Source organism: Chanodichthys erythropterus, chromosome 23, assembly GCF_024489055.1.
Source record: "Chanodichthys erythropterus isolate Z2021 chromosome 23, ASM2448905v1, whole genome shotgun sequence".
In the NCBI taxonomy this organism is placed as follows: Eukaryota; Metazoa; Chordata; class Actinopteri; order Cypriniformes; family Xenocyprididae; genus Chanodichthys; species Chanodichthys erythropterus.
Window position 1 is genome coordinate 4,142,312 of NC_090243.1, and position 144,179 is coordinate 4,286,490.

General features: G+C 35.6%; 3 protein-coding genes across 6 annotated transcripts in view; 1 reads left to right on the top strand and 2 right to left on the bottom strand.

Moving 5' to 3' along the window:
• The first annotated feature begins 2,377 nt into the window (after positions 1–2,377).
• On the top strand, positions 2,378–96,084 carry dok6 (docking protein 6). The gene is made up of 8 exons (XM_067378211.1): positions 2,378–2,549; positions 44,330–44,437; positions 51,991–52,105; positions 64,148–64,267; positions 70,652–70,841; positions 71,092–71,230; positions 74,914–75,022; positions 95,758–96,084. The coding sequence occupies exons 1-8, from the start codon at positions 2,484–2,486 to the stop codon at positions 95,904–95,906; spliced, it is 996 nt and encodes a 331-aa protein (XP_067234312.1). The 5' UTR covers positions 2,378–2,483; the 3' UTR covers positions 95,907–96,084.
• Positions 96,085–99,810: 3,726 nt separating this feature from the next.
• On the bottom strand, positions 99,811–109,936 carry cd226 (CD226 molecule). Of its 2 annotated transcripts, none has more exons than XM_067377389.1 (6): positions 109,448–109,936; positions 107,787–108,113; positions 106,122–106,478; positions 103,779–103,875; positions 103,171–103,225; positions 99,811–100,870 (listed from the first exon to the last, which is right to left on the bottom strand). In XM_067377389.1, exons 1-6 carry the CDS (start codon positions 109,530–109,532, stop codon positions 100,739–100,741), a joined length of 1,053 nt encoding a protein of 350 aa, XP_067233490.1. In that variant the 5' UTR covers positions 109,533–109,936; the 3' UTR covers positions 99,811–100,738. The 2 variants fall into 2 exon arrangements, with proteins under 2 accessions (XP_067233490.1, XP_067233491.1); XM_067377390.1 differs by having other exon boundaries at positions 109,466–109,933.
• rttn (rotatin) overlaps positions 108,155–144,179 on the bottom strand; it is a 60,696-nt gene continuing 24,671 nt past the window's right edge. Inside the window, exons 26-50 of one of the 3 annotated variants that reach the window (XM_067377388.1) lie at positions 143,959–144,103; positions 141,031–141,203; positions 134,738–134,957; positions 133,916–134,044; positions 133,567–133,677; positions 132,246–132,404; positions 130,202–130,279; positions 129,847–130,024; positions 129,457–129,554; positions 127,849–127,945; positions 127,531–127,726; positions 126,431–126,518; positions 124,352–124,502; positions 124,103–124,240; positions 123,296–123,504; positions 122,801–122,906; positions 122,146–122,243; positions 119,331–119,411; positions 118,018–118,144; positions 113,211–113,425; positions 112,745–113,021; positions 110,624–110,727; positions 110,302–110,371; positions 110,067–110,169; positions 108,155–109,646 (exon numbers count right to left, since the gene is read on the bottom strand). In XM_067377388.1, coding sequence (XP_067233489.1) covers positions 110,087–110,169; positions 110,302–110,371; positions 110,624–110,727; positions 112,745–113,021; positions 113,211–113,425; positions 118,018–118,144; positions 119,331–119,411; positions 122,146–122,243; positions 122,801–122,906; positions 123,296–123,504; positions 124,103–124,240; positions 124,352–124,502; positions 126,431–126,518; positions 127,531–127,726; positions 127,849–127,945; positions 129,457–129,554; positions 129,847–130,024; positions 130,202–130,279; positions 132,246–132,404; positions 133,567–133,677; positions 133,916–134,044; positions 134,738–134,957; positions 141,031–141,203; positions 143,959–144,103 — 3,331 coding nt within the window. In that variant the 3' untranslated portion in view covers positions 108,155–109,646; positions 110,067–110,086. Of the gene's footprint in view, positions 109,647–109,959; positions 110,170–110,301; positions 110,372–110,623; positions 110,728–112,744; positions 113,022–113,210; positions 113,426–118,017; positions 118,145–119,330; positions 119,412–122,145; positions 122,244–122,800; positions 122,907–123,295; positions 123,505–124,102; positions 124,241–124,351; positions 124,503–126,430; positions 126,519–127,530; positions 127,727–127,848; positions 127,946–129,456; positions 129,555–129,846; positions 130,025–130,201; positions 130,280–132,245; positions 132,405–133,566; positions 133,678–133,915; positions 134,045–134,737; positions 134,958–141,030; positions 141,204–143,958; positions 144,104–144,179 lie in introns of those variants that run through there. The other 2 variants (XM_067377387.1, XM_067377385.1) reach the window with 2 other exon arrangements.

Genomic DNA, 144,179 nt, shown 5'->3' on the forward strand with positions numbered 1-144,179 from the left:
TTGCAGCATATTCTCTAGATATGTTTGTCTTGTTTATTTTACGTTTTAATGTATTTAGTGTAATTTTCAGGGCCAAGAGAAATTGAAAAAATAATTGAGAAACAGTGGTATAATGTTGTGCCTCAGAAAAAAATAATAGGAAATGACAGCTCTCAAATTAACTATAGTTCCCAATGACCTTCTTCTTTTCTACTCCTGTGTTGGTGAAATAGATGTATGAAAAGACGGTAATATAGACAGAGAGACAAACTAATAAATACTTATATTTATACTTTACTGAATAGATCAAATTACATCACCCATGTGGATTGTATGCCTGATCCATCTTACCATATGACTTTAGTAATGTGAGCGATACATTACATATTTCATTGTCACGAGAGATGCAGAAAACCCTCTCACACGTGTAACTGTGTCATCAGCTGTATCAAATTGGTTTTGGCATTTTTTCCACAGGCAAAAGGGTGTCTCATAAAGTAGGATTAAAGGAGGAGGCTTTTGCAGGCATTTTCAGCATTTGTGTCAGTGGAGCTGCAGCATGCTCTAATATATGAATTTAACATCTCATCCATGTCCTTTTTTTTTTTTTTTTTTCATTTGCTTTTGATCTGCTTTGATCTTTTAATCCCAAGGATCCAATCAACAAAACAAATCTCCCATCCACTAGTTATCACCACCCTTTTATTGTAGAAGGATAATTCCCATATGGAAGTATTTTTGCTAATGAATGAAAATGAAGTCTCAAAATACATAGTTAAAAAATATCACTGACATAGCACATGTAGTTAGTTAGATGTAAATCAGCAGCAGGACTTTTTTATGTCCTAACTTGTCGGATTACTTTGTGTTTTTTACAACATTCTAATAATAATATGCAACCTCACAAAACCATATTTAATGTTTCACCCTGTTTTTAGGACAATTAATAATTTATGCATTGTGACATTAGTTTCAAGACAGAATTCCTTCCTCAAAGATACCATTATTCTAATCAATCAATCAATCAATCAATCAATCAATCAATCAATCAATCAATCAATCAATCAATCAATCAATCCAAACCAATAAATCAATATCAATCAATCAATCAATCAACATTTTAAATTTGCTTTGTGGAGCTTTAACACAATTACATAAAATAAAATTACAAGGATTAACAATTAAAAGACAGTAACAGACTAAAAGCCTATATCATAAAGCATTTTAGAAGGACTATTCTTGATAATAATCATTATAATCAAAAAAATTGTATTTTGTGTATTACTTTTTATTATTATATGCAGCTGTTAATTTCTAAAATCCACATCTAAAGGAAATTTCCTGTCACAGTGAAATTTAACATAATTCCCCCCAAAAATCATCATACTAATCTGTAAGTAAATGAATAAAAACCTTTAATAAATAAATTAACAATTTCTTATACTGTTTTGCTTTTTAAATTTGCTTTGTGAACTTTACACATCACATATTTACATTAAAATAAAATAAAATCACACAAGGATTAACAATTAAATACACAGAAACAAATATTTACCAAAATATACCAAAATCTATTCAGACACCTTAAACATTTCATTCATTAATACAGTTTATTCAATGTAGTTAAAAAATTGTAATAAAATATGATAAGACATGAAGAATTACTGTGTGTCAGAAAAAAAAAAAATCTTATGTCAGATAACACTTAAACAAAACATGGTCAGGTCAAAGTGTCTGAATAATTTTTGGTTCCAAATTTTTATTAATTTTACTGGTATTCCATTGTATGAAATATTTTTGGGTATAATATATCACAGTTTACTTTATTTTGCTATCCTCACTTTAGTGTCCTGCACCCACTAGTGAAAAAATGTCTATATCTATATTTTTATTGTGATTTTTATTTTATTTTTATGAAAATATATGATGTGTAAAGTTCACAAAGCAATTTTTTTTTTTTTTAAATATAGGCCTATTCTTTTATATAAAAAGAGAGAGAAACAGAGTAACAGACTAGAACCGAGAAATATCATAAAGCATATCAAAATCAATAAAATACTGGCCAATTTAACGATTTTGCTTTCTCTTTTGTAGGCCTATTACTTTTTTATAATAGTATACAGCTGTTAATAGTGATATCCACACCAATGCCTGTTTGAAAATGAAATTTAACATATTCCCAAAAAATAAACAAACAAACTCCTAATACTACTAAATAAATAAATAATTTCTATATTCCATTTTACGCAAGTAAGTAGTTCTCTGCGTCCACCCCTCCGACAGCCCTCTCATGGTGCATTCCAGGAAGCTGCACTCTTCACTGAATTAAATCATCTGACGCGCGCTGTCTCCCTATTCTCGTGTGGAATGAGCCGTCCGAGCCGGTTGCCCGAGCAGCAGCAGCAGCGGCGGCGGCGGCACTGAGGCAGGTTGTTTGAGGACTGAATGTCGTACTGACTTCTGAGGGGACTCGCAGCCGAGACGGGGGACGAGAGGCTGTTAGGATGGCTTCAAACTTCAACGATATAGTGAAGCAAGGCTACGTGAGGATTCGGAGTAAGAAATTGGGGGTGAGTATAGTCAATATCTGCTGGACGTTACTGTGTGGCCAGTAATTTTGGGGCATCTGTATTTAAAAGAGCTTTAGGGAGCGCGCGAGGAGAGGAGAACATGCTATCAATGTGCACGAGCAACTCATGCTACTTTTTGTTTTAATCTTAATGACTAGTTATTTCTTTTTCACCATATATTTATTACTCAGTGTATATTGCTGAAATCCTGTTCTGATGTTATCCATCTGAACAAGTAGATAATTTGTCGCCTATTCTCATTCATTGGTTTATTGCTTGAGCTTTGAGAAAATATGGGTTGTTTAAACAAAACTTGTCACCTTGTTTCACCATAAACAGAGTATTTACTTTGAGCAATATTATTTATTTATTTAAATATGGTTTATTATATATATTTTAAAGTTATACTTGCCTTGTCTGTTAAATAGATTTAAGTGTATTACATTTTAAAAAGTTAATCAAGAATCTGCTGTGTTCAGTAGTTTCTTTGCCTATGAGAAGACACATTAGTCAAGTCTACAGATGCAGCATCATCTGTTTATTATCCTCCTGATTCTGCAGCTGTGAACAGAGTGAGTACTGTAGGTCATCAGGTCTGTGTGATACAGCAGGTGAATTCATCCAACCACGAAAGGTTCACTTTCTTACACAGTCATATGATGTGCTGTAAACTATGCCAGTTTTATTGCAGCATAAGGGGTTTAATGAGGGTTTTACAGCTGAATATATATATATATATATATATATATATATATATATATATATATATATATATATATATATATATATATATATATTAATATATAACATTAATTTTGTAAAACAAAACAAAAAACTATCGTAGCAGAATAAAAACACTTATAAAATACTTTACCATTATTATTAAATATAATAAATAATAATAAAAACTGTGCTGTATATTGAAATTCATATTGTATTGTATATATTGCCAAATTCACCAAAACAAATTTCATTAGAGATGGCCAATAAACTTCAATATATATATATATATTGAAGTTTATTGGCCATCTCTAATGAAATTTGTTTTGGTGAATTTGGCAATATATACAATACAATATGAATTTCAATATACAGCACAGTGCAGTAGAGCACAGTATAGACAATATAGAAGCAGAATAAATAGTTATGAGAATTCTATATAATTTCTATCTATCTATCTATCTATCTATCTATCTATATATATATATATATATATATATATAATTACACACAGTCAAACCATAATCTATTTGGACACCTTGAACATTTCATTCGTTAATACAGTTTATTCACTATAGTTTAAAAAAATGGTAATAAAATATGACAAGATCTCAGAGTTAAATTGTGTCAGAAAATAATAATCTTAATTATGTCAGATAACACTTAAGCAAAACATGGTCAGGTCAAAGTGTCTGAATAATTTTTGGTTCCAAATTTTTATCAGTTTTAGTAGTCCACTGTATGAAGAGTTTTTGGGTATAATATGTCACAGTGTGTTTTGTACAAATATACCAAAAATATCAAAACAAAATTTGGTTTGACTGTATATATATATATATATATAATTGTTTTTATTATTATTTATTATATTTAATAATAATGGTAAAGTATTTTATAAGTGTTTTTATTCTGCTACGATAGTTTTTTGTTTTGTTTTACAAAATTAATGTTATATATTATGATACTGTAAATAAAATGTACAAATAATGAATATAGTGTATTTGTCTTAAGTTTGAGACATGTCTGCTTTAGCAATAAAACAAATATAACTGAAAGTTCCAATCAATACTTGATGTCTCAGGGATGTTTGACCAAGATGGTTTGTTTTTGCTCCTGGACATGGGATATGAGATGTGAGATAAAGTGTTTTTCCACAGATATTGCTTACTCTAAATGCATTATTTGAAGTGCAGCTTCATATTGCGTGTTGATTTTTATTGGTCATGTATAAACTTACCAGCTGCATTTCAGATTCACATTAGCCTATAAATATACAGTAGTGGTCACATCTCATTGAAACTGAAATACAGAAAACTGCTCTGTATTGCCACATCTACTGCATTGTTCTTGCTTGCAGAGTATAGAATTAGCATCTAATAGTACTGTGAAGAAATATAACCCCTCTCATTATTTTTCCATTATGTGCAGTACATCTTCATGGTCACATTTGCCATTAATTGAACAGAATGAATGTTTAGATGTGTTTAAAAGTTGCTTTGATATCCGTGTAAAACCCTGCCATATGAATTTACAGTTCAACGCACCTGACATTAACTGACCTTCTCACATAGACACAATGCCCTTTGAACCCACATACTCCTGCACCTTTGGCATTTTCCCATTTGACACAGATATGTGTAAAAATATAACCAAACCTTTAGCTATTATATAAATATTAGTATAAAAGTTAATGATAACCATCTGAAAGAAAAAAGCAGAAATGTAAGGTTTAAAATGTTTTTACTGATATTTAAAAAGCCTCTAAACTGCACGTCTTTATCATCCATTTGTATCTGTTTGAGTGTAATCTGTTCATCTGATAAAATATGCTGATGAAACAGGCAGCTGCTCTTTTGAAGACTGCTTTAGAGGAAAGGACTTGTCTCATCAGTGCTGGCACAGTCTTTTTTTTTAGTGCGAGTATCATGTTTTGAACAGCAGGATCAGCTTAGGGTTTCCCTCTGATGTCTCTCTCTGTTCCTCTTGTTTTTTCCTCTCCTCTCTTTCTCAATCTTCTGAGACCTAGAAATGTAATGCAATTTAAAAACTAAATGGGGTAAAAAAAAGATACAAATTAAGTTACTTTTTTTGACACTTTCCATGAATAGGGTATGAAACATTTTTTTCCCTCTTTCAGTAAATGATCAAAGTTAATTGAATACATGTAAATGCTTAACCTCTAGAAAATATTGATCGAACAACCACAGGAGGTCAATATTATATGAGCTGTGTTATTTTCTATTTATTGTATTTATCTAAATTAAGCTGTCACTCAGTAGGCGTGAACTGTGACCAAATATTTGTTTGATCTTTTGTATTTATTTATTTTTTGCAATATCATGGGTAAATGAATGCTTGAGCTTGACGAATACAGATTTTACTACTTGAGTGTCACAATTTAAAGTATTTTATTAATGAGTTAATATACACTACCATTCAGAAGTTGTGATGTTTTTGATCAAAAGTAAAAACATTAATATTGTGAAATATTATTACAATTTAAAATAGGTTTTCTGTTTGAATCTATTTTAAAATAACAATATATTCCTGTGATGGCAAAGCTGAATTTTATTTTAGTCTTCAGTGTCACATGATCCTTCAGAAATCATTCTAATATGCTGATTTGGTGCTCAAGAAATTTTTTGATAATTTGATAATAATTAAATTTTATTAAATATAATACTTTCTTTGCTTCTTAAATGGGGATGGCCAAATCACTATTTTAAGAGAGTTACAAACATTTAAAGTAGGGCTGGGCGATGTATCGAATGCTTTTGTCACGTGCATTTCTTCAGTAAAGCCGGTTCCCTGATTACCGCTAAATCGCCATCACCTGCTTTCAAATGAAGCGGCATTTAATAGACAGAGCCGTAGTTCACTGATAAGACACGCAATATCGCGTTCAATATCGATATGTATCGCCGTCGATATTGAACGCGATATTGCGAGAGCAGTAAAGCTTTTATTATGCCGCAGTCGCCACTTCCACTTCTTCCGGTCAAGCTTATGTGGGGTAAAGTAGTGCTGTTTTATCATATTAGAAACGTTTGTGTTGTTGTAAAGTTGTTATATTGCTACTCTGCGTTCACTAGATCGATATTAGGGAATGGTAAAACATGGTACTCGTGGTACATCAACAAAATGATATTTAAACAATTATACTTACTGTGTTGAGCTATATGTAAGCAATAAAGTACGAGAAGCTGTGCTGTATCCTGAATAAGCCACGGCTGAAGGGTATTGTTCGGCATGCACGATGCAAAGCGGAGTGCCTGCAACACCTTCAGCCGTGACTTATTCACGATACAGCACTAGCCTCAAGTACCTTATTGTTTTTATAAAACGGTTACCTCACAATACAAATATTAAAGCCAAAAATATGTATCAATGCAACTTTCAAGAAGTAAACTTTCCCTAAAAGCCTTCCTTCCACTGGAAAAAAATAGTTCATGACCATGAACAGCAACAGAAGTTACATTTTCACGCCATTAGATGGGGGCAAAGACTGTCTTTATGAGTGTGTCAGTCAGTGGCGAAGACTTTTAAATTGAAATACTGAATTGTTATGAACACGGAACAACTGAAAAATGCTTTGACTAGTGCTGTCAGTCATGGGAAAACCCCTTAACTGCCAAAAAGACAAGATAATACATCAGACATTTAAACATTATGAACATAAAGTAGGACTAACCTGAAGGAAAATGCCAAATCTGAATGCAGGTAATAAACTCACTCACTCAATATCTTTTTTTCACAATACTCTTCTACATAATACAGTAAGCTTCAAATAACAATAATCAATGGAGAACAAACAGTTTACGTTGCTAAGGGTGTGTAGTGATACACAGAACCGTTGGGTGAAGCGGTAATATCGTGCTTTATCGTCAATATAAAACAGCTATTGACCAATCAGAATCAAGGACAGGAACTAACTGTTTTATAAAACATGATTTGTTTTCTGTCGATGAATTTATCCAAACAGTTGCTCACCATGGTTTCTACATAGTAAAACCGGAAACCGAGGGTAACGCTGGTATGATGTCATTGATGGGCAACGAAATGTCACAGTCCGTGTCAAAAAAGCTTATTTCTCTGGATTTAAACATTCTTGGAAACACCTGGGATAATGTAAGCAAACAAGTCAACAATATAGATAACATTGTTATAGTAGATTTTGGATATTTTAATTAAAAAATCTTACATATTGTGCCTTTTAATATGTTTAAAACTAGGTACTTTCATGTTAGGTTAATTTTGTGATATATAAAAGTTTATTGAACATACCATATTGCTCTCCCAACAAAAATATTTTGTGCCTATAATGCTCTACAAAAGGTCAAACTGTACCATATTTGGGAAAAGTGATTTTTACACCAACTGTTTGTACAGTATGATGGATCACTTCAGTCAGTTTAATTTCGTTCTGCTCAGTAGACAGTGAATGGTATTACTTTACAGGCAGTCAGGACCTTGTCTATGTAAACTCTGTCCTTACTGAAATGCCCTTTAACCTTGGATAATTTCACGTCTCCTGTTCATGTTGTCTTAGTTGTCCCAGACAGTCACTGCTTATGACACTTACAAACAGCCTTATAATGCATTGTGAATCCATAGAGAATCAACCAGGCTTACCCTGGAGCGGTCGACTTAAAGCTGCCTTTCCTCTCAACACTTCCAGCAGAACTGTAATCTTATTTAAGCTGTTGTTGCAAGCCAGTACTTGACCCATATTTGACAACTGTGTTTTGTCATCTGTCTCTAAACGCACAGGCAGTTTAGTAATGCCAGAGATTAATGTTTAACAGAGATCAGCCTAACACAAGGTTCTGGACAATGAAAGTGTCTAGCAGTAAATCCCATCTTAAAGGTACACATGGTTGGTCTCACTCCATGTCATGTCAAAGAGCTGGCAATGTGCAGTTTGATAATTTGTTTTTAAAATATTTTTCAAAATTGTAAATGAAGATTATTGGAGTAAATTTACTAGCAATTTTTGAGTGAAAGTTCTATACCAAATCTCAAGCCCTGGATATACGTTTTTTGTTTGTGCATACACAGGCGTTTGACGTGCAGTTTTGAGCAATCTCTCTCCATGAGTTACAACCCACGTAAACATTTGTATTCTTTCATGCTAGAATTGTACAAATAAGGGTACTTTCTAACCTCTTCGCACAATCTCTTGTCTATGTAGGCCGCCATTGTCGCTGTAGCTTGCATGCGTTCTGGTCTGTTCTGTTTATGCAGTTTTTCTTTGGCTACCTTGTGAATCGACGCCCCCAGGGAAGGGTTGCCACCTTGTGGAAAAACTGCAAAAACAATTAAATGCGCATATGCGACCTGTGCGCACAAAGTACATGTGGTTACAAAAAAAATCTGCCGATGTGAGTGCAGTATGCGCTTATTCTTCTGATTACGAAATTTACGTCGCGCGCACAAAGTCTATTTTGACAGGCCCTCAAACACACTGCAGTTGTATCTGAGACCTGGAAGAGCTCATGTTGTCGACATGTCAAGAAAATGCTGTTTTCTACGCTGTGAAAGCAAAACCACTTTGCATGCACTTCTAAAGGATGAGGACTCAAATTGATAAGATAAAACCAATGCCATTTTTACTGTTCGTATCACTGTGTATCAAGTGATGAGGAAGTCTGTGGAGCTGAAAATCAGATATAGTTATGGGCATTTTGTTTCTGACATGCACTATAAGCAGTAGACCGATCACAATCTGACCAATCAGAGCAGAGTAGGCTCTTGGAAAGGAAGGGTTTAGAGAGACTGAACCCTTCATCAAACTGTTTCAGACACTGTGAGAAAAGAGGTAATGCTGCAATGTGTGTTATGAGAAAATTAACATTTTTTGACCTTGGATGCATGTAAGCCTATTTTAGGAAAACTCCAAATCAAAATTAGTTACCTTTTTAAAATAGCATAAATTAAATTAAAAATAATAATAAAAAAAAAAAAAATGAAAATGTAAATTTCACATTAGTGTCACAAATTTACATATTTAAAATTCTGCATTATTTTTAGGTCACTAATCAAATATTTCTTTGTTTAATTTATTTTAAAAATGTTCAGAATACTAAAATTTTTATTTATTTCCAGGTTTAAATTAGACCACATTGCAAGTGTCCAGTTTCAACTTGAAAAACTGTATATGTACCATGCTTAATGAATCTGGTTAGTCACATATAGGCCAAAAAAAAAAAAAGGTTAGGGCCATTTCAGTAAGGAACTATACCTTTAAAGGGATAGTTCACCCAAAAATGAAAATTTGAGGTTTATCTGTTTACCCCCAGTGCATCCAAGATGTAGGTGACATTTTTTCTTCAGTCGAATTTTTAACTGCAACCGCTGCCCTCAAATGCTGTCAGTCAAATAATTGCAGTAGATGGGAACTTCATCTATAAGAGTGAATAAACCTTGCTTAGACAAATCCAAATGAAACCCTGCGGCTCGTGACGACACATTAATGTGATCGGTTTGTGAGAGAAACCGAAAAGTATTTATATCATTTTTTACCTCTAATACACCACTATGTCCAACTCCGTTCAGGACTCCTTTAGTGATGTCTGATCGCGCTCTGTCAACTGCAGTGATGTCTCGCGCATATACTTCAATGAGTGCCAGACATCACTGCCGTTGACAGAGCGCGACATTAATGTGTCGTCACGAGCCGCAGGGTTTCATTTGGATTTGTCTAAGCAAGGTTTATTCACTCTTATAGATGAAGTTCCCATCTACTGCAATGATTTGACTGACAGAGGGCAGCGGTTGCAGTTAAAAATCATCATTTGTGATCGACTGAAGAAAAAATGTCACCTACATCTTGGATGCGCTGGGGGTAAGCAGATAAACATCAAATTTTCATTTTTGGGTGAACTATCCCTTTAAAGGGGACCTATTATACACTTTTATAAAGTGTTTGAACACAGATGTGTGTCCACAGTGTGTGTAAACAACCAACATATAATGGTAAAAATCCATTATAAATCCCCATAAATCATAAACAGCCTCTCCAAACTAACAGTTCCATGTGATATTTTTTTCCCCCAAAACCAGTTCAGTGGAAAACCCGCCCTGGAGCCGATTCTAAACATTTCATTGGCCATGTCAATCACAGTAACGATTGCCTACACCCAACCCTGATCCCCAAACCTACCCGTCACTGTAACCTCAGCCAATGAAATTGGTTGCAGGGCAGGGATTTCCGCTAAACCATTTGGGCAAAAAAAAAAAAAAAAAGTTCCAGATTCTTCCCTATTAGCTTAGCTCCTCCCCTGAGTGAGTTGTACACAGTCTGCCATGTTTATCTCCTCGTCAGAGCATTTAACAGCAACATTTAAGTAAAAAATGTATTCTTATTAAAGCTACTAAAGTGATTTAATCAAGAGCAGTAAGTGATTTTCTGTTATTCTTTTGTTGTTTGATTCATATTAACAGCATATACAGCAGTAGGTACTGTATATTACGCTCCTGTCACTTTAATACACGGATCTAATATACATATGTGATTTCTTTACTTTGTTTACGTTCACAGACATAACCGACTGTTTATGTGAACTTTGTGTGTTTTTGACATAACCTTGAGTGTATTTGACAGTTTAAGCTCAATAAGATGTGAAAGAGAACTTAGTTTTATACTCACGGGACGCACCGTCTGCCAGCCAGCTTTCTGTGCGCATGCTTTGGATGTGTGCGCTCATAAAACCATATATTAGAAGTTTAAGTTATGGTTTTAAAACGCATGCAAATAATTAACTTTCATGATGACAACTGCAATGTCATGTGAGCGTTGCCGCGATAGAGATGATAATAAAAACCAAACAGGTGTTTGTTAGTTTTTGTCAGAGTATCCGAGGCACAAGTTGTACAGGCTCCGCCCTCTTCTTGAGAGCAGGATGGGGAGCAGCAGCTCATTTGCATTTAAAGATACATGCACAAAAACAGCATGTTTTTCCTTCCACTCAAAAATGGCAGCATGATATAATAAATTATCTGTGGGGTATTTTGAGCTGAAACTTCAGACACATTCTGGGGACCCCTGAGACTTATATTACATCTTGGTGCATAATAGGTCCTCTTAAACATTCAAACCCACACTTTGCAAATATTTAATTTCAACTATGTGCTAACTAAACCTGCGCACCAATTATTTTGTGACCACTGATGTACTGTATTGATGCTTAATATCTGACAGCAGTTTTGCATAATTCTTTTGTAGTGTCTCTTGTGTGCACACAGCTACGTTACATGTTACTATGCCATATACCAATTCTGTTTTCATGTTCATGCTAATAGTGTTTATCCAGCTTTCATCAAATTGATTCAAACAAAGAGCGGAAGATAAATTGGAGGCTCTTATTAGGGCTGATGAATTGCCCCCCACAGCAGCGGAAGTGGCAAATGTTATTCAGAGTGAATAATGCTGCACTATTGTGCCATTTCTCTCGCAGATAAATCTCCTCTCAGTCTTCACTCCAACATTTCACATCATCGATCCCTGCTGTTTTTAATTACAAAACACACTTTTGTTTTGAACAGGAGCAAACATTACTATTAGCTGTCAGGGATGCGTTTCTTCAATGTTGAGTGAGCCAGTGCTGTTTGTGTCATTTTATGTTCTTGTTCTCATGACACTCTGAGCAATTATTTATGTATTTTATACTGTTTGCATTCTTTATACTGTCTTAATTAAATAATCTCGAAAGAGAAAAAGGGAAAAAGTGAGGAAAAGCTTTACACTCTCCTCCTGATGATAGTCGGAAGTCTTTCATCCAAGGTTATTTGAGATCTGCCATTTAGCCAATCATCAGACTGAAACATCCTGTTGAATCTGAAAAGAGCCCTTTATCTTTGATTTTTGCCAACTTCTTAGCTGAGTTCAGACTACTAGACTGAAGCTTGGCACCTTTTCATGTTATAAAGAAAGAGTTCACACAGAGATTCTGTCAATATTTACTCACCCTCATGTCAATTCAAGCTTGTTTTGTAGAACACAAAAGTGAATTTCTGAAGAATAACCTGGACAGTTTTTTCACTGTAATGAAAGTAAATGAGAACTGGGGATGTCAAGCTCCAAAATGACAAAAAGCCCCACCATAAAAGTACTATATTTCAAGTTTAACTTTATATGAGGAATACAGTATATTGAAATTGAAGTCACTATTCACTGAAAATCTCGACAATCTTAACAACTCATTGACTATTTAACAACCCACTGAAGTATTGACATGATAGCATAACACAGTTGCTGCAGATTTGTCAGCTACACATCCATGGTATAAATCTCCCGTTCCACCGCATCCCAAAAATCTGGTGACTGTGGAGGCCATTTGAGTATAGTGAACTCATTGTTTTCTTCTCTCTGTTTTGATTTGAGCTTTGTGAGATTGCATGTTATCCTGCACAGAAGATGAGTACACTGTGGTCGTAAAGGTTAAAGGGATGGACATGGTCATCAACAATACGCAGGTAGGCTGTAGGCTTTCAGTGATGCAGAATTGGTACCCAAAGTATGCCGAGAAAATATCCCCCACACCATTACACCACCAGCAACCTGAACCATTGATACAAGGCAGGATAGATCCATGCTTTCATGATGTTTATGCCAAATTCTGAGCCTACCATCTGAATGTCTCAGCAGAATTAGAGACTCATTAGACCAGGCAACGTTTTTCCAATCTTCTGTTGTCCAATTTTGGTGAGCCAGTGCAAATTGTAGCCGCAGTTTCCTGTTCTCAGCTGACAGGAGTGGCACACGGTGTGGTCTTCTGCTGCTGTAGCCCATCTGCTTCAAGGTTTGACGTGTTGTTCAGAGATTAACTGAATTGCATACCTCGTTTTATAACGAGTGGTTATTTGAGTTACAGTTGCTGTTCTATCAGCTCGAACCAGTCTGGCTGTTTGACCTCTGGCATCAACAAGACCTTTTTGCCCACAGAACTTCTGCTCACTGGATATGTTCACTTTTTCAGACCATTTTCTGTAAACACTAGAGATGGTTGTGCGTGAAAATCACAGTAGATCAGCAGTTTCTGAAATACTCAGACCAGCCCGTCTGGCACCAACAACCATGCCATGTTGAAAGTCACTTAAATCGCCTTTCTTTCCCATTCTGATGCTCAGTTTGAACTTCAGCAGATTGTCTTGACCATGTCTAAATGCCTAAATGCATTGAGTTGCTGCCATGTGATTTGATGATTAGATCATTTGCGTTAAAGAACAATTGAACAGCTGTACCTGGCCCACAGTGATCCTATAATGTCAATATGGACCAAAATCTCAGAGGAATGTTTCTAGCACATTGTTGAATCTATTTCATGAAGAATTGAGGCAGTTCTGAAGGCAAAGGGGGGGTCCAACCTGGCATTAGCAAGGGATACCTAATAAAGTGGTTGATACGTGTGTGTTATTTTAGAGAAGACATTAGAAAAATATTGCAGTTAAAAAGTGATTAAACACAGAAGCAAATATAAAAAGAAAATATTGAGGCAAGGGAGGCAGTGCCTCCTCAAAAAAATTGAATGAGAGTGTAAAATACTGCAAATATTACAAAATATGACATTAAAATGTGTATAAATCACTTGTTTTTCTAAAGTAGCACCATCCAACAGCGACACCAGCAGGTAAAGTTACAACGGGAGTCCGTGTCTTCCTTGCCTCCCCTGAGCCCATTGAGTTTTAATAAACTCCTTTAAGTGTGGAGGGTTTGGTGTCATCTGAGAGGAGGCCATATGCCTCCATCATGCTATGATTGGCTTTGGTTGGATATGATTAGTTTATGCGATAAATTACGCCTCTTGTTCTCGTTTGTGTTCCGCGTCCGCCAATCAGTCTGAATGAATAAATGGTGTTAATGGGAAGAAGAATTAAAAAGTAAACGACTCACCCACTGAAATATCACCACATTGTCATGTCAAAATAAAACTTGAAAATATAAAACTTGTGAGGACTTCAGGCTTCATTTCAGAGCGACATTTGGGCCTCACAATGTAGGGTTTTCTTTCCAGGGGGAGAGAGAGACACACACACACTCTATAGGCATACATACAGTCAAACCCAAAATTATTCACACATTTTTTTTGTATTTTTGATATATTTTTACTAGTGGGTGCAGGACACTATAGTTCATTTATGTAAGTGAGGATAGCAAAATAAAGTAAACTGTGACATATTATACCCAAAAGTCTTCATACAGTGGACTACCAGTAACACTGATACAAAATTTGGGACCAAAAATGATTCAGATTATTTGATCTGACCATGTTTTGCTGAGTGTTATCTGACATAATTAAGATTAATGTTTTCTGACACAGTTTAACTCTGAGATCTTGTCATATTTTATTACCTTTTTTTTTAAACTATAGTGAATAAACTTTATTAACGTATGAAATGTTCAAGGTGTTTGAATAAATGTAGTCATTATATACAGCATATTGTATATATTCTCAATAAAAACTCAATATATTTATATTTTATGAACTATATATATATATATATATATAAACATTGTGTTTACCCATATGTATATATTTTAAGATTGGAAATCTATTTTCTTGCCCCTTGAAATACATCTTGTAATATATATGCATTTTAAGGTTTAAATGAAATATTTTCCTAATCTGAGTGCAAAATCATATTTTCTCAGAGAAGGAGAGATGATAAAATGGTCTTAATTAATGACTAGCATACCCTGTAAAACACAGTTGTGGATTCTAGTCTTCAGAGACTTTTTCAATTTGTATGGAAAATTTTCACCTCTGAATGAATGTACCATAGGTCCATTCACCCAGCCGCTGTGTCTTCTAATCATTTGGTACGCATTAATCATGTCTGTGTCTCCTGAGTCTTGCTCATCTCTAGTCATTCTGCTGTCTAGTGTCTCTTAGCACAGCACAGTACAGTATGTGCTTTGGGTTAAAGCAACAGCACCCAACTGGCCAGCCCAGCCCATCTCCAGTCATGCTAGCATGGCCCATTGAACACACTTTTGGGGTTTTGTTTTCCGCAGGGCAATTTTATTTCACTGTTCTATCACTCTTTTTCCCACAGAACATCTCGGTTTTCTTTTTATACCCCCTCCTTCTCTCTCATGCTGAGAAAGTTCTTGATGCTTCAGGCCTCTGAGAATTTGCTATGTGGACATGCTATCTGCTTTCCTCTGCCAGAAGCGAAAATGTGTTTTTCATGCTACTTTGTGCTCTCAGATAAACCACAATCCATAGTATAGCTAGACTTTATTCTTTTCCTTATAATTTCATAGACCGTGTACAGTTATGTGTAGTTATGACCCTAGTTTTAGGACACTATGTGCCTCGGGACTGCTTCAAAGTTTATTTATGTAAATATGTCTCTGTATTACAAGATAAAATGCAGAAGGCCAGTGATATTTTTTTTTTCTTTCACTTTTTTATTTTGACTAATATGTTTTCATATTGTCATGTCATATTCATCTTTTTTTTGCACCAAATGTAATTTACAGACTGACGTTTCTCTTTCACATTGAAGCACTTCCTCAGAGCTTGATTCATTTTTGCCAAAAATCATGTGACATCCAAAGCTTGGTTCACCTGAGAACCATGTGAATGCTTCAGTGTCTTGTTCAAAAGGAGTGAAACCCAGTGCGGTTTTTCTTCCTCTTATTCGTTTTATTTTGTTTTTAACAATAAATACTGAGCTCAGTGTTCATTTGATTATGAAATAATAGTCGAACTGGACTGGGTTATGGTTAAAAACAGAGAGATCACAGATTTTGTTTATGTATTTTAAATTAAATTTAAATTAAATTAAATTAAATTAAATTAAATTAAATTAAATTAAATTAAATTAAATTAAATTAAATTAAAAAAATTAAATAAATAAATAAATAAATAAAATAAAATAAAATGAAATAAAAAATGAAAAAAAGGAAGAAAAAAATCAAATCAAATAAAAAAATAAAAAAATAAAAAAAATAAAATAAAATGAAATAAAATAAAAATAAGCTGCAGGCCATTATGTAGACTGTGCGGAAAAGCTTTAAGGAACCTTTTTACGATACAGGGGAGAGGAAAGCCTGGGTGCTTCGCAAAGCTTTGTTTAACCTTCACTACTTTTTGAGACTCTTTCTGCAGGCTACATTGTTATGCCTGCAGTTGGCGGCAAGCGACTCTTTTTATGAAAGTCACTGAATCATCAAATCAGTTGATTTGTTCAAAACCGCTGATTCATTCAGGAATGAAACACTTGAGTGATTAATTGAATTGTTCACTCACCCCATTCTTTCAAACAATGATTCTTCCAGTAACACCGTTACTGTGTTGCTCTGAGACAAAAAATGGTTCTTGCTGTGGCTTTGTTTGGAAAATTCCTCTGCAGACAGAAACATTGTATTGACAGAGTAACTAGCAATAAAGTGCCTAAGTTACTTAAAGGGTTAGTTCACCCAAAAATGAAAATTCTGTCATTTATTACTCACCCTCATGCTGTTCCACACCCGTAAGACCTTTGTTCATCTTCAGAACCCAAATTAAGATATTTTTGTTGAAATCCGATGGCTCAGTGAGGCCTGCATAGGGAGCAATGACACTCTCTCAAGATCCATAAAGGTATTTATGATTCATTATGCTTCGAAGCGTCCTAAAGTAGTGTTTTGAAATCGGCCATCACTAAATAAGTCGTTATTTAGTTTTTTTTGGCGCACCAAAAATATTCTCGTCGCTTTATATTGATATTAATATTGAACCACTGTACTCACATGAACTGATTTAAATATGTTTTTAGTACATTAATGGGATTTCAACAAAAATATCTTAATTTGTGTTCTGAAGATTAACAAAGGTCTTATGGGTGTGGAACGGCATGAGGGTGAGTAATAAATTACAGAATTTTCATTTTTGGGTGAACTAACCCTTTAATAACTTATACTTATTTATTGAACTTCTTATTTATTGATGTAATGTGTAGTCAGTACGAACAAAGATGAAGAAGATAAAAATAGATAGTCTTTATTTATGATGCAAAATACTCAGAGGATCACAGTAACAACATATGAGAAATTCTAACTACATAAATCATAAATGAGGACCGACAAAGGACTGAAAGTAACGAGTATAAATACAAGGCGAACATAATGAAAGACAGGTGCAAATTATATGTAACCATAGAAAAAAACTAGGATATAATCCATAACCCAGAAAACCAAAACTAAACAGACCAGGGAAACAGGAACTACAGGAAACAAAACAATATCAAAATATAATTCCATAACCATGACAAGTGAAGCAGTCATGCTGTTTTCCCATGCTGATTTTCAGGAACAACAGCCCTCTTGCGCATTTGAAACTACTACACAAAATACTCACTGTATTTTACAGACTGTTATTGATAATGCGTTACATGCAGCCCGATGTTAGAGCAAAGGCATCTTCTAAGGTGACCAGATTTCTGAAATCGAAACCGGAGACATTTTCTAGTTCAGTGGTTAAAATATTGAAATCTCACTTGTTTTTATCTATGAATTAAAAAAAAAAAAAAGGGACAATTTTTAATTATTATTTTTTTTTTTAATTGTTGTGGGTTCCATATTAAAGCTGCAGTACGCAACTTTTTTTTGTTATAGATTTACAAAAATTATATAATGAGAATATACAACATGAATCCATTTTCCAAACCATGTTTTTGTCTTACCCTGAATCATTATGGTACACTTATAATAAGTGTTTATATACAGACTATTTCAGACCGGACTGGTAGGACCCGCCGCAGAGTATCACAGTAACTGCATGACTCGCCATAGACATACATGGAGAAAAGTAGCTCCGCGTGCAGTTCTGTTTATTAACCTCTAGAGGGCCACAAATCGTGGACAGCAGCTTTAAAGGTACCCTAGAATCAAAAATTGTATTTATATTGGCATAGTTAAATAACAAAAGTTCAAACCCCATTGCTTCCTCCTCCTTATATAAATCTCATTTGTTTAAAAGACTTCTGGAAAACACGCGTATCTCAACATAACACCGACGTAACAGTCGGGATCATTAATATGTATGACCTCAATATTTGCATATATGCCAGCCCATGTTCAAGGCATTAGACAAGGAAAGCCAGCATTAACGTCTGGATCTGTGCACAGACAAGGTAAGCCAGCAAGAACAACAGCGAAAAATGGCAGATGGAGCAACAATAACTGACATGATCCATGATAGCATGATATTTTTAGTGATATTTGTAAATTGTCTTTCTAAATGTTTCGTTAGCATGTTGCTAATGTACTGTTAAATGTGGTTAAAGTTACCATCGTTTATTACTGTATTCACGGAGACAAGAGAGCTGTCACTATTTTCATTTTTAAACACTTGCAGTCTGTATAATGCATAAACACAACTTCATTCTTTATAAATCTCTCCAACAGTGTAGCATTAGCCATTAGCCACGGAGCATAGCCTCAAACTCATACAGAATCAAAACGTAAACATCAAAATAAATACTTTACTCACATAATTCGAAGCATGCATACAGCATGCATGACAAACAACTTGTAAAGATCCATTTGAGGGTTATATTAGCTGTGTGAACTTTGTAAATGCGCTGTAATATAGTCGAGAGCTCGTGTGGCAGGGAGCACACCATTTAAAGGGGCGGCGCTGCCAAAATCAGTGTATAGTTAATGATGCCCCAAAATAGGCAGTTAAAAAAATTAATAAAAAAAAAAAATCTATGAGGTATTTTGAGCTGAAAGTGTTTCACATTACATCTTGTGAAAAAGCATTCTTGGGCACCTTTAAATAAGTTATATTTAACATTTTCTAATTGTATTTAATATTTGTTTTTATTTTCACAATCTGTAAATATACTTTATTACAGTAATTACAACTTGCACTGGCAAGCTGTAATTCTTTCTACATTTTTTTTTTTCCTTTTTACTTCTAAAAAGCAAATTGTTAATATCATGTGGTGTTAATTTTTCCTGTCATATTTTTGTCAACAGTATTTTAATTTTAATTATCATCATATCGACTTCATTTGACTTTGATTTTTATAACAAAACTTTACAAAACCCTTCATCATTAACTACAGAAGGCTGATGCAGTTTGTATCTTGCTCCAAGTGCAAAACTCAGTTCAGTGAAGTGTAGTTTAGCTGACCGAGTGTGTACGTGGGAGTTTTCATGCTCTGTTTTAATTGGAGAGCCACTCGCTAAGCACCTGATCCCTGCACTAAGTTATGCAAACGGCTTTCCACGAATCCATAATGCTGTCAGTCTTTGGTTTGAAATTTCTCTAAAGCTAAGGCTTGGTACAAGTCCAAATAATCGTTTAAATGTTGTCCGGCCTTTCAAAATTAGTTATTTACAAGCAGAAATTAGTTTTGTGATCTTTTTTTTTTTCTTTCCCACAATGGCTTATTTTGGAGATTTGCTGCCTGCTCTGTACCATCAAATCCAGTGTTTACTTAATGGTTGCCCATTCTGCTTTGTCATATCTGTCAGAATGATGAACAGTCCCGCACACGTATATGCTATAGGCATTACGTTGAGAAATATCAGTCACCCGCATATAAGTGCAATAGACTGTAATGAGCAAAGAGATGGCTGCTGAGCCAAATCTTTTTTTTTTTTTTTTGATAAATATAAAGCGTTTTATTGGACAGTAGAATGAATTCTGCCTTTTATTAGGCACAATTTTCATTTTGGCAAAAACATTTTTTTTCCAGAGAAATTTATTGGCAATAGTAGGAGATGCAGGGAAGACAAATGGCCTGGACAGTAAAGACAACATGTAATTTATGGGAACATTGCCTGGAACAAAATTATATGTCATGAATATGATGAAATATATTCCCTGAAATGGAGATTCATCTAAGATTGTGAATTTGCAGGCTACTGTAGTTCTTCTTGATAAAAGTGTCCTTTCAGGTCTGCATGACCTTTCTGTTCCATTAGGGGTTCTTGAGCTACAAATTTCTGACCACAAGTCCTTCATTCACAGTATGACAATTGAATGATTGCAGTGAATGATCTCCTTTTGTCATCCACTGGTTAGTTTTCAGAATGTTTCTATAGACACTTTGCTTTGATTTCCTTTTGAAACCAGGCTGTTATGCACGGGTTATCCTGAATTATGTATCAAATCCATTCTTTTAGAGAAAAGTGAGTATAAAAATAAGCATGTAATGACACAGAATAGATATTTTCTGTGTGCACTGGTGCATTTAAGTGCTTCAGGTCTCTGCTAATCTGTGTCACATAGGTCTCATACTAGATTAATACTCTTACCATGAATTTGTGTGTGTGTGTATGTGTATAGTATGTGTGTGTGTGTGTTTTTCTGTACCTACGGGCACTTTTGAGTCTCCCAATATAAAAAAAATCAACCTCTATGAATTTCAATTTTAATGAAATGCATATAAAAATGTTCACAAAATTGAATGTAGATGTTAAGATTTTAATCTGGAACATGTTTATTTTTTTATGGTTTTCATCTCTTCTTCTTACAAAATGTCCTTACTGCAACATTACAATTCTTTTTAATTTCTATAAAAATGTAACACATTTACACTTTCAAGATTTGTCCATTTTTGTAAATAGATATTAAAAAATAATTTAAAATTAGGGGACTTTATGAAATTCATTATGCTATGGAAAATTTTGATGCTAACCATAGATATCAATTTTTTTTAATACACGACAAAGATACAATAGTTTGCTTTTTATGCCAAATATTGTCATTTAATGTATATATGTCATCTCTAGAAGGCTTCAAATAATTTTTGCAAACAACAGTCTGATTAATAATTAAAATAAATAATTGCTGCGGTAATGACAGTATGACACATGCTAATAATGTAACCTTAACAATAGGTTACTGTAGAAAAAAACAGTAACAGACAAAAACAGAAGGTATTTTGTCAAAGAGGTATTGCAGGAAAGACTGGGTTAAACTAATTTTTATGAACTGATATTATAACAACAAACTAATTTGAGGCCTTCAGTATTTTGTTTTGTCCTCTGGTTTCTTTTGTTTATCCTTCACTGTCTTCTTTTCTGATTTGTCAGTTTATCTGCTCTCTTTTTTTAAATGTTCTTTTCCCTTAACTATTCATATCTGTCAGGGTCTTTTCTCATTAAGTCTCTGCATTTCTGTCATCTTATTAAATGAATTTGGTCTCATCGAGGGTTGCAAAAATGGCATGTTTATCTTTAGATTTTAGTGTAAACTTGAATTTACACTGTCTCTAATTTGTTGCTAATATTGCTTATAACTGTCAGCTAGCAAGGTCTGATACATCAGTTTTTACTTGTAGCACCACATATACATGTATTCAACAGTAATATAAATTCAACATTAAAAAAATACTTATGAAGAAAAGATTATCTTTATCTTAGTTTTCTGGATCTTATGAGTGACCTAATGGGGGTGGCCCAATTTGTAAGCCATGTGCTCACATGCTAATTTCTGTTTCCATTTTGAGAAATGGAAACAGAAACAGGCTTTGAACAAATGTCATATTAAGAGTCTTTTTTCATTGTTGCGGTGAGGACTCAAAAGTAGACATGTGCCAATGAAAAATACTTATAAAGCAATTATTAATGTTAATTTCTTAGTTAAAGTTTAATAACATTACTATAATCAAAAGTTGTTACTGTTATAAAATTAACAATGAACAGTTGTATTTTTTTTTTAACTAACATTAACAAAAATAATACCTTCTGTAACAAATGTAGATATTGCTCATTCTTAATCGTAATGCATTAACTAACGTTAAATAATGAGACCTTATCGTAAAGTGTTACCTGTTGTTCTTTATAATTCTTTTGCACATTAACTCTACATTTACTTTAGAATTATTATTTTTTTGTGTACTGCGTTATTGTATTTAAATGGGTTTTTTTGTATTACATTTAAATGAGTTATTTTTGTTATAAGAAAAAGAATTCTTAAACCTGTTATAGTATGACAACAATTTGTTTGCAACTTATTTCAATATCGTGATAATACCGTATGGTGATAAAAGCTTCAGAATTAGCTAATTTTACGTATATCAGCATTGAAACCAAAGGTGTGTGACATGAGCAAAAATGGTGTTTGGACCTATAAATGCGTCATAATTTTTCATTCATTATTTTTTTAAGTCAATGTGTGTAATGACACTGTGTTTATGAAGCTTTAGATGACAAATTTTAACATAAACCTTAAATTTCACTACTGGGACTTAAAAATATATAAAAATATATATATATAATGACATGCACCTGACTTTCTGGAAGGACCTCAGTGATTTCTCGGAACAGTCTTCAAACAATAACCCTGCATTAATCCTGTTTGTTTACCAATGCAGGTGCTTGAGTGCACGTGCTTAGCCTTGTTGATTAGTCCAAAAATAGCAAACCAGCAGTGTCCCCAAACTCCACTTCATTATTCTCCACTGATCGTGTTGTCATGTGGGAGATGGTTGTCACGGTGGCGTGAAGGTAAACAAGTTAAACTGACAGAAAATCAAAGCATCCTTGAGTTTCTCAACCATGTGTCTAAATAAGATAGAGCTTTGCTCATGAATAACTCTTGAGAGCCTTTGAAAATACAATCAGACCCTAAACTAATTCTTTTATTTTTTTGAATTACAAACTCATTCTATTTTAATCACTATTTTATTTCAAAACACTGACTTAAATTACTTGTGTATAGCATTTTCAGTGTAAGAAAATATATGATTAATTAAATATTTTAAATGTTATTTACAAAAGTGCTCAGTTCAAATTGACTAGTAAGTGCATTGTCTGAAAGACTAGTGAGTTGAATAAAAGGTCTTAAGCATAGGGTGTCCATGTTCATGGAGGTTTGAAATTGTGATTTTCAAGACCTAGAGAAGTCATAAAATTTAAAAGTTTTAGTAGTCTTCTGGAACAAAGGCACTTACTACAGTATAACAACTCTTTCTCTTCTGCATTTTACTTCTGCTTGTTTACTAGTCTATCTCTTGAAATTCGAAACCTGACGTTGTGTATGCAAATTGCTGGTGATGTTCCTCATTTGTAAATCACTTTGGATTAAAGCCTCTTAATCAATGAAAGTGTAGTTAACTACATTTTTTTCTGTCTAGTTAAATAATTAATTGGCTACAAATACTTTTTAGTGTTAATGTTTTCAGTGCTTTTGCATTCTTTGGCATTGCCCCCTCAGACCTGATTTGTGCCCCTTCAGTTTCAATTTGTGGGGACAAAAATTCCTCCACCACCAAAACGCAATTGATATTAAGCCTTTGACGGGTACAATCACACCGGTGTGATTAGAACGTTAAGTACTTCACTGCTAAACGTGCTTTCATGCTGACGTTGAGCCAGAGACGAATGCGCTCAGCACTTTTCATATTTCACAACTATTCAGTGTTTTCAGCCACATAATGTTTCAGACATTTAAATATACACTTAAATGAAGTACTAGGCTATATATAAAAATATATAAAAAAGACATTTATAGTTTGTTAAATTAAAATATCATACACTGATGTCTATGGAAGCTGCAATAATCCTTTACATTATAATTTGACAGTGTTTAATTCATATCAGATGCTGTGTATGAAATAATAAAGTTTTGTCTATTCTTCTCCCAGTTCACCGGCCATTTACTTTTATGTATTTCGGGGAAAAATGGATGAATTTACATGATGTAAATCCAATAGAACCTCTGAATTGAGTGCAAATTCAGTGAAATGAGTGCAAACTCATTGGGTCTCATTCATGAAACACGAGCAGAATGAATTTTTGTGTAAATCGTGTGTAAAGTGGTTCTGGTGTAAATTTTCAGATTCATTAAAATGTTCGTATTTTCCAAATGTTAGTTGGTACGAAAGAAATCTACACCTGCTCACAGTCACGCGTAAATAATGCGTTTAACATCCGAACGTTTTGCTCATTAATAAGGTTGCATTTTAATTCACCTTAATAAGGTACATATTTACACAGCATTTTGAAAAAATATTATATATAGTAATCACATACGTTTTTTCTTTTTACTTTTGTTGTGAGAGCCAGTAATAGCGTCTGCAAATGGAGCACTTTAATCAAATAATTAATTGATTTCAATAAGGCTGGGCAAACTAATGGCCCCCTTAATTGTTATGGAAATTGTTTCCTATAAAATGGCCAAAATCCTTCATTTGGTGTCATAATAAGATGCCCATATATAGTTGTCAGTCGGATTTAATGGGCGGGATTTATGGTAAATGAGAATGAGCGTGCACGCGCGTCCCATTTACGACTGATTGGAATTCATTTCTGACGTTTACGAAGTATTTGTGAATCAGGAGAAGAGTTTTCGGGAAGGTCTCTTTACGTGCAAATCGCTCACATATTTACTTGTATATTTACGAATGTTTCATGAATGAGACCCATTGCTCGTTAAATGAAAGTGATGTGACATATAGCCAAGTATGGTAACCCATACTTTAATTTGGTAACCCAAATTAAAGGAACACTTTTTAATCAGAGAATAGCATCAAGTCAGTTATACTCCTGGGATATTGATCTGCTCAGTTAAGTAGCAGAGGGGGTTGTTAATCAGTTTCAGCTGCTTTGGCGTTAATGAAATTAACAATAGGTGCACTAGATGGGCAACAATGAGACGACCCCCAAAACAGGAATGGTTTTATAGGTGGAGGCCACTGACATTTTTTTTTTCCCAACTCATCTTTTCTGACCATTTTTCACTGGTTTTGCATTTGACTAGGGTCAGTGTCACTACTGGTAGCATGAGGCGATACCTGGACCCTACAGAGGTTGCACAGGCAGTCCAGCTCCTCCAGGATGGCACATCAATACGTGCCATTGCCAGGTTTGCTGTGTCTCCCAGCACAGTCTCAAGAGCATGGAGGTGATTCCAGGAGACAGGCAGTTACTCTAGGAGAGCTGGACAGGGCCGTAGAAGGTCCTTAACCCATCAGCAGGACTGGTATCTGCTCCTTTGTGCAAGGAGGAACAGGATGAGCACTGCCAGAGCCCTACAAAATGACCTCCAGCAGGCCACTGGTGTGAATGTATCTGACCAAACAATCAGAAACAGACTTCATGAGGGTGGCCTGAGGGCCTGACGTCCTCTTGTGGGCCCTGTGCTCACTGCCCGGCACCGTGGAGCTCGATTGGCATTTGCCATTGGACACCAGAATTGGCAGGTCCACCACTGGCGCCTTGTGCTTTTCACAGATGAGAGCAGGTTCACCCTGAGCACGTGACCGATGTGAAAGGGTCTGGAGAAGTCGCGGAGAACGTTATGCTGCCTGTAACATCGTTCAGCATGACCGGATTGTCAGTAATGGTCTGGTGAGGCATATGCACGGAGGGACGCACAGACCTCGACAAGCTAGACGATGTTACCCTGACTGCCACGCTTGCCTGACCTTAATCCAATAGAACACGTCTGGGACATTATGTTTTGGTCCATCCAATGCCACCAGGTTGCACCTCAGACTGTCCAGGAGCTCAGTGATGCCCTGGTCCAGATCTGGGAGGAAATACCCCAAGACATCATCCGTCGTGTCATTAGGAACATTCCCCGAGGTTGTCAGGCATGCATACAAGTACGTGGGGGCCATACAAACTACTGATTACCATTTTGAGTTACTGCAATGAAATTTCAGCAAAATGGACTTGCCTGCTACATAGTTTTTTCACTTCGATTTTCAGTCTTTGAATTCAGTCCTCTGTAGGTTGCTAATTTTCATTTCCATCAAAAGATGTGGCATCTTTTCGTTCCTAACATATTACCCCGTCCATATCAGTATAACCAGCATGATATTTTTGCCCATTGAGATCTGATGTGTTTTCAGAGTGTTCCTTTAATTTTTTTGAGCAGTGTATATTGTATGATGGAGAAGGCTCTGAGGCACAAACATTGTGGTTAATCAAGAAAACAAGCGATTCAAACAAAAAGACTAACCTTGTTGGGCTATATAACAATAGTTTCTCTTGATTTAAACATTGTTGGACTTGTTTGGGATAATGCAAGTACACAAGACAACAAAATATTTAACATTGTTCTAGTGGTTTTTGGATATTTTAATCTAAAAATCTTACATATTGTGCCTTTTAAACAATGATTTGACCATTATGACCCAACTACAACATTAAAATTTTTCTAACAATTTTTTTCAGACATTGAATGCCTGTGGGTCATTATTATACATTCTGTCAAAGTTTAGACATGCTTTCATGCAATTAATTTCTTTTGGAGAAATAGCTTAATTTGTTTCCACCATCCCAGTGCTCTGCAGAGTGCTTGATATGGTTCACGGAGACGCCTTCACTTCCTCCTCGGCTACTGAACTCTTTAGCTCCTTCAAAGTGATTGTTGGCCTCTCTGTGGCATCTCTCACAAATCTCCTACTTGTTCAGTTGGAGGGCTTTGACAGATGACCTTTTCTAGACAGTTTCTGGGTGGTTTGCTGCATCTTCCATCTGATAATTGACAATTCAACCAACAGTGTCCACTGAAACTGACGAAATCCTGTATGTTTCCCACCCCCAGGTTATTCATGTGTGGTATATGCATCTCTAAAAAAAACCTGAGGTGGCGTGTTTGTTTGTTGGATTATTCCCTTTTTATATTTTATTGTGGCATATAGATCATCCAGCTTGACAGGTCTGTGCATAGCGTAGTGTTTCCTGGTCTGTATTTGTCCCTGGGCAGATTTATGGATTGCACAGCTTTTGTATGAGAGCCCCATAATAGAAGCAGTGGATAAAAGAAATGATTCCATAGGCAAGCGACCGTGCATGATTAAAAAAATGAAATCCCCCATTAGAGAAATGGGATGAGAGTATGGTAGTTATCCGGCTTACAGTCTCAGACGGCACACCCACAGACTATTCAGACTGTCTGATGCATCTTGCATTTAAAAATACCGAACTGCCTGGAATAGTCTGATTGGCTGACTTCTATTCAGTTTCAGGGTGCACAAAGGAAATGGAAACAGAGTGATTTTTTACAAGTTCCCAGACTGCTACAGTGAATGCTTCTGAGAAAGAGCTAGTGACTGGAAAGTGTGAGAGGTTTGTGGCATTCAATCTTTGGACTCACAAGCAAAAATGTGCATTTTAGCTGTCCTTGGCGCATTCATTAAGGGAAATAACACTATCCATTTCACGTGCAAATTGTTGAATCGGTTGATTACAGTTCAACGTGATTCTCTCGGAATAATTCTAGATTTAATAATTCTTTCACAAATCAAGCTGATATTACGTTCAACGTACTGACTTTGATCCAGTTTTAGTGGTTAACAGCCCACTGGAGTGATAAATTATCAGTGAAATATAATTTAAATTTTGGTCTCCCCATCATTATATTGCTTTGAGTCATTAGTACTACTTTTATGGTGTTTTTGCATTCTTTTTGAAGCTTGAAAGCTCCAGTGCCCACTGTAATTACATTAAAAACATGTAGTATAATATCAAAAAAAATTCTCATTTTGTGATCTTTGCAAGAAAGAACGTCAAAAAGGTGTGTAAATAATTAGATTATTATTTTTTTTTTTTTTGGTGAGTTTTACCTTTAAGAAAACATTAGGGCTTTTCACACTGCGCTTAACCCCGGGATATCAGTCATATCAGTTTAAACACCACTTTTATCCCCGGGTAAAGGAGCGGTTCACTCTTGTAATTTAGATGTGGGGTTAGCACTGCTTTTGCAGTGTTAACCCTGCATTACGGTGCCAAACCTGTGCAGTGTGAATGTGACAACTAGATGCTTAGCAACCGACAACCAATCGCATGCCTTATTTTCACGTGCTTTTTGCAGACATAATATGTGTAATATGAGGTCGCGCAATACTAGAGCCTTTATGTAAATAGGTCACATGCTGCTTTGTCCGTAACTGGTTTAGGAATGTGCAATGTGAAACGGCAGCTTATGAAAATACCCAGGATTAACTGTTAACCCTGGGTTTATTATGAGCAGTGTGAAACATGAATAAAGATAACTCAGGATTCCGTTTACCCAGGTTTAGAATGACCCAGAGTTAACTATTTCAAGTGTGAAAAGCCCTATGTGGAACGTCTGCAAGATGTACAAACTTTTAGGGTCAGTAAGATTTTTTTTTTTTTTTTTTTTGACAGAAATTTTTGCTTTTTATTTAGCATGGATGCATTAAATTAAATAAAAGTTGCATTAAAGGCATTTGTTACAAAAGATTTCTCTTTCATATAATGCTGTTCTTTCTATTAATCAAAGACCCCCCCCCCCCCCCCCCAAAAAAAACTGTTTTTTGAACATCAAATCAGCATATTAGAATGATTTCTGGAGGATCATGTGACACTGAAGACTAAAGTAGTGGCTGCTGAAAATTCTTTGCCATCACAGACACAATATTACTGTTTTTATTGTATTTTTGATAACAAAAAACAAACGTAGCTCTGGAGCACAAGAGACTTATTATAGTATTATAAACCATTACTGATCTTACCAAACTAAAGATTTGGTACCGAAACTTGAAAATGAATGAAAATGAAAAGCTTCTAACCTTAATATTTAATAATTGTAGATTTTAATGCTTGCATATGGATGTTTTTAGTATCCGAATAATCCCCGCTGCCGCTGCTTCACTTTAAGATGAGAAAACTTGACCTACATATTGTTTCAACATTATTTTGCAGCTATTTTGGTAATGTACTAGTATATGTGCAGAGCTCAGGCAGGCAGTTAGACCTGCCTCAAACCTGACATTTTAACTAATGTTCTTCACAAAAGGTTAGCGTGACCTACATGCTCCATGTGGAGTTTTCTCTCTCCCCTCCTCTTTCTCCTTGCACCTGAATGAAATGATGCCTTAAGTGTTAGAACGCACAAAAAAAAGAAGTGTTAATTATTCAGGATTTAAATTAAGCGACTGACTTTAAAGAAGATAGTAACTTGATGCTGATAGCAACAGCGTCATTCAACAGTTTAATTAGGCCTATAGAGGGAACATATGAAGTGTGTTAAAGAACTTTCTGTTCCTGATACGAAACGGGGATGTGGCGGCTCTGATAACCCAAATGTTTGTGAGTCATCAGCACCTGCTGAATGTCACCTGAATTCTATTTCCTCCTGCAGCTCTCAGATCTGTTGGCTGCAGTAACAGGGAAAGCGGCATGGGTGCTCTGCTGGACCGAATGTGTGCAAGAGAAATAAGTAAATAGAGTGTTATGCTAATGCTGTAAGCCAAGAATGTCTCTCTCTGCCCCTCCTGCACTATGCTGGACACTGGTTCTTGCTGGCAGTGTTATCATCCATGCAGATCTTTGAAAGGCTAGGCTTTGGATTAGCCCTATGCTGACACAGCTTGACCTTGTTGGGTTGTGTGTGTGCATCTCTTTGATATGTGAAAGTGTGCGGCTCTGTGTGTGTGTGTGTGTGTGTGCCAGCGGTGCTTTCATCTAGAAAGTAATGAAGGCAGTGCCTGCTCAAAAAATAAATAAATAAATAAATAAATAAATAAAAATCAGTATAATACATATTAATAATGCCCCAAAAATTTATAAATTCATAAATTATTATTAGCTGAACAACAGTTATGTAGTAGTAACAAATAAAGGTTAAAAGAAATGACACAACAAATATGTTTCAAAAGTTTGGTTGGTTGGACATTTACTATTATGTTTGCTTATTAATACTGTAAAGTAAACAGTTTTCCAAGCCTTTAACCTGGAATTTACATTACACTAAAGCCCAGAGAGGAGACCTTGCCTCCTCATTTCACAAGTCGACCACACGCCACTGGTTTGTGTGTCACTTTGCCGTATGTCATTAACTCCATATTACATTTCTGGACTTGGGTGGAAGCCCATGGATATTTTATTAAAGAGCGTCCGTGCATGGGAAATGAGCCGCCGCTATACTGTGATTACTTGCTACTGGGGCAGCGATGTGTTTCACTTTCGGAATGCCCCAGATAGTGTAATCTATGATTAACCAGGAAGAAGTTTCACTTTCCTATGAGCAATTGTTGTCACTGAGCAAATGAATAAATTAAATGATGTCTACACCCAAGACGCATCAACCTAAAGTGGGATTGCAGACAGTGGGAGTGGAATCTAACCCAAGGCACAACATTAAACCTTTACACATACTTGTTTTACTGGCAAAGTAAAACCGATGGTTTAAAGCTATAAAGGGCTAGTTCACCCAAGAATGAAAATTCTATATATATATATATATAGTGAAATATTATTACAATTTAAAATAACTGTACTATTTAAATATATTTGACAAAGTAATTTATTCCTGTGATGCAAAGCTGAATTTTCAGCATCGTTACTCCAGTCTTCAGTGTCACATGATCCTTCAGAAATCATTCTAATATGCTGATTTGCTGCTCAATAAACATTTATGATTATTTTCAATGTTGAAAACAGTTTTCCTTTTTTTTCAGGATTCCTTGATGAATAGAAAGTTCAAAAGAACAGCATTTATCTGAAATACAAAGCTTCTGTAGCATTATACACTACCATTCAAAAGTTTGGGGTTTTATTTTTTTTATTTTATTTTATTTTTTTTTTTAAAGAAATTAAAGGAATTAATACTTTTATTCAGCAAGGATGCATTAAATCAATCAAAAGTGGCAGTAAAGACATTTATAATGTTATAAAAGATTAGATATCAGATAAACACTGTTCTTTTGAACTTTCTATTCTGAAAATCCTGAAAAAAAATATTGTACACAAATATTTTGTACAATTGTACACATTAAATGTTTCTTGAGCAGCAGATCAGCATATTAGAATGATTTCTGAAGGATCATGTGACACTGAAGACTGGAGTAACGATGCTGAAAATTCAGCTTTGCCATCACAGGAATAAATTACTTTGTGAAATATATTCAAATAGAAAACAGTTATTTTAAATTGTAATAATAATTCACAATATTACTGATTTTACTGTATTTTTAATTAAATAAATGTAGCCTTGGTGAGCAGACGAAACTTCTTTTAAAAACATTAAAAATCTTAGTGGTTCCAAACTTTTGGACTGTACTTATATAATATATATATATAAATATATATATATATATAATATATATAATAAATATATATATAAATATATATATATATATATATATATATTTTATACGTAATCAAAGCGTGCAGATATACAGGCATATCGCATAGGTACAAGTGTGATATTGCATTTATACAGTTATATGAACAGTTCGACAGCACAAGTGCGTAAAATAAATAAGAAATAACAACAGAGTGTCTTTAAAACCCTCTTTCATGCAGAACTACTTCCTTCCGCCATGGATTCAAATCTCAAGTTAACAGTTTGACCCAGCCTCTGTTACTAATTCTAAAACATCACTTTAGAACTAGTAATGGAGGAATGTTGAGTCCCTCCATTGAAACTCATTGTATGTTGTACAGTATAATTGAGAGAGAGAGAGAGAGAGATCACCTGAGCGAGCATTACCTTTGTCTGATATAACATTCATTCTTCAGGTCAATGTCCATAATTTTATGTCCATTATAAAAATCTTTTTGAATGTCCACTGAGGAAAGCAATCTTTGTATTTGTTCTTTTTACAGTTAAGGGAATTTTCACAGCGCTAAAACAATGTCCTTTATATTGAAAGGGATTTTCATAAATAAAAGTCTCTTGCGACTGACTCATTCACTCGTAGTGTTTGCTGTTAACTAATGTCGTATTAATGTAACTTTCACTCGATCCCTATTACGCACTAATGGACTCTTTCTCAATATCAAATACAGCATATTATTTATATAAAATAATATTTATTGAACAACATTTAAATGACCAACAATAGCCATTATAAATGACAATAGGAAATAAACAATTGTACAGTTCAATCAAAAGCAGTGCTCTACAGGATGAATGTTAAATAGCCTTAATATTAAATTATTAAACTTAATGTAGACCAATTTGATTTGCTCAGGAACAAGTAATAGATTAATAAGACCAAAATTAATTTTATCTCATGTTTAGCTACTATAAGAGACAGCGGCAAATCCCAGAAGCACTGGATGAGATCAAGCTGTTCTCAGCGGGTACACGAGTACTGAATGGCCGCTGACAGCCTGCATCTCTGAAAATGTCTAAATAAATTGTAAAATAGGCGCTATGATTAAATACGTCACATATTTCAGGTCTAAACAACTACATTCTCCTCTAAAAAAAAAACTCTTAATTTGTGATACAACAAGTGTAGTATTTGTAAAAAAATACAGTGGATTTGCTCAGCCGCCATAACTAAAACAACCTAAAATTAAAATGGACAATCAAAATATAGAAATGAAAGCTAATTAAAATATGTATAAATACTATATATAGTATATAAGCAATATTAGGCTTATCCCATACAAGTATTAATGTAAAGCCCTGATATCTCAGATGTTGCCAAATGTTGAGTGTAAAAGTCAAATAAAAGCTTTATCCGAATGCAAACTGAAGTCTGGATGTGATTGCAATAACGATGGCCTTAGCAACCGCTCGTCCAGATAACAAATCAAATCATAGCATCCTCTACCGCTCTGTCCCAAAACAGCTTGGCAATCATGTCAAAAGGAGCTCTTTTTGTTTGGAAAATGTTACTAGCAGTGTCACGATATTCCCAAACAACATCAGTACTCATCAGTCTTGCAGCTTCATTCTTCACGGTTTCTCAAAATCAGCAGAAATTGCTTTGTGTGTGTGTGTGTGGCAATTCTCTTGTAGCTTTAATGTGTATTAATGTGCCTTTGCAGATAGCCTGTATTTACACAGGATTCATTTACAGTTTACATTTACGGTTATTAACATAATGTCTGTGGTTTATGTACTTATGCTGATGGGATTAAGATCTTTGTAGTAATTAATAAAGTGGGAGTTTCTGTTGTCTGTTTGTGGATGTTACAGAAAGTCATTTGTGCAGCGTGAAACCCATTGAAATGGACAAAACATACAGTATATACACTACTGTTCAAAAGTTTGGTATTTTTTTTAAAGAAAGTAATACATTTATTCAGCAAGGACACATTGAATTGATCAAAAGTGACAGTAAAGACATTTATAATGTTACCAAAAAAATTATATTTCAAATAAAGGCTTTTTTTTTTTTTTTTACTTTCAATTAATCACGGTTTCCATAAAATATTAAGCAGCTATTAAACTGTTTTCAACACCGATAATAATGATTAAAAAAATGTTTCTTCTGCACCAAATAAGCATATCAGAATGATTTCTGAAGGATCATGTGACTGGAGTAATTTTTATCAAATAAATACAGCCTTGTATATATGTACAATATTTTGCAGATCCCAAACTTTTAACTGGTAGTGTAGAATAATCAAAAAGCCCTCAAAAGTAGTGTACCAAGCATAAAAAGATACTACTGTCACTGTAAATGATTTTTCCTCATCTAGACAAATCTAATGACAACCTAAGGGAATTTTCTACAAATGTTTTGCATTGAAAACTGATTATTATAATTTGTTTTTAAGTCACACGACAGTGTACTGTGTATTTAATCCGTGTATTCAGTCTATTCAGATCGGTCTGAGCTTACAGTTCAGAAATATCTGAGAAAGCAAGTTATGGTGGTGTTGATTCTCTCTGCCTCTTGCCCTCACTGGGCGTAAAGTGAGTATGATAGGAGTGTCTTATAAGTAATCAGATAACTTTCTCCACTAGCAGCTGGTGGTTTGTGGATCACAGCAGACACTGATTTTATTCGAGGTGAAACGTCAGACAGTGGAGCCTCCAAGGTGGCTCACATCATCTTGCTGGCACATGAAAAGGTCAGCCGTCTCTCTGACTGAGCTGCATTGTCTTTTGATCAGCCAATGTCATAAACGCAAACATTCCTGCATGCTTACAGGGTTATGGTAGCATTGATTTTCTTTGGGGCTCATATCTGAATTCTCTGTCTTTAGGTGAACTCCTTGATTCAGATTCAGTCACTTGTTTTGTTTCTGATTGAATCTATGGTTTTGAGTGATTCAGTTGAATGAATGATTAAATTATTCACTCACTAAAGGGTTAGTTCACCCAAAAATTGAAATAATGTAGGGCTGGGCGATGTATCGAATGCTTTTGTCACGCGCATTTCTTCAGTAAAGCCGGTTCCCTGATTACCGCTAAATCGCCATCACCTGCTTTCAAATGAAGCGGCATTTAATAGACAGAGCCGTAGTTCACTGATAAGACACGCAATATCACACTCAATATCGACGGCGATACATATCGATATTGAACGCGATGTTGCGTGTCTTATCAGTGAACTACGGTTCTGTTTATTAAATGCCGCTTCATTTGAAAGCAGGTGATGGCGATTTAGCGGTAATCAGGGAACCGGCTTTACTGAAGAAATGCGCGTGACAAAAGCATTCGATACATCGCCCAGCCCTAAAATAATGTCATTTATTACTCACCCTCATGTCGTTCTACAGCCGTAAGACCTTTGTTCATCTTCAGAACACAAATTAAGATATTGTTGATGAAATCTGATCGCTCAGTGAGGCCTCTATTGAGAGCAATTGCCATTGAAACTCTCAAGATCCATAAAGGTACTAAAAACATATTTAAAACCATTCATATGAGTTCAGTGGTTATATCTTAAAGGTGCCATTGAACGTTTTTTTACAAGATGTAATATAAGTCTAAGGTGTCCCCTGAATGTGTCTGTGAAGTTGCAACTCAAAATATCCCATAGATTTTTTTTTTTTAAGGTCCCAATATACTTCAAATGAAATCAAAGAACGAACTGATGTGACATAATTTCGAACAAAATCAGGCCGAAACAAAGCCTGAGTTAATTTTGCAAGACTAAAACAGCTTGCCAGAGCGAACTTTCTGGAAAAAATTGGTCCGTGGTCATTACGTAAGATACGTGCACTGAGGCTCCGCCTTCTTTCACTCGGAAAATCTTTTCCAGTTAATTTTTCCTCTCAAGTCGGTAGAAGAAAACATGAACACTGGAGAGCTGCTTTATAGTTTTACCCCTAAACGAAGAACGAAAAAAGAAATTCACTTGGAAGTACAGTATATCGGCCCCTTTAGAGGTTTTTGCAAATTGTTGAATACCAATGAATTGACTAAAGTGACATTTTTGAAAATAAGCCATTTCAATAACTGACTAATAACCTTTTCACTGCCATTAAAGTGAAATTACTGAACCTAAACGTAGGAGCCTGATAAAAATGCTCATTTATAAGAAAACATGTCAGATGGACTAAGAGGTTTTTGCATCTGAACTCTTCATTTATTATATAAGTAAATAGTTTTAGTATAATTAGTAAAAAGTAAATAGATGGTAAAAAGGTGTTTTTTTAGTGTTTTTTTTGTTGTTGTTGTTGTTTGTTTGTTTTTGCTTCTATCTTTATTTACATGGAATTTTAGGAAAACCTTGAGGACAAAGGCTTAACTTCATGTCTCCTGAGTAATCTTTCCTCTGGGTTGATCTGTATCAAGAGTTAAACCATGTAACTAAAGCTAATACATTTTATCATGTACTTCCCTTTCTTTTAGTTTCACAACAATATGAAAAGTCAAACAAACTACTCAGAACAGGAACTTCTAAAGCAATGAACTGAAGGTTTCCCATGCTTGGCTTACAAAGTCTGAGCAGAGACAGTGTTTCTTGTGTTTCCCAGACCTGAACTAGTTCTAGATTTTGTTCTCTCATTCTCAAAGTCATTTGAGATTAAAAAAAAAAAAAAAAAATCAGTTGTAGATTGTAACACAGTTCGTATATAAGGGAAGAAGGAGGCGGGAACCGGCGAACATTCAACATAGCTTTAATTGAAAAATAAACAAATACAAAACGAAAGTAATGCCACACAAACATAATAAAACATAAAATAAAGTCCAGGCCTGGTCCTCCCTCGTCCTTCACGGTCGTCGCTCCTCCTTTTATGCCTCCGGAGCTCCTCCGTGAGAGACTCGAGGCCGGCGCGCCTCGCAGGTGATGCTCATTATCACTCGCGTCACCGGCCTCGCGCCGTTCCCTCACTCCGCCCTGGTCGCCACATACCCCCATCGCCCCTCGCAGGCTGGGGGGTACTCCCTAACTGCGCTCTACTCCCCCCGGGGCCTGTCTCGGCGGCCGCAGTGGGGTAAGGACAGACGAGACGAGAGAAAGGAGACGGAAGCAAGGGGAGCGACAGGGGAGAGAGGAAAAAAAAAAAATCTGGGTCCGGTTCCCAGACACACTGCCGCTCGGCCCCACTGACTTTTGTGGTCTTAAAGAAACGGTTCTGCGTTTAAATAAACGCAATTCTTGTCAACAAAATAAGTAGACAGAAACAGCAGTTGTGAGCGGGGTGGCCAAAGGGGTGGCCAAGCTTAGGCCAAGGGTGGCCACGGCCACCCCTGGCCACCCCCTGGCTCCGCCCCTGCCCCTGCCCCTGCCCCTGCCCCTGCCCCTGCCCCTGCCCCTGCCCCTGCCCCTGCCCCTGCCCCTGCTCCTCCCCTTCATGGCGGACAGCAGCAGGCTCTGGCCCACGGCGGATGGCGGCGACTCCTCCGCTCCCTCCTGGACGGCAGCCAACCCTACCTCGTCCCAGGAGCACGGCATCCGGGTCTCCGTCCCACCTTTCACTAGGCTCCAGCACCACCGCCTCGGGCAGCCTCTTGCGGTCTTCCCACTCCCGCGCTGCCCGAACTCCGCAGCACCGCGATCCCCCTCAGCAACGAGGGCTCTCCGACAGCATGTCCCTGCTTCCTCCCGGGTTTCGGCACCAATGTAACACAGTTCATATATACGGGAAGGAGGAGGCGGGAACCGGTGAACGTTCAACAAAACTTTAATTCAAAATAAACAAAGAACAAAACGAAAGTAATGCCGGCAGACCCTCGCGGACGTCTGCCGGCCACACAAACATAATAAAACATAAAATAATATCCAGACCTGGTCCTCTCTCATCCTTCACGGTCGCCGCTCCTCCTTTTATGCCTCCGGAGTTCCTCCGTGAGAGACTCGAGCTCGGCGCGCCTCGCAAGTGATGCTCATTATCACTCGCGTCACCGGCCTCGCGCCATTCCCTCACGGTTCTCGCCCGCCCTGGTCGCCACATAGTAGATACTTTGTTTTCTCAAATTACAGTTAGTTAAGGCTGCAAGTAAGACTGGTACCAATATTTCTTCATCCAAACAGCATTCAGTAGAACTGACTGACATTCTTTTCCTAAAAAGCTGCTGATTTTCTGCTACGATCTAAATAGGCGCCCACTGATTTTTTTAAAAGGTTGACATGGGTAAGTAAATGCAACTTGAGTGTGTAATAGCTTTATATAAATGCTAATTCTGACCATGGCATTTAGTTCTTTTCACTGTATTATCCCCAAATAAACACACTACTCTTGGCCAATTTTCACTTTACTGCAACCATGGCCAAAGTCATCAAGCCTAACTATGACTGACATAAATGAATTTGCAATCAGCCTCCCTCTCCATCACTTAGTGCAGCTCAATCGACGGCAGGAGTTGCGGGTGGACAGTATCTTGCCGAGCTCTCTGATTGCACACTGAAATTTCAAAAGCTGATTAATGAAGAAACCTTCCGTCTCTGGATTGGATTGTTTAATTATGAATCAGAACACTGTGTACTCTTCAAACCGTCAAAATTATATGTACACGCACACAAGGACTCTTCAGTGAAAACAAAGCCAGGTAAATTTAGCCACTTCATTAAGAACCAACTGTAAACAGTGTATATAAAAAAAATTATGCAGAGTTTGATAATAATTGATGCATGCACTGTAATGTTTAATAGAGCACTTAATTCCCTGTAGATTTTTGTGCAGGATTCTCCAAGGAAAACCACCACTTAAATTACTAGCAGGTAGAAACAAGCGGCTTAATTCTTGCAACAGGGCAGCGTTTATCCCCAAAACTTTAAAATTAACAAAATATGCATTTTCATATGATACAGTTGTAAGAAATAGTATGTGAACCACTTGCAGAATCTGTGAAAATGTGAACAATTTTAACAAAATAAGAGAGATCATACAAAATGCATGTTATTTTTTGTTTAGTACTGTCCTGAGTAAGATATTTTACACAAGAAAAAAAAAGCTGAATTTATTCAAATGGCCCTATTCAAAAGTATGTGAACCATTTTTTCTTAATACTGTCTGTGGTTACCTAGATGATCTATGAATGTTTTTTTTTTTTTTTTTTTGTGATGGTTGTTCATGAGGCTCTTGTTTATTCTGAGCAGTTAAACTGAACTCTGTTCTTCAGAAAAATCCTCCAGGTCCAGATTCTTCAGTTTTTAAGCATTTTTTGCATATTTGAACCCTTTACAGCAGCGACTGTATGATTTTCAGATCCATTTTATCACACCAAGGACAACTGAGGGACTATTAAACTATTAAAAAAGGTTCAAACATTCACTGATGCTCCAGAAGGAAACACGATGCATTAAGAGTTGGGGGGTGAAAACTTTTGAATTTGAATATCAAGGTAAACTGTACTTATTTTTTCTTCCGGGAAACACGCAAGTATCTTCTGTTGCTTCCAGAGGGCAGTACTAAATGAAAAGCAATGATATTTCGATAAAATAAGAAAAATTTAGACCTCTTCATCCTGTTCAAAAGGTTTTCACCCCCCAACTCTTAATGCATTTCCTACGGCTAAACTGCTGAAATCACGTGACTTTGGCGCTCCGATCCACTGATTCAATTTGTAAAGCTCTGAAACCAGCCCATCACTATTTATTGTTGAAAAGTCATTATTATTTTGTTTTTTGGTGCACAAGTATTCTTGTTGCTTTCTAATATTAAAGGTGCCATCGAATTGAAAATTGAATTTACCTCAGCATAGTTGAATAACAAGAGTTCAGTACATGGAAATGACATACAGTGAGTCTCAAACTCCATTGTTTCCTCCTTCTTATATAAATCTCATTTGTTTAAAAGACCTCAGAAGAACGGGCGAATCTCAACATAACACCAACTCTTACGTAACAGTCAGGGTGTACGCCCCCAATATTTGGATATACCAGCTCATGATCGAGGCATTACACAAGGGCAGCCAGTATTAGCGTCTGGATGTGCACAGCTGAATCATCAGACTAGGTAAGCAAGCAAGGACAATAGCGAAAAATGGCAGATGGAGCAATAATAACTGACATGATCAATGATATCATGATATTTTTAGTGATATTTGTAAATTGTCTTTCTAAATGTTTCGTTAGCATGTCGCTAATGTACTGTTAAATGTGGTTAAAGTTACCATCGTTTCTTACTGTATTCACGGAGACAAGACTGTCGTTATTTTCATTTTTTAAAACACTTGCAGTCTGTATAATGCGTAAACACAACTTCATTCTTTATAAATCTCTCCAACAGTGTGTAATGTTAGCTTTAGCCACGGAGCACAGCCTCAAACTCATTCAGAATCAAATGTTAACATCCAAATAAATACCATACTTACGCGATTAGACATGCTGCATGACGAACACTTTGTAAAGATCCATTTTGAGGGTTAAATTAGCAGTGTGAACTTTGTTTATGCAATGATAGAGTCGAGAGCTCGGGAGGGGGCGGAGAGCGTGAGAAATCAAGCAGTTAAAAAATTAAATTAGGCAGTTAAAAAAATTAATTAACTCCCTGAGGTCTGAAAACGCACCGGCGCGTTTTGCAGGATTTTTTTCACATTGCAGCAAAACAGACTTAAAATACTCTGTCATTTCTTGTCATAGAGACATAAGTAATATATCAACTGAAACTATAGAATGTCTTCTTTTATATGTGTACACTCAGAGTAAAAAACACAATGTTGTGCTTTTTGTAAAATAAAGAAAACTAACATGATGCGTGATCTCTCCTCTCCCTCTGAACGAACTCCAATCTGATAGTTCTCAGAAAATGAACTGTAACTTATGAATACTAATGACAAAAAAAAGACATTTATGTCTAAAGAAACGTTGAAATGTCAGGTTTTAAATCGTGCAAGTCAAATCGAAAACAAACATTCTGTGTTTATGTAATCTGTATGAATAGAGAGCCATGTCAGAAGTCCGAGATTCAGCTCATTACCCACTAATGCGGAAACGCCCACGGACCCAGCGCTATTCAGACGCAAATTCAGAGGCAATACTTGTATGCATTGTCTCAATCGTGTATTTATTGTCTTGAAAAGTGTTTATTTGGATGTTAAAGCCATGGTTAGCGATCTCTAGAAGACATGCCGTTAGTTCCTAGTTCCTTTTCTTCTTTATATGAATTTGTGGCCTAAAGGTGTACAGAGCGCCCTCTGGCTGCAAGTATGAATTGAAAACACAGTATCCAGCACTCATAGTGATGACAATAAATATTACTTCTCAGTATAGAAAATTGACATAAATATATAAGAATCCATCAATATTTCTCCAAATGTGCATGCTTTTAAGCTAAAAGCCTATATGAAATGCCATAGAGGTAACATAATTGTTCAGACACTTTGCATCACAGAAATACATTATATTTCAAAGAATATAATAGAATACCATTGTAATAATATTTCACAGTATTGCTGTTTATTGCTGCTTTGTTGCAGTTTATGATGAGCTGAGACATTATTACAGAGGGTTTTTTTTCACAGCCTACCTGACTGAAAGGCCTCATTAATATGCAAGTCATTTCAGGTCATTATTATGCGATTCTTTTGTCTTCTCAGGTGTAAATGGCCCATTATTCATGACGATTCACGCCTCCACGCATACTGTGTTTCTTGACAAAAAGTGTCTTACAAAAACTAAATCAATATATTGTTTTATATGAAGGAGTAGGCAGCATAATTTTTATATAATTCTGAAGTAAAAACTCTAGTCTACAACCTCCAATACCCAGAAGTCTTGTCAATACAGATTTAATATACTTTTTTTGGCCTTATTTCAGTGACTTAAGTTTTTTGTTTTTTCGATAACCACACATAAACGTTATTCCTTCAAAAATACAAACATGTACATACATGTTCCTCACATATTATGGTAGCCTAGTTTGTGCTGAATACAGTGTAATGACACTTTTGTCATTAATATGTTTATGAACAACTGAAAAAAAGCCCAAATGGCAGGGCATGTCAAAACTTCTCCAAGCCCCAAATCAGCCTCAGACTCCAGAGGGTTAAGACAACACTGTAACAATGGACAAGATATGATAAAAACTTGCAGCTCGGCAATTGGTCTTCCAAATGGTTCTTCTGTGGACTTAGAGCAGTGTTGCCAAGTCCGCAGTTTTCTACTTTTACATCGTTGCCGCGGGTTGTTTTTCATGTCCGCGGGTTGAAGCAACCCTAAATAACATGACATTTAGCCCCTGGAATGTGACTTTTACCTGGGGAGCCCCGTCAAAAACACAGATTTTACGCCCCCAGAGCAGCCAGAATGCAATTTTTAATGTAGGACCACCCTTGAAACACAATTGGGCTAGTTTTGAGAAGCGATTGGGCGAGTTTTATTGTGAAAACCTGGCAACCCTGATTTAGAGGCTTTTGCTGACAAAGGGAAGTGTCATTTGGCATTTTTTGTCAACAAACCGGTATTTCCGAAAGCGGATTTAGCGGATTTGAAGCGAAATTATTTGATGAACGTATACTACGTGCGGAGAGCACTCAATATCATCTCATTTTTGATGGCTTTTGCATCTGAACTCATCAAATAGTTTGATTATATATTTACTTATATAACATAACTATTTATTTATATAATATTTCAAGCAATATATTAAAGTAAATTTGCTCATTATCCTTACACAATGTGTCACAATATTTTAGATATTTATTTATAGTTTTTGGAAGTTCAAAAAAGGGGCATGGCGTATCTACTTGGCTGCTTTCTAGGACTCAGCTAAAAGTCTTTCATAAAAACAAAGCGTTGATGGTGTGAGACGACTCTGAAAGTTTGCTTCTCTAGTAGAAGGTCAAGAGGCAGCGGCATGTCATGTCGAAACGATTCATTTGGAAAGAATGATTGATGGTTTCTTCTTGCTGGCTCTGCTTGACCTAAATAAAATTGACTTCCTAGACCAAAATCAATAACAAAAAGAAATTATAGATAGCTTATGCTGTAGCAAAACATAAATAAAAAAATGAATAGGATTGAATTGCCTTATCCATGTCGGAAGGTGCATGTTAGTATGAATGAACATGAATAAGCAGCCTTGTCTATCACAACAGTCGGCATCCCAAAAGTCCAGCAAATGGAAAGAAAGTACTGGTCTTGCAAATCTCAAATCCCCATAACCACACTTGATAACAGATGGCATGCGTGCATAGTGTTTCATTATTTCAGATTTTTCCATTTGCAACAATGTGGATGAAATTGAGCCATTTTGCGTGTAACCTTTTGGCTCGACACACATAGCAGGTATCAGGAGCACTAGGCGTCATACAGGAATGCACCCAGATCAATTATTTTGAGTGCCAAATTAAGCATTGTTCTTTTTCCATGCACTACATCATTGGAGTAAACAAATTAATTTCACCCATGGATATGAATCCCGACAGGAATACACATCAGCAAATTAATATTGGCTGTCTGAAGCAGAAATATTGAGTTATCCCTTCTGTATAATAATCCTCCTAACCTCAAAATCATGCTTGGTCATATGTTTTTAAGTGTACTCAGGTGGCACTTGTCTGTTCTGCCCGAAACAGAATATACACTCTAAAATAGTTTTTCTTTTGCTCCTGTCACTTCCTAAATGTTTTATGTTGTTAATGAACTTGCCATCCAATAAAATTATTTGATTTAGACTGTTTAATGTCCTTTCATTTAAAAAACAAAAAACAAAAAAAAAAACATCCCAACTTGCTGGCTTACTTTAACCTAGCTTGTGTTCTGTCCAGTTTTATCTAGTTGCCATTTGGGTTGTTTTTAACCCAGCCATTTTTAGAGTGTAGGTGAGCAGAATTTCTTTTTGGTACTATTAAAGTATTATATTAAGAAAATAAACCTTGGCACAGATCCAGGTGGACTCTTAAGCCTCAGTAAATATTCATTGTAAAATGTTCAACAGCATTAGAACAGTCATCTGCCATTTTTAAACACGATGTTTTATTGTGTGAATAAATCAGAGATATTAAACAGATGTGGGCTGTCCCACTGAGAAAAGGCCATTCAAACCTCATTTGTTAATTATAGAACTGCTGGGTTATTGATTGGGTAAAGCTATGATTTTCCCCATGTCTTTTGGGGAGAGAACTGTGTCTGTTTTTTAGGCAGTATAAGATAATAAACACAGGTGTCAGGGGAAATGGATTGAAATAAGTATGTGTGTGTGTTTGTGGATTCTTTTTTTAATAGAGATTGTGCACATTCTCTCACACTCTCTCTTTTCTGTTGACCTTGAAACGCTGTCAGGGGAATGTGAGTGTTTAATCTGTGAAAGTCTCAGACGTTGCTTGGAGGAATGTTTCGGAGAGAATTTTAGGCCTTTATTTCTTTAAATAGTATTCAGGGGGCAAACTCAGACAAATGGACACTGAAATGAGAGTGCCACTGAGATCCAGAGGCTCTTTCATGGTTTTATGGCTCAGCGGTACATTGTGTAACATCAGAAAGTATGGCTAGGGTGTTTTATTCATCTGAAAAATTCCTTTTACAGAAATGTTTTCTATATTGAACGCATTGCAAGTCATTTTTCTAGAATTTTCGGTTACACTTTACTTAAAGGTTTTATTGTTATGGTGTAATTATACATTTAAGTTCTGAGTAATTATAATTAACAACGTGTTAGATGCATGTATTATGTATAATTTCCTGTTATTACTATAGTAAGTACATGTAAATTGTAACAAGGACACTGTAAAGCAAAGTGTTACCAAAAAATGTGCACAGTTTCCTGTGATGGGTAGGTTTAGGGGTGGGGTAGTGTAGTGCAATAGAAAATACAGTTTGTACAGTATAAAAACCATTACGCCTATGGAATGTCCCCACAATTCACAAAAACAAACCTGTGCGTGTGTGTGTGTGTATCTGCTATATATATATATATATTTCAAAATAGAGAATGTTTTTTTAATTATTTTAATTGTAATTTGATTTGATTAAGCAGCGTGTCACATAGTAATTCAGAATTGTTATTTGTGTCCTAAATGCAGTGCAATAAATACATATATATCTTTCTGTATTAGATCTTCAGAAGATGCTGGCTTGTATTCAAGAAGGCGTCCAGTAAAGGACCACGGCGATTAGAGAAATATCCAGATGAAAAAGCTGCTTACTTCAGAAGCTTTCACAAGGTAATTGTGACTTCCATGTTTTATTTAAAAAAAAAAAAAAAAAAAAAAAAAAAATATATATATATATATATATATATATTTTTTTTTTTTTTTTTTTTTAAATAAATATATATATATATATAATATAACTTCATTTTGATCATGTTTACAAATCACTAAATTAAGAGACACATTGGGTCCATTCTGTTTATCATGCACCCTCGGTTCATTTCAGGCTCAAGGATAGCTCTATTCATTACCTGTGTAATTTATTTTCACAGCGCCCCTCTTGAGAAGTTCCTCTGACAGTGAGAGCTCTGGCTCAAGGGTTCACGCTGGGAAAGCATCTCTGAGTCTAATTATTTAGTTAGCAGGGGTCATAGGCATTCCGGTGCGATCGCTGTGTGATACTTTTGGAGCTGACAGTAGCTCAGGTTAAAGGTGTAAACGTGAGCACATGTCTGTTTATTTGTGTTGTGTCAGATGATAATATGATGTGCTCTCTGTGGAGTGTTGGTCAGAGACTTGTATCTGACATTGGCATCGCTCCAATAACTTTGAAAGTCACTGCGATAAAGGAGTTGATCAGATGGTCTTATCAGCATAGAGTACCTCCTCCCCGCCCGCTCTAAAAATGCCTCACAAGAGTTTGGGATTTCCTCCGGTGGTTGACGCATGGAGCACAAAAATGGTAGATTTTATTAATTATTAAAAAAATATTGTTTTTTTTTTTTTTTTTTTTTTTTTTTCAGAATCTGTCCCACTATACCTATCTACCTTACATGCCTACCTTGTACCTAACCTACCTACCTACCTTACACAAGTACCGACTAGGTGTGTAATGGTACGCGTATTCGACAACGCAGCGCCGGCATAAATAAATATACAATTTATATTTTTAAAAGTTTTACATACATAATTTTTTTATATATTATATAGCATTTTTTAAAAACTTTTTAAAATATGAAATGTATGTTGAAAAGAAAAGAATTATGCCGTTAAAACAGCGACATCTGCTGACGGACACTGTGCTGTGTTGTCACGGGAACATCCCAGCTGAAGATGAGGAAATTACGCCACTCCCTTTGCCAAGTGCATTCCAAACGGCTACATATGGCACCCGCGTGCCCTGCTCGCTTCAAAGTCACCACTTTAAGGGCTTTGCCCTTCGGAGGGAGTAAGGCATAGGGATGATCACTTCCATTTGGAATTTGCCCCGTGAACCGTTCGGTACGAATACACGTACCGTTACACCCCTACTACCTACCTTATATGCCTACCTAGCTATCTACCTTACATACCTACTTTACCTACATATCTACCTAACTTACATACTTGTCTACCTTACATGCCTGCCTACCTACATACCTACCTCCTAACTTGCATACCTACCTACCTACCTACCTTACATACCTACCTACCTACCTACCTTACATATCTACTGTACCTACCTTACCTACCTACTTTATCTACCTATCTACCTACCTTATATTCCTACCTCCTACCTTACATGCCTGCCTACCTACCTACCAGCTACCTTCCTCCTACCTTACATACCTACCTACCTACCTTACATATCCACTTTACCTACCTTACATATCCACTTACCTACCTTACATATCCACTTTACCTACCTTACCTACCTACCTACCTACCTACCTTACATATCTACTGTACCTACCTTACCTACCTACTTTACCTACCTATCTACCTACTTTATATTCCTACCTCCTACCTTACATGCCTGCTTACCTACCTACCTTCCTCCTACCTTACATGCCTACCTACCTACCTTACATACCTACCTATCTACCTTACCTACCTACCTATCTACCTATCTACCTACCTTACATAAATACCGACCTACCTACCTGCCTTACCTATCTACCTACCTTATATACCTACCAACCTATCTAACTACCTTACATAAATGCATACCTACCTACCTACTTTACATTCCTACTTTACCTACCTTACCTACCTTACATAAATACCTATCTACCTGCATTACCTACTGACCTACCCACATACCTACCTACCTAACAACTTTACATGCCTACCCAATATAGACTTGTCAGAGAACTCTTCCTATTGTTTTTGACAGATGAGGTGAAATTGTTTTTTTTTTAAATTATCAGATATTTTTTTTTCCAATTGCAATATCAGGATTAGGTTTATAACGTCTAATGCCAAATTAAAATCCATTATAGGATATTTTGCAATTGCACCAGGTTTCTTTCCGCCCAGGAACCAGACCCCCTTTTAGTGTGAATAATTTCAAGCATTACATCCCTTTCCTGTCCTCAAGCCTTTTTGAAAATATTCCAATTAGGGCTCATTATCAGGGCGATGGCTGATGATCTTATGCGGCGAACATGCAGAACATTCTAGAATAATGAGCACAGATGCGGTTGTAGATTAGGGCCGTGACACCGCGGTTTGATGTCGCTGCATTGTGGGAACGTGCCTTTATCAGCTCTAACAAGCCTGCTAAAAAGATTACTCATTAGACATGAGGGAGATGAGTGAATGTGGTACAAAGCAACAGCCCGGCTTTTCAGTATGTGTGATAAAGATGCTGTACCAGCCGACACTGGTGTAGGTGTAACTTTCTGCACTTGTTCTGATTTTTAGATTTAAAGATGCAACGATTAAGCTAATTTTCTATTAAACTGCATACTTGACATACGTAAAGTCCTAGTTTGTTCATATTTGTTGTTCCTGATATTGTTAACATTTTGTTAACATGTTGATATGTGCTCATTTGGATTAGTGAATCATGTAAGTAATGTAATACATTTTTAAATCAATTGACATCAATGTTCAATTTGGTTTTGACCTCCATAAGCCAACTTTCAACTTTTTTCGAAGAAGATTCCTGCTAGTTTCTAATTTTCATTTGTTTTTCTTGTAATATTTAGATTTTATTTTAGTTCAGTTACCGAAAACAATTTGTAATAGTTTTCATTTTAGTTAACAATAACTACATTCCTAGTCTCCATATTCTCAGACGTCATGCCAATGGACCGACTTCTTGGCCAGAATAAACTGCAATGTAGGTCAGACCTTTTGATCTGTAGTCAAAGGACTGGCTTTGCGAGGCTAACACCTAGCTGAAAGCGAAGAAGTTTTCAGAACATGCTTCAACACACCCATCAGCACGTCATCCATTCACTGTGACGCACTCAAGCTGGAGAAGTTCTCTTAAAGCCTTGAGCAAACTCTTCATCAGATTGATAAACCTTGAACCCACACTCAGCACAACACAAACACTTTCAGATTCAAACACCTCCTCCCTGTTGCCACAGGCAAATCATATACTCTCAAACCAAGAAATGCCACCGGCAAAACTGAGAGGTGAAGTGTAGCGTCTGCTGTTTCGACTGCATTTTAACTATTTCAACAGAGCTCCGAAGAAGTGTTGGTAAACTTTGTGTAACGTTGTGTTGTGTGTGTGATGCTGGAAGATGAAGTGAAATGTACCTGAAGAGCATTTTAAATATAGACTGTGCTTATTTTGTACTGTGTGTAAGGAGGCTGCTTTTCTCTGAGGTAATAGTGTTTGTCATGGATGTGAAAATATTTTAAATCATGGATGAAAAATTCAAATTCACATCCCTGCTAGCTTAATTTATTAAAGCGCAAGTAATCACAAAACAATAGCAGCATTCGTTCATTCTAATTGCAGTATGGTGACAGCTTAGTCATATCCCTAATTATCCCATTATCTCCTTTTTTTTTAGTGTACTGGATGAAACCGATTTACAAGAACATTTCTTTTGTTTTTGTTTTTCTCTAGATCAGTGGTTCCCAACATTTTTGACTCCAGGAACCCCCATTATCCATAATAATATTCAAAGGTCATATGATTTTTACAGGGTTTTTTTTGTGATAAGGATATGGATTTTAAAAATATTTATACTTACACAATTTCTACGTGATGATATATTATTTTAGAGCATTGCTTGACTAGAAAAATGTATATTCATTATGAAAATGTCTTTTCAACATGTAGTTGAAAGATATAAAATACTACTATAATACAGGGAGTGCAGAATTATTAGGCAAGTTGATTTTCTGATCATATTTTTTTTCCAAGCACATTTTACCAATTCCAATCCACATCAATCTTAATAACTACTATTAATATTGTTTTTAATCATTTATAAGTGATATATAATTGTTCATGAAGGCTGGAAATGAAAAATGCCCTATATTCAGGTGTGCAGAATTATTAGGCAGGTTTTCTTTTCCAGATAAAATGAGCCAAAAAAGAGATTTAACTCAGACTGAAAAGTCAAAAATTATTAAATACTCATGAGAAGGACGCAATACTAATGTAATACTAGAAATTGCAAAGTTAAAGCATGACCATTGGACAGTGAAATGCTCATTGGGTCAGCGGGGTCATACAAAAACAGCTGGAGAAGAAAAGACACGTTAACTGCAAAATAATTAAGAATTAAGGTGAAGAATTAAGTGTGAAACCATCAGGAACCCTTTAGTCTCCAGAGCCACCATTTCCCAGTACTGAAACCTACCTGGAGTCTTCAGAAGTGTGAGGTGTCAGGATCTCAGAGACTTAGGTTAGGTGAAGAATCCTAAAAAATGACCCGCTCTTAATAAGAATCACAAGCTGAAGTGTTATAAAGTACATGAAGACTGGGTTTTTATAGGCCTTATAGACAGACAGCTTGAGAGTGACTCCTGAAGGACCAGCACCACATCCTCCACTGTTTGAAGAATTTATCTTCCAGAATCTGTCAGTAAGTTTTGGAAGATCATTTAGTCCATCTCTGCAAGATGGACATTTCAGGATAAGAGATGGACTAAAAGTGAACTCCCACACCTTACTGCCAGATTCTGGAAGATAAATTCTTCAAACAGTGGTACAAGAGGATGTGGTGCTGGTCCTTCAGGAGTCACTCTCAAGCTGTCTGTCTATAAGGCCTATAAAAACCCAGTCTTCATGTATTTTATAACACTTCAGCTTGTGATTCTTATTAAGAGCAGGTCGCTTTTTAGGATTCTTCACCTAACCTAAGTCTCTGAGATCCTGACACCTCACACTTCTGAAGACTCCAGGTAGGTTTCAGTACTGGGAAATGGTGGCACTGGAGACTAAAGGGTTCCTGATGGTTTCACACTTAATTCTTCACCTTAATTCTTAATTATTTTGCAGTTAACGTGTCTTTTCTTCTCCAGCTGTTTTTGTATGACCCCGCTGACCCAATGAGCATTTCACTGTCCAATGGTCATGCTTTAACTTTGCAATTTCTAGTATTACATTAGTATTGCATCCTTCTCATGAGTATTTAATAATTTTTGACTTTTCAGTCTGAGTTAAATCTCTTTTTTGGCTCATTTTATCTGTAAAAGAAAAGCTGCCTAATAATTCTGCACACCTGAATATAGGGCATTTTTCATTTCCAGCCTTCATGAACAATTATATATCACTTATAAATGATTAAAAACAATATTAATAGTAGTTATTAAGATTGATGTGGATTGGAATTGGTAAAATGTGCTTGGAAAAAAAAAAATATGATCAGAAAATCAACTTGCCTAATAATTCTGCACTCCCTGTAGATACTTTCTAGTAATCACACTTTTAAAATTAGGCTTAAAAGTGCTGATGGGGTTACTCAAAATATGAAGCATCTTGATTTTACTTGTTTTGGGTAATTTTACTCATTGTTTTGTCTTATTTTAAATTATTTACGTCCTTTTCTTACCCCCTTTAAGTATAATAAAGCTTTGGGTGAAGAAATATGTATCATTGTCTGCATAAACCAACCCAGTCTCATTGAAAAAACATGTCGGTGGTGATATTTCTGCAAAATATTACATTGCTTTTTGCATGATTCGCAACACCTTTAAAGTGAAAAGTCCAGTGAGCGGCACTAAAAGCATGTTCAGTTTTAGCTGAAACAGATTAACGTTAATCTGACAATGTTTTATTATGTAGATTGTTGTACGTAACTTGGCAATTCGTAAATTAAATATTTGGTGAATGGCGCTATAAAAGTTAATGCTCTGTCGTGTTTGAAAATAACATACCATCTAAACCCTACCCTGAACCTAACAATAGTGTTAAAGTTACAGTATGTAATATTGACAGCTAGTGGTTGAAATGGGTACTGCAGTCCAAATTTAAAATATTGGAGAGTAGAGTTGTCAAAAGTACCAACTTTGGTACCACTTCGGCACTGAAATGCTAAAAATTTGTTGCTTTGAGTGCTGTTGAGCAGATTCGTAAACACCTCTGATTGGCCATTGTGTTCACGTGCTCATTGGATATGTCTGTGATTGGCTTCAATGGTCCCTGCTTCAAAAACATATTGTATTAAAAGTTTAGTACTGACTTTTTTAGTACTTTTGACAGCTCTATTGAAGAGAGTTGTTTCCCCACCCCCTCCTCCTCAGACTCTAAACTCATGCGGGTTGCCATATTGAGGACACGCAACAGAAACTAATGCAGTTAACAATGTAAAGCGACAAGCCTTACACTGCAAGTTGATCAGCTAATGTGTACGTGGTTTTTAGGTTAGGGTAGAATCTGCGATCTCTGTCCCAGATTGTTTGCTGGCTTCCATGGCTGCTATACTCCCTGTTTTCCCCCAACTGGCAACCTGGTGTTTCTAAATACTTTTGGGTAAATTGGAAGTGGGCGGGATCACACTGCGCAAAACAAAAACAGATGTTCCAACACAGAATGCACATTTCAAAGTAGAATAACTGGTTGTCCCATTGTTTTTTTTTAGAGAAAACAAGTATTTGAACTTAGAATGTTTCCTAAATCTCTGCAAACATATTGTTTTTTTTATGCTTTAGTAGCATAAAAATTACATACAGCACCTTTAACAAAAGCAATGTGAGATAAAAAAAAAAAAAAAGCATTTGCTGAAGCAACCATGCCATTTTAGCTGCATCTAAAAGTCTTTGAGCTCTTTTATGGTAAATTGTGTTTCACTGGACTTGTATCCCAGCTCTCTGCATTACAAATGCAATGCTGTACCAGGTGAGCTACCTAGCAAGTTTACTAGGCCAGAAAAGCCAAACATATGGAGCTGGTTATGTGAAACAAACGTCAAAATATATTAGATTACAAATCGTACAATACTGTATGATTTGTAAAGGAACCGTGCGAAAATAATCAATGTTTTGTCACTGTTATCATAATTTGTGTGAAGAAAAAAAAAATTGTTGGTGTTTTGGAGTTTTGCAAAAATGTAGATAGAGGCATGTTTTCAAAGTGAGCCTAAGTTTATGTAACCCTGTCTAAAACATTCCTGAACATAGAAAATATGAATATTATAAATACTTATGAATATTAAGATTTATTTTAACTTTTCAATTCCAACTGTTCTTTAGTGTTTGTTATTAGTGTGACAATAAATACAGCAAGCGTCTCTCATCTCCATTGCTTCCTAAATCCAGGCACGGCAGTAATTTCAAATCATTTCATTTTCAGATAACAGTAACTACATTACCTCAGTGTCATCCTCCTTTCTTCGTTTCTTCCTCCTCTTGAGTTTGTTAATTTTGGTAACGAGTTTCATCTTCTTTCACAGATTACTGAGCTCCACAACATTAAGAACATTACGCGAATGCCACGAGAGACCAAGAAACATGCAGTAGCAATTATTTTCTGTGATGAGACGTCAAAGACATTTGCCTGTGAGTCAGGTAAGCACTGTCTCCAACTATGAGAAAAGTCTTTGTTGTAGTGCTGGATTGTATCCAAAATGACATTTATTCTATATTTTAAGATTAGCAAGTATTGATTTTCACATATTAGGAGTACTTGTTTATTCTTTGAGTTATTCCATTTTTACTATGAAACTAGAGAAGGTGCTGAAAACATTAAGGCTAATGTGTGGTAGAAGAGCCCATTGGGATATACATGGATTTTTTTTTAATAAATTGTGTCATAGCTTGTGTCATTGAGAATGAATATGGCCAAAGGCAACAGACAGATCAGCAGTTAGAAAACAAAACAACAAGAGAAAGGCTTAACACACAAACACGCATTTGAAATATGAATGAGATGCTTTACTCACCATTAGCTTGGCAGCAAAAAGTGTCTTTTCCCTTGAGTTTTCTCTCCTCTCACACTGAGAATCTTGTAGTGGAAAGATGGCAATGTCGAAACTGATCAAAGTGTTCTCACAGGGAAAAAAGTACACCCAGAATACAAACATGAATAAATACTAAATTGGTTGCGAAATGATTGTAGGTGAGTTATAATATTCAGTTCTGGGGCTTACCATTATTTTCATTTTACCGGGACAAATAAAGCATGTTTGATTAAGGTAGTGTTCACACTTGTATTTTGGTTCATTTGGTTCATTCAGTCGGGACCAAAAAAGAAAAAAAACAAAAACGTTTAGGCCTGGTTTGATTAGCGTTCGTTCAGATTGCCAGTTTTAGCACCGAACCAAAGGATAACGAACATAAAGGCACAGGGATACATTCACAACATGATTGGTCGGATTTTATGACGTATTGCCTATTTTGAGACGGAACTTACCGAATATCCAAAACAATGCTGTGTGTTGAGGTAAATGCGCTCGTTGTGTGTGTGTAGCCTGCATGTGATGGTATTTTGGCCAGCTGGGAATTCGTGAAGAGCTTATAAAATGTGTAAAGTAGTCAAAACAAGAAGAACCGACATGCGCGAGGATTCTGTCCTTTTTTGAGTCTCATCTTCCTGTTTTTGATTTGTTTACATGTCTTTGGTCCGTGTTGCGTTCATATATCATTCGAACCGCACCAGAGTTTGTTTGGAAGTGGACCGAGACCCATCTTTTCAGTGGTCTCGGTCCGCTTGTTTGGTGCGCACCAGGGTTCGGATGGCAGCGTTCACACATGCTCAAATGAACCGCACTAACCGAGCAATTGCACCAGGGTTCGTTTTAAAGGTGACCTAGAATTAAAAATTGAATTTATATTGGCATATTTAAATAACAGTTCAGTACATGGAAATGACATACAGTGAGTTTCAAACTCCATTGTTTCCTCCTTCTTATATAAATCTCATTTGTTTAAAAGACCTCCGGAAAACAGGCGAATCTCAACATAACACCGACTGTTACGTAACAGTCGGGGTGTACGCCCCCAATATTTGCATATGCCAGCCCATGATTGAGGCATTACACAAGGGCAGTTAGTATTACACAAGGGCAGAACGTCTGGATGTGCACAGCTGAATCATCAGACTAGGTAAGCAAGCAAGGAAAACAGCAAAAATGGCAGATGGAGCAATAATAACTGACATGATCCATGATAACATGATATTTTTAGTGATATTTGTAAACTGTCTTTCTAAATGTTTCGTTAGCATGTTGCCAATGTACTGTTAAATGTGGTTAAAGTTACCATCGTTTCTTACTGTATTCACTTTGTAAACTTTGTTTATGCTGTGATAGAGTCGAGAGCTCGGGATGGGGCGGAGAGCGTGCGATTTAAAGGGGCCACAACCTGAAATCGGCTCGTTTCTAATTATGCCCCAAAATAGGCAGTTAAAAAAATTAATTAAAAAAAAATCTAAGGGGTATTTTGAGCTGAAACTTCAGACACATTCAGGGGACACCTTAGACTTATATTACATCTTGTAAAAAGAAGTTAAAGGGCACCTTTAATCAAACCAAACATGCCAAGTGTGAATGCACCCCAAATGTAATATTTTGTTTGTTTGAGAGAAATTTTTGCTTTTTACTGAATTTTTTTTTTTTTTTTTAAGAAATTAATGTACTCAAAAACATTATATGTTGGATTTGCCTAACTTTTTTTTTTTTTATGTCAACAGGTTCCACATAACTGGGTTATGTTGCATTTAATTAACATTATTTCAGTAAACTTAAGTTTACTACATAAGGTTAATTCGATGCCATATAGTTGAATCAAGTTAACATTCTTAATTTTGTCCAAAACTATTAAGTTAAATTATCATAAAATTAATATCAAACAAAAATTAAAACAAGTTATACAGTTTAATTGATTAGTTTAACTCAGAAGAACAGAGCTCATGCCTGGGAGTGTAAACTGTTAAAAGTTCAGATCGATAATGTGGAGCCAAGCCATGTAAGGCCTTATATGTAAGCATAAGAATTTTAAAATCTATACGAAACCTGACGGGAAGCCAATAGGGACTCAACATAGGAGTGATATGCTCTCTAGTTCTTGTACTTGTTCTGGCAGCTGAGTTTTAAACATATTGTAGTTTATTAAGGGTATTTTTCAATACTCCAGCGAGCAAAGCATTGCAATAATCAGTGCGCGAAAAAACAAACGTATTAATCAGTTTTTCTGCAACATTAAAAGATAGCATAGGGCGCAGCCTTGCAATGTTTCTGAGATGAAAAAATTGTTTTAACTGTATTCTGTACATGGGGGTTAAATGTTACCCCCAGATTCTTTAGTTTTGTTTGAAACTCCAGGACAGAGCCATCTACATTAAGTGATGGAGATCCAGCTTTGCGTAATTGATGGATTGAGCCAAGCAGCATAACCTCTGTCTTATCACTGTTGAGACAAAGAACATTTTTAGACATCCATATTTTAATCTCAGAAATGCAATGTTCGAGGAAAGCAACAGCAGTGTAATTGTCAGGTTTTCAGTGAATGTAAATCTGAGTGTCATCTGCATAAAAGTGATACTTAAGACCAAGAGATTGCAAAAGATGACCAAGAGGACAAATATACATACTAAAAAGTACTGGACTCAAAGTTAATCCCTGGGGCACCCCAAATTTAACTGAGCCAATCTTGGACTTGTGCCCAACCATGGAAACAAACTGCCTACGGTCGGTGAGGTAGGATTTAAACCAGTGTAGAGCAGTGTCAGTGATGCCAAACACAGATTTCATATGAGTGAGTAAATTAGAATGATCGACCGTGTCAAAGGCTGCACTGAGATTAAGAAGAATCAAAATTGACAGGCAGCCAGAGTCCGCAGCAAGTAACATGTCATTAGTAACCTTCACTTATGCAGTTTCTGTGCTGTGAAATTTATAGAAACCAGATTGAAGGGGCTCAAACTATTTTTTTTATCTCGGATTTCATCAGAAACATCTTAAATTGTGTTCCGAAGATGAACGAAGGTCTTACGGGTTTGTAACGAGTAATTAATGACAGAAGTTTCATTTTTGGGTGAACTAATAATGTAAGTAAATTGAACAAGCATCAAATTTAATTTTTGGTCTACTTAATTGAAAGGTTCTTTCAAAATGAAAATATTGAGTTGAGCCAAAACGCAACTGTTTTAAGTCAGTTTAACACAATGCAATTGTTTTGAATGAGAAACGAAATACAATTTTTTTTTAAAAATGAAGTCAGTGTGGTTATATTCAGTAAGGGCAAATTAAATTTATCAAAAGTGACAGGAAAGACATATTACAAATTATTTATATTTCAAATAAATGCTATTCTTTTGATCATAGTTTCCTCAAAAATATTAAAGGGGTCATGAACTGCGTTGTTTTTTTTATTGTTTTATAATGTTTCCTTTGGTGCACTTATAATGTTAGTATACTTTTTACATCAAAAATTGTCATAATTTATAAATAAAAGGCATTTTTCCTACCCTGATTTTAGCCCTCTGGTTTGAACGCTGTTTGAAGGGGCGTGTCTGCTATGAGACTTCAGTGTACACGCCCACTACTGTGATAGGTCTATGTTACTTAGGCTACCTATTCTATTGCATGTCATGCGCAAATCGGTGGGCGGGGCTAAATGGGCAGTGATGAAGTAGGTGCTGATCTTCTTCTGCAAAGGCGGTGCTTGCTGCTCTTTGACATCATAGATCCCCACTTTGTAAATCCTGTCGTTTGCTGGGTCTGGTGTCAATTAAAGCTTTTATTGGACTAACAAGGAAGTTTTCAGCTCTAAAACTTACAGGGTATTCTTAAAGTATGATGACCTATTATATGTCAAAAGCAAAAAAAAATTGATTTCTCAGTTCATCACCCCTTTAAGCAGAAAACTGTTTTCTACATGCCCACCACGCAAAGCACGCTATTGCATGGGGCCCCGCGGGCTTGGGCTTCCACTTTTCCACATCATATTTCGGACTGAGACATCATATTTCAGACTGCACAGATAAAATGCTGAATAATGAGTATTAAGTCATTCACATCAGCATAAAAACACCTCCTTTTTATGTAAATATCTTTATTTAAATATATTTATAATATATAATTCACAAAACTCAGCACTATTGAATAGAATTTCATTGAAAAAGAGACATTATACACTTTCTTGTGATCGTGGCAGCAGATATTCATCAGATCATGGAAAAGAACGTCATACCCAGGCATATATCCATGGTGCAGTGTAAACGAGCACCCTTTCTTGATTTTAAAGTTCAAATTCAAGTACCTGGATTGCAGCGATTTAATTAAATTTATTCAATTAAAAAGTTTAAACATGGTTAAAATATGGCTAGCTGTGAAAAAAAGCAATATTTAATTAGTTAAAATGTACTGAAACAAATTGGAATGATTGATGAATATATAAACTTTGTTTGTTTTTTTTGTTTTTTAAAAACGGAAAAAAAAAAACACATTTATTTTATCATAGTTATTTAGTATTACAGAAATCTAACCTGTTTTTTACCTGCTTCATTTATGTATGACTATTACATTTACTAGTTTGAACTGTTCAATCCAAAAAGGAATTTTGCAATTCAAATACATGAATCTTGAATTTAGGCCTAAATATTTTGTGTACTTTTAGAATTTCTTTAGTGAATTGGTTGCTAAAGCAACGCAAACATTATGTGCTGATAAATCATAACAGCAGGTCCGAATAAATCTTAGTGAATTCCACCCACAATAATGTGGTCACAACAACATTAGACCAGAAGAAGTGGAAAACTTATTATAATCCAGCACTGAATTTGTCCTTTGCCTTCAAATTTCACGTCGAGCTAAATTCCCAGGTAGGAGAAAAGGGGAAGAGCTGGAGGAGACGGGAAGGAGAGGCAGTGGAGTGGATGTGCAGGGGGAGCAGCACGGTAGACCCGCTGGGATATCATTAGCACCTCTGGGGTCTTCCGTACTGCCAGGGGGAGGCGAGGAATGTTCTCCTGAATCCATTTACCACAATAACCTCCCCACCCCCAGCTCTGCCTCGACTCTTTTCCACTCCCTTCAGAGGCAGGATATTAATGGGAACGGGTAGAGCGGGCATAGGGCATAAATGAAGAGCTGTGCGAGATATGGGCGTACACCAAGGGTTTAAAAAGTATACGTGCCTTGAGGCTGTTTAGATGAAGAAGTCTTCAGTCCTTCAGTGTTGCAACTGTGACATGTTCAAAGACTTTTCTGTGCTGGTTTGTTGGTGATGTGTCCTGCTGCATTAGATCACCTTGTTGTCCTTGTAGGAGTAAATCACCTTTGCGTCAGTGTGGACCTCAGGCGTATATATGTGTGTGTGTGTGGTTAACTCTCCTTGTGGCTTTTAATTTTGGCACAGGTACATGTCCATGAGCCGCCCCCTCTCGAACTTCCCCTTTCCCACTAACTCCGGCCATATGGAGCTTGTGTCCCTCACATGTCCGCCACATGTAGGAACTCGACCTCCCTTGATCCTTCACTTCCACTTCCTCACCTCCCTCTGAGTCTGTCAGGTTAAGCTTGTGGTGATCTGACCCTTTTCTTCTCGCTTCTCGCTTTCTCTCTCTGTCTTAGAATTATCATGTCTGACTATAAGATCTGTGACTTATAGCTCATTTGAATCAATGTTAACTAATGTTAACTTGAAACCTTGTTGTAAAGTATTACCATAAAAAGAATAACAAAGTGCTCTTTCAATATTCAAAGTGCAAATAGACAAAATCACAGAGCTACGTGTAAGAGATGGTTACAACTACACAGTCCAGCCTAAGATAGCTTTCATATTGGGAGATATTTGCATGCATCAGGGAGCCGCTTTCAAAATGTGGAGTATTGAAATCACGTTTGAATGTGCGTTTGCATTTTACTTTCATATAATTATAATAATAATAATAATAACTAACATTAATATATTATTATTATTATTATTATTATTCAGCAGCAAGTATGCTTTACATTGATCATAAGTGACAATAAGACTTTTACATTGTTACAAATGATTTGAATTTCTAGTGTTCTTTTGAACATTTATCAAATAATCCTAAAAATAATGTATCACAGTTTCCACAAAAATATTAAGCAGACTACTGTTTTCATTAATAATAATAATAAATAAATGTTTCTTGAGCACCAAATCAGCATATTAGAATGATTTCCGAAGGATCATGTGACACTGAAGACTGGAGTAATGATGCTGAAAATTCAGCTTTGACATCATAGGAATAAATTACATTTTTAAAAAATATTAAAATTTCATAACTATAGCAAATAAATGCAGCCTTGGTGAGCATATGAGACTTCTTTCAAAATCATTAACAAATCTTACTGACCCCAAACTTTTGAATGGTAGTGTAGATATTTCTAATATAAAAACTCAGTACAGCATGGCATTAGCAATGCCAAGGTCTTGAGTTCGGTTTCCAGGGAATGCATAAAATATATATATACATATATACACACAGTTGCAAGAAAAAGTATGTGAACCACTTGCAGAATCTGTGAAAATGTTAATAATTTTTACAAAATAAGGGAGATAATACAAAATGCATGTTATTTTTTTATTTAGTACTGTCCTGAGTAAGATATTTTACATAAATGTTTACATATAATCCACAGGACAAAATAAATAGCTGAATTTATTAAAATAACCCCATTCATAAGTATGTGAACCATTGATTCTCAATACTGTGTGTGGTTACCTGATGATCCACGACTGTTTTTTTTGTTTTGTGATGGTTGTTCATGAGTCTCTTGTTTGTCCTGAGCAGTTAAACTGAGCTCTGTTCTTCCGAAAAATCCTCCAGCTCCTGCATATTCTTCAGTTTTTAAGCATCTTTTGCGTATTTGAACCCTTTCCAGCAGTGACTGTATGATTGTGAGATCTGTGTTTTCATACTGAGGACAACTGAGGGACTCAAACTCAACTATTAAAAAAGGTTCAAATATTCACTGATGCTCCATAAAAAACATTTGGAATTTGAAGATCAAGGTAAATTGTATTTAATCTGTCTTCCGGGAAACATGCAAGTATCTTCTGTTGCTTCCAAAGGGCAGTACTAAATGAAAAAAATTATATTCAAGCGAAATAAGAAAAATTTTGACATCTTCATCCTGTTCAAAAATGTTCATGCTTAAAAACTGAAGAATCTGCAGGACCTGGAGGAATTTTCTGAAGAACAGAGCTCAGTTTAACTGCTCAGAATAAACAAGAGACTCATGAACAACCATCACAAAACAAAAAAACAGTCATAGATCATCCAGGTAATCACACACAGTATTGAGAATCAATGGTTCACATACTTTTGAATAGGGCCATTTGAATAAATTCAATATTTTTTTTTTGTGGACTATATGTAAAGATCTTTTATGTAAAATATCTTACTCAGGACAGTACTAAACAAAAAATAACATGCATTTTGTATGATCTCTCTTATTTTGTTAAAATTATTAACATTTTCACAGATTCTGCAAGTGGTTCACATACTATATATATATATATATATATGAATATATGAATGAATTCAAGTTGATTTAGACACTTTGCCATTGAGAAGACTTGGAAAAAGTGTCCCAATCAACTTGCAATCACCCTATATACCTTGAAAGCAATATAAATTGGTTTGGTTATACGCATAAATGTAGATGTTTATTTAAAACTAAAAGTTTTTGAGCTTGCATGCTTATGCTCTGCTTTGCCAAATGACCTTATAAGAATATAGCCGTAAAAAGTAATAAATATTTTCTCGTTACATGTGGCGTCACCTTCTCCATGCAGGGTCCACAGACCCTACTATTCGATAATGAAATTCATTGATTATTTTCATTATCAATTTGATGTTGCCATTCTAATCCTTTCTCATCTGTCCTGACCCATTTTCTCTCCCTTGACTATTTATCATATAGTTCTTCTCATTTCCTGTGCTCTGCGTGAACCATTAACCATGTGAAGATGTTGTGCTGTAAAGTGCTGTGATTCCACCGGGCATCTTTGTGTTTGTGCACATAGCTGCCTGAGCACTTGAGAGTTTGCCATGCTGATGAAGTATTTGTTTATCCAATTTTCCACTCAGTGGTCCCAAAAGTGTGTGTGAATTTAGACACACTTAAAGGTCACCGTCTCAAGAGAGAGGCCATGCAAAAAGTCCAACAAAAAGCTTGATTAAAAAATGTTGACAATGTTTTGTTTGTGATTGGATAAAATTAGATAAAGATAAACTAAGGCAGTGTAGCTTTATTTCCATCTTTTGGATCTGTGTGCATGACTTACACATAGTATTGTGTAACTTATTTGATAAGACTTTATTCATTGTACTATTCACTAATGCATTTGGCACTATAGCAAATTCTAGTATTTTTTTTCTGACTGAATATTTTGAATGGTGCCTGCTCACATTACTCAAGCAAGCAAAATTAAAATGTGAACAGACATACAGTATTCATTTTAAGCTTCAATTACTACAGCTGAAATATACTTAGGGAAACATCAAGAAGACAGGCATTGTTATTCAAACAAGCTCCGCTGAATACACAAACTCGACCAGGTCACGGATCTGCTAAGAACTACTTGGCATGTAATTAGACAAATCTAATCTCATAACGTTGAGCTGTCAAACTCATGTCACAAAGAGAAGCGGTGTGGACGGAGCTTGTTTTGTAGTTGCCGTAGTCATAATTTGTGCTCACTTTGTGCTAAACTGCATTAGGTGCTTCAGAGTGGATGTTTGTAAGGTTTACTCATTAGAGCAATACTGTTCAGAGTCTGCTCTAGATTATCCAGGAGATTTTCAAGAATTTCATAAACTGACTGCCAAGAAAAAAAGAGAGAAAAAAACAAGAAGTCACATAAATACATGCAAGTGGTTTACTCAACATGCTCAACTCCTACAGAATGCTATTTGTGTTTTCTTTTGTGTGCACACAGGGGCCAAAATAACTATTGCAACACCTGCTAATAATGTGTAAACTGAGAAAATGTGCTGCTCATAATTACTTTTACTGTCCATTAAACTGCATTTCTATATTTATATAACTTTAATATATAATTTTATATACAATCAAAAGTTTGAGATTACAGTTTTTAATGTTCTTGACTTTTTTTTTTAATAAAAAATACAGTAACAACAGTAATATTGTTAAATACAACCCGAATTCCGAAACCCGATTTTTTAAAATATGAATAAAATGAAAACTAAAAGACTTTCAAATCACATGAGCCAGTATTTTATTCACAATAGAACATAGATAACATGACACATGTTTAAACTGAGAAATTTTACACTTTTAGCCACTAAATGAGCTCATTTCAAATTTGATGCCTGCTACAGGTCTCAAAAAAGTTGGCATGGGGGCAACAAATGCCTGAAAAAGTTTTTTCAGCCATTTTTAAAAACAATTTGAAAAGATTTTGAAAATATTCAGCTGGGAGTACATATAGCAAATAATTAAGTTAATTGATATCAGGTCTGTAACATGATTAACTATAAAAGGGATGTCTAAGAGAGGCAGAGTCTCTCAGAAGTAAAGATGGGCATAGACTCTTCAATCTGTGAAAGAGTGCGTAAAAAGATTGTGGAAAACAATGTTCCTCAATGTCAAATTGCAAAGGCTTTGCAAATCTCATCTACAGTGCATAACATCATTAAAAGATTCAAGAAACTGGAGAAATCTGTGCATAGGGGACAAGGCTGAAGATCTTTATTGGATGCCCCATGGTCTTTGGGCCCTCAGACGACACTGCATCACTCATCAGCATGATTGTGTCAATGACATTACTAAATGGGCCCAGGAATATTTCCAGAAACCACTGTTGGTAAACACAATCCGCTGTGCCATCTGCAGATGCCAACCAAAGCTCTATCATGCAAAAAGGAAGCCATATGTGAACATGGTCCAGAAGCGCCGCTGTGTCTTGTGGGCCAAGCCTCATTTAAAATGAACTGTTTCAAAGTGGAAAAGTGTTCTATGGTCAGACAAATCCAAATTTGAGATTCTTGTTGGAAATCACAGACACAGTGGAGGGAGAGTTCAGGAGCGTTCAGTTCAAAAGCCAGCATCTCTGATGGTATGGGGGTGCATAAGTGCATACGGTATGGGCAGCTTGCATGTTTTGGAAGGCATTATGAATGCTGAAAGGTGTATATAAAGGTTTCTAGATGACGTCTATTTCAGGGAAGGCCTTGTGTATTTCAGCAGGACAATGCAAAACCACATACTGCAGCTATTACAACAGCATGGCTTTTCGTCGTTGAAGAGTCCAGGTGCTGAATTGGACTGCCTGCAGTCCAGATCTTTCACCTATAGAGAACATTCGGCACATCATTAAACGAAAAATACGTCAAAGATGACCACAAACTCTTCAGCAGCTGGAAACCTATATCAGGCAAGAATGGGACCAAATTCCAACACCAAAACTCCAGAAACTCATAACCTCAATGCCCAGACATCTTCAAAGAAGAGGAGATGCTACACCATGGTAAACATGCCCCCGTCCCAACTATTTTGAGACCTGTCGCAGGCATCAAATTTGAAATGAGCTAATTTTGTCAATGTTGAAAATAGTTTTTGTTGCTTTATATTTTGTTCACAACACTAACACCATTCAAATGTTTGGGCTAAGAAGATTTTAAATTATGAATTAAATTGAATTAAATGATGGATTCATTTATTAAATTATAAAATCTTCAAATGTTCATTGAAAAAATAAAAGAAAAAAGTATGGTTTTCACAAAAATATTAAGCAGCAAAAACTATTTTCAACTCTGATGATAATAAGAAGCCTTATTAGTAATAATTGATAATAATTGAGTGCAAAATCGGCATTTATGAAGAATCATGTGACACTGAAGTAATGGCTGCTAAGAAATTCAGATTGGCCATCAAAGAAATAAAATACATTTTGAAATATATTAAAATAGAAAACAGTTATTTTAAATCGTAATAATATTTCTGTTTTTACTGTATTTTTGTTCAAATAAATGCAGCCATGGTGAGCTTAAGAGACTTCTTTCAAACACATTTTAATTATTCCAAATTTTCGACCGATAGTATATAACATAACTATATAAAATATAATTTATATATTTGTATAAGTGTAACAAATGGTAAAGTTCACCTAAAAAATGAAAATTATGTAATTTCCCCTCATTTTGTTGCAAACCTGCATGACTTCCATCATTGCACTTCCTAAAAATGGTCAGTATTTCTGTTTTCTTAATTGACAGCCAGTTTTTACTCCCCTTTTGCACTTGGCGAGTATATTTAGAAACTGTGTCCAGACCTATAAACTTGTCTGTCATCTGCCTGTCTATGACTTGTCTGTCCATCACTATACCCCTTTGTGTCTGGATATGACTACTGGTTATTTTAGTTTTAAAACGCATATCTCTTTTAACATTAAACATTTATTATTCATAGAAAGGCTGAGCTGGTCGATGACTAGAAAAAATATCATTCATCACCAACGTAGCTTTCGCAAATTGCTTGTTTTTGTGCATTAGTGCTAAATCTGTAATGTGTTTTTCTTCTACTTGTTCCCTGTTCGCTGCTGTCTCTTCAGTTGCTGCTCTTGTATGTTTGCATATAAACATGATGATATGGATGTGTGTGTCCACAGAGCTGGAGGCTGAAGAGTGGTGGAAGTTATTGTGTTTGGAGTGTCTGGGCAGCAGACTTAATGACATCAGCCTGGGAGAACCGGACTTGTTAGCAGCAGGGGTGCAGAGGGAACAGAACGGTCAGTATCCAATTAGAGCCCAGCTTTTTGGGTGATTTTTTTTTTTTTTTTTTTTTTTTTTCTCTTGTACTCCCTAAATGATTCTATTACAAGGACCAAATGTGTTTGTTAAACACAGTCCCTCCAGGTCTGTTCTCATGTTTATAAATGATCTGCTCGGGCCAAGGTTCTCTACTAAGCACTAATGGGTACTGCCGTGCATCAGAGCATCAGCCCATAATGAAGCTTGTCATAGAGATGGATGAGATTATGACGCAGAAGAAAAGCAGGATGAATACGCATGGCACCTCTGCAAAAAACGCTTAAGAGAATGAGCGTGAATCTTTAGTGAATTCATTTTGTCTCCTAGAATGAATGGCAATGTGTTCAATTTAAAGTTAAACGGATTTTGCTTAAGGACGTAGATTTTACATTGGACATCAAGTGACACTCAAAACAGTACCAGAGCTGTTCACTGTACAAAAATGACCAAGGTTTAAGGAACATTAAATTACTAGAATTATTTTATTTTTATTTTTCATTTTCATAAACATAATTAATCATCCAGTTTGGCTGAGAAATTACTCCCAAAAGATCATTTACACACAAACTTTTAGGCTACAATGGGCTTTTTTTTTCAGAAGCTGCATCTGAATTGGTGTTTAGATATGTTTACAGACTATTTATTGCAGTTCAGAGGTGGTATGAATGCATTTACACTGCATTTACAATTTCATAAATAATGCCATGAGATTAATGGGTTTTAAATGGGTATTAAAAGGGATAGTTCACTCAAAAATTAAACATCATGTCGTTTCAAACCTGTATGACTTACTTTCTTCTCTGGAACATAAAAGAAGTTATTTTGAGAAATGCCTCTGTTTTTTTCATACAATGGAAGTCAATGGTAACATTCTTCAAAATATATTTTTATGTTCTGCAAACAAAAGTCATTCAGGCCAGATTTTGCAGCAATATTATGAATTTTAGAGCCATCCTAACTACATTCTATAGGCTACATCACGCAGTGAGTTGTTACTCTGTATCATGTTTATCGCCTATCAAATGTATGAAATGTATGACATACGTAGGTCTGGGGCATATACGTATGTTATTTTTTTCAATAATTAAGTAATATATATATATATAATCACGAGTATTGATTTGGCTGTAGGTAATAACAGTGTGCTGATATACAGCCATTTTGCATGGCTACGAGTGTGATATTGCATTTATACAACAGTTGGGCGGCACAAGTGTGTAAATAAATAAGAACAACAACAACAGAGTGTCTTTAAAAACCCTCTTTTGTGAGGAACTACTTCACAAATCTCAAGTTGACAGTTTAACAGTTGAGCCCAAGCCAGTTACTGATTTTAAAATGTCACTTTAGAGCTAGAAACGAAGGAATGTTGAGTCGCTTCATTGAAACTCACTGTAATATGTAGAGTATTATGAGAGAGAGATCGCCTGAGTGAGTGTATTACCTGCATCTGGCTGATATTCTTGAGGTCAATCTTAAATTCATAATCAAAATCAGTTTGAATGTCCGCTGAGAAAAGTGATATCTTTGTCCTTTTTAACATTTAAGAAATTTCCATGACAGCACTAGTCAATGCATTTGTCAGTTGCGTCTCGTAAAATGCTGTTTAAACTAAAAACAATGTCCTTGTTTCCTTGTTTCAGTCCATTTTAATATACAAGTCTTTGCGACTGACTGACTCGCTCATAAAGACATATTTGCCGCCATCTCATGCCGTAGTAATGTAACTTTTTCAACTTGAAGTTGAAATCATTAATGGACTCTTTCTTAATACCAAAAATATGCAATATTATTTATTTAAAGTATTATTTATTGAACGATATTTAAATTAACAACAATACCCATTATAACAGTATACAAAGTAAAATAGGAAATAAACTCAAGCAAACAGTTCAGTACAAAACGAAGACTATAGAATAACACAAGATGTGTCACTCGTATTGTTTTGAATGGGAGAAAGTGAAACGCGCAATATGGCGGAATAAGTCCCGCCTTCTAAATAAGAGCCAATCGCCGACTGGTAAAGTCATCGCGTCACTGCAGCAGCCGTTAGAAGCACCGGTTTCTATAGAAAGTCAGACGCGCGCCTCTGAAACATGGCAGATGAGACGCGCATTTAGGTCTGCGCATGCGCATTAGCTTGATCCAGCCAGGTTTTTCCAGGTTTTTTGTCATGATTCGAGCGTTTGGATAAAACATTTATAAGACAGCTGTTGTCAGATTTAATTAGTGATTTCAAATATGAAATGTAATCGTAAGGTTGGCGAACAGTTTTGGCGTTTCAAAGATGGCCGCCGAGTGAAATGACTTGTCTTAAAGGGACTTTGGTACAAAAGCATCACTCTAGTTAGTACAGGATTTAATTTGAATGTAAATATAAAGTTATGAAACTTAATATACCCCTTAAGCCAAATCTATTAGCTCTAGAACAAATAGATAAAATAAATAAAATATTAATAAGACAGAAGATTGCCCGTTTGATATACCCAAAACTAATTATACCTCATGTTTAAACACTATCTACATAAGAGATAGCGCCAAATTCCTTAAGGACTGGCTGAGACACGCTGAACTGCCGCTGACGGCCTGAAGCTCACATCTCCGAAAGCGCCTAAACAAATTTTCAAATAGGTACTGTTTACATAACGACTACATTCTCGCCTAAAAAACTCTTAAAACTACATTCCGTTACAAAATAACAGTAGTATCTATAAACATATGGTGGGGTTCCTCGTCCGCCATGACACTCGCTGTGAGAATGCTGACACTGGAGTGATTCAAATGGTGAAACGGTTCCCGTGGCAATACTGCTAGAATATCACATGGCTGGAAAGACCTCTCAGATTCCAGAACCAGAATGAACTGTTGTATAAATATGTATGTATGTACAGTACAGTCCAAAAGTTTGGAACCACTAAGATTTTTAATGTTTTTAAAAGAAGCTTTATCATTTTCAGCATCATTACTCCAGTCTTCAGTGTCACATGATCCTTCAGAAATCATTCTAATATGCTGATCTGCTGCTCAAGAAACATTTAATGTGTACAATTGTACAAAATATTTGTGTACAATATTTTTTTTCAGGATTATTTGATGAATAGAAAGTTCAAAAGAACAGTGTTTATCTGAAATCTAATCTTTTGTAACATTATAAATGTCTTTACTGCCACTTTTGATCGATTTAATGCATCCTTGCTGAATAAAAGTATTAATTTCTTTAATTTCTTTTCAAAAAAATAAAAATAAAAATTCTTACTGACCCCAAACTTTTGAACGGTAGTGTATAATGCTACAGAAGCTTTGTATTTCAGATAAATGCTGTTCTTTTGAACTTTCTATTCATCAAGGAATCCTGAAAACAACTGTTTTCAACATTGAAAATAATCATAAATGTTTATTGAGCAGCAAATCAGCATATTAGAATGATTTCTGAAGGATCATGTGACACTGAAGACGATGCTGAAAATTCAGCTTTTGCCATCACAGGAATAAATTACTTTGTCAAATATATTCAAATAGAAAACAGTTATTTTAAATTGTAATAATATTTCACAATATTACTGTTTTTTTACTGCATTTTTAATTAAATAAATGTAGCCTTGGTGAGCAGACGAAACTTCTTTTAAAAAAATTAAAAATCTTAGTGGTTCCAAACTTTTGGACTGTACTGTATGTTCGGTTCGGTTTGTATCACGGTTTTAGTGTCACAGTTTCGGTACAGTTCGGTACGTGCTATGTTCAGTATGATCACACTGTTTCAGTCTGTGTTGTGTCTGTGTTTACAGTTTGTTTTTTAAACATAATTCAGAAAATCAATATCAGTTCATCTCCAAGTGCTGCTCAAGCATTCAAGCATTCAGCTGTGTCAGACACCCTGCTGTGATCATCAAATTTTTTTAAATCAAATGACAGGCAAATATTGATTTGTTTTCATAACGAGAGCGCAATGTGTATATGATTATATCAGCTGGAGGTCAGCAAAATGATCGTTTCTGTGCTATTCGACAGCTGAGGAATAACGAGTAGAGAGTTTGCCATTTTGCGCTTCAATTAGACCCCTCTAACGGCGGGCTGCGATAATTAAATCAGAGTTAATTTTCACAATCCCTAAAATAGCCCCCACATTACATTGCCTCTTCCTCTGGAGAGACACATATCTTATTTTGAAGCATTAGGTATAATTAGGCACTATTAATTTGGATTATGAAGTGCACCCTTGTCTTTTTGGAGCTAATTGAGATGGTGTGGTTACTCCAGCTGTGGTTGGCTCAGTTGCGGCTCTATGGCAACAATCTGTTGACCTTTGTGCACTGCAAGAGCTGCATCTGCAAGAAGGAAAATAGTCAGTTGGAAAAATAATAATCATGCTAGATAGCTCTGTTAAGATGTTCTCGAGCTCTCCAGCCGTATCCTTTAATTCTCTGTCATCTTTAGGCAGAGCAGAATCTTTCAGCTGTGCAAATAAAAGCTGCATTTACCCAAGCTGTTTTAGATGTCTGTAAATATGACAGCTGAATTGACTGTACCGCCACAGTGGTTGCCCTATTTTAAGCAAATTTAATTATTATTAAAAGAAATGTCAATCACACAGCAGTTGGCAAACTTTTCGTATCTGTTAAAGAAACTGTTTACCCTCTTAGGAGTTTTGTTTCACACAAAACATTGGCAATTTCTGTCAAGCTAAGCTGGTATGGCTGCTGAACTTCTATGAGTTATTTACTTAAAGGAACCACTCAGTTTTGTCAACTGTGTATTTATATCAAAATATATTAAACAACACTTCTGAATAAATACTGCAAAAAAAAAAAAAAAAAAAATGTTGAAAACCCCGACCTCTTCAGCTTCATGGCTCCATCCTGGCATATGACACCTACTTTTAATGATTCAATCAACTCCCAATGGAAAAAGTCGGGTCCTATTCTACTTTCTTTTTTTTTCTTTTTTTTCTCTCACAATAAATATCCTGTTTTACTTGGAAATACTTCATATTATGGAAGTAAAATGAGTTGTGAACACAATTTTGATAAATATATTATATTATACATTAAATATTATATAATATAAAATGTGTAATATTATATAAACGTATAATGTAATATATATTAGTATATTGTCAAATTATTTGCATATTGCAAAATAATTAAAATGTATTATATCCTTTTTATAAGATTAAATTAAGTGTTCTATTTTAATGGTTTTAATTGGTAATTTTATTTTTTATTTTATTTTATTTTATTTTATTTTATTTTATTTTATTTTATTTTATTTTATTTTATTTTATTTTATTTTATTTTATACAAACCCCAGGTCTTGTCACATTATTTGCATATTGTTAATGCAGCATGCAAATCTTTTTATAAGATCAAATTAAGTGTTCTATTTTAATGGTTTTAATTGGTAATTTTATTTTTTATTTTATTTTATTTTATTTTATTTTATTTTATTTTATTTTATTTTATTTTATTTTATTTTATTTTATTTTATTTTATTTTATTTTATTTTATTTTATTTTATTTTATTTTATTTTATTTTATTTTATACAAACCCCAGGTCTTGTCACATTATTTGCATATTGTTAATGCAGCATGCAAATCTTTTTATAAGATCAAATTAAGTGTTCTATTTTAATGGTTTTAATTGGTAATTTTATTTTTTATTTTATTTTATTTTATTTTATTTTATTTTATTTTATTTTATTTTATTTTATTTTATTTTATTTTATTTTATTTTATTTTATTTTATTTTATTTTATTTTATTTTATTTTATTTTATTTTATTTTATACAAACCCCAGGTCTTGTCACATTATTTGCATATTGTTAATGCAGCATGCAAATCTTTTTATAAGATCAAATTAAGTGTTCTATTTTAATGGTTTTAATTGGTTATTTTATTTTATTTTATTTTATTTTATTTTATTTTATTTTATTTTATTTTATTTTATTTTATTTTATTTTATTTTATTTTATTTTATTTTATTTTATTTTATTTTATTTTATTTTATTTTATTTTATTTTATTTTATTTTATTTTAAACAAACCCCAGGTCTTGTCACATTATTAATGGTTTTAATTGGTAATTTTATTTTTTATTTTATTTTATTTTATCTTGCAAAATAATTTTTTTGATTATTTTTTATATTGATTATTTTATTTTATTTTATTTTAAACAAACCCCAGGTCTTGTCACATTATTTGCATATTGTTAATGCAACATGCAAATCTTTTTATAAGATCAAATTAAGTGTTATATTTTAATTATTTTAATTGTTTATTTTTCATTTCATTATATCTCAACAACCCCCAATATTGCAGTACTTATGACTTTTAATTGTTTTTGTTTTGTTTGTTTTTTTTATTTCAGAGAGATTTAATGTTTACTTGATGCCTACCCCAAACCTGGACATCTACGGAGAGTGCACAATGCAGATCACCCATGAGAACATCTACCTTTGGGACGTCCATAATGCCAGAGTCAAGCTGGTCATGTGGCCGCTCAACTCCCTGAGGAGATACGGCAGAGACTCGACCTGGTTCACGTTTGAGTCCGGGAGGTGTGTCAACGCCATTTGATTCTAGTTGGTTGTGCTTTTGTCTGACAAGATGTTTTCACCCTAAATCCAATAGTCCTGATTCTGCTGCTCTGGATATTGATTCGCTGATTCATGAAGGTGCTCAACATTTAGTATAATTTCCCTTGAATGGCTGCCCTTAACGTGTACTACTACTACGACAAGAGTGTGAATGTACTGAAAACTAATAGAAGCAATAATTGCTTAACGGATGTGTGTTGTGCTCTTACAGGATGTGCGACACAGGGGAGGGTTTGTTCACGTTCCAGACGAGAGAAGGCGAGATGATCTATCAGAGAGTTCACTCTGCCACACTGTCCATCGCCGAGCAACATGAACGCATGATGATGGAGATGGAGAAGAGCTCACAGGTATAGTAAAACTACATATCTCAGAAATCTACATAGGGCACACTGGGGTGAAAGACTTTTCTTATTTAGTATTTTATAACAATTTGCTGTGTGTATTATTCTGTAATATTAGTACAAGCATATATCACAAATGAGTCTCAATTCAATTGTAAAGTTCAAAATGAAAGGGTGTTTCTGGGGTTCTCTATTTATTTATCATTGATAAAATTTCTATAGTATTAATAATAATAACCTCCATGTGCACAGAAAATGCACCATATTGCTTCTTTTATTTTAAAGGGGACCTATAATGCCCCTTTTACAAGATGCAATATGGTGTCCCCAGAATGTGTCTGTGAAGTTTCAGCTCAAAATACCCCACAGATCATTTATTATAGCTTGTCAAATTTGGGTGTGAGCAAAAACACACCATTTTTGTGTGTCCATTTAAATGCAAATGAGCTGCTGCTCCCGGCCCGCTTTCCAAAAGAGGGTGGAGCTTTAACAGCTCGCGCTTCAGTTGCTCAACAACAACAAAGCTGGAGAATCTCACGCAGCCAAAATGACGATTGTCAGTAACGGTTTAGCCTTACATTGTTCAAACAGGACAAGAAACTCAGGAAGAAGTTACAACTTTTAGAAAGCATCTGGACGTTTCTGAATGTTTATTGGATAAATTATGTAGTTGCTGTGGAGTCGATTCAAATCACTGACTAGCATGTGCCACCATGTTAATCTTTCGTGCGTTGAATTGACCCTGAAATGACGGCATGGCAACAACACTCTACAACAACTCTTAATCTTCTCTAAAGCAGCCCAACATGGCCTCACCCCCTTTGTTGCGTGTTCTCAGGGATGGGGTTTATGTACATTTTTGGGTTTGTGATGTCACCAACCCAGGAAGAAGCTAGTCCCTACCAGCCCTTAAAAAGCGATTTTTGTAAAAAAATTCTTTGCATTGAACTTTGAGCATCGTAACTTTGCAGACGTTGTTTATGCTCAAACAACATTACACACTAACTAAAGTTAAAAAAGTGAAATCAGAATCAATTTAACTTTTTATTCAATCACCTAATACAAAACTAAAAAAAGTTTTATTTAAATAAAAAAAAAATATTATTATTATTTGCTTTTTAATTCTCAAAATACGTTACCGTTCAAAACTTTGGGGTCAGTAAAAAAAAAATTTGGTAAAACTTTCTATGAAGACCATGCTTATAATAAATTATAGCTCCATTTATACTTATTTATAAGCAAGTATTACTATTTTATAAACAAATTTATACTTAAAATTTATACTTACAGACTTAAGATTTATACGACTTTACAAGAACAGTTATATTTACATTTATATTATTTTTATAATTACTTATAAGTCATGCATTTTCCTTAATTAATTATTATACACTGATTTATAAGTATTAATTAATATTTATAAAGATGCAACCTGCATTGCTATGTTATGTTATAGTTACAATGACTTTTTATTCAGATTTCTGTCAAATTAGTGAATATATTGTTATTAATAGCCGTGTTGTGTTCTTATAAATACTTATTGTCAGTAATAATACAGTTACTATTCTCTATAAATGCATCATTGATGGCTTTAAGTAAAGTGAAAATATAGGAAGCAATTTTCTTAAATCAAATGTTAAGAAATCATGTAGATGTGCTCATTATACATTTTAAATTGCTCACTTGTCAGTGTAACTAATGAACAATTCCTGTAATAAAATAAAAAAAACAAATCATTAATTCAAACAGTTTACATTTTTTTAATATGACATGCTAGCAAAACACTGCAACAATATTTTAAAAGTATAATTCCAAACTGCTATAAGCAATAATATGCATATGGCTGAGGAGATATAGATTTGAACAAATCAAAATTACCATTCATGACCTCTAATGCAAACATTAGCCATTAAAGACATAATTGATAACTACAACAAACAAGAGTCTATGGAACTATTTTATATTCAGTCATTTATAAAATTCAGTCATTTATAAATCAGTGTATTGAAAAAGAAAATGCATGACTTATAAGTAATTATAAAAATAATATAAATGTATATATAACTGTTCTTATAATGCAGTATAGGTCTTAATGAGTCTTTATAAATACATATAGTATAGTATAGTATAGTATGGTATAGTATAGTAATATTTACTTATAAGTATAAATGGGGCTATAAATTATTATAAGCATGGTCTTCATAAAAAAAGTGTTACCAAATTTTTTTTTTGAAAGAAATTGAGGCTTTTATTTAGCAAGGACGTATTCAACTGATAAAAAGGGACATTTTTAATGTTACAAAATATTTATTTTTTTCAAATAAATGCTGCATCACTGTTTCCACAAAAATATTAAGCAGCACAATTTTTATTTCAACATAGATAATAATAAGAAATGTTTCTTGAGCACTAAATCAGCATATTAGAATGATTTCTGAAGGGTCATGTGACACTGAAGACTGGACTAATGATGTTGAAAATGCATCTTTGCATCACAGGAATAAATTACTTTTTAAAATATATAGAAAACTGGTATTTTGAACTGTAATGATATTACACAAAATTACTGTTTTAAATGTAGAAAGACATGCAGACTTGATAAGCATAAGGGGATTACAACCATAAAAACAAAAACAAACAAACATTTACTGACCTCGAACCTTTGAATGGTAATTGTATACATGATTATTTCAGTGATTCATGTATGCTCCACAACATTATTACTTTAGATCAGATTACCTAAAAGTCAATCTTTTGTCACTGCACACAATAAAATGGTGGATCAGGATTGCAACTTGCTACTTACCCTTTAGGATTCCTCTTAAGTTTTCCCATGTCCTTGCTCGTAGAGCACACAGGTCACAGAACACTGGCATATTTGCACTGTCCTTACGTCAAAATTGATGTGCTTATGTGTTCCCATAGCTCAACTGGTAGAGCATGACATTATTAGCAACATCAAGGTCAAGAGTTTGATTCCCAAGAACACACACACTGATAAACAGCATACCTTCAACTGCAACTGTAGTCCTTTGGTTAAAAGCATTTACCAAATGCGTACGTGTAAATGGATTTGAGATGCATCCTAGTTGCAAGATAACAACAGAAATAACAGCCTCAAGAGGTTTTCAACATTCAAAGCTTTCTGCATCTAAACAGTAATGCCTTGGAATGTAATCTCACCATTTTTATTGTCAGCATATCACTGAAACCACATTTTGGTTATTTCTCTCTAACCTCCTGAAGCAAGTGAAGTTGATGAATCGTTCAGTCGCCTGGTGCGCGATGGTCTTTCCTGCACTATTTAAACCTCGCTCGCTGGCAGTGAATCTGTGCTGTCATCTCTAAGGCCTTCAGTGGAGGCTGATGAGACTTGACCATATGGCCCTCCGCTCAGATCTCGCATTCAGGACCCTTGCCAAAAATGTTGCTTGCTCTGAAATCTTGATCATGAGTCCCGCTACGAGTATTATTTGCTCGAATTTATGAAATTCTTGTGATAAATGCTCTGTTTTTAAAAGGCTGTAATCACACTTCACCTGTCATCAGTAATGATCAAAACAGCCTAATGGAGGGGTGCTGTTTACTGCGAGTCTCGGCCTTTGAAATCCTCTGTGTAAGCCCTTTCCGAGTGATTTGACTGGAAATATAACCAATGTAACCCAATGATTTTCTGCTCTGCCTCACAGACTCTTTCAAACGAGAGCACATTAACAAAGTCGATATCTCTCCCGCGAAGCGCTTACTGGCACCACATCACGCGTCAGAACAGCGTGGGAGACATCTGCAATTACCAAGGTAAGACAGAGCTCTTTCCCACTCCACAGCTCAGTGAAAACACAGTCTTTAAATGTGCGCCGTACTTATGAGGGTGACGATTTCATCCGAAGCTCCATTGGGTACATTTATAAATCGGTGAGCAACACTGGCCCTTTCACTTGGGTAAAGTAAATCAATCCGGCGATTGAATAAAGCAATAATATAGCAACACGAATGTTGTGCGTGTAACAGCGCTACATGCTCTTTAACATCCCTCTGCCCTTTCTGGAGTTCTTGAGTGAAAAGTGTTTTGTAAGACGGTTTGAATGTGGTTACTGCATTAGTCTAGCTGGAAATCAGACTGGTGGATTTAATTCAATACTTTAAGTGAACATAAATTAAGCATGGAGGGTTTCCATAGTGATCTTGAATTACCAGTAAAGCTGTGTTCCGCATAGGGAGCGGATTTGCATAAAGGAGCTGATGAGCATGTATTCATCTAATTAAAACAATTGTGTCAGCAAAACCTTACTGTATTTATGTTTATTAAAACATTTGGATGCTTCTCCTATTAAGCCAACAAATAACTCGTACTGCATTTAAAGTAAAAGGCGCTTACATCACATTTAAAGGGATAGATCATCTAAAAATAAAAATGTATATTTCATTTACTGACTTTCATGTTGTTCCAAAGCCATGTGAGTTTCATTCTACAGTGGAAAATAACTGAAGTTTAGCAGAATGTTCAAACTGCTCTTTTCATCAAAAGTGGATGGGGATCAGGGGCTTTCAAGACCTTAAAGTATTACTATAATAGTACCTTAATAGTACTATAGTATGATTTTGAAGCTCTTTATAGCTTTGTGTGAGGAAAATACAGAATTTAACCCTTAAATGCATACCTCGGGTCTTTAGTGACCCGGGACGTCCTTCACTGTAATGTAAAAATTGTATAGGGTCGCTAACGACCCGAGGTGTGTATGAGTGTACATATATTTTTTCTGCACAACAATAATTAAATCTTAGATGACGGAATAAGTGCAATTCACCTTTATTCCACAAGGTGGCAATGTCTGATACACAATGCTGAAGTGACGACTCATTTAGACAGAAAACGAAATAATAAGAGAAACATGAAATGGCTCAGCGATTTACTGCAGAGCAAGTACTGAACACAATCAAATATGACTGTAACTGTTACAGGATGGATCTGGTGAAGCTGTTAGTGATCAAAATATTGATTTTTTTTTTTTTTAAAGAAAATTATAGTTTTGAGAATACATTTGAGATCATGAATGGGCTCCTATTCATGACCTCAAACATAAAACTAGCCTATTATTTGCTGAATTTACTGGGAACTGAGCTCTGACAAGGACAGTGGTGATGGCATAAAACATCTGCTCAAACGGAGCCCTTTCAAGCTCCAAAAGGTAACAAAATATGCTTTATTTTATTCTTCTGTAATTGTTACTTTAATATCAGAGGAGTTTTATATTATCGCAACAGGTAGAAATCCATCAGTGTTAGATATAGATCCAGGTCGATAAAGACCCGAATATGTAAGAATGATTGGTGAAACAGCATTTAAGGGTTAAAGGGATAGTTCACCAAAAAATGAATGAAAATGTTGTCATTACTTACTCACCCTCAGGTGGTTCCAAATCAGTTTTTCTGAGTTTTTTTCTTTCATTTTAACACAAAAGAAGAATATAATATAAGAATAAGAATATAAGAATATATATAAAAAAAAAATATATATAGTTTGTAACCAGACTGTTGATGGGTAGCCATTGACTTCCATAGTAGGAAAAAAAATACTATGGAATTCAGTGGGCCCTATTTTAACGTTCTAAGTGCATGGTCTGAAGCGCATGGCGCAAGTGCACTTAGGGCGTGTCCGAATCCACTTTTGCTAGTATAACGACTGGAAAATGGTCGGCGTGCTCAGCGCATGGTCTAAAAGGTTTGTCCCTATTCTCTTAATGAGTAATGGGTGTGTTTTGGCCGTAGCGTGCAATAAACCAATCAGAGTCTCATCTCCCATTCCCTTTAAAAGCCAGTTGCGCTCGCGCCGTGGCAGATTTGCTATTTACATGGCGGAATTTGCAAGCGTAAAAACTGAACGCTTCTCTAGCGAGGAAACGGATCTGCTGGCGTGTGAAGTCAAAGCGCTCGAGCAGACCATCTACGGGAAAAGCCGGATTCAACTAGGGCTGTCAAGCGATTAATCAGAAAAGTTTGCATAATATATGTGTGCATGAGTAATGTGTGTAAATAATATGTATATATAAATACACACAAATTAATGTATATATTTAAGAGAAAAATGTTATTTATGTACAAAAAAATGTATTTATATTAGTGGTGGGCATAGATTATTTTTTTTAATCTAGATTAAGCTCACTGTAATCTTGGAATTAATCTAGATTAAAATGGCTCATTTGAATTCTGCCGAGGACATTCAGAATATGCGTGCTACCCAAATAATGACTAAAAGTAATCTGCTATTTTGTACAACAAAGCAGGCAGGAGTTGGAAGATTAACCTCGGTGGAGTTAAACTTGAAAACTTGTGTATATTGACATCTTTCCACGTTTAAAACGACAATGATTCTCATGTTCATTCATGTTTATTTGATGCTGTAGTAAGAGATGATCGGTTTACGAGCCTCTTGAGCTGAGGGGCTACAGCAATCTGTCACGACCAGGGTTTGACATTAACTTTTTTGCTCACCAGCCACTGTGACTAGTGGTTTTCCAAAGTTACTAGCCACTCAGCATTTTCACTGGCCACAATTTTGATGTTGGTAAATTACATTTTATATGATTAAAGTTTACTTTGTTATGCTTAAAGTACTTTATTTTGAGCAATTTTACTTGATTTAGAAGATTTAAAACCCTTTCAAACTTTTAAATGCAGATTGACCACCCAAATCAAGACTACATTGTATATCAGCTGGTATGTACAGGTGGGCAAGAGGTGGACAATATGAGCATGGGCTAATATGAGATAAGTTATTTGTGTTAGGCTATATAAAAGAACAAAGAAGCAAATTACAAAAACAATAGTAAATTAAAAATAATCTTTTTTCAGATACGCTAGGTTTAACATATAGCCTACATTCATTTAACATCTTTTGTTGTTTAACATTAATGACCTATTTAATTGGGCTGCTGAATGCATGGACGTAACTGACGCATATTCAGTTATTACTCACCTGTTTACGTCCACTTAAGCCATAACCGACTGTATTCACACGAGATACTCCACACGATGGACTTTTAGACATCTGTGTGCACGTGTATTTGACTATTCAGGCGCAAGAGAACTGATCGCGCTCGCGACAGAGAGAGAGAGCTTACGCAAGAAAGCGCTTCTGTTGTGTGTCATTCAGCACAATTCCACCTATCCCTCCTTCACTAACTGCACGTAAATAATGAATTGTGTGATTGGATTGAAATTTTGTGCTTTGTTTAATATCATAAGTAACCTGCTCTGTCTTGTCTGTCGACGTGTTGTCAGTGTCCTCTTTTCTCCGCGATGCATTTTTCACTGCGTGTGGAGTGACAGCGCCACGGCTTGTCGGACAAAGCAACAGTAACTAAGGGGGGCGGGTCTTTGCGAAGGGTCAATTCGGCTAGGGATACATCCGCGCTAAAATATCAAGGTGAAAGTCATCATAGCTTGCGTAGTATAGACCCAGCTCCCAACCCAACTTTGAGAATAGATTAACGCCGATATTTTTTTATCGCCCGATAAGAGTCTCACGTTAATGCCAATAACGGCCCACCACTAATTTATATATAACATAAATGATATAAAACTATAAATAAATACATATATTTCTCAAATATATACATGGATGTGTTTGTATTTATATATACATAATTACACACAGTACACCCGCATATATTAGGCAAACTCGAACTTTTATTTTGTATGCGATTAATCGTGATAAATTTTTGTATGCGATTAATAGCGATACATTTTTAATGGCACGTTTGTGGGCTGCTGCAAAGTCCTCTGTGTGTAATAAGCAGAGTGAACATGCGTTGTGCATAACAAATATTGCACCATTGACTTTAGACCAGGTTTCAGTTGGTCAATGGCGCAGTCTATTTCAGTTGCCTCAAAATAGCAATGCGCCAACAATGCGCCTGAACACACCTCGTTTTCAGACCAGCACGCCCATGGGCACACAAATGGGTGCAAATGCATTTGCATTTTAAACAATGTGACGCAGGACGTGAAAATGATAATTGTGTCGGGCTGAAACTGCACCGGGTGTATGATAGGGGGTGCCATCAACTGTCTGGTTACAAACATTATTTAAAATATCTTCTTTTGTGTTTAACAGAAGAAAGACAGTCGTACAGGTTTGGAACAACATGAGGGTGAGTAAATGATGGCAAAATTTTCAGTTTTGGGTGAACTATCCCTTTAAGTTATGATTTACTAATAATCTTAATTTGAAAACTTTCAATATATGGGAAAGAGTCTTGAACATTCTGCTATACTCTAAATACTCCTTTTATGTTTAACTGAAAACTGCCATATGGATTTCAGTAAAGATTTACAGATTTTCTTTTTGAACTATTCTCATGTAAAACCTCGCTGACGCACATGTAAATCCACTTTACAAAAATACATTTTGCATCTACTTGCTATTTGCGTGCCATTGATTTTCTTTTTCATTTCCATGGCTCCTTTTTAGCTAATGCTTTTGAGAGTTGGATTGAAAGAGTGTGTTTATGTCCATGTGGTCCGGAGAAGCGTAGCATTAGGGAAATGATGTGTCCATCTGCTAGGAGAGAAATTAGTTAATCTGCCTAGTGAGAGATAACTGGACGCCACATGGGTTTGGTGCCTCGGCCTTTGTCAAGCTGTCAAAACGGTCCTTTGTCATATGCGAATAACCTGTGTTTTTACTGTAACGCAATTCCACAAGACACAAGCAGGAAATTTGAACATATGAATGCGTTAGTGTAGACATAAAAAGATTATTAGCTATAATGGCATGATATTTGCGTCCCTAATCAGTGAAAAAATGTTTTGAGGCAGCTCCATCTGCTGATGTATCTGCCTCTGAGGCAGCCAGCCTTAAAACCTCTGTCTCGTTCATCATTGTGGCATTCCCATTGTTGAGATGTTAGCCTGATATAGTGAATGTTCCACCTCCTCATCAGCTTCCCTCAGAAATACAAATTCAGCAGAATGCTGCTTTTTTTTCAATGAATAAATTGAGTGCATCACCATGTTGAAGGACGGTGTTTAGGTTGAGGAGTCAATGAGAGCGCGCGCCTTCCGTGAGAGGAAAATGGAAAATATTATAAAGATCTCTGCTGTGCAAAAGCACTCTCCTTATGAATTGTGCTGAATAGAGGACTTTGCCACCTGCGTAAGATGGCATATACAGCATAAGATGCTTTTTTAATCAATCAGCATGCATATGAACAACCTACCGCACTGCTGTGTATGATAATATACAGTTCATGCCGTAAATCTAATCATTCACACCTGAAGAATGGATACTACATAAATGAACAAAGATGAATTGGTGACAGCTTGTCATTAACAAACAGTATGTACTGTTCAGCATGTTCATTTAACTGCTCATTAGTTTGTGCACATTTAAATATTACATTTAAAAGCTTTTAAAAATGTTTAAATAAAATACAAAATTTTATTTTAAAAAGTCAAATACATTTAAATGTTCATTAATTAAATGTTTATTTATTTTTTAGTGTATAATTGTTAAATCTAAAATTTAAATGTAAACATTAGTAGAAATAATAGGCATTTATTAAGTAATGTTCAAAAGTTTGGGGCACTTTTATTCAGAGTGGATGCATTAAATTGATTAAAAGTGACAGTAAAGATATTTATAATGTTATAAAAAAATCTATTTAAAAGAAATGCTGTTCTTTTGAACTTTCTATTCATCAAAGCATTCTGAAAAAAAAAAATGTTTTCACATAATAATATGAAATGTTTCTTGAGTAAATCAGCATATTATAATGATTTCTGAATGATCATGTGAATAATGATGCTGAAAATTCAGCTTTGCCATCACAGGAATAAATTACATTTTAAAATATGTTGAAATAGAAAATAATTATTTTAAACTAATAATATTTCACAAAATTGCTGTTTTTACTGTATTTCTAATCAAATAATTGCAGCATTGGTAAACATATGATTCTTTCAAAAATACAAAAGAATTGTACCGTCCCCAAACATTTGAACGGTAGTGTGTAAAACAAAGTAATAGGAAATCTAAAATAAATGATCATCCCTACACTGTAAATAATTATTTTCATGATTTGCTATCAGAACATTTTTTTTTTTTGTTTTTTGTCAAATCAACTTAAATAATTACAGAAGCCCTGAACCACATGGTGGAAAGAAAAAAAAAAATTATGGTGGGGAGAAAAAAAGAAAACTTATTGTGTTATTTCGAGATATTAAGTCGTTATTTCGAGATTTTAAGTTGTTATTTCGACATAAAAAGTTATGACGTATTTCGTTATTTCAAATTATTAATTCATTATTTCAACGACATAACTTATTTCGACAACATAACTCGTTATTTCAACATATCTCGTGATTTCAACATAATTCACTATTTCAATCTCGTTCTTGTATATCAAGTTTAATAAAAGACGTGCACAATTCAATGTCTTCAGTGGCGCAACAGTAACGTGTCGGCTTGCAGTCAACTTACGTTGAAATAACGACTTATGTCGAAATAACGACTTGCGTTGTAATAACGAGTTATGTCGAAATAACGAATTATGTCGAAATAACGAATTATGTCGAAATAATGAGAGATTGTCGTAATAACGACTTACGTCGAATAACCGACTTAATATCTCGAAATAACGACTTAATATCTCGAAATAATGACTTATGTCAAAATAACGACTACTTGTGTTGAAATAACGAGAATTACGAGTTTTCTTTTTTTCCTCCCCACCAAGTTTTCTTTTCTTTTTTTTTCTACCATGCGGTTCAGGGCTTCCGTAAATAATTAATGTGGTTCAGATAACATAGTATTTTGAGTTTCTATTGATTAAGCCAATCACCTCCATTCATAATTCTATTGATTTTAAGCCAATCACCTTCATTGTATTAACTAAAATTTTTAATTTCAATGAACTTACAATTTTAAGGAAACCAGGTAACTTACTTTTTTAAGGTAAACCAACAATTCTTTTTTTTTAACAGTGTATAAGCATAATGTATAGTAATGATGTTTGGTGATATATTAATGAAGGTTATTATAATGTGATGCATTTTAAGACATTTAAAGAATGTGTTTTCCCCTCATATTGATGTATGAACTACAATATAAAGATGAATATCTGCACTTTAATTGTTTACAGTAACTTCTCCAGCTAATATCCACATCTGGCAGGAAAGAACATGACTTCCTGTCACTTTGTGAATGAGAAATAATGCCTGGAAAGTGTTGTGCTGATGTTCATTCAGTCACAGCTCAGGTGACAGATAGAAAACAGGGGCCAAACTGGCAGCGTACATTTGGTCACAAGATAAATCTGTAGTCAGCAGGTATGGATTTGCTGACTCATATAATATGAGTCATACTGTATGCATTCTGTTAAAAATGGATCACCTCCTTCCGTTCCCCTCCAAGACATGTAGCACAATTAATAAATACTTCCTGTTACAAATAGCCTTGCAGTTCCTGTATGTAACTTTACCTTATGCCATAATAATGTCTTTTGAATTTATTTGGACTTTTTCAGCATATTTTGAAATGTGCAATTGCGTGATAATAATTTGATTAATACATATTTTGCATTATTTGATGGCTTTATTAGGGCACTATAACTTGAGATTGAGATGTGGAAACGAACCGAATCCAGTCATAAAATGGAATTTATTGGATAATGCGGAATGTTACCGAATTTGGTAAATTTTGGATGAATAAAGTAGCACCGTACAAATAATCATAATATTTCATCTACTCGACACTCGTGGTGTTTTCAGCGTCTGCAATCTCACTAAATGAACACATGAACTTCATGTCCAGAGCTGCTCTGAGAGCCACTTTATCAGCATTTCACCATTTCATCTAATCATCATATACACATTGAAACTCAAAGGTCTTCTCTACAACTCACCACAAGAAGTTCATTTTAACTTGAAGAAATTATTACAGAAATATGTGACCAGTGCAGGCAAAATGAGTCGGAATGCACATGGGCTAATTACGATTTACAGGCAAAACAAGTCAAAGATTTTGGACGAATTTGAGGTTTTCACAAAAATGAGTTCATTAAGCCCTCATCCAATGATTCAAATGCTTCAAATAGCAATTACACATCTAAAAGTATCTTTATTTGTATGTTTTCTGAGAGGAGTACCTTTCCTTTGACCATGAAAAATGCAGTTTTGCGCTTCCCCTCAGCAACTTCCTCATTAGTCCAAGTTTGGTATCGGTTTAAAGTGTAGCATTCCAACTTTGTCAATATTCATAGTGAATTTTTGATGGCATGAATCTGAACCAATGAAAAGTGATTTTCAAACTCATTCTAATTCTCATTCTAACAAATCAATCTTACTCACGCTGACGGACAGGTCCGAAGTGCTCGCATAAAGTGTGCGATCCCGATATGCATGTATAAACAATTACAGTACTTCAAAATATTGATTAAAAAAAAGATGAATATATATATTTTCCTATAGATATTTGGTTTTGATGAGGTGTTTGTCAAATTAGGTGTTATTAACAGGGATTTTAAAGTATGGTTGCTAGATGATTTTGTTTTGGAACCTTAAAGGTCCCGTTTTTCGTGGTTTTCTGAAGCTTTGATTGTGTTTATAGTGTGCAATATAACATGTGTTCATGTTTCACGTGTAAAAAAACCTGTATTTTTCACATAATTTACTTATCTGCATACCGCTGTTTCCACTGTCATAAAAACGGGCTGATGACTTCCTTGTTCTATGAAGTCCCTCCTTCAGAAATACGTAACGAGTGCCAGCGGTTCCTGTGTTGTGATTCGACAGCAGCTTACCTTACCAGTTGTGGTCCATAAACAACGCCTTCTCCAGACAAAGAGGGAATTGCTCCATCTTTCAAGAATAATCTTAGTCTCAATCAGTTTAATGCCGGATTCGCACAGAGGAAGCTGTCCTCAGCAAAATGTGCTGCACATAGTTTTACATGTGAATTATAATTTTCTGGAACCGAGTTAAACATAAATTGTAACCATTGATCTCTAAGTACAGCGTCCCTGGGAAGGCCAAACAAAGGTGTTTGGACTGCGGGATGAAAATAACAGTGTTTCGACGACATGGCGACAAACACACTCTACAAACACAACTCTTGCTCTTCTCCGTGGGAGTGCAACAAGACCACGCCCCCTTTTTTGTGTATTCCTGTGGGCGGAGGTTAGTCAAAAAACTGTTTTAGTGACGTCATTAAAGAAGGAAGTAGAGGGATGTAGTCCAAACTGGCAATTCGATGTAGGCGACTTCTGTTAAATAAAATATCTCGCTTGGCATTGAACTTTGAGCTTTAAAATTTTACAGATTTTATTTATACTCTAACAACAACATTACACACTAACTAAAGCTTGAAACATGGGATCACAAAGAACGGGACCTTTAAGAACCTTTAAGTCTACTCTATCTACTTCAAACAGGTGTAGCTCAGTCATTTTTTTGTCAGATTCCAATAAATCATACATCATTTTGAAGGTTTTTTTAAAGGTGCTACAGAGGATCTTTTCGTCGACTGAGAAACCAAAGACTGTTAGTGAGTTTTTGAAATGAGCGCATGCGTAAGAACAACCCCCCTCCTTCACAGCTCATTTCGTTTTTTGTGCACAAGTATTGGAACACAAGTGTTTATCACCGGCATTCGCTGTGTCGATGATCGCGTAAATGATTGGCTGATGTTTTTAAGGCCCTACCTCGTGCACAGATGATGTATATTAATATTATTCCTTTCAGTGCACCTAATAAATATCAGTTAGTATCAGTATCAGTTAATATCACTTTTATCAGTTAGTAAAGACAGTTTCAAGTAATATTGCAAAAATGTATAAAACACAACATCCTCTTTGTGAAAATAACTTATTTTTGAAAATGTGCTTATTGCGGCTAATTTTGCCATCACTGGTCACATATATTACTATTGTACAGTAGTATGTACTTTTCAATGTAAACATTTTTTGTTTAAAAGAATATCACATGATATCACACTTTTTCATCCATGTTATAAACAGTAAACCTCCGCAGCACTGTCAACAATTTTATTAATTCAGTTAATTAGACAAGCTTCTTGATTATTAAGAAATTAAATAAAGCTTTAAAATGGAATTAAAATGGAAAACACACACATTGGGTTTGTGTGTAGACAGGAGTTTTACTATATATATATATATATATATATATATATATATATATATATATATATATATATATATATATATATATATATATATATATATATATATATATATATATATATATATATATATATATTATATTTTCCCCATGGGAACAGATTATCATTGCAGGAACATTTGGTCCCCAAAATGTAGGGACTACCTGGACCACAAACACACACACAGGTTCCTCCAGTTCCACACTTTCTCCAGGACACCTGCACTAAGCGCATGGTTGTCTGGGTTGGAGCTGAGCGAGCCCAGTCCATATACAGACTCAAAAATGCCCATCTTCGCATTCCTCACCATCTCGCTAATCTGAAATCAATACACAACAGACCCAATCTGTGTGCCTCCCTGCCAGACAGCACGTTCCCAGCAGCTCCAACCTAGCAGCAATGATATAAAGAGGCTTTTCTGGAAGATTCAGACAAGGGTAGAACGGAGAGAGCTTTTCTTATTATATAAACGCACTCACATGCTGCTGTTTCAGGTCTTGGGAACGCTCTGGAGTGGTTTGATAAGCCTGATTGGTCCCATGTGTGTCCTTCTGACCAGCTGCACCTTGCTTTTCTACTTATTGGGCCTCTTCTGTTCCCTGTCAGTATGTATATACGTGTGTGTGTGTGTGTGTGTGTGTGTGTGTGTGTGAACCTTTCCTTCAGCTAAACATGAGTAGGTGTACTTTTGCAGTGAAGTATTTTTCTGTTGCTCTTATGGACAACAACTACAGCTGTATTCGTTAACTAGTATTACTTATTCCTGTTCTGATAATGGCCATACCTGTATTAGCCATAGATAGACTGATATTACAAATAAACAATGTATAAAGTTTTAAGTTAAAGCTGCTGTCCGCGATTTTTGGCCCTCCAGCGGTTAATAAACATAACTGTACGCGTCTTGCGGAAGAACATTGTAGCTACTTTTCTCTGTGTATGTCTATGGCGAGTCACGCAGTTACTGTGATACTCTGCGGCGAGTCCTACCAGTCTGGTCCGAATATAAACACTTATTATAAGTGTACCATAATGATTCAGGGTAAGACAAAAACATGGTTTGGAATATGGATTCATGTTGCATATTCTCATTATATAATTTTTGTACATTTTTAACACAAAAAAAGTTGCGGACTGCAGCTTTAAAGTTTAGCAATGGAAGTTCCACACCAGGTAATAAAATCAATGCAAAAATTAATTAGTTTACATACATAACTGGGTAGTTGACATTAAATTAGTCTAGTGACAGCAGTGTGGGATACATTACTCCAACCAGAACCATTTTACAATTTGTATTATACATTAGTCATTTTAGTTGAGAGATTAAATGGATATTTCTACTTTTAACAACACATTTGTTGCACCACAACAAACTGTGTAAACAAATTAATAAATGAAATTAATCTAAAATATGTATATCTAAATCTAAAAACATTAAGTCGGGGGAAAAGTTCATGGACATGTTATCTGTCAATTACCCAATTACAGACTTTCGAAAATGGAGGCTTTTGCTTAAAACCTTTTCCTCTGCCTTCATTAGTTTGGCTCATTTACTTTGGCCTTTAGGTTTGTAATCACCTTGCGGTGAGTGGCTGTCTGGTGATGGCTGGTTATATGTAAGCAGCAGATTGGGCTTAATGTAAATTAACTTTCAGAGCAGGAAAATGTGAGTTTACTAATGCATAGAAATACATGGTGGAAAAAGGTGTTGTTCCCAGTCAAATCAATATATGTACCCAGTAGTGACTCCTGACTGTCAGTTTATGTAGGGCAGATTCTGGGTCTTAGCTCTATTTTGTAAACTTTATATTCTAATCACTGAACACATGCAGACACACTTTTGGCAGAGGTTGCATTATTCAGCCTGAGGGTGGCGCTCTCATGTTGATTGACAGGCTTATAACAGCGGAAACAACTTGCTCTGTAATTTTTGGTAATACAGATAAGAGTAATACAATCGAAACTGTTAACTCTACTTTTATTTGTGTACACTCACAATAACAACAAAACATTGTGATTTTGTAAAATAAAGCAAAACACACATGTGTTTTCTGCTGTCACAGTCTCTGTGAACTGGAGCACGTCACAAAAATTAATCGGAACTCATCAAATAGGCTACTTGCCTCTCAGACAATATATCTAGAAAGCTTGAAATGTCTACTGTTAAACAAACTAATACGAATCTAAAACAAATAGGCCCTACTTTCTGATTATGTAATCCGTATGAAAGGTGCGTTCTGTCTGAAGGCGTGTTCACTATACTGCGGAGGTGGCTTTGCCGCTGACACTGACTCAGAAAACACAAGTTTATTAATAAATAATAAAATGTCTCTTTGCTATTTTTTTTTTCTGTACACATTCATAATCATTACGTTTGCCGGTGCTTTGCAGCAAGCTTTATGAGTGCGCTTGAACACGGAATAGGTTATATATAAACACGTTTCTACCGCAGGAACTTTCCCCAGGGGCTTTGGGGTGGTACTCGGTGTGTTTCAACTGCAGGGACCAGGATCTAAATGAAGTTCCGGATAAAAATGTACCACTCAGAAAGTCACGAGGTAGTACTTTTTCAAAGTTCAGGAACTTTAGGGGGTGGGACTTGGTGTTCACGCAGCAATTTGATTGGTTGACTCCACGCAGCATTTTATTTCAATCACGATTTTTAAAAGTCTGTTGCGGTTAGAGTTGTTTGCTATCAACAATGGAGTTTAAAAATACGACGACAATGGATGGACGACGAGGTTCAGGCTTTATTAAGCTTGTATGCAGAGGACAAAATCCAGCGGGAAAGTTTTCAGTTTTTCTCCAGCTACATCTTTCTGTCTATGGAAGCTTGTTTCCACTGTGGAACAAAAAGAAAAAAGGTATTTGTGACTTTTTATCACACAATTCTGACTTTTTTTGTTTATATCTGATTTCTAAGCACGCAATTCCGAGGAAAAAAGTCAGAATTGCCCATTTATATCTCAAAATTCTGACTTTTTTTATCGCAATTCCAAACTTCTCACAATTCTGAGAAAAAAGGTCAGAATAGTATTGTAAAGTTTGTGAGAAATAATGTCAGAGCTGAATATTAAATTGCGAGAAAAAAGTGACATGCAACATGTTTCTTGTTTCTCACAATTACAAGTTGATATCTCACAATTCTGAAAAAGTCAAAATTATGAGTCGCAAATACCTTTTTTATTTTTTATTCCACGGCGGAAACAGACTTCCATAGTCTGTTAGACTTACAGAACAATAAAGCTATATTCGAATGTGACAGATTACAAATTGTTCAAAGCATTAAAATAATTTCATTTACACAAATACAAACATGTTATTACAGCAAGTTCAATACTCTTACAGTACTATACTCTAGTTTCTGCACTTCATCCTCTAGTCTAGGGCTGTGTAAGTCAGGCTGGTAAGAGCAACTTGCTTTAATGTCAAGCCAATGACAAATCATCTGTGTCCCACCAGGTTAGATCAGTGTACTGGAGCCTCTTGTGAGAGTGTACTGTATGTGTGCATGTACACATTTGTGTGCGAGTGTGTGACAGCTGTGGTCTAACCCGAAGCCCTGGCACTGCAGGAGCTGTCTTGCACACAACAAATATGCTTGTTTACCATCCCGGCTGATAATTCTCTTCTTTTTTTTTCTTTTTGTCCTACCAAGCTGAAACCGGGCCAGAACTTTGAGCAACAGATCTGCAGTATAATTGCATTTTTCTACAGGCTGGCTTGTTTCAAGTGAGGTACGAAAGGCTTGTTTGGCTTCTGTCGTTTCATAGGAACTAATGAAGAAGAATCGAGAGGTTGTCACTTTGTTTTCTTCTTTGGTCGTTGTTAGTTCGAGCCCCTGTGGTGGGAACTGGTGGTGTTGGCCAATTGGCAGTTTGCAGTCAAAATTGGGGAGTCAAACACAGCGGCACTTCTGTCAGTGTTATTAGATGGAATAAATGTAACGCCATGCCAGTGTTTGAAAATAAATCACTACACATTTTATTTAATGACATAAAGATAAGAGGAGATTCTCATTTCCTTCTCATTTAGTGTTTGATGTTTATACATATATTTCTATATAACTTTATTTTTATTTCAATTTTCATCATTTTAGTGCTTCAACCAAAATTTATTTTAGGTAGTTGCCAAGGTAACATTTCTAATTTTTAAGATTTTTGTCTAAGAACTTTTGTTAAACTACAATTTAAAAAAATATATTAATATATTCTATATTATGAAATAAGCTGAAATAAAATAAATTCACTTTCATAAAAAAAAAAAAAATAGTTTTAGTTAAAGGGTTAGTTCACTCAGAAATAAATTCTCTCATTTATTACTCACCCTCATGTCATAAGACCTTCGTTCATCTTCGGAACACAAATTAAGATATTTTTGATAAAATCCGATGGCTCAGAGAGAACCTTAATGTTATGAAGCGACAAGAATACTTTTTGTGTGCCAAAAAAAAAACAAAAAAAAAAACGTTATTTCAACAATATCTAGTGATGGGTGATTTCAAAACACTGCTTCATGAAGCTTCGAAGCTTTACGAATCTTTTGTTTCGAATCAGTGGTTTGGAGCACATATCAAACTGCCAAAGTCACGTGATTTCAGTAAACGAGGCTTCGTTACATCATAAGTGTTTCGAAATTTAAATGGTTCACATGACTTTGGCAGTTTGATACACGCTCCGAACCGCTGATTCGAAACAAAAGATTCGTAAAGCTTTGTGTTTTGAAATAGCCCATCACTAGATATTGTTGAATAAAGTCGTTATTTTGTTTTTTGGTGCACAAAAAGTATTCTTGTCGCAGGTTGAACCACTGTAGTCACATGAGCTGTTTTAAATATGTCTTTAGTAGCTTTCAGGGCATTGAAAGTGTTACTTATCTTGCTGGCAATGAAGGCCTCTCTGAGCGATCGGATTTTATCAAAAAAATCTTAATTTGTGTTCTGAAGATGAATGAAGGTCTTACTGGTGTGAAACGACATGAGGGTGAGTAATAAATGATAGAATTTTCATTTTTGGGTGAACTATCCCTTTAACAATAACATCGTCTCTTTGAATAACCTGTTTTAATAATATAAAAGTTACAGTGAAAATATGAGGCAATACTGAAAATCTGCACTGGGATTATTATTATCATTATTATTATATTATTATCAAAAGCCAATTTTGTATTTGAGATGAAGTATTTAATTTTAATAGTTTTAGTTAACAATAACAGTCTCTTTGAATAACTGGTTTTACTAATATAAAAGTAAGCTAGTGAAATTGTCGCCATATAGCTACTGAAAATCTGTGTTGGGATTTTTTCCATAAACTACATAATTTTTTTGTAAACAAAGAAACATGATATAAAATAAACAAATATTCACTACACAAATCAAATACTAAGACATTCTTTTATTATTGAATGTATACATATATAATCTATATATATATTTTTTTGTCATGGTGGTCACAATTTTTGTGCTCATGTAAATAATGTTTTTGCATGTCATATTGCTGTATTTGTGTCTGTTGAAATGAATAATGGATTCATACTGCAGACTACAGTCACGTAGTCAGATTTTTTTTCATTATGGTTTGACTCGGTATTTGATAAAGATAGTTTCCTGGTTGTTCAGGTACACTGTATTGCCTTTGTTATAAGACAGTGATACAGCTTGTAGACTCTAGACATTGCAAATATTGAGGTATGGTGTGTGAGTGTGTGTGTGTTATCATCCAAGTCTGTTTATCTGGCCGTTGCTTCATTTCCTCTATCCTGTAGAGCTCACTGGCAGCTCAGATCATCTGTGGCTCAGTACCCTGACTGTAATTTCCTAAGGTGATGGAAACACACATGTGGATGGTGTCTGTTGGCAGATCGCTGGGGCCACAGAGGCATAACATGTTTACCAAGCATGCAGGACAAGTGGAGCTCCGAGCGCCCTTGGGTTCATACTGGCTCCCGCAAATCCGCTTACATCAGAAATGTGACATCTGGATGAGAGGACACCTTCTGTGCTGTCTGAATCATGTACCAGAGCGGGAGTGTTCAGTTCTGCTACAGGATCCCTCAGTGCAGAGGTTAGATTCAACCCTTCTCGGACACAGCCTGTAATTGTCAGGAAAACCCATTCGGATGAGGAGGGTTGGAACTAAACGTTTGATCTCCAGTGCTGCACCTAGTTCACACAGTTAAAGATGCAGACCATTCAGGCTTTAGGCATGAGGAATTATGTCAGATTATGCAACAAATATGGACAACAGAACACGATGATATGCTCTAGGGCCAGGGTTATTATAGTTAAAACCAAAACCATGAAAAAAATAAAATAAATCGCTACTTAAAATAAATCGAACGTTAACTGAACTTCAATAAAATATACAAAAAATATTTATTATTTTTTATTACTAATTTTATTGCAGCTAGTTGCCAAGGCATATTAGTTATTTTAGTAAAATATGTACTAAAATAACTAAAACTTAAATAAAAATGAATAAAAACAATACAATCATATTTTAAAAAAATAAAAAAAACTAATAAAAATGCCAAAAACATACAACAAAATGACTATAAAATTAAATAAATTATTCATAGAAACTAAAATAGTATCTCAGTTATACTAAACATGGTCTAGGGCTTCTGTTTTTGATAATACAATAATAATCATAATAATAATGAATACATCCATTACTGTTCAAAAACTTGGGATCGGTAAGATTTTTTTAATGTTCATTTAAATCTCTTGTGCTCACCAAAGTTGCATTTATTTATATCAAAAATACAGTGATATTGTGAGATATTATTACCATTTATTATTAAATATAACAGTTTTCTATTTTAATATAATTTCAAATATAATTTATCCCTGAATTTCATTATATACTGATTTGCTGCTCCAGAAACATTTATTATCAATGTTAAAAACAGTTGTTGCTTAATATTTTTTTTAGAAATTTGTAAAATAATTTATGTACAGTAGCATTTTACTTTCACTTTTTATCAATTTAATGCATCCTTGCTGAATAAAATAATTACTTTACAAAAAAAACTAACAGTAGTATACTGTAAATAACAAAATAAATAAACCATCTATTTCGCTTTCTTTAAAGGTGCAATGTGTACATTTTAAGAGGATCTTTTGAAATATAATATACATAACTATGTTTTCAGTCGTGTATAAAGATGTTACATAATGAACCGTTATGTTTTTATTACCTTAGAATGAGCCATTTTTATCTACAAGTCACCATTTTGCACCGGCATGTTTCTACAGCAGCCCTAAATGGACAAACTGCTCTACAGAGCGTGTTTGCTTGACTAGCTACTCTCTTCTGTTTCAGACTACGACATATTTGTCCTGTTTTGGCCACCGTAGCTTCTCTATATTAAATTTCACAACCTCACTGCTAGATGCAGCGAAAATGTACACACTGCACCTTTAAATATATTATTCATAATGAGTCAAAACACTGAACTTGTGCTTTAAACATTACATTGCTCAAAAAACAGATACAGTCAGTACACCGGGAAGATTTTAAAAAAAGGAGCATTTCATTCGTATTTAGGTCTACATAAGATCGCTGTTGAAATATTTACCGGAAGTCAAAAGACAACAAACGCAGCGCTAAAAAGGGACGGGGCTACATAAGGTCTATACAGTGGCTGCGTCCGAAATCGCGTACTGTTTAGTAGATACATTTAAATTTAAATTTACTTCACGACCATTGAAAAAGTACGTTCTATATAGTACGAATGCGTGTAGTATGAATGATTTTGGATGTACTACATCCGCTATGTTTTTACTGTCACATGACCTACCAGCGTCAGTTACGTCTTCAACTCCATTCACAAATCCTCTCCCTGGTCTCATGGGATCGTAAAGTGTCCATCATATGCACACTTCAGAATCTCGCCGGAAGTAGTAAGTCATCCGGGTACTTTTCGCCTACTGTTTTTCGAATACTATGAATTCGGACATACTATTAGAGATTGTATATTATAGGGAGATGAGAGGGTCTGTATCTCTTACCATTGGAGAAAGTGTAACGGCTAACTTCATCACATCAGCCTATCGTGTAATGGCATCAGTGCCCGCCGTACAAAACTCATTCCCTGCGTACTGCCAGAGACGGAGCATTAGCATTAGCCGTTACGCTTTTTTTTTTCTTTTTTCTATTTCTATTTTTTTTTGTCTATTTCCCCCACAAAAGCTGTTTAATCAGCAAAGTGAAGCCTCTCATCCATTGACATTCATTCAAAAAACTCTGGTCTCCTTCCCTGCATACCGCCAGAGGCTGAGCGTTAGCATTAGCCGTTACGCTTTTTTGGCTAAAGGTCGCAGGCTTGCCTTCCAGTGGCTTCGATATTACTCTATTCGCATACTGTTTTTCACGTACTATATAGTAGAGTAGTTTTCAAACCAGTGGCGTGCAGTGGTGTTCTGAAATGAGGCACTTTTTTTTTTTTTACTTTTTTATGAATCAAATGTAAATTCATGTGCATTACTTTAAACGTTGACACATCTTCCTTGTTGAATGAACATTACTTTACATCAAAAAAGAAAAAAAGAAACCAAATACAATTCTATTTTGTAATTTTACATTAACAATGTATTGTAATAAATGTTTTATTTATCAAAACCAAGTCAATCTCATCAAGTTAGTGTTTTAAGCATTTCTACATTCATTCCAAAATAATAACTAAAGGCTGTAACAATTTAAACAATACATTTTATTTGTGTATTGATGTTTTTCTTTTTAATAGTCAACTTTGGCTATTTTGGATCATCAGTTATACTCCGTAAACACCATCTGTCACAGAAACGAAGATGTATTTTTAATTTCACCAAGCTGATTGCACTAAAAAACCCTGCAGTCATCATGTTTTCAGTCCATTTCAGGTTTGATTCTGATGTGACATAAAGTGATATCTAACTGGGTGATCTGTTTAATTACTTTTCAATTAGTTTTCCCTTTGATGCAATCATTTGTTCAGTCAAACTGACGCGCGGAATGCGCACGTCAACAAGAGGCGGGATTTATCACACAAACCAATCATAACCAGTTCCATCAAATCATAGTGCGATGATTCATTCTCAATTACCCCCCCACAAAACCCACCTCACGCCGGGGTTCTAATGGTTTTCTATGGTCTTCTATGAGAGCAAAGGGAGGCATGACTCCTGCTGTAACTTTACCTGCGGGTGTCGCTGTTGGGCAGTGTTCCTTTAGAAATACGAGTGACTTGCACTCTTTTTAATGTCATAATTTTTAATCTTTGTTATTTCATAAGTAATATGGATTATTTTCTCATCATATTTTTTTTTTTTTTTTTTGGGCAGTGCCTCCCTTGCCTCCTCGGAGGAAACACCCCTGGTTCAAACTTATCCCACTCTTTCATAGGTCTTTTTGCTTGATGAATTTAAAATATATTTTTTAAAAAGAGCTTTGGACATAAAAACTAAATATCATTTTAAGATATTATTACTAGAGTGACAACTAATAGGCCTATTTATATGTATTTTTGTAAGTTTTATTTCCATTACAAGCTAACAGCTATGCACCAAATTGCATATTTTTTGCTCAGTTTGAGGTGTTTTTGTCCTCTTCGAGGACAACCTGACATCAAATATGATATTCTACCTTTTTTTTAAATGGATAATACATATATAGGCACCTTTGGCATACTATTCTCAACACGCTTTGATTTTGGGACGCACTAATTATTATTTAGGACGGATAGTATGCGAATTAGGACACAGCACTGGAGCAGGATTCAGCACTCTCGTTTTGCTGAAAAATTCATTTGATTTCTAAAAACCTAAAGGAATATTTCACCCAAACTAACCCACCCACCTGTAAGAAGTTATGAAGTGACAGTCTTCCGTGCAATACCTGTACGTTCCTCAGAAGCGGCTCACTTGGTTTCTAAATACGGTTTGTGTCAGGCGCCTCGGTGAGACTGTATTTGTTTGAGTCAGTGCTCTATATATGGCCTTTCTGTTGTTGAGAAACAAGTTTTGTGTGATTCGCCTACTTGGAGAACAGGTATCCTCGTCTCACCCTGGATATACTCGTCCTCATCCATAATTGATCACACAATCACCTCTAGAAAATCGAGTTAAGCCATCTTCCTCTCCTGCGAGCGTGCCAAACACTGATACGTGGAGAGTTGCCAAAATCTTTTTTCCCCTTCTTGTTTGAGGAAGAGTGTGATATTAATGCACAAAGACGATCAATGCTGCATTCAAGAGCGCAAGTTAATCAATGCACAGGAATGTGTTTTGCCGTACAGTTCTTATTACCTTTACTCGAATGTCTTTTCCAATCAGTGCCGTGTCAATAACATACGTAATGATCTCTCTGGCTCTTTCAAGGTACGAGCTTGACTATGACTCTCATTCCACGGGCGCAGACGTTTCAAAGCTTCCTTTCCGAGAGGACGGAGGAGGAGCAGAACCAGGATCAAGCAACAGCGGCCTCCAGTGGCTGCGATAGGAATTGCAGCACCTCGCCGCTCCGTTGACATGCACTGTCATGGCTTGACGAAAGCCACGATTCCCGGACATTCCAAAGCTTTAGGAAGCTCTTAGACACATGAACAGTATGAACTCTCTCTCTCTCTCTCTCTCTCAATATATATGTATGTATATGTATGACTTAATAATTATTATAATTATTTGTAGAACAGTGTGTATACTAAGAACTCTAGGAGCCTCTTTTTGTACGTTGAAGAAAAAACAAAACAAAAAAACAAATGCCAAAAAGTTGTACCATAAACTTTATTTTCCTTGTGTAGTTTAAGACAAATGGACTTTCTGCAGTTATTTTTCAGATATACTGTAAATATTTAAGCGCTGTAGCGCTTACATCATAAGTTTCTTGCATTTTTGTCTGTCATTGTAATGGAACACCTACTGTACGTAGTTTCTGTCAAACAAGGTATCTGTTTGTGTTTTAGCACCCTGCACTTTTAAATTAGAGCTTGTTTTGCACTTTTGTCATTTGGTTTGGTGATCATTATGCCATGATGTCTGTAGATGCGTGCAGTGTGGTGTTTCGGGGGAAACTGGAAAAAGAGCATACTTTTAAAGGGATAGTTCACCCAAAAATGGATATTCTGTCAATGTTTACTCACTTTCTTCTGTGGAACACACACACACACACAAAAACACCATTTTAAAGACTGTGCTGTTTTCTCTTTACCATGAAATTTGGAAAAGCTTCAAAAGGACTCAAAAGCCTTGTTCAGACTATCAGTCCAAATTCAATCCTATTTAGCAAGTGTGAACGGGAAATTTTTTGCATGAAATCCAGTATGTACAAATCCATTTTAAGCTACATTCAAATGTGGTTTGAAATCCTATTCAAGTCTAATTTCTGGAAATCGGTTTCAGTCTGAACGCTCTGATTGTAGCAACTCTTTACTTTCCAACGCCGGGTAAAATGTAAACGCATATCATATACACATATATATATCAAAATTGTATAAACATATTCTATATCATATTGCAAGGCAACACTGCAAACCCCTTCATGCTGTTTTTGGCGTATGCCTACTACGTCAATGCTATAGAAATAGGTCTATTCTGAGTGCCATGAGACACAAATCAGATGTAAACAGTTTTAATACACAGTGTGAACAGGTTTTTTTTTTTTTTTTAAATCAGATTCCAATCATGTCTAAACCATGATTGTTTTGAATTAGAGCTTTTCAATGAATCAGTTAAGCCACATTCGCACTAGACTTATATGGACACTGCAGCTTTCACATTATGTACTTAAAAAATATGTGGGAATTCATCATCAAATATGCAATCTACTCCAATGTACTACAACAATGCAGTCCTGCAGATTCAAAGTTTGTGTTCCACAAATCTTCTATAGGTCAGACGTCTTCACATCATATGAATTTGCATGTCAGAGTTCACTAAACTTGAACTTTGGAATGCAGCGAAATGTGAAACTCTAGTGTGACCACCCCTTTAGTTCAAAAATGCAGTCTGAATGATCTGGACAACATTTAGTGACAGTGGTAAAGACAACAACAGTCATACAGGTGTGGAATTGTTACCTTTGGACAAATTTTTGGATGAACTATTCAATGTTTCCCCCCAAAAAACAATTTTATTTTATATGAAATTAATTTCTGAAATGTGTCTACACACTGGATGGGAGGTTCGGTTCATCTGAACCCTCTCACACTGCAGAAGAAGTGCCTTCAGACTCTGCTAGACTGAGACTCTGGCTGGAACGCTGATTAAATTAGCATCCCTCCAGCCATCCAACATGTGTATAACCGAATTACATTCATCTGTTGACACTGCATTTGTCTAAAAGGAGAACAAAATATCTATTCTCTCCCTGCACAGGAAAATGCTTAACTCTACTGTATGACTTTAAGGGGTTTTCCAAATGGTCTTGTATAGATGGGATGATAGAAGTGTGCACAGAAACAATAATGCATTCAGTGCGACAATCAATTTACTTTACAACTTGACCATGAAACACCTTTAAATGACTGTTGATCTTTTGTGTAATTGTGCTAGAAAAACCTGATTCGACCAGAATAATAACAAATGTGGAGCTAAAGGTTTTAGAAGCACATTATGAATTGTAATTTTTCCCTTTTCCACAAAATTATTTGCTGATACTCAATTATTTCTAGGCAGCGTTTAGTAGCACTTGAATGTGAATTAAACAACCTTTGTTTTACGACAGTGTGCATTGTACTTCATTTAAAATGTCTTTGTAAAGGGAATGTCCTTTTCTAAGGAAGGATTCAAAGGGATATTTGGTCAAACACTGTGTTGTTTAATACCATGATATTCCAAACCTTGCCGGCTATGAACATTGTTTGGGAATTCCCTTTGGGCTTTTCCAGAAGTCTTGTCTTGTAAGATGTCTTTCTGGATGTGTTATAGCATTTACACCAGTTTCAGTTTGTGTGCTTATTTGTAATTGTATGTTGTTGTTTTTTAAATCCATGTTTTATTTTGGCATTAAGTAGAATTTTGTCCTGTGTGGATATGTCAATGTTTACTGAGTAAAATAAACTGAATGGACTTTACAGAAACCCCTGAATACTGTATATGCGTCTGTGATGAATTCATATTCAAATAATTCACTATATATGTATGTAATACACACACACACACACGTATACATATGTATATATACATGCATAATACGTGTGTGTTTGTATATATATGTAAAAAAAAAAAGTATACTATGATATATATACACACATTTATGCATGTATATATGTATACGTGTGTGTATATACACACATATATACATACATGTATATATGTATACACACAAAATATTTTATATATATATATATATATATATATATATATATATATATATACACACACATAAATATATAGTGTATATATATATATATATATTATATATATATATATATATATATATATATAAAATGTATACATATTTTATGCATATGTAAAAAATGTACATATGTATACGTTTGTGTGTATATACATACATGTATATATACACAAACATATAATTTTATATACACACATATGTATACACACATACATAAATATGCACACACTATATATATATATATATATATATATATATATATATACACGCACACACAAACACATGTATATATTTATGCATGTATATATACATATATATGTATACATATGTATGTATGTATATATACATATACATATATACAGATATGTATATATACATATATAGTATATATGTGTAAATACACACACACACACACACGTATACATATGTATGTATATATGTATTTTACACATACATATAGATATGTATATACACACATACATACACACACACATATATAGTATATATATACATAAATGTATATATGTGTATGTATATATATATGTATATACACACACACAATATATATATATATATGTATGTATGTGTATATATATGTATGTATGTATGTATATATATATATATATATATATATATATATATATATATATGTATTTTACACATACATATATAGATATGTATATGCACACATACATACAAATATACATATATAGTATATATATACATAAATGTATATATGTGTATGTATGTATATATATGTATATACACACACACACACACTATATATATATATATATATATATATATATATATATATATATATATATAATGTGTATATGTATGTATGTATGCATGTATATATATATCTAATGTGTGTGTGTGTATATATATATATATATAATTATTATTATTATTATTATATATATAATTATAATTATATATATATAATTAGTAATGTCATCTTTTCCTTTAAGAGTTGTTACTTATATACTTAAATGAGCATATGAAAATAAGAAAAGCAAGAAGTCTACAATAAATGTTAATATCTTTATATGAGTCATAAAGAACACCATCATTCAGGCATAATACAGTCTCATGAAGCCAAATCCCATCTTTTTAGAGTACAAAGCCTAATTTTTGATTTGTAATCAAATACAGATTGATTTGTGAGATGGATAGAATAGGATAGAATAGAAAATAGAATAGAATAGAAAATGTGATTCATTTTATTCCTGTACATGTTAAGTGCTCTGTGCTCAAAAATCAAATCTGAACTCTTGAATGATCCTAATCATTTAAAGTCATTATTCCTCACAATACAAATCATATTCCGCCTGTAAGCTGAGCATTGTCAGTTCAACCTATGAGTAATGAAGCCTTTGCATCGTCGTTCTCATTCGTGAGGCTGGTACTTCCATTTCTGCAGAGAGAAAGCATTCAGGCTCAAACTGAGACACGAGGATGTGATTTTGAGAAGATTCATCCACTCAAAAGCTCTCTGAGATCCAATCATTAGATAATTAGAGTCAAACTAAAGTGTTGCTTCGGCGTCTGTTCATAGCGACCGTGCTTAGCTTATATCTGGCTTTGATACAGTCCAGAAAGCTTCTTAAGCAGATTACCTGGCAAACAGACTTCAGCGAGGAGCAGAGAGGACATTCTTCCACAATGTACTCATGAGCAGCCAACATCCAGCACCATTATGCAATGAAATGCCATGAAATGTGGGTTCTGGGCCAGGCTTGAATGGTTAATGTAATGATGAAGATGGCGATGATGATGATGGTAGTGGTTAATCAAATGACAAATTATATGCACTGCTCCATTAATCTTCTGCATTATTAGGAATTTCCCCTCTGATCCATCCATTAGTATTCAGGTGCAAACGCATTTCTTGGCACTGATGTTTGGTTTGAGTTTTATGATTTCTGCTCGTCAGCCAAAGCTAGTTCTTCCAAGTAGACGCCAATTTATCAGTATAAAACTCTATTGAGTGGTGGTATCTCATCTCTTTTGTTTTTGTTTTTTATGAGCCTTCACAATCTGAAAGTTAACGTATATTTCTTTATCTCTTGCCCCACTTTTGGTCCCCTTTTTCATCCTGTCATAGACACAGCCATGATCATATGTGTTACGCTGCCACAGAAAGAAAACATTCAGTTTGAGTTATTATGAATAAAAGAAGCATTAGAGCTACAGCAAAACATCTGTGTTAAGGGTTGTTCATTAGTGAAGGAGAATGTGGCAGTTAAGCAAAGACACATTTATTCCAGGCAGCTGCAAGGACATGACACCACTTTTCAATACAATATAATAAACAATTTCATAGAAAATATAAAGTGCAGACTGATATGAGTACAAGAATTTTGGCCCTTTACAATCTTACAATCTTTTTTGTGTTTTTGCAGTTGGACACACTGGAAATAATGAGACAAATCCCAGCAATGGAAAATGTCCCTGAACAGTGGCTCTATGTTTGTGTATAATATAGCTGAGTGAATTTCATGAAATATGTCCAGGTCATACTTGGTTTTACTTTTAGTTAACAATAACAACACTATTAAAATCATTCCGTTCATATAAATATATAAGAGCTGAAAAGTGAGAATGAAAGTGACAAATGTTGCAGTGGCAAATAGCTGAAATAAAATAAGTTCATTTAAAGTACTAAAATCTTAAAAGCTAATCAGAATTATATATATATATATATATGAAAAAAACTAATTCAAAATATTACTAAATACCATTCTAGTTATTAATTCATACTAATAAAACTGTTATTGTTTTTAATTATAATTTATGCATTATAATTCTATTAATAATAAAATATTAATAATTTAATAAAATATATCATATTACTTAATGTAATATATAATCTAATTTTATATTAATAATATTATTATGTATGTTTTATGTATTACAATTCTATAATAATATAATAAAATTACATAAAATATTTTATATATAATTAAAGTATTTCATGTATTCATATTACTTATATATAATTTCCCACCATATAAACCCACCATATTTTTATAGATAGTACTGTTATTTTGTAAGGGAATGTAGTTTTAAGAGTTTTTTAGGCGAGAATATAGTTGTTTAGACCTCAGATATGCGATTTATATGCAAACATTTTTATATTGTAAAAATTTATATGTAAAATTTGTTTAGATGCTTTCGGAGACGCGAGCTCCAGGCCGTCAGTGACTGTTCAGCGCTCATGTACCCGCAGAGAACAGCTTCATTTCGGCCAGTCCTTCGGGAATTTGCCGCTGGCTCTTATGTAGATAGTGTTTAAACATGAGGTATAATTCATTTTGGGTAAATTAAATGGGCAATCTTTGGTCTTATTAATATTTTACTTGTTCCAGAGCTAATAGATTTGGCTGAAGGGCTATATAAAGTTTCATAACTTTATATTTACATTGAAATTAAATCCTGTACAAACTAGAGTGATGCTTTTGTACGTTTGACTGAACTGTTTTGCTTGTGTTTATTTCTTATTTTTCTTCTTATACTGTTATAATGGCTATTGTTGTTAATTTAAAAATTATTCTTCAATAAATAATATTTTATACAAATAACATGCCGTATTTTTTTGGAATTGAGAAAGAGTCCATTAGTGATTTTGACTTCAGAGAAAGTTACATTAATACGGCATGAGATGGCGGCAAAGATTTATGAGCGAGTCAGTCAGTCAGTCGCAAAGACTTGGACTGAAAGGACTAAAACAAGGAAATAAGGACGTTGTTTTTACTTTAAACATCTTACAAGACGCAGCTGACAAATACATTGACTACCGCTGTCATGGAAATGTCTTAAATGTTAAAAGGACAAAGACATCTTTTCTCAGCGAACATTCAAACTGATTTTGTGATTATGAATATAAAGACTGACCTGAAGAATATCATAATACTCTCAAAACAAATACTCTACATAATACTCTACATATTACAGTGAGTTTCAATGGAGGGACTAAACATTCCTTCGCTACTAGATCTAAAGCGACGTTTTACAATTAGAAAAAGAGACTTGGGCTCAACTGTTAAACTGACAACTTGAGATTTGAATCTGTGGCAGAAGGAAATAATTCCTCACAAAAGAGGGTTTTTAAAGACAATCCGTTGTTGTTCTTTTTTATTTACACACTCGTGCCGTCCAACTGTTGTATAAATGCAATATCACACTCGTAGCCGTGCGATATGGCTGTATATCAGCACGCTGTTAACATCATATAATGATGTTATTATAGCGATTTTATTGTAGTAATGTGATTCATTGTGATGAAAATAAGTCACAATGCAAATAAAAAAACAACACTTTTTGAACATTTGATTTTGGAGTGAAATATGGACGTGGACATTTCTTCATGATATTCACACAGCAACAATATGTGCTCAGCTGTGCGGAGCAAAACTGATTGACATATTTACCTGTCTTTTGGCAGGGTGCAGTTTGATTCTGTAGTCCTCTCTCTTCCTTTTCATCCTGTGAAAACCAGTTTAGAAATTGAGTGACGGTTTACTCTAGATGACAGACATTACAGGCCACTTAATCATTTTATTAAGGAGCAGGAAAGCAAACACTGCAGTATGGAGATAACCTCGCTTCACTGCAAAATAACGAACTGCACACTCAGTATAAAACTTAGTAAGGCTGGCAGCAAGTGTGGTGGACATATGGTGAAGGCGAGGAGGGGATGGGATTTCACAGCCAATTATCTGAGAGACCTCTTAACAGACAAACCAGACGCTTATAACTTCATACCTAATGAAAGCTATGGGAAATGCATTGTTCTTCAACCTTCAGTCTTAATTCGGTCACAACACGCACAGAACACAAGTCTGCGCTATTATACTAGCGATGAATCTGTTCATAATTTCTATTTTTAGGTTATGTTACCTCTAATTATTTCCACATAAAAAAATAAGAAATTATGTTTTTTGCTGCCTTTATCACTTGCTAAAGCAAATTCTCAAGTACACAAGGTGGTTTGAAAACTGCTGAGCATCTTTATGATTAATAAAGTAAGATGACATACCTGTTCACCCACGTCACTAATAAAATCATCAGAAGAGCAACACCAACCAGCCCTCCTCCAATATACACATACAGCATGTGATGAAGACCCCTTAAATCTGTAATGAGAGATAAACACGATTTAAAGGATCACAAAATACTAAAAAACATTTTTGAGATGTTGACATATATGTACTGTAAATGAAAGATATCAATGAAAACAACAATAGCACTCATTATGTTTATTATTAAATATTATTAAATGGCTCGTTTACTGGTGCCATTTCATTCTTCCAGTTTAAAAAGCAAAGTTATACCAACATCATGAAAAGTGGTGTATATACACGTTAATTCAAAGTGGTGATTGGCTGCTGTGGCTGCGTACGGTCTTCCGCCGGAAGCTAGTTATTTGAATTTAAAAAGTTTTAAATATGGATATTTTTCTTACAAAAACACATCGCTTCGCTTCAGAAGGCCTTTATTGACCCCCTGGAGTCGTATGGATCACTTTTTTTAATGGACAGATGCATTATTTTTGGCTTCAAAACGCGTTTGAATCGAGATCGTGATCTGTAGACTCATTGATGTGGATGTGTCCGCATTAAAGCATTTCAGTGGGCTTAAACAGATCGCCCTTTACAGCAGATTTAGTTCAAAAAACAACTGACCTAAATATGATTTTCAGTTAAAATAATACATTTTAAAATTCAACATTAGTAGACTTGTAAAATCATTCACTGGAGACTCACTCTGAACGGATCATTGAATCAGTGATTTGTTGACTCGAGAACAGCTGCAATACGATCAGTCCAATTCATGAATGAATTGTTGATGTGATTTGTGAACAGATTTAACAGAATGATTGAGAAGAATCAGTTCGTGCAGGAATTGGACACCGCCTTTGCATCTCTGACCATGTGACGATTTCTTCATTTTAAAATAATGAGTAACGATATGTTTTATGAAATGTAGTGGAGTAAAAAGTACGATCTTATGCTTTGGAATGTAGTGAAGTAAAAGTAAAAGTTGCTCAAAATAAAAATACTCCAGTACAGATACTTGAGAAAATGTACTTAAGTACAGTAACGAAGTAAAAAATAATTTGTTACTGTCCACCACTGGAATTGAGTTCTCTTTCATGTCTTCTTGTCCAAACGCCAGCTCAGTATTGGCCGGCGCCGTTCACATAAGCACTACGACACGTGTGTGATGCTGACGCAAAAGCCAGCCAATACAGAGATGGTGTTCTGACGTAAACAAGGAAATGCTGCACTGCATTCAATGCATTAACTGCATAGGAGACTGACAGGTAAGAGAAGAGACTGTTGAATAAAGTCGTTATTTTTGTTTTGCTTTGGCGCACAAAAAGTATTCTTATCGCTTCATAACATTAAGGTTGAACCACTGTAGTCATGTTGACTGTTTTAACGATGTCTTTACTACTTTTCTGGACCTTAAATGATTGTAATTACATTGCTTTCTATGGGGGATAAAAAAAATTAAATAAAAAAACCTCTTGGATTTCATCAAAAATATCTTAATTTGTGTTCCAAAGATGAATGAAGGTCTTACGGGTGTGGAATGACATGAGGGTGAGTACTTAACAGAAATTTCATTTTTGGGTGAACTAACCCTTTAATTAAAAACCATCAGTTTGCTATATCAGCCTTTTTATGCTATAGTCCATATACTGGTGGTTGTAAATTGATTAAAAAAAAAAAAAAAAAAAAAAAAAAAAAAATCGGCCAATAAATATTGGCAGCTGATAGATCGGTGCATTTACAGGAAATCTGCTAATGTGTGGACACATTAGTCTTTGCAAAGGGCCAAAATGATGCATTTCCAATGGAATTTTGAATAATCTGGAAAAATGATGTGAATCAAATTTTATTCACAATAACTCCATGGATCACTCAACATTTTGGTTCAAAATGGTTAATTTCATATTTTGTGTTAACCCTTAAATGCATGAATGTTTCGGCAGTCATTATTACATATTCTATATGGATCTATATCCAACACGGATGGATCTCTAACTGCTGCAATAGTATAAAACTCTCTGGATATTTTAATAACAATGCCAAAGGAATAAAATAAAGCATATTTCTTTACATTTTGGTAACCAAATATCCTGTAACACAGGATTTTTCGCTTTTTTTTTCTTTTTCTTTTTTTCTTTTCATCATTTTATATATATAAAAAGTTGTTGAATGATAGGGCTTTTACTTTCAAACACCATTCAAACATGAATGAATCTACAAGACCTCTGACTGGTCCTGGTCTCATTCTCTCAAAAGGAAGCAGTGTGGACAAAAAGGTGCAGAAAGGAAAGAAACATTTTAAACAAGTCCCATCCTTCTCCTACCTTGAGAAGATAGAGTGGTCAGCAGGACTGTGGTGGACTGTACACCGGCGTCTGTGCTGAAGTTGCAGCGGTAGAATCCTCCATCTTCTTTGATGATGTTGGTGAGGTGTAGACTGACCTCCATAGCATCACTGCAGTTCACTCGTCCTCTACTGTCGAACTCATTCAGCTCCACGCCATCCTCCAGCATCTGACACGTTGCTATAATATTGCTACTGCCCTCCTCAGTGTTCAGTTTCTCTATGCTTACTTGATAAACCTCACCGTTGTGGACAAGGTCACAATTAATGGTCAGGTTGTCGTTTTCTGCCACCACCAACTTAGTGTCTGGTTGAATAGAGATGCTGGTGGTGATTTCTACAAAAAAAGTGGAGTAGAATTATGCAACCTGCCACTCACATGACATCATAGCAATAACAAACCACAGAAATCAAGTCCCGCCCTACATTTTTCTTGTTCGAGTAGCCGTTTCACTCGGAAATATGTTACAATAGAAAATAAAAGACTATCGCAACATCCGTTTCATGCCAAATTTAACAGTTCTAATATCCTAGATGGAACTGTTTAAAGTCCCCCTGAAATCAAAATTTACGTTTTTTTTTTTTTTTTAGCTTTTAGTATGAATATGTAAGCCTAAAGTTTATGATTAAGCTGGTGTGTTGTGAAACAATGTCAACATTTGCATTTACAAGAAGCATTCAAAACTCTCTCACTTCCACTAAAATGGAACAAGGATTTTCATGTCATCACCGTGGAGTTCAGTTTCTCATCAAATCTTCTGTCCAATCAAAAGCTCTCTAGAATCTGAGAGCTGAAGTCCCGCCCCCTCCTACACTGAACAGACAGTTGAAATTGTCCATTTGTTCACACATTTACTAGTTTCTATATGGTGAATGGCACATAGTGCACTATATAGAGTATAGGGAACAATTCAGACAGTGTAAATATACTTTCCGTTGATGCGAATGAAGTTCATTTTCGTGATACGCTGCATTATCAAGGGGCGTCGGCATGACAGAGGGCGTTTGAAGCTTGGTGCTGAAGTGACCGTCTTAATGAAAACAGCCAATCACATTACTTTCCGGTGTTGAATGAACGCAATTAGCTAGCGACTGCTCTTGGGTTTTTGCATAAGTCGATCTGATTGGCTGACGCCTGCGTTGGTGCTTGAAACGTTGAGAAATTTTCAATTTGTGCTGCGAGTCGGCGCAGACCATAAAATGTTCGGACACATTTGAATTCTACAAACAATGCTCTATTTTAAAGAAATATGGAGGAGAAACGATTAGAGATTGAGAGGAAAATTGGGTTTTACGAGCTCAATGGCTCTGGCCGAGCTGTGATCTAGGTGAAAATCTATTGGCTATTATGGAAAAAGGGGAGGAGCTTCGAGATATATCCCTCCCTGTTTTCCTGTTTCATTGGAAATTACATCAACATAGTGAATAAAGCTGCGCAATCCAAAGCACTTCAGTGGGCCTTTAAACAAAACTAATGAAGAAGCACCTGTGTATCTGCACTCAGGTGCTGCGTTCATGGCACTGTCAAAATAAAGTCCCTTTTGACGCTTATCGGCCTAACAAATAAAAAAATTTATTGGTCGACCACTAATTAGATTACCTGTCTTCATCTGTAATGTTGAAAAATGTCACGCTGAACATTCACCTGTTTTTTCGACAAATGTGTCTTTTGTCCATGAACCCTGAGGATAGGTCTGCAGAGAGCAATGATACTGGCCGATGTCACTCTCAGTGACGTTCCTTATGGAAATGCTGCCATCCATCGTGGTGGTTTTCAGAAACTCCACTCTACCGTCATAAGATGATGCGAAGTTGGTGCCATACTGAGGATGATAAACAGCTACAGGTTGTTTAAGAGACTTTTTAGTCCATGAGACCATAGTGAGCTGGCCAGTCCATGGACACAGGCAGTCCAATATCATTCCCTCCTGCAGTATGACTGTTGATTCTGGGGCTTTCATCTGAACAGTGCCTAGAACACCATTGCGGAAGTGTGGGAAGTCAGATACAGATTAAAAAAGAAAGAGAGAGAGAGAGAGACAAAATAATTCTTGTAGGGAATACAATGTGGAATACAAAACCATCTAAATGTACATTTCATGTCAGTGGACATTGGCATTTGTTATACTGGATTTATATATTCATTTGATAGAGATTTTGGAAAGAAGCCAATTAAATATTTTTTTAAATAGGCTACATTATCATACAACTGTTTGAGGTTGGCAAGATTTTTAGATTTTGAAGAAAAAAAAAAAATCTCACCAAGGCTTCATTTATTTAATCAAAACTACAGTAAAACATTAATATTGTGAGATATTATAAATTTAAATATATTTTACAATGTGATGGCATAGCATCATTACTCCAGTCTTCAAGTGTCACATGATCCTTCAGAATTCATTCTGATATGCAGATCTGGTGCTCATGAATCATTTCCTACTATTATCTGTTGAAAATAGTGTTGTGTTAAAATTTTTGGGGAAACTGATTTTCCTTTCTTTTCTTTTTTTTTAAGATTCTTTGATAAAGTTCAAAAGATTTATTTTCTGTGACATTCTACAGATACATTAAATTGCTCAAAATGACAGTAAAGACATTTATATTATATAAATGACTTTTTTCAGATTTATATCAAGTTAAAATTACCATTCCATATTATAAAAATAACTGTAAAACATATTTGTGTGTATTAAATTAATATATATTATTAATATATGTATATAAATAATTTTACTTTATTTTCCCCCAGGCTAAATCAACAACAATTGTTGATTTTTCTTTTAATTTTCTTTTTAAATACCTAAATAAAGGCATAAATTGAAAAATACATTGTTCTCCTAGTTGTCCAACCAACAAGTGTTGCTGGGTTTCGCTTATTTGTCTCCAGGTAAAGTTGCAAAACAACATCTTAAAGTTTATTAAACTGTTATTGTTAGTTTAGTTTTATAAGTCTACAAAATACAGTGCAACCAACAACCACAAGCAACAAACGAAAGTTAGTTTCAATGTAACCACATATCCTCCTTAAAAGAATTGCAACAAAGTAAAATCAGTTACTGCAGACGTTTCTTTCTTTAATAGTCTAAAAAAAAAAAGTTTTAAAAAGTTTATCCTAAATTTATATTCACTCTATACGCACTTAAATCAATGAACAGTCAATTCAACTCATACGTAAACAGGAACACTGTTTATAATGCTAGAGAACAGCCATTCATTCTTACCTACTTAAATATAGATATAAATTACCAATAAGAAACAAACAATTGCTTATAACAAACCATTCGAACTACAGTCAAACGTTCCTACCTTTGCTAAAAACATTACCTTTCAGAAAACAGAGCAGAATCATGAGTACCAAGAAGTACCAGTAATCCTTTTGTACTGCCACCATCTTGCTCCTCTGAGACAGAATGAATACAGCATTGACGAGGACTGAGCGACCACAGGCACTATCTGTGCTCAGCTGCAAGAGTCTGCGATCACATCCTCAACCAGTAGTTCAACACTGTTAGAGAGGAGGTGTTAAGTTCACCTAACTAGAATGGGCATAATTCCACCCCACACAGAGTTTTTTTTTTGTGTTCAACTGAAACCGAAAGAGCGGATTTGAAACCAGTCTCTGAATTCCCCTATGATAAGAATACATCAAAACAAAAATAAATCAAAGGAAAGGAAAAATAATGACCTTATGTAATTGGATAGTACACCCAAAAATGGTGAAATAATAACCTTTGGTTGTACTAGTCCTTTACAGTGCACGCGATAAATAATTACTCATACCGATCTAACAGTTGGAGAATGAAGAGGTGTCTACTGTAAAACAGTTCATTTATTTATTTGCTACAAAAGGAAAATATACAAAAACTGTTCATAGTATGTACCAAAACATAAATAAACATTCACATTATTAGGTGATTTCAATGACCTCCATCACCAGTGAGGCAATTAAGAGTTGAAAATGTGTGTGAGATTTCTCAGGCACTTCAGAAGATAGACGTTCAGGGGTTTGTCACTTCTGTGCTCTTCATCTACATGAACAAGCAAACAGACAGACAGACAATTACCACACATTCTCAGGAAAGATCCATTCCTGATTCTCTAGTACCATTTGAGAGTAAAAATGAGAGGCTCTCCTCTGATCAAACTGAATATATTCACACCTTTCCTGGCGGACACGTATGCCTCTTCAACTTTCAGTCTGATGGAAGGACACTTCAAAGTGGCCTTTGCCTTTGTGAGAGGAGACATGCAGGATGGGAAGATAAAGGGTGAGACGAATCTCCAAGTGTGTGAGAGAAATGAAGACTCGCGTATAATTTGTGTTTATAAAAATGATCATGAATAGTGTCTTATTTCACATTCTGCTGCCAAAGAACTGTTGCTCTGACTAGTACTACTATTTAATATTTTTCCCAATCATTCATTAACTGTTTGTAAAAAGCATTATATAATAACAGGATGCCATTGAATAAATGACTTTACCTTCTGATTGTTGTGCAACAGAGCCCAAAGTGCTGAAGCTCCTATGGTACGTATATCTGATGAACTACTGCTCAGACAAGACACTAGTATCTCAACAGCTTTATCTGAAATATAAAGACATATTACACACACACATATATCAATAAAAAAAATACAATATATTTTGCATATTTGAACCCTTTCCAGCAGTGACTCTGTGATTTTGAGGTCCATCTTTTCACACTGAGGACGATTGAGGGACTCAAACACAACTATTAAAAAAGGTTAAAACATTCACTGATGCTCCAGAAGGAAACACGATGCACTAAGAGCCGGGGGGTAAAAACTTTTTAAATTTGAACATCAAGATAAATTTTTACTTAATTTGTCTTCCGGGAAACACTGAAAAAAATTTAATATTTAAACAAAATAAGACAAATTTGGACATCTTCATCATGTTCATTCAGTACAGTCACTGCTGGAAAGGGTTTAAATATGCAAAAGATGATGGAAAACTGAAGAATTTGAAGGACCTGAAGAATTTTTCTGAAGAATATTGGGCAGTTTAACTGTTCAGGACAAACAAGAGACTCATGAACAACCATCACAAAACATAAAAAACAGTCGTATATCATCCAGGTAATCACACACAGTATTAAGAATCAAGGGTATATACATTTTTGAACAGGTCATTTTTATAAATTCAGCTATTTTTTGACTATATGTAAACATCTTTTATGCAAAATATCTTCAGCTAAAATATTCAGCACAGTGCCAAATAAAAAACACATTTTGCATGATCCCTCATATTTTGTTAAAATTAATTAACATTTTGCAGATTCTGCAAGGGGTATGTAAACTATATATATATACACAATTTTCTGTAAAAAACAGTTTTATATAGCTGCAAATCATGATTTCTTGTTGTCCAAATTATTCGCTGTCAATTCTGTTACCATCAAACTCTGTTACCAAGGCAGATTAACAGTGTTGACAGTATTGTTTAACAGAACTGACAGTCCTACACAGAGAAACAAACATTCTTTCTCTCTTTTTTTCTCTATCTCTCTCATGCACATACACATACATGACTGTCAATTCAGTTACATACATTCTAGTTTGACGGTTGACACTGACTTATTCTGAGAACATGAAATCATGATTTTCAGCTATATAAGACTATATAAGCAATGTAAGTTTCCATAGAAAATATTATATTGTTATGGCCTGTAACATCTTGTGATCTTTAATATATCTGTGATTGATATATGTGTGTGTTGAAATATTTTTAATATAAGTAATACAAATTACATTATGGTAGTGTGTATTTGCAGTTTCACACTGTGTCATGAGTACATTCACATCATGTGAAGTCAATCATCTCATTTCCTTCGCTTTCTATGAAAAGGAATTGGGAGGAAATGTTGATGTCATGTGAAAAACTATTATCACCCCATTGAGGCTGTTATGACACATCCACACTTCATTGTTTGTGTGTGTATGCGTTGCCGTAAGTGTTTGTGTGTGGTGGATCACTTTTACACACGCAGTGTTAAATTTATCTTAACAGGCTGGAGTCTGTCACAGATCAAAAAAATAAATGAATAAATACAAAGTAAAAAAATGATATTATTATTTTAGTAACACTTTACAATAAGGTTTCATTTGTTAACATTAATTAACTATATTACTTAATGAAATAATAATGAAAAATACTTCTAATGCATTTATTAATCTTTGTTAAAGCATTCACTAATTTACATTATTAACATAAAAAGTTCTGTTAATATTATTTAATGGTCCTGAGCTTGTATCAGCTACCAATGAACAGTATTTTTATTAACTAACATTAATAAAGATTAATAACAACAGTATCAAATGTACTGGTCATTGTTAATGCATTAACATTAACTAGCACCTTATTGAAAAGTGTAAGCATTATGTTATAGTTACTTTTGTGAAGAAAAAAAAAAGAAAGAAAGATGATTTATCCGTCAGGCCAATTAATCAGACGACATTTGGCTATTCAGTTAACCATGCCTGCTGAGCCTTATTAGATACTGGCATTGGCATCATACACTCAAAAAGAAACATGTTGGTCAACCATTAACATCTAAAACCCTGTAAATTCAGCGCTCATACCATTGGCTAAGACTTTGGGCTTGTTAGCGGAGCAGAAGCAGATGTTGTGGAGAATGAGCAGGATGGTGGGTTTAGTGCTGGAGTGTTTGGACTGGGCCAGTTCGACCAGCAGCTCCAAAGCCCCTCGGAGCCTGAGGATCATCTGTTGTCCGTCATCCCCGAACGACACGTTCAGCAGCAGCCTGAGCCACAGGGACAGAGGATCTGCTGTCGGGACGCCGCTTCGACCACCTGCCTTAGGCATGGGAAGAGACAGGAACTGCTGCAGGAAGTTACTCTAGGGAAAATGGCAAGAAAGGAGGTTTTGTTAACACTTCTCTTTATTCATTTCTCTATGAAACTAAAAAGCGGATTGGCAACCAAAAGACTATGAGGTATATTTACTGTATAGACTGAAGTGTTTCATATGTGGTTATATTTCTTTCTTCCATGAATTGTTTGCTTTAAACACTAGTCAGCGAGTTACCTTCAGCAGTACCCCTTTGCAGTCCTTTGAGATGGCCAGGTTGGCCAGCAATGAGAAAGCCAGACTGTGGATGCTGCTGTTGTCAGGGGCAACCTGGGAGGCCAGTTTCATCACCCCATGCATCAGTGAATTTGTGACCGCAGTCTTAGGAAGAACAGCCTGAACTGAGCCAGAGCTACAACTGCTGCTGCTGCTGCTACATAAAGCACTGCATGCTGAAAGAGAACAGAGGAAGAGACAGACAAAGAGAAGAGAGATAACCTGATTATGGAAAAAGGCAAAAAACATATACAAAGAGTTACAAGAAACTAAGTAACTGTATCTTAGAAAGATTATGTAAGAGCGTTAAGGAAACAAAACTGTTGATCAGTGTTTCTTAGCAGAAACCGACCTATACCTGAAATTAGGCCAAACCCCTTGCATGACAAAACTTTGAACACTTTATATACAGTATCTCACAGAAGTGAGTACACCCCTTAGATTTTTCTAAATATCTTATTAAATCTTTTCATGTGACAACACTGAAGAAATGACAATTTGCTACAATGTAAAGTAGTGAGTGTTCAGCTTGTATAACAGTGTAAATTTGCTGTCCCCTCAAAATAACTCAACACACAGCCACAAAAGTGTGTACACCCCTAAGTTAAAATGTCCAAATTGGGCCCAATTAGCCATTTTCTCTCCCCGGTGTCATGTGACTCGTTAGTGTTAAATTTGGTGTTACCACTCTCACTCTCTCATACTGGTCACTGGAAATTCAACATGGCACCTCATGGCAAAGAACTCTCTGAGGATCTGAAAAAAAGAATTGTTGCTCTAGTGTAAGCTATAAAAAGATTGACAAAACCTTGAAACTGAGCTGCAGCACGGTGGCCAAGACCATACAGCGGTTTAACAAGACAGGTTCCACTCAGAACAGGCCTCGTCATGGTCCACCAAAGAAGTTGAGTGCATGTGCTCAGTGTCATATCCAGAGGTTGTGTTTGGGAAATAGACGTATGAGTGCTGCCAGCATTGCTGCAGAAGTTGAAGGGGTGGGGGGTCAGCCTGTCAGTGCTCAGACCATACGCCACACACTGCATCAAATTGGTCTGCATGGGTGTCGTCCCAGAAGGAAGCCTCTTCTAAAAATTATGTACAAGAAAGCACACAAACAGTTTGCTGAAGACATCAGACTAAGGACATGGATTACTGGAACCATGTCCTGTGGTCTTATTTGACCACAACTTATTTGGTTCAGATGGTGTCAAGCATGTGTGGCGGCAACCAGGTGAGGAGTACAAAGTCAAGTGAGTCTTGCCTACAGTCAAGCATGGTGATGGGAGTGTCATGGTCTGGGGCTGCATGAGTGCTGCTGACACTGGGAAGCTACAGTTCATTGAGAGAACCATGAATGCCAACATGTACTGTGACATACTGAAGCAGAGCATGATCCCCTCCCTTTGGAGACTGGGCCACAGAGCAGTATTTCAATATAACGATAACGACCCCAAACACACCTCCAAGACGACCACTGCCTTGCTAAAGAATGTCTCCAGACCTAAACCCTATTGAGCATCTGTGGGGCATCCTCAAACGGAAGGTAGAGGAGCGCAAGGTCTCTAACATCCACCAGCTCCGTGATGTCGTCATGGAGGAGTGGAAGAGGACTCCAGTGGCAACCTGTGAAGCTCTGGTGAACTCCATGCCCAAGAGGTTCATATTGACACTTTGGGCCATTTTGGACATTTTTATTCACTTTTGTGGCCAGCGGTTTAGACATTAATGGCTGTGTGTTGAGTTATTTTGAGGGGACAGCAAATTTACACTGTTATACAAGCTGTACACTCACTATTTTACATTGTAGCAAAGTGTCATTTCTTCAGTGTTGTCACATGAAAAGATATAATAAAATATTTACAAAAATGTGATGGGTGACTTCTGTGAGATACTGTATATACACACACAAATACACACACACACACACACACACACACACACACACACACACACACACACACACACACACACACACACACACACACACACACACACACACACACACACATATATATATTAATTCGATCCATTAATTCGGTCAAAAGTTACAGTAAAGATCTTTTGAACTCAATTTATCAAAGAATCCTAAAAAGAATCACCATTTTCACAAAAATATTAAGCAGTACAACCATTTTCAACATTGATAATAAGAAATGTTAGATGAAATGCTGATGAACCAAATCAGCATATTAGAATGATTTCTGAAGGATCATGTGACATCGAAGACTAGAGTATTTAAGCTTTAACATGACATGAATAAATTACATTTTAAAATATAGTAAAAAAGAAAACAGTTATTTTAAATTGTAATAATATTTCACAATATTATTGTTTTTACTAAATTTTTGTAAAAACATACAGAACATAAGAGACTTTCAAAACCTTTCTTATCTTTCAAAAACATATTTTATTTCTCTCCTTTTGCTCACGGTGCTGCAAAATAATGCTACAGGAAACATTGCCGGTGATATAAAGCCACACAACCACTTTCACTTTTTTTTCTTTTATCTATCCATCTTTACTGCCTCAAAATATCACTGCACAGTTGTGTAACAATGAGTTTGGAAACTCAATGGAAACTTCATTCCACTGTATTTTCATTCTAAATGTACGTAGATAAAAAAACATTTCCTCCAGGTCTAACAATGCTGCATTCAGTGTCATCAAGTGTCAAACCCACTAAATGTCTCATTTCTGGGTAAGTTAACATATTTTGAAGAATTGCACGACTGCGGATGAATCATTTAACATTATGCTGGATTATTGAGAGACCTCAGCAGGGTTTTGCTTGCAGAATAAATCCAATATTAATCGGCCAGATGAAAGAATGAGGGTTGTGTATTGCAGGTTAATGAATTATACAATAAAAGTGACACAGGACAGAGTATGATATGAAGGAAAAAGTGCTGGAGGGCTGATTCCATAACTGATGAACCAACCTCATGAACTTTAAACATCACCTACTGTTAACACAGACCTTGAGAAGCACCACACATGAAGCACGCTGTTGTAGACTAGTGCCCTCAAACTATAGTGACAGCCCAAATGCACACACAAATACAGACGCAAACACACACACAAATACACAAATACACACACACACACACACACACACACACACACACACACGTACAGACTGATATACGCCCATGCATTGCTGGCTGTTCACAGGTGTGAAGCCACATCCTGTGCAAAAGCACAGCTTTCCATGAGCTCAGATATGTGACACTGAGCAATCATTGTGTTTAAATTAACACACTCACAAACAGACACTTTCATGTACACACAGAGAAACACGTGCAAATGCTTTCATGTGTAACCGTCTTGCTTTCACACACAATGCAGTTTTTGAAGATTAACGTACAGATTTTTTTTTTTTTTTTTTTGTGTCTGGAGGATAAATTTCTTCCTAGTTTTCTCTAGATTTTTTCCTAATACATAATATCTATATTTATAGTAAAAGGCTAACAATCTTGTCTAATATAACCAACAGTGGTTGTCTAAAAGTGTCTGATCCTTTTCTTAAGAGGTTGTTATAAATAAAAATGCTTCTAACTTCTCTAAATTCTCCATGAAATTTTTGGCCATCCTTCGGACAGGTTCGCTACAACAGGCTTGTACTATTAGTGAATAAAAGCAAGATGACAACATAAGTTGTAACCATAATTAAACTAAACTATATCTGTTCTATCTCCATGCAGCATATATTCTCTGGCTCTGTAGGCATCATTGTCCAATTTCAAACATATAAGGCTTCGAAAGGCTTGTCCCGTCTTTCTCTAATTGTACTGTCATGAACTTTATAATTTAACGTGTTAACTGAGGCCTGTAGAGGCTGAGGTGTAGTTCTTGGGTTGTCTGCAATTTCTCTGAGCATTGCACAGTCTGATCTTGGGGTGAATTTGCTAGGACGTCCACTCATGGAAAGACTGGTGTCTGTTTTGAATGTCTTCCACTTGTGAATAATCTTCCTCACTGTAGAATAATGAACTTCAAATTGTTTGGAAATGGCTGCATAACAGTTCCCAGATTGATGGCAGCAACAATTGCTTCTTTAAGAATATTGCTGATGTCTTTCCTCCTTTGCATTGTGTTAACACACAACCGAACAAACTTCTGCTTTTATAGAGGTGCTCACACAAAGGCATTTGATTAGCAGAGCCTGACCGTTACTTATCCTCTTAATTCCTAAAGCAAACAATAATGTGTCCTTAGTTTGTCACTCAAGGCTTTTCCATTTTGGCCAAGTTCTTGTGAAATAAATAATGACATGGTGTGATATGTCATGTGTTGTTGTTCACTGGAGGTTTTATTTTCCAAATTTTAAGACCTGCCAAGGACCAGATAATTTTTCATTGTGTCCTGATATGGAAAACAATGGAATTCAATAAGATGTCCTAACTTTTCCACATGACTGTATATATGTATGTATACAGTATATGTATATATCAAAAACTGCTCAATCCAACCAAAGTAAGCATTTAAGCCTGAAGTACCTCCCCTTAACGCAAATGCTCCATCGTAGCTTCCAGTAAAGCAGCACGCTTAGACTATGACACAATCCTTTCTGTAGCTGCCGGGCTCATGTCAACCTTACATTTGGCACACAATGGCCCTTACTGTACTGCCACATGACTCATGAGAAGGTTACAGTGAGCACAAAGCTCATACATTATCTCAGCACCCTGTCTCTGGCTTTCTAATCCTCTTTTCTCTCTCTAATTCTCCCTTTTCTTACTCTCATTCCTTCACTTCTTAGAAGACTGACCAGCTGTGTAGTTAGCAGTATAGACACAGAGCAGTTCCAGGGCCGCCGTCATTGTGAGGTCATCCAGCAGGAACCAGGGCCACAGGGCCAACAGCACCGCTGCCAGACGCAGCTCTGTAGCCACAGCCTGTAAAGAGAAAATTATGAATTCATTAATCAAACAAGACAAAATTAGTCAGACTCAGTCAATATTGGATATTTTTTGTTCAAGCTCATTTTTTACATTTAAATTACCTTTGCTGACACCTAATACTCCATTACATTAAATGTAATCTTGTAAATCCCAAATTGACCCTTCGCGGGGAGTTTGATTGTCAAGAGATTTAACCAATCAGAATGCCGCATCTGCCATTTTGTCCGACAAAGCAGCCAGTAGTTAGAAGATTAACCTCGGTGGAGTTAAACATGAAACATTGTGTATATTGATGTCTTTCCGCTTTTAAATCAAAATTCATTCTCATGTTCATTCATGTTTATTTGATGCTATAAATTAACTAGTAGGAAGAGATGATCGGTTCACGAGCCGCTTGAACTGAGGTGTTACAGCAATCTGTCACGACCATGGTCACGACACATTAAAGAGCCACAAAACGGTTTTTATTGTTTGAATTTCTTTAATAACTACACAGTTTGAAAGCTGGGACTTTGTTTAATATCATAAGTAACCTGCTCTGTCTTGTCTGTCGACGTGTTGTCAGTGTCCTCTTTGCTCTGCGATGTATTTTTCACTGCGTGTGGATTGACAGCGCCACGGCTTGTCGGACAAAGCAACAGGAACTAAGGGGGGCGGGTCTTTGCGAAGGGTCAATTGAATTATATTTATAAATGAATTCATATGGCACATTATAATGTTGCGATGTCTAAATTCGCTTGTACAATTTAAAACTTTAATTGAATATAAATATAATTAATATCAGCCATAAAATGAAAATAATCAGTTTATCGGTATCAGTGTATCCCAACTAAACTTTAAAAAGGGTAAAAAAGGTAAATAAATGATGACAAAATGTTCATTCTTGAGTGAACAGTCTCTTTAAGGCCAAAAAATTGGTGAAACTCCGGTTGATTGACTTTCCTTTGTACTTCACAGAAATTATCACAACTCATTACAGGCACAGAAGCATCTTGCTGGGAGCCGTGCAGATTTTCTTGTAAAGACAGTCCTTACAAGAAAATCTGCATGCAGCCAGCAAGACTGAAAACCCACGTGTTTCAAACCCACAAGACCCCTTTTGAGAATGTCTGTGGTTACTGTACAATGAATGTAACTACTCAAATAATCATCACGGGGAACATTATTTGATATGACGTACTTTGCATTCATTATGTTGATACAGGCAATTTCGCAGTATCTCTAGAATCATCTTAAGTTCTCTCATGCTGTTCTCCACCTGCTGACATTGAACAAAGACAGAGTGGTTAGAACAAGAGCACATGCTGATAATGGAAATGTTGATACCATCTTATTTGTATATGTATACATTTGTGCTTAATTTTCCGTTTGTATTAATTATAACTGTAACAATTCATAAATTAATAAATCTTAAAAATTACAGTACATAAATTCACAGAGCACGATTTACTGAAATACGGCATGTTCCTGGATCAGCATTGTTAACCATCCTAACTCTTGCTCTAAATTTAGACCGCAGTGATTAGTTAATAGTCTTGTCACTCCAGGACCAACAAAGGATGTTTATCCAGGAACATGCTCTACTTCAAACAGACAGATCAGTTCCCATATTTTCAATTTAAATAATGGTAAGAGACAGGATAGTCATTTTTTTCTATATTTATACATTAAAAAACCAAAACAAAATTGTCAAGATGGTTTAACAATCCCAAGATTGTAACAAATAAAGTATCATTAAAGGGCTAAATTCAAAAATAAAAATGAAAGAATAATTTGGCATAATTACCATTATATATATTATATATGGTCAGAATTATTGGCACGCTTGGTAAATATGATCAAAGATGACTATAAAAATAAATCTGCATTGTTTATCCTTTTGATCTTTAATTCATAAAATTAGCAAAAATCAGACCTTTCACTGAAGGAAAAGAATTGAAAGTGGGGGTAAAATCACATTATGAAATAAATGTTTTTCTCCAAAACACGTTGGCCTCAATTATTGGCACACCTAGAACTTGTTAGGATTAAAATATCTCTAAAGTATATTCCCTTTCATATTTACATTTTTTTTAGCACACCAGGGTGATCATGAACATGACATTGTCCGGCCATGACTTCCTGTTCCACAGCAGTATAAACATGAGGAAACAAAGGCCAAATTCCCGTAATCATTCATCACCAGTGTTGGGCACGTTACTTTAAAAAATAATTAGTTATAGTTTCTAGTTACTTCTCACAAATAGTAACAGAGTTACATCATTATAAAAGTAACTAATTACCAGGGAAAGTAACTACCGCGTTACTTAAAAAAAAAAAAATAAATAAATCAAATATGTAAAATGATGCCCCCAACATTAAATATAAGTCTAAAAATAAATTATGCTTGATCCAACTTGTGACTCATGATCCGCTCTTGCTCATGACATGAAATTTCCTACTGTATTACGTGTTGGTAGCCATTAAAGAAAACGTAGTTCATTATTTATGTTTAAATAGGCCTATGTTATGTTTTAAAATCATCTATTTGATTATGAAAAGTGAACAGCTTGAGTAAGATAGGATGCATCATAAGATGTGCAATATATCAGGAGACATGGAGTGAGTCAGACATGATTTTGACTACTTCATTAAGTTTTGTTTTGTAGAAAGCCTTTCTTTAAAGTGAATTTCATTTTGTAAAAATTGTATCTCAATTTTAATCATTTAAAAAAAAAAAAATTCTTTGGCGACTCTCTTTTGTCCTTTTCCCCGGTTTATTACCTTTGTTTCTTTTTCATGTAAATATTGTCTTTGTTGTTTTTGTTGTTGTTATTACTTTGTTAGTATTTCATTATTGTATTATTATCCTTATTAACTCAAGCCTCTTTCTTTTTTCTATGATTGTAACATAAACTCTGTTTGTTGGCAGTTCTTGTAGCGTCTTGTCTTTTGCTACCACCACTCGCACACGCAATGGTCACAATCTCAATGTTACCCCTTCTAACCCTAGACCAAAATTAGGAAGTTGTAACAGTTTCATCAACCAATTGCCTGGATTTAATAAATAAGAAGCAAATAAAGCAGAAAATATAATCATGACATGGAGGCTCCGGCGCGATCACTTGCGCGTGAACTGGAGCTTATAGGCTAAACCGAAACTCAGCGGCTGCTTGCCACACACACATGAGAAATATATCTATAGAAAGCTTGAAATGTCTACTTTTTAAAAGGTGCCATAAAATTTAAAATTGAATTTTGAATTAAAATTGAAAATCTGACAGCTTCTGCTAGAAATCCAATAATGGGTCGTGGTTGGATCTTGCATCAGGACAATGATCCAAAACAAACATCAAAACCAACACAAATGTGTCACTGAGCACAAAATGAAGCTTCTGCCATGGCCATCCCAGTCCCCTGACCTGAACCCTAAAGAAAATGACTGGAGTGAACTGAAGAGAAGCACCACTAACATTGAGCTGGGAATCTGAAGGATCTGGAGAGATTCTGCATGAAGGAATGGCCTCTGATCTCTAGTCAGGTGTTCTCCAAACTCATTAGGCATTATAGGTGAAGATCTTGGCAAAAGGAGGTTGCAAAAAGTATTGAATAAAAGGGTGCCAATAATTGTGGCTAACATGTTTTGGAGAAAAACATTTATTTCATAATGTGATTTTCCCCCCACTTTCAATTATTTTCCTTCAATGAAAGGTTAATTTTATGAATTAAAGATCAAAAGGATGAACAATGAAGATCTTTTTTTATAGTCATCTTTGATCATATTTACCAAGGGTGCCGATAATTCTGACCACCACTGTATATAAGTTATTATAAAGTGGTACAACCATGAGGAAATCAACTGGTTAAATCAACTGAACCAGAGGATTGCTTCAGTTTTGACATATTTTGTCACATCTGTGAAAGTGTCTCTCCCTCTCCCTCCCTCCTCCCTCTCAACAGGTTTTCAGTGTTTCTGATGTTGAAGCTGTCTGTCATGTTGCTGGAACCCTCTGTACCTTCCTCCTGTGAGTGCTCTTGCCCGTTTTCACAGACTCCAGGTGAAGCTCTGCGTAAATGTGCTTCATGCGTTCCACACAGCTGTCAATCACACCAGCTGAAGAGGGAGAAGAGACATATATCTGTCTATGTACTCATCCATCAGACATTAGACACAAATATAATGTAACCTGGGACTAAAATTAATGTTTATGCAAGATTTACTCCTAGTTGAGGTTATCGCACCTTTTTAACTGCTACACATACTCAACTGCTTTTCCCACCGAAGTTTACTTATTATGTTAGGCAAGTAATACGTAGTAATTTATTATACATGATCATTTTCCACCCTCTTTGACTCCCAGAATAAAACAGGATGTTTATGCTACTGTACCCTTAAGACGTCTTTAAGCTACTGTATCTTTAAGATGCTGACTACTAAATATGCGTTAATATGTAAATGTAGGCAATCATATGCAAATGTGCTCATAGTTATGACATCAAAACTATGATGATTTCTCTGTGATCCAACTGTGCGGTTAAATTTCCATAAATGGTCTGGGTGTAATGGGGAGGGAGCTTTGTGTTGTCAACAATAGCGTATGTCTATATTGTACATCACAAGTTAGATCCTCATTGTGTGATTGTGTTGAAGAACAATGAAGTGATTTTTACCTTTACATGCATAACTCTGAGCACTGGAGCTACAGGCTAACAGAGACATGAACGCTTTGGCCGTCACCTTTTTGAGGGGATCCTGGAACGGAATCTTCTCATATTGCTGTAAATTTTAAAAAAAAAGAATATTTCTTAAAACATAAATAAATAAAAATAAAATGTATAAAATAAAGCATAGTGAATTTTTTTAAATTAATTATTCTAATCAAATAGTATGGTATAATCAGCAAGTAGGAAGCCATTTTTGTCATCATCATGTAACAAGATGACAACAGACAGCCAATCAGATTTGAGAACATATATAAATTTCCCTTAAAAACATAAAAAACCATAAATAAAGACATTACAATCCTAAGAACTTGTCACAGTTAGCCACTCTGATCTGACCTTTTTGGGACAGTGCTTGCCAATTTTGTGTACGAAATGCATCTATGAACAGCCAACAGAAATTGTATCTGAAACTATTTACAACCTAAACTAATTCTGTGTTACCTCTAGTAATAGTTCACACATGACCTCTCCAGGCTCAGAAGATATGACCGCAGTTAGGGAGGAGCTTGGGCCCTTGCTGGTCAGATCCTCTGTGTGGCCTCCCGATCTCCTTTTAGCCTCCTCTGTGAACAGCACACACAGAAAGTGCAGGGTCGACGTGTAGAGAGAAGACTCCGTGCCCGATTGGTTCAAACACACTCGGATGGTATCTGTGACGAGACATGGCAATGACTAAACATAAAAATGCTAATATTTACTTTTCGGAGCTTTTCTCAAACTCCAACTTTGAGACGAGAAGATGCAAATTATACAAAACTTCACAACAAACAATCTTCACAACAAGGGAACATCTGACGAAAAGTCTCTCAAAACTCACAGGCTTTTAAAAAGGCTTCCAAAGCCTGGATACCTGCAGGCAAGTCAGCGAGTCTACTGCCCACCCACCTGTTTTAGGTTTTTCTACCACATCCATCAGATCTAAAGCAGGCTGATTGTTCTCCCTGTCTCTGTCCCAGTCTGTCATATGCAGCAGGGACACCCATCCACACATACAGGCATAATGAGCTGGCCTCCCACTGCATCTGTCTCCATCTCCATCTCCTTAGCTGTCTCCTTCCTTCTCAACATCTATCCAGCACATCCTCTTCCATCTAAACTCCTCAATCTTTTTTTCCCCTCTGTCCCTTTGCACTTTCATCAGATTTGCCACCATTTTTTCTTTGTACTCTTCTGTTTCTTTCTGCCTTCCCTTTCCATTTGCCTGTCTCCACCCTTTGTAACATACTCTGGTGTGTGTATGTGTGTCACCTGAAAAGCACTGCCAGTGTTTCCCCAGTGCCACACCGACAGATGGGCCGACCGCAGCTTGGTTCCTGCGCAGCAGAGTAGCCAGGAGCATCAACACATCCGCCCAGGTGTTGAGCACTGCACCCTGGGCCTGTGCATCTGAGGACCAAAACAACCACATACTCATCTAAAAACACTTTTCTTTCATTTGAAGGTCTTGATTGTAAGATTTTGGGGGGGTTTGGATTTGCTGAGGACGTTTGGTGTTACCCAAGTCATCGACAGACAGCGTGAGGATGGAAATTAGGTTGTTCAGCAGGGGTTTGAAGAGCTCTCGGTGGAACAGCACATCCTCACTGTGCATTGCTGCTGACTGCAGGAGCTTACACAAACTTTGCACATAATACAAGCTATTCAGCACCTGAGGGAGAAACAAGGGGGTGATGGGAGAGAAATAGAGAGTCAGTGGTAACGAGTGCCGAGTTACCTATGAAAAAACACACAGCACTTTGGTTTCACAACCCTAAATTACAACAAACAGCCGACTAACTGGCACTGTGTTGAAGACAAAGTCGAACTGAACCAAAAACCATGATGCCCTTGTATTGTACTTGAGGTAGAATAGAATTTTTCTAGCATGAGTGTGTGTACTTAAATTAAAGGTTATTATAGGCTTAAAGGGTTAGTTCACCCCAAAAATGTAATTTCTGTCATCATTTACCCTCATCATGTCGTTCCAAACACATTAGACTTTGATTAATCTTAAAAACATAAATTACAATATTTTTAATGATACCTGAGAGGTTTCTGTCCCTCCACTGAGGTCAAGGTAATCAAAACTTCCAAAAAGGTCATAAAAGCTCTAAGAATTGGGCGTTTTAATCAAATTCTTGTGAAGAGATTCAATCGTTCACCCAAAAATGAAAATTATCCCATGATTTACTCACCCTCAAATCATCCTAGGTGTATTTGACTATCTTCTTTCAGCAGAACATTATATACACATTTAATAATTATATTAAAAAATATTCTGCCTCTTCCAAGCTTTATAATGGCAGTGAATGGGGGGCCTGATTTTGAAGCAAAAAAAAGTGCATCCATCCATCCATCCATTGTAAAAGTACTCTACACGGCTCTGGGGGGTTAATAAAGGCTTTCTAAAGCGAAGCGATGGGTTTTTGTAAAAAATGAATAAATAAATAAATAAATAAATAAAAAATAAAAAAAAGTTATTAACTATAATAACTAGTTTCCGGCAAATGACCGTATGCATTGATTTGCGGCGGAAGAGTAAGCCCTGACCTGACGCTTGATGTATTTACGAACACGGAAGTGCAGAGAATAGAGGAAAACAACACACCAGTCACGAATTAAAAGTCTAAAACGAGAAATTTTAAAGATAAATATCAGAGGAATTAAAGGGATAAGGATAAGAGGATAAGAGAAGAGAAGCATGAGTTTGTTGCACAGCCCTATTTGTTTAAACCATGAGAGGCGTCTAAGCTTACGAAACTCCTACATCGTCATACATCGCATCAGGGGTTACTCTTGTGGTGCAAATTGACTTGCGCAGTATGCATATGGTCGTCTGCTAGAAGCTAGATATTTCAGATTAAAATTTTAAATATGGATATTTTTCTTACAAAAACCCATCATTTCGAATAAGGCCTTTATTTACCCCCCTGAGCCATGTGGAGTACTTTTACGATGGATGGATGCACTTTTTTGGCTTCAAAATCAGGCCCCCCATTCATTGCCATTTTATAGTTTGGAACAGCCAGGATATTTTTAAATATATGTCCGATTGTATTAGTCTGAAAGAAGATAGTCATATACACCTTGGATGGATTGAGGGTGAGTAAATCATGGGGTAACTTTCATTTTTGGGTAAACTATCCCTTTAAGCACAAAGCATACTTTGGTTTTTACACTACACTGGGGTATTTGTACAGTGCGTGTGATGTAATTTTTTTCAACCGCATCTACTCTGTAGGCTCGCACATGTGCCTTGATTTTTTTGCCCACAAAGTGGTGACACTGGCTTCTTTCACAGTCAAAAAGAAACGGAATAAACAATATGACATTATCAAATTACTAAAGACTGCTGAAAACGACATTATCAAATTACTGAAGACTGCTAAAAAAAAGAGCATGTTTGTAATAAAACAATATTTAAAAAAAAAAAAAAGAATGTGGTGGAGGACGTATAGAAGTTTGTGAATGTGTTTGTGTTCCAATTTTGTGGAAATTTGCCAAGCTTTCAGTGGCACTCTGCAGGCGCACATTCCCTTATGACAGATTGGTGTTTAAGTGGAGGTAGAAAATGATAGCAGAACTCCCATAATGCACCTGGTTCCTAGCATCTTCCATAGCAGCTGGCAGGAGAGGTGTCCTTAACTCACTGACACATTGAGATATGGTTGCCGCGTCCACCACACTGAAACAAACAGCACAAAACAAACAAGAAGTTCAGCTGAGCTCACAGGGTTTTTTTTTTTTTTTGAGTCCGAATAGATGAATACATATAAACAAATAAACAGAATCTAACTTAAAGCATATTTTGTGTCCCTTTTTTTTTTTTTTTACATTTTACGTGGGTCTTTCTGTTTTCCAACAGACAAAACCAAACCAACCAAATCTGGCATTTAGAAAGAGTGGGCAGAAGGCAGGCAGGATGTGGTTGTGTTAAAGTGTTATCAGGCAAACCATGACAATAAAGCTATACTCAAGTATTAATGTGTTTGAAAAAGAAGTAAGAAGTGTGCTATTTTAGTTTTATTCATATTTTGAATTAGCTTTTATTTTTATATTTTTAGTTTTGTTAATTTTAATTATAGATATTTCGTTATATGATTTTGTCATTTTAAAGGGATAGTTCACCCAAAAATGAAAATTTGATGTTTATCTGCTTACCCCCAGCGCATGCAAGATGTAGGTGACTTTGTGAAGCTCTGGCAATCGCAGTGATGTCTCGCGCTTATACTTCAATGAGGACATCAATGAGGACATCAATTCTTAGGACATCAATGTGTCGTCACGAGCCGCAGGGTTTAATTTGGATTTGTCTGTGCATGTTTTGTTTTACTCTTATCGATAGAGTTCCCATTGACGTGCATTATTTGACTGACAGACGGCAGCGGTTGGAGTTAAAAATCATAATTTGTGTTCTACTGAAGAAACAAAGTCACCTACATCAAGGATGCTCTGGGGGTAAGCAGATAAACATCAAATTTTCATTTTTGGGTGAACTATCCCTTTAATGTCTTTTTTAATATTGCTACTTAGGTTTAATTTATTTTTATGTCAGTTTTAGTTTTAGTTAGTTTTAATCATTTAATCTGCTTTTAATCATTGTCCTATTTATCACTGCTTTAAACAAACTGTATTGTACAAAGTGCTAAATGAATAAAGGTGACTCAACTAATAAAATCTTCACATGTCTCTCTAACCTGGCCAAGCCCTGTAGTATTTGGTTGTGCTTGAGGGCAGATAGACTAAACTCAGGAAGCACAGCCAGCAGGTTGTCCAGTAGACCACACACAGCTAGCAACAGGTGAGGGGTTACTATAGCAACAGGCTCAGCCCTTCCCCCTGAGTGGGACTCTTGAGTGAGGGCGGAGTCTGAGCTGTCCGTGTCACTCTGACCTACAACACAAAGAAACAACAGCAGGAAGACTCAAATCACTAAATACTGATAGAGTTCCTCTCAAGGCCAAACTGTCAGTTAGTACAAAAATTCCTTGTTTTTTTCCCAACCAAAGTCATACCCTGAGCAGTGAGTCTGTTGACTGGAGTGTCCTGGATTCCAGTAACACCTGAGGTTGGAACTGGAGAATGAGTCCCACTAGAGCTAACTGATGGAAGCTGAAGAACACAAAAACAGACATGATAACAATTTGAAAACAACTCAGAGAGATGTAACCAAAGGGCTGTGTACACACTAGGTGAGCAGAGAGATGTTGGTTGGTTACCTATGACTATGAGTACAGTCCATTGATGGTCCACTTTAAGATATTATATTACATAAACTAATATTTAAGGGTGTAACGGTTCTCGGTAAAAAAATTGAACTGTAATGTTCTCCAACCACGGTTCAGCACTCACTTGCACCACGGTTCATCTCAAATCTGACAACGCATCTATAATATGGTTTGTTGAAGATAGCAACGCGTAAAACAGACAGAGTTCGGCTAATGTTTCTGTCAATGGATACGCATTCTGGCTTCCCTAAACGATACAACAGCGATGATTGAAAAAACGTGGACAGAACAGTTACTCTTTGTAAACTTTGTTCAATAGGAGTGCCTAATGCTCTAATATGAACAGTCATTTACACCATAATCACCAGGGATTTGATAGTGTGGGAGCGCAGGTGAGACCTGAACAGCACACGTTGCTATCTGTGATTAAACTAAACTCATTTAAGCCTTGCTAATTTAAACATTCAAGTTCAAGAAGACGCGAAAGAAAACTCATGCACACAGAAAGCCGCATCTCAAGCAGTGCACAAATATTGAGTTCTCTTTCAAGTCTTGGGCTTGAACGGACAAATTCACAAAAAAATTATGTCAAAATGCACGTCTTGGCGACTATCCTAGCATAGTAGGTTTTGTCTTAAGTGAGCATAAACAGTAGAGAAAGACAATGTATGTGTATCAGTATTTTGGATCTGTGCATTATGTCTTAAAGTGACAGCAGCCTAATATTCCTGATGTCTGTGTTTTTAATGTTAACCAAACAACAATAGACAAGTAAATCACTCACTGCTCTTGACTGAATAGCTTTTTGTAACTTTAATAATGATTAATCTTTATTTAATTTATACAGTGAAGATTATATGCAATGCTATTTTACATTTGATTACTTAATTTAATTTCTGTACCTGAAAACTACTGTTAAGATATCTAAATAACTTTAAAAGCACTGTTTATTTTAATTTTATCTCTGCTTCATTGTATTTATTTGTGCTGTTGCTTGTAGCTTGGTTATTTGTTCTTATTTTCTTTTTTTTTTGACAGTAATCCTTTTTTCCCTTAACATAGCACATACCGAACCCATGACACTAAAACCGTGATAAAAACCGAACCGTGATTAATCTGAACAGTTACACTCTTACTAATAATAACTCTACAGTATAACACAATATATAAAATTGAATAATGTAAATTAATACAGTACTGCTTTTAATGAATGTCTTTACTGTCACTGTTGATAATCAATGTGTCCTTGTGAATAAAATATTAATTTCTTTCAAAAAGAAAATCTTACTGACCCCAAACTCAGTAGTGGATAATATAGACATTAAATCAGTCTTCCTGCCACCCTGTTTACTAGAAAAAAATATTGGTCAACCACAAATTAAATGGTTTACTGACCAGAGTACTGGAGGTGGACATGGATCCTGAGCCTTGAGTTTGGTTTAGAGGAGCAAGCATCTCTCTCCAGTGCTTCAGAGAATCGTTCAGATCTGTCTCTACATGTACAGAAAGAAACACACACCACTTAATTTACAAATAAAACAGCAATATTTACTACTAAATTATATTCACTGGAATAATTACCTCTAACAGCTTACTAACACTAACATTTTGTAATAACAAGCAAATGATAAATATAAACACTATCATCTAAAATATACACTAAAATACACACCCGCCATGATCTCTAGTACAGAACAGTATTAATAATGTGTGTAAGCATATGGATGCCACCGAGTCAGACAGCCACTAATAGCTGGCAGTGCTCTGGGCGCGTGGACGCCATACCCTGGGTGACATTGACTGGCGGAGGAGGGGGGCTGAGGGTGAAGGCATGTCTGCCCATGTAACAGCTCTTCACCATCTGGCCCACGCTCTCAAAAAACTGGCAGTGGTACAACAGAGCCTGCAGGGCAGGAAGCCCGACCAGACACAGGCCAGAATCCTCATCATGCACGCAGGGGCTCTGGGAGACACAAGAAAAAATACAAGAAAAAAAAAAGATGAAATGTAAAAAAAAGGGAAATATAATACTGAGGAAACCAGAAATCACTATAGACAGATTTGTTATGTCTACAGAGCTTTTAAGACTGGCTGTGATATTGATATTCAGTTCTGAAAGTTTATTCTCATGTAAACATACCTGCCAGGCACACTCTTTGGCCTCTTCTGCATTAGCAGGCATTGGCATCACAAGGAGGTTTTGCAAAATAAACGCTGCCTATAGGGAAGGGAAACATAAAAGTCAGAAACACTGCCATCTTCTTGTAAATGAATGGAAATGCATGCTGGTTGAATTCTCAGTGGAATCGCAGAAAGCAAGCAAATTCTTAAATAAAAAAAAAAAAAGAGAGAGAGAGAAATGCAAACACATTCCTTTTAAACTATGACTGAGGTATAGTTAAAATTATTTTCTGTGCAGTACCACAGTGTATATATGGGTTTAACCTCTTTTTTTCCCTCTTCCTGTTCATAAATAAACCTCTGAACGAAATCTGTACTAATAATGAGACATTCAGAAATAGATCGCAGATCTGAAAAAACATGACTTACGGAGCCTTTCTGACTAAGTCTAATCATCATTGCAGCATATTCTAACCCAGAACCGCCCACTTATACAGGAAGTGGCCATCTGACTGATTTGTAAAGCTAGTAAGCACCCTTTATTACATGATCAGCAGAGACATTTCCTGATAACAAGGTATCTGCAGGGTTTTTTTGAAAAAAAGTTTTTTAAGACCATTTTTTAAGAGATGCACAAATAAAATTAATACCATGTTTTGGGGTGGACGTAGCTTAATGTCTTTGGTAACATCCTAAACCATAAAATGACACGATTGTATACATCATTTAAAATGTGATTATATAATATTCTAGATACCTTGTTATTCTACATTTTTTAAAGGAAAAAGCATTACCCTCGATAAAGTGGTTAACACAACACTGCGTGTAAATTGTGTAAAAATATGAGTCAATCTTCACATTGGTCTTAAAAAAACGCCAGATGTGCTGAATGAAAATGCAAATTCGCTCTTTGACAGATGGCGGTTAAAAAATAGTGGTTACCCCCGTTACCTCTTAAAAAGGCGGCGCTGCGCATTTAAACTACTTTATTAGGCATTTTAAGGATAAGAAAATGCCATCAAAACTTTCCTCACCGAAATGCAACGAGTTTGCAGGCAGGATAAATACACCATAAAGTCATTGTCATAATTCATTGACAGTAGATCAAAAACAATCGCTTGGCATAATTCATAGTGTATTCATAGACTGCAAACTGCTCTGAAAGTTTGTTGAACGAGCAAAAGTAACGCACTTTTATTTTGAAATATGCAGAGCTCACATTTAATTAAATCACAGCCTTATGAAGTTTAATTATAACATTAAGCCATGGTGATTCCTAGTTTTCTGTCCCCAAATTTAAGACCCTTTGAACTTTTTTATGAACTTAAATTTGCTTTGTGACTGTATTTACTGTAAAATTAAACCGGAGGACTTCTGTATTAATTGGAGGCCTACGGTAATATTGTTGAAGTGATCATCTTGTTGCTAAAATGATTGTTTTGTACATTGTAATGGATTATAAGATAATAATAAACAGGTAAGATTTTAAAACAGGTTTTTTCCTCAAATCAATATTTCATGTCCCTGTCATTATTTGGTGAAAAGATATGTCACGACTGTACATTATCCCTTAAATATCCATCTTGTTTGAACTTGTTCATTCATCTAGGCTCAAAGCTGCTAGCTTTCTTTGCGGAAGCATTGCATTTAATGAGCTAATAAAATATTTCAACTCAAATCAATATTTCATGTCTACTTATTTACTTATGTTGCAAGTAGCTGTGTAATAAGCGAGATAATGTACATCCAGTTGCTTGTTATAGCAAATTAAACCCTGACATGGTGATCAGGACCCCGACGCAAAGTGGAATAACAACCGTCTGGATTTACATTAGCCTTTACTAATTTCATTATATGTGGCCTAGGGCGGGTTTATCTGGAATAAATTGTACCACAAAGAAAAATTAGCCTGTCAGTTTTGAACTGGTGATTATGCTCTATTTTTTGAGCCCAATATGCATCAGAAAGTCAGTGAACAGACAGTGTGCTGGTCCCTAGACCCTCAGTCTGAGTAAACACTCAGTTTTTTGTGTCGTGTTCAAGCTGAAGCTGGATGGACTCACCTCTCGGCGCACCATACTGCACTCCTGTCTCTCCAGCAGGATGTTGAGTACCGTGGCCCACAAGCCGCCTGAGATGTTCTGGCAACTCGCTGACAGCGCCACACACCCTCTCTCCAGTGAACTTAGAGCCGCACCCACAGCCAGGCTGGCACAGCGGACCTAGAGCCAGACAAACACACACACTCATGCTCAGACCCCGCACATGTGCTTGGCAGTGCTAACTGCCATGGGCTCTTTGGCGTGTAGCATTGGCACAAATTTGTGTTTGTCATGCCCATTATTTTCAGTGCTCAGCATCTGCTGAGCTGAGGGAGGCCTGGACACGCACGGGTACTTAGGAAAACGATCCAAAATAGAAGGCCAATGCACACAAATTGCTAAATAAAGTTTTAGTCAAAATTATGAACACGTACATTTAATAATTTGACACTGTCTATGATTGTATTCAGCGCCAATGTAGTGAATATTAATCATTTGAGAAAACTTTGTGAATCAGTATTTAGTGGACAGTCTTGTGATCCATTTAAGAAAGACTTTAAATTACATCTTTTAACACAACTCAGTTTATGAAAAATGTTTTTAAGTTTAAGAAAATCTGTGGGTAGTTGATTCAATGCTCCGCATGTCCATGGACATTTGTCAAAATCATTTTTAGGTTTAAAATTTATATAAATGTATAAGGGAAAATATATTAGGTTCTTTAACTGGCAGTGTTGTTATTGTTAACTAAACTAAAATAGTAAAAAAGAAAAAGAAAAAAAAGTGAAACTGAATTTTATTACATTTAATTGAAATAATGCTGTCATAAAATAAAATAGAAATAGAAATGTTGCCTTGGAAAATAACTGAAATAAAATACGTTATGGTACTAAAATAACAATAAATTAATAAATTTAAGCTAAACTTAAATATTAAATGACAAAAGCACATAAAATTACTAAAACTTAAATGAAAACTAAAAATATAAAACCTAATTCAAAATGTTAATAAATAAATAAAAAATATATACAAAATAATACAAAAATAACAGTTAACCGTTCACCATTAGTTCATTTTAAATGGTCAGTGGGAGTAAAAATATTATTTAAATATAATTTAAATCCATGTAGTCTCTCAATTAACATCTATACAGGAAAGCTATTATCATAATGATTATAAAATTAGTAAAAACTGTTTAAAACAGTTTTAAATTAACTTAGCATGGCACACCAATGGAGATGTAAACTTTTGAAATGTATTTCATGTCAACAATTCAAAACAGTACTCCATGTTAAATACCTACTGTATGTCCCAATGTTTATTTTACATGTGAAGATCTCACCTCAGGGTCTCTGTCCACCCAGAGGGGAATTAGCCAGGCCAAGCCAAGCTGGGTGGCACTCTGCTCATCAGAACTTTGCTCACGCCCCAGAGACCACAAGGATATCCAGTCCTTAAACAACACACAAACACTAAATATGAAGCGTAAAACTGTGTACTAATGCAATTAATAATTATTAGGTAGTATAGCAATCGAACTTAGTATTTTTATAGTACAGGTTTCTAGTGATGAACCGATATAAATCGGCCAATGTCAAGTTCACTAAATTCATTAGAAGAAGTATTAGCACCCCCTAGTGTCAGTTTCAAAGCCTACTAATATCATTGTCAATTGCAATGGCATTTCTGACCTCATTTTTGGTTTCTTTCATCATCTCATGTGACAGGTGAAGCAGACAGATAACCGCATTTTTTGTCACTCCTTTGCCCATGAAGGACATTGAGTTTCCGCCCAAATCTACATAGAATGAAGAGATGACCTGGGAAGAGCAGTCAAATAGGAAAAAGATTATAATTAGCTGTCTGAGAGACGAATAGGGGTCATTTGTGTTTCATTTACATATTTTCATTATGTATTATATTATGTATATATATAATACTAATTCTCAACTAAACCACCTCCAAGTAGGACAAATCAATAAAAAAAATTCTTTCTTCATATAAACACACACAAAAATCAATCTCTGAGTCCATATAATGCAAGTGAATGGGTGCTGCTTGGTTGACGCTTAAAAAAAAAAAATACATAGCGATTGTGATGTAATCCATACAACCCCAGTGGATGAATCAATGTCTATAAATGTCTACTCAGATATTATTTTCCTAAAAATCTTTGTTTTGTTTTTTTTATCTGAAGAAAGAAAGTCATATACATTGGGTGGGTGCATGTGGGTGAGTAAATGATGAGAGAATTTGAAACTCTTAAAGTTAAGATGAAGTTTAATTGAGTTATGGCGCAATACTGATGTAAAAAAAAAAAAAAAAATTACATACCAGCTGGTTGGTATGAAGTGATTTACGCATAAGTGTTTGGGAACATCTTGGACCCTGCGTGTGAGTGCGCGTTTAATGTGTTCTGTCTGGATGAGAGCAGCAGGAAGTGTGTATATAATCTGTGCAAAATATATTCTAGTGTGTAACCAAGGCACTTGAGCACATGTGTGTATGCATACTTCCAAGAGGCCACTGAGGTACTTGAGGCAGAGTGTGTTTGGCTCCATGCTGGGTGTGTGTGTGCTCCAGCCGGGCAGGGCGGTCACATGGGCCATGGTCCTGAGCGTGCGCTCAAGAGATGGCAGGCCGTAAAAGCATGGAGCGTCGGACAAACGTAGGCACTGCAGCAGGCGTAGAGACAGCTCAGAGGTAAACGGTCCAGACAGAGCCTCACACACCCTTAAAAACAGAGGATAAATGCAAAGTGAGGAACAGAGTGATCATAATTGTAGTAATCTTTGCTTTAGTATGAAGCACTTACAGTGGCCAAGAAGTACATAACACAATGAAAATTCAAAATTCAAATATAAGTTAAAGGTGCACTAGATTCAAAAATTGAATTTACCTCAGCATAGTTACATAACAAGAGTTCAGTACATGGAAATGACATACATCGTTTCCTCCTTCTTATATAAATCTCATTTGTTTAAACGACCTCCGAGGAACAGGCGAATCTCAACATAACACCGACTGTTACGTAACAGTTGGGATCATTAATATGTACGCCCCCAATATTTGCATATGCCAGCCTATGTTCAAGGCATTAGACAAGGGCAGCCAGTATTAACGTCTGGATCTGTGCACAGCTGAATCATCAGACTAGGTAAGCAAGCAAGAACAACAGCGAAAAATGGTGATGGTCATGATAACTGACATGATCATTGATATCATGATATTTTTAGTGATATTTGTAAATTGTCTTTCTAAATGTTTCGTTGTGCTGTTAAATGTGGTTAAAGTTACCATTGTTTCTTACTGTATTCACGGAGACAAGACTGTCGTTATTTTCATTTTTTAAACACTTGCAGTCTGTATAATTCATAAACACAACTTCATTCTTTATAAATCTCTCCAACAGTGTGTAATGTTAGCTTTAGCCACAGAGAACAGCCTCAAACTCATTCAGAATAAAATGTAAACATCCAAATAAATACCATACTTACGCGATTAGACATGCTGCATGACGAACACTTTGTAAAGATCTATTTTGAGGGTTATATTAGCTGTGTCAGCTTTGTTTATGGTGTTTTAAGCGCAAGCTCTTGGGGCGTGGAGCATGAGATTTAAAGGGGCCGCGTACCCTGAATCGGCGCATTTATAATGATAGGCAGAGAAATAAATTAATAAAAAAAAAACTATGGGGTATTTTGAGCTGAAACTTCACAGACACATTCAGGGGACACTTATATTATATTACATCTTTTGAAAACATGTTCTTCGGCACCTTTAACAACCCAGTGGAATCAAGTCACAACAGAAACAAGCCACAACACAACGTAAACACTTCCACTCCTTTCACGGTCACTATAGAGGGTGTGTTAAAGCGAACATAAGGGCTTCAAATTAGAGAAAATAGTCTAATGAAATCTAAACTTTTAAATTTTTTTTTACTGCATCAATCTTTTTAATACATCCTTCAACTGAATTTATTGCTTTTTAAAATAGCCAAGTCATTTATATGTATACGCAAATTTAAAGTGTCATTTAAAAAGATTGGTACAGTAAAAGCTGTTTGAAATTTGGGTTTTGTTAGACTATTACCTCTACTATGAGGCCCAAATGTTAGCTTTAATGCATTCTTTATGTGGCCGAGAAACTGAGCCGTGAAATGACTTGGCTGATAATAATATGTGCAGAGTTCAAAGGTCCATAAAAAAGCATTGGTATGGTAAAAACTGTTCAAAATTTGGATTTCGTTAGATAATTAGACCTTGCATTAAAACCCTTGGCTCATTCAACTGATGAATGAGAAAAAAGATGAAGCGTTGTGTTATTTAAAGACTAGCTTCACAAGTTAAGTAGCAAAGGCTAAAGCCCAGTGGTTCTTAATCCTGGTCCTGGGGACCCCCGCTCTACACATTTTGTATGTGTACATTTTTGTATTTTCCTTATTTATCACAGCTGATTCAAATCATCAGCTCATTAGGTGAGAAATCCATGAACTGAACTGTGAAGTGTGTCAGATAAGGGAGACATACAAAATGTGCAGAGCGGGGGTCCCAAGGACCAGGATTAAGAAACAACTGCAATAGCATATATATAGATATAGGAATTGTTTCTATTGTGTTGTTGTGATTCAATTGTTGTGACATGTGTCAGGTGTGTTGTTGCTCGGTTCCCTTGTGTTGTGGCTAGATGATTCTGTTGTGTCGTGTCCTGTCCGGTGTGTTGTGGCTTGTTTACTTTGTGTTGTGGCTCGATTCCATTGTGTTGTGGCCTGGTTTGGGTGTGTTTCGTTGTGTTGTGCACTACTGGGCCACCGTAAGCCTTATATACACTACCGTTCATAAGTTTGGGGTCAATAAGATTTTTTTTTAGCAAGGATGCATTACATTGATCAAAAGTGACAGTAAAGGCATTAATAATGTTCCAAAATATTTCTATTTCAAATAAATGCTGTTTTCAAGATTGATAATAATTAAAGTGGTTGTAGCCTAGTAGTATCAGGGCCGGTAACCAAAAAGTTGCAGATTTTAAATGTCCTGATTGTGTTTTAATTTAAATTTTTGCCCTAAATGCACTTTTTTCTATTAAAGTGTATTATTTATTTATTTTTTATTTTAGTTTATTAAAAAACTTGATGCTTTTTATTCTTCTTGCAATCAGACCACTCCATCCATGTTTAAACCTATAGTTCACTTTTTTGCTTTTTTCAAAGACACACGTACGTGCTGTTTTAAAATACATTTTTTTGTATTATGAAGAATATCATAACATAGAAGGACCATTACAAGCACCCCGAACAAATGATACCTGTTAGATTGCTGTCAATAAAATTAAAATGCATGCAGCGAAATCTCTTAGAAGATCGGATTTGCATTACAGGGCCTTGATACATCAACAACTAACAGTGGGAGTTTCCAATTTACAGATCCTTAAGGAGTTTTCAGAAGAGTTATTCCATAAATAACAAAATTAAATCAAAAGCATCATTAGATTTGTATTTCCCCCCCAGATGGCAGGTAGAAGCAGAAATCTCCTAATGAGGATAGTAAAACATTTTTTATGCATGTACAGGAGAAAGAAAACGAAGAGTGTTTTTGTAATAACAAATCTGCCTTGTCGGTCTAAATGGTTTCAATGGGTGTGTTTTGGGGAGTAAACAGATGTGACAGAGTGTTTTCGCACCCCCAAAAACCACAGGTGCACGCTAAGCTCAATAGCTGCTACGGCTCTTGAATACATTTGAAGATTTAATTAAAATGCACAGCGGTCTGCAAACCAATCATCTTGATAGAAAAAAAAGACCAGGATCAAAGAGTGATATCATATTTTTACTTTATAAAACTTTTTTATAAACTTCTTAGGGCCATGGCTTAGGGGTTAGCACACATGTTCTGGGCACATTGAGCTGTGGTGTGCATGTGGGTAACAGGTTTGAGCTCCGCTAAATCTCTAACTACATATAGATGAAAGACATTTTGCTACAGTAACTGGGACACCCTGGTAAATGCACTACTGTTCTAAAGTTTGGGGCCAGTACTTTTATTTTTTAAAGAAATTAATGCTTTTATTCTGCAAGTATTACACTGAATATGATCCAAAGTGCCACGAAATACTTTTCTATTACAAATAAATGCTGTTTTTTTTTTTGTCATTATTATTGATTAACCGTCTGATTGTGCTCATTCAATGTAATTGCAATTATCTGAGATAACCGCAATAATTATCCAATTTAAATTTCAATAACATTTTGCCAAAGAATATAAAGAGAGTCAAAAGAGAGAGTCAAAAAGAGATTCAAAGGTCTATGGGTTTCATCAGACTGCATTATCATATGGGCCTATTTTATTTACATTTTTCTTATATTGTATATGACTCCAAGTAAAAAAAAAAAAAAATGTATTACTGAAAATAATATGAACAAAACAGAATTAAATCATTAATTGTAATTATTTGTATGATAATTAATCATGATTGTGACAGGTAAAATATTAAGTTAAGTAAAATATTAAGCAGCACAACATCAACATCAATATTAATAAGAAATAATTCTTGACCACCAAATCATAATACTAGAATGATTTTTGAAGAATCATGTGACACTGTAGACTGGAGCAATGATGCTGTTTTTTCTGTATTTTTACTGAGCTTAAAAGACTTCTTTCAATCTTATTGACACCAAATTTGGAAGTGTATTAAGGTCTAACAGTTAGTCAAGAGAAATACTGAAGAATAAGGTTGCAAAATTCCGGGAATTCTCAAATATGGAAACTTTCCATGGGAATTAACAGAAGTTTATGGGAACAAACTGGAAATTTGCAAAATTGCAGGTTATCCTATAACAGGGAACTTAAATGTACGATCGTGGGTAATTCTCTTAAAATTTGGCAAGATGTCTGCAATTTTATGGGAAGTTCTATTAAGTTCACAACTGAATCCCCGATTTGGCATAATGATTACTTACAATCTGGTAACAAACCCTTTGCTTTCAAGCCATGGTCTGATCAGGGTGTACATGTTCTGGGTGATATATTCAATAATCACGGCTTATGGACCTTTCGAGATCTAAAAGAGTGCTATAATCTTCCTGGTCATTCCTATTTTTTGTATTTAAAGGGATAGTTAACCCAAAAATGAAAATTCTGTAATCATTTACTCACCCTCAAGTTGTTCCAAACCTATATAAATTCCTTTGTTCTGCTGTACACAAAGGAAGGTATCTGGAAGAATGTTTGTAACCAAGCAGATCTCGCCGCCCCATTGACCACCACGGGGGATCTGCTTGGTTACAAACATTCTTCCAGATACCTTCCTTTGTGTACAGCAAAACAAATAAATTTATACAGGTTTGGAACAACTTGAGTTTGAGTAAATGATGACAGAATTTTCATTTTTGGGTTAACTATCCCTTTAAGGTTGAGAAGTGCAATTAACTGTAACCTGGACTCTCATCCTCTGATTGACTGTGTGAATTTTTCCTCAGGCAGGAGGAGTATTGTCATTTATTTACAACAGATTACTCAAGCACTGCTGTGGCACACTCCTTATCACTACTATATGGGAAAGGAACTGGCCAATTACAAAACTAAACTGGTACTGGATTTGGGAAAGCATTCCAATGATGTCCAAAAATCTTGCTCATCAACAATACACTACAATGAAGCGCTTGCCTACCCCTTTTTGCTCACTCTGTAATTCAAATACTGTGGGGACCTATATGCACATGTTTTATGAGTGCCAACATACTGGTACATTTTGGGATAAGGGTTTTCAAGTCTTGACAGAGCTATGTGATGTGGTTATCTTTAAACATCCCATTGTCAGTTGAATAATGATGCTGACCTCAATCTGAAGCTGCATAGGATCCTCAACACTGCTCTAATTGTGGCCAAAAAGATAATCTTTCAAATTTGGCATGAACCTACATTTTATTATTTTATTATTTATTCATTTTCTTTTTCTTATGCAAATCCTGGTTTCGTATATAGTTAATTTGTCTCACACGTTGACCATGTTCAGTTCTACAATAAAAAAAAAAATCACACACAAAAAGTGAACCTCACTGGTCATGTTAAGTGTGTATAACTAGTCTGTAACCAAAAAAAGAAAGAAAAAGAAAGCCTCAGATTGTTGCTAACTTGCTGCTAGCCTTTATCTCAGAATTAATTTCACTTCTTTAGTCATTTAGCCAACTGGTCCCAAGGTCATAAAGTGTATGAAGTCTATTCACCTCAGTTTTAGCAGTTACCTACAGCCAATAGATCCCCAAAACTACTGTACCTTATACTGGGTACAGTTAAAAATGTTAATTTAAAATCTGTGTTAGTTTGTAAGCATGTCTGCTTATGACCAAACAAAATGTTTATGTTTGTATACGATAAAGTCTGTATAAAATACCCCAAATTTCCAATTGATCCCCTTTAATTCCTGTAAATTCTTGTTAAGTGTCCAACTTGGAATATTCACAAAATTCCCCAGCTTAACTTCACATGGAAAGTTTCCGGAAATGTTCTGCCCCTTTGCAACCCTACTGAATAACTTTAATTTCTGTAGTCTTCAAATGGGAAATAGGTCCAAGACAGTATTCAGGTGCCACAGTGTGTGTGTGGGTATGTTCTATAGATAGAGCTGTCTGATGGTTGACTCCATGTGTTAAAGAATATGAGTGAGTCAGTAAGTGTGAGTCTGTCGTTAAATGAGTCAAGTGAGTCATTTTGTGTGTGTGAAAGAATGACTCATTCAGTGTCCTTGAGTTTGTGAGTCATTATCCCGTGTTTGTGTCATCCACCACTGTGTGTGTGTGTGTTACCTGTCAGAAGTGTGTGTCATTCGAAGCAGCAGAGTGTTGAAGAGGCCTGTAAGTTCTCTCTGTAGCCGGTGACTGAGGTGGGCCTGAAGCTTGTCCGCTTCCCCCTGTGACTGTATCTGTGTGTGGGTCTGTGATTCAGCATTCAGCAACAAGTTCAGCAGGGTGTGTGACTCCTACACACACACAAATACACAGCTACTTAACAATGTGATCTGTCAATTATGGCTATCTTATACCTCCTGATTCAGCTGAACATAATATAATGATCCCATCCTCATCCGCCTCAGGAAGGACAACTAAAAATAGCATTGTTATTACAAATTCCTCATTCAGCAACACTAGAAATCTTAATCCTGCATTTAATTTACCTACAAATTCACACAGCAGGGACAAAAGTAGATTTTATGCATTCTGAAGAGAATGTGTGTGAAGTTCCCCATGTTAAACCCACTGTCATAATGTTTGGGTGGTTGCTGTGCTAGAGTGTTCTGTGTTATTTTTAAGGTGTTCTGGCTAGTTGCTATGGCCACTAGGTGATTGCTAGGGTGCTCTGAATGGTTGTTAGGCAGGCACAAAAGAGTTATGTGTGTGGAGATGTGGTTGGTGGTCATGGTGGTTACTCAGGAACTGTTGGCAAGACGCTAGGTTGTTCTGTGTGGTTGTTGGGGTTGCTTGCGTGTTTTGGTCCGTATAGAAGCAAGGCGGTTTCTAGGGTGGTCTAAGAGGTTCCTTGTGCATTGCTAGTCTTTTGCTAGGGAGTTAGGGATGGTTGCTTAGGCATTGCTAGGTAGTTGCTGCAGTGTTCTGTGTGATATTTAAGTGGTTTATTTAAGTGGTTGCTAAGACATTATCCCAAGGCGTAAGCCAAGTCCCAGACTAAATTGCATGTTTGATCTGTTTTAACTGAAAGCAACTTGCTCTAACATACGTATGTCCGTGTCATTGTTTTGTCTCAAAATGCACACCAGTTAATTTTTTCTAAGACATGTTTATAAAACCTACTTAAAGGGTTAGCTCACTCAAAAATTAAATGGTTAGTTCACCCAAAAATGAAAATTCTGTCATTTATTACTCACCCTCATGCCGTTCTACACCTGTAAGACCTTCGTTAATCTTCGAAACACAAATTAACATATTTTAGTTGAAATCCGAAGCATCATGAAGCATCTGAGCACAAATGAATCAGTGTATCGAATCTGCTGTTTGGAGCGCCAAAGTCACATGATTTTAGCCGTTGACAGTTTGACACGCTGATTCATTATGCTCCGATGCTTCATGAAGCAGTGTTTTGAAATTGGCCATCACTAAATAAGTCGTTATTTTGTTTTTTTGGCGCTCCAAAAATATTCTCGTCGCTTTATAATATTAATATTGAACCACTGTACTCACATGAACTGATTTAGATATGTTTTTAGTACCTTTATGGATCTTGAGAAAGGAAGTGTCATTGCTCCCTATGCAGGCCTCACTGAGTCATCGGATTTCAACTCTTAATTTGTGTTCCGAAGATTAACGAAGGTCTTACGGGTGTAGAACGGTATGAAGGTAAGTAATAAATGACAGAATTTTCATTTTTGGGTGAACTAACCCTTTAAGATTTTCCCATAATTTACTCACCCTCAAGCCATCCTAGATCTATATGACTTTCTTTTTTTCAGCCAAACACAATCGGAGTTATATAAAAAAAAAATATCCTGGCTCTTCCAAGCTTTATAATGGAAGTGAATGGTACCCTAGATTTTGAAGCCCAAAAAGTGCATACATCCATCATAATAGTAATCCATACTGATCCAGGGGGTTAATAAATGAAGCAATGCATTTTTGTAAGAAAAATATCCATATTTATAACTTTCGGTAAAAGGCCGTACATAAGTTGAGTTCCGGCTTACTTCTATGATGGATGGATGCGCTTTTTTCTAGGGTAAATCTAGGGTACCAGTCACTCCCATTATAAAGCTGGAAGAGCCGGAATATTTTTTAATATAACTCCGACTGTATTTGGCTGAAAGCAGAAAGCCACATACACCTAGGATGGCTTGAGGGTGAGTAAATCATAGGATCATTTTCATTTTTGGGTGAACTATCCCTTTAAATGTCCTAACTGAACTAAGGTCTAATCCTGGCTTAATCTAAGCTCTGTCTGTGAAACCAGGCCTGTGAGTTTTTAGCCCACCCATAATTCTCTATGATAGTCCTCTCTTTAGATATTTGTGTGGCCCTTTTTCAATGTAAGTCTATGGGATTTTTTTAAAAAGGTAATCTCTCCTCTTCAGTAAGCCACACAATTTGAGCAATCATTCATGTCCAAAGCTCTAATGATGCAACATGAGTTACATGCCAAATTTTTGTGCAAAAGAATATTAATAAGCCTGTGCTTGTCTTAGCAGGCACCACTAAAAAAAAAAAAAAAAAAAAAAAAAAGACACTGATGTGCCTGTGTTTCATTTAGACAGCACAGATGTTTGAGAAACACTCCAGTGACTGTGGATGCTCTCTGCATTTCACCACCTCCCCCACCAGGCGTTTCATCAAACCCAGCATTCTCTGAAGAGCGTCAAGGCAGGTTTGTTTGCATACATACACATTAATGCGAGGTAAGGCAGGAAGAGACTTTTAGGAAATAAAGCCATTCTTCCCCATTGTGAGAAACAAAAACAATGACAGCTGACGAACGTCTGTTCGTTACAAGCATTAATTCGATATTAATGTATTTGTATTGCTCTGCAGTGTGATTTATTTCAGCTCCTCTTAATAAATACACCACACTGTGTTCATCTGAGGCAGGAGGGCAAACTAATTTAATTATCAAGGTACAATAAGTCTCTTTATTGTTTTACGAGGGCTCCAAAGTAAACTCAGATAAATGAAAGCACTCCATAACAGATTCAACATGGCTATGGTGTGTGACTCGAGTTTATTCAGGAATACCTGGTTTAGGAGTAATTCTAGAAGCCATTTTAGGTCCTGGTGGTCCAATTCAGACTGATTCTGCTTGAAGAAGGTGTTGAGGAATGAGACAATGTCCACCAAGAGCCTCTCATCTTGACAGCAAGCTGGACGTACCATTAGAAATCTGTTAAGTTAATAAAAAAGGAGAGTTTATGTTAGCATTCAAAAGTTTGGTTTGGTTAGTACATTGCAAAAAATGC

Coding starts and splice junctions, on each gene's coding strand:
- dok6 (XM_067378211.1), top strand. CDS start 2,484: ATGGCTTCAAACTTCAACGATATAGTGAAGCAAGGCTACGTGAGGATT. Junction 44,438..51,990: donor ACTTCAGAAGCTTTCACAAG/GTAATTGTGACT, acceptor CTTCTTTCACAG/ATTACTGAGCTCCACAACAT. Junction 70,842..71,091: donor TTCACGTTTGAGTCCGGGAG/GTGTGTCAACGC, acceptor GTGCTCTTACAG/GATGTGCGACACAGGGGAGG.
- cd226 (XM_067377389.1), bottom strand. CDS start 109,532: ATGGTGGCAGTACAAAAGGATTACTGGTACTTCTTGGTACTCATGATT. Junction 108,114..109,447: donor AGGTAATGTTTTTAGCAAAG/GTAGGAACGTTT, acceptor ATGGTGTTCTAG/GCACTGTTCAGATGAAAGCC. Junction 106,479..107,786: donor CACATTTGTCGAAAAAACAG/GTGAATGTTCAG, acceptor CTTTTTTTGTAG/AAATCACCACCAGCATCTCT.